Source organism: Bubalus kerabau, chromosome 14, assembly GCF_029407905.1.
Source record: "Bubalus kerabau isolate K-KA32 ecotype Philippines breed swamp buffalo chromosome 14, PCC_UOA_SB_1v2, whole genome shotgun sequence".
NCBI lineage: Eukaryota > Metazoa > Chordata > Mammalia > Artiodactyla > Bovidae > Bubalus > Bubalus kerabau.
In genome coordinates, this window is record NC_073637.1 from 71,970,998 (window position 1) to 72,099,536 (window position 128,539).

The 128,539-nt window shown below is 39.6% G+C and overlaps 1 protein-coding gene and 1 long non-coding RNA gene across 3 annotated transcripts; one reads left to right on the forward strand and one right to left on the reverse strand.

Moving 5' to 3' along the window:
• Window positions 1-32,303: 32,303 nt before the first annotated feature.
• LOC129627329 (uncharacterized) lies at window positions 32,304-43,397 on the reverse strand. The gene is made up of 3 exons (XR_008702563.1): window positions 43,207-43,397; window positions 35,600-35,785; window positions 32,304-32,430 (listed from the first exon to the last, which is right to left on the reverse strand). It is a non-coding gene; the product is annotated as an uncharacterized LOC129627329 (long non-coding RNA).
• A 7,670-nt stretch (window positions 43,398-51,067) lies between these two features.
• On the forward strand, window positions 51,068-114,768 carry VIRMA (vir like m6A methyltransferase associated). 2 transcript variants are annotated; one of them, XM_055546646.1, is made up of 24 exons: window positions 51,068-51,361; window positions 65,111-65,226; window positions 68,989-69,075; window positions 70,230-70,278; window positions 71,758-71,926; window positions 77,697-77,819; window positions 78,394-78,666; window positions 80,591-81,731; window positions 85,295-85,786; window positions 86,772-86,926; window positions 92,137-92,219; window positions 94,428-94,521; window positions 94,665-95,209; window positions 95,725-95,960; window positions 96,416-96,668; window positions 98,692-98,909; window positions 104,174-104,306; window positions 107,326-107,478; window positions 107,924-108,084; window positions 108,931-109,027; window positions 110,115-110,281; window positions 110,737-111,068; window positions 113,383-113,526; window positions 114,428-114,768. In XM_055546646.1, exons 1-24 carry the CDS (start codon window positions 51,128-51,130, stop codon window positions 114,580-114,582), a joined length of 5,610 nt encoding a protein of 1,869 aa, XP_055402621.1. In that variant the 5' UTR covers window positions 51,068-51,127; the 3' UTR covers window positions 114,583-114,768. The 2 variants fall into 2 exon arrangements, with proteins under 2 accessions (XP_055402621.1, XP_055402622.1); XM_055546647.1 differs by lacking the exon at window positions 107,326-107,478.
• The last annotated feature ends 13,771 nt before the right edge of the window (window positions 114,769-128,539 follow it).

Genomic DNA, 128,539 nt, shown 5'->3' on the forward strand with positions numbered 1-128,539 from the left:
TCCCACAGCCCGTAGGTTTCAAGTCTGTCAAGTCCCTTTTGAACTGTCTCTAGACTCATTCCTTCCCACTATAATTTTTAGACTTGGAGCCCTTGTCATCTCTCATCTAAATAACCTTTTTTTTGTTTCTGTAGGCTATTTTCCTTCCAGGCTAATGCTTCCCTCCTCTCCATCTCAGCCCTTCTGCTCACACTGCACACTTCTTCCTTCTTCTCATTTCTTACCCTAATCTCAATGTTCTTCAGAGTTCTATCTGTAAATATAAATCAGGTCATTTAATTCTACTGCTTACAATTTCTTGAATGCCTTGTCCCTGTTTCTAGGATAAAATGCAAACATTTTTTGTATCCTCTAAAATATACTTGTAGGGAAATCCCTGTAGTTCCCCCAAGGAAGCCATGATTTTTCCTTCCTGCATAAGGTTCTCTTTTCTTGGTATGTCCTTTCACACTTTTCTATCCATAAATTCCTTCCTCTCCATCAAGAGATGGAGGAAGAACTTCCTTTTCTGTGAGGTCAGCCTTGATTTTCCCAGATAGATGTAGGGTGGCTCTCCTATGCTCTCATTATATCTTTTCCATAACTCAATTACATTTGTTTATATAATCCTCACCAGAACCCCAACCCCATTTTGAACAACATGCTTATTCACAATAAGAACCACCAATATTTAGCTGTACATTGTCACTGCTAATACAGGGACTGGCTGTATCAGTTGAGTCTTCTGCTATTTAATCAGAGGGAATTTACAGAAGGGATATCACTCACAGAATCAATGGGAAGGATGGAGAGCCAGATTTGGAAGAAGGAACGGTCCAGGGCTGTTCTTGAGAAAGAGGAAGCAGAAATGGACAGAACAGTCTTGTAGCTGGAGCAAACTAGATGAACATCAGGCATTCTCTGTCTCTTTGGCTGGGCAACATTCGAGAAAGGAATATCCAATTGTTCTAGCTATGCCTATCCCTAATTACGAAAGCGGGGCCCCCGGTGAAGTACCATGGAACTGGTGAATGGGGATGAGGTAATTTGAAAGGAAATATGATGATATGGCGGAGAAGGCAATGGCACCCCACTCCAGTACACCTGCCTGGAAAATCCCATGGATGGAGGAGCCTGGTAGGCTGCAGTCCATGGGGTCGCTGAGGGTCGGACACGACTTGAGTGACTTCACTTTCACTTTTCACTTTCATGCATTGGAGAAAGAAATGGCAACCCACTCCAGTGTTCTTGCCTGGAGAATCCAGGGACAGGGAAGCCTAGTGGGCTGCCATCTATGGGGTCACACAGAGTCGGAAACGACTGAAGTGACTTAGCAGCAGCAGCAGCATGATGATATGGGGAACGGAAAATGAATACCTTGCTAAAAAAGACAACCACCATTCATTATACTAGCACATAACAAGCACTCAATAAGTATTTTAGTGTGAATCAATGAATACTTGACAGTTTTATTTCCTGCCATATTAAACAGCAGCCACTCACTGGACGCCTCAGATAAACTGTCACTTCCCTTTTTCACCTTTGCACTCACTGCCACCTCCATTGGGATGGTCCTTTCTCTTCCTCTCTCTGGAAATGTGTCTGTCCTCCAAGATTCACCTTAGATGAAACAACCTCTTGGGATCTTTCCACGTCCCTTTTCCATCGTGTGCTCTTATAGTCCACTTGTATTCCTCTGTCATATGCTTCATTGATTATGATTCTTTTTTTTTTTAGATTTTTAAAATGTAAATATTTTCCAAAATCTTTATTGAATTTGTTACAATATTGCTTCTGGTCTTCGTATATCAGCCATGAGGCACATAGGATCTTAGCTCCCCAACCGGAGATCAAACCCACAGCCCCTGCTTTCAAGGCTAAATCTCAACCTCTGGACTGCTGGGGAAGTCCCTGATTAGGATTCTTTCCACTCCAGCCTCCCTAGAGTTGATTCATGTTTATTTGTAGCAAAAGTATCCTTACTGATACACCAAGATAGACACATTTCCTGCTGTCCTACCCCTTACCTTCTAGAAGGCGGACCTATATCCTTTCAAAATTCAGCTTCTATCGTTGTGGGTTTGGCCACGGAACTCCCATTTTTAACACTTTGATCATTGAACCACCAATTTGAAAAGTTTCGAGCTTCCCTGGTGGTCCAGTGGTTAAGAATCTTGCCTTGTAATGCCGGGGACACGGGTTCGATCCATGACCTGGGACGATCCCACGTGCCACGGAGAAACCAAACCCCTGCAGCACAACTACCGAGCCTGTGGTCTGGAGCCTGCAGGCCGCAACTGCTGAGTGCACGCGCTGCCCCTCCTGAAGCCCACGTGACCTAGAGCTCGTGCTGGGCAACAAGAGGAGCCACTGCGATGAGAAGACCGTACGCTGAAACCAGACAGGGTGTGCCACTCGCTGCAGCTAGAGAAAGCCCGCACGACAAGGAAGACCCAGGACAGCCAAAAATAAAGTACAAAAAAGTTAAAAATAAATAAAAGTATCTACAGGAAATCTTGTGCTGAGTTCCTGAAACTAACTAATAAGCTATAGAAACACATGGTATTGTAAATAGTGGTCTATCTGTTTATATATTTTAGTAAATATTTATTGCACTGTGCTGGATCCATGAAAGAATAAAGCCTGGTTCCTGGATAGTTTTTATTCCTATCTTCAGAAAGTTACATGTAGAGTCCATTGGGAAAGACAGATATCTAAATAGCTAATGATGCCAGAAGGCAAAACATACATACAGAAACACAGGACACACAGCTCTTGGGAAATCTTTAAAAAAAAAAAAGTCACTTCTTCTAAGGACCAAGGATTATGCTTTACTACATTTCTGTCTCTCATGATGTCTACTACTGTGGTATACACGAAAGAGACTAATAAACTGATTGTTTCTCTGGTATACAGAAATTGAACGATAGTATAAAAAAGGAACCTCATCAGAGATTAAGACAAAGAAGATGAGTTGTAAATAAATATGTTCTTGAAATGACATATAGTAATAGATGAGAAAATAGTGACTTGGTACCTTAAAATTTCAGCTTGAGATTCCTGTCTATGCCTTACATGTTGTTTTTTAAAAATCTTAAAATTAGAAATAATACTTGTTTTTAAAATTAAATTTAAAATTAAAAACAAAACAAAAACAATTCCCGTCTATGCCTTACCTGTCATTCTGTGTATAAACAATTTTGTCCCAGTGCAGACTCAGGAGGAAATTTTGTTTGCTGAATCACCTGTATTGTGTTCCTAAACACATTAGGTTTACCCCGAAGGTCTCCAGGGGTGTCCAGTTAGTCCTTCCTAGAAATGAAATTAGTTTGGAAGAGTAGCATAATAGATAAGGTTCCATTTAGAATTTTTGTTTTTCATTTATTGCTTTTTTTTTCTATGGCAAACATTTCAAGAAAATTAAAATATTTTTCACGAAGAGTATTTCTCGCAAGTATTGCTTTTTAATTTTAAGATTTTTTTTAAAAAAATCTCTTTTCAGACCACCAAATTCAGGTGAGAGATGGAGGAAATGAGTCATTAGGAATACGAGTCATTTACTGCAACCAAAAATACTTACACATGAAAATGTTTTATTTGAGGGTTACAGGCTAATTCTTTAGAGTTAAAATAGAAGGTTTCTATTAAAATCTAACAATTCTAGCAAAAAAAAGAGATATAAACAATTTTAGAAATCTTTTAAAATATAAAGTATATTGTTGATCTTCAAAATGCTTTTGTGCGATAGAATGGTGTATGAAATATGCAAGCTTGGTAATTTACCTGACTGCACACACCCAGACATCTATTTTTGAAAGCTGGTGAAAGGCGTTTCACTGCAGATGCTTGAATAATTTTATGATTATGTCATGCCCAGGTTAATTTCAGAAAACACTTAAATCAGGGTGGCGATTAACAAAGTAACCCAAAAAGATAAAAATGTAGAAGGGTCATGTCCAGATACGTTTCTTAGCACGCAAATCAGAAGCTTTGATTCTCACCCTCTCTTTTCTCCAAGCTGCCAAACTGGCTTTTCTGGAAACAGGTTTGATCCAGATGAGTGGCAGTTAGTGATATTTCTGTTCCGGTAAAATCTCCTTTGAATTTTTGGTCTCTCACTGCCTCCCTTTAACTCTTTAATCTTTCTTTTTCCTTTTGTCTCTGTCGTGCGCCTCTGGCTTTACTTGGCTCCCTGGGCTCTGGCTGCCTCTCCAGTATTCCCCTCAGACCCCCTCCTGTCCCTGCTAGTCCTGGTTTCTGGGGGCAGTCTAGTCCTGTGCCTGTTTTCCGATACTGGGGATGGAACAGTAAACAACAAATTTTGCTTTTCAGCTGTCCTGGGTCAATTATTAAGTAGTATGAAAAATCTTGTTGTTGTTCAGTGGCTCAGTCACGTCTGACTCTTTGCAACCCCACAGACTGCAGCACACCAAGCTTCCCTGTTCTTTTCTACATCCCAGAGTTTTCTCAAACTCATGTCCATTGAGTCGCTGATGCCATCCAACCATCTCACCCTCTGTCATCCCCTTCTTTTCCCGCCTTCAATCTTTCCCAGCATCAGGGTCTTTTTCAATGTGTTGGCTCTTCTCATCAGGTAGCCAAAGTATTGGAGCTTCAGCCTTAGTCCTTACAGTGAATATTTAGGGTTGATTTCCTTTAGGATGGACTGGTTGGATCTCCTTGCTGTCCAAGGGACTCTCAAGAGTCCTCCAACACCACAATTCGAAAACATCAATTATTCGATGCTCAGCCTTCTTTATGGTCCAACTCTCACATCTGTACATGACTACTAGAAAAACCATAGCTTTGACTATATGGACCTTTGTTGGCAAAGTGATGTCTCTGCTTTTTAATATGCTCTGCAGGTTTGTCATAGCTTTTCTTCCAAGTAGCAAGTGTCTTTTAATTTCATGGCTGCAGTCACCATCTGCAGTGATTTTGGAGCCCAAGAAAAGAAAATCCACCACTGTTTCCACTTTTTCTCCATCCATTTGTCATGAAGTGATGGAATCAGATGCTATGATCTTAGGTTTTTGAATGTTGAGTTTTAAGCCATGTTTTTCATTCTCCTCTTTCATCCTCATTGAGAGGCTCTTTAGTTCCTCTTCACTTTCTGCCATAGGGTAGTGTCATCTGCATGTCCGAGGTTGTTGATATTCCTCCCGGCAGTCTTGATTCCAGCTTGAGAGTCATCCAGCCCAGCATTTCACATAATTTACTCTGCATAAAAGTTAAATAAGCAGGGAGACAATATATACAGCCTTGTCATACTCCTTTCCCAACAACGGAGCCAGTCTGTTGTTCCATGTCTGGTTCTTACTGTTGCTTTTTGACCTGCTTACAGATTTCTCAGGAGACAGGTAATGTGGTCTGGTATTCTCATCTCTTTAAGAATTTTCCAAAGTTTGTTTTGATTCACACAGTCAAAGGCTTTCATGTATTCAATGAAGCAGATGTTTTCCTGGAATTCTCTTGCTTTTTCTATGATCCAGTGGATGCTGTCAATTTGATCTCTGGTTCCTCTGCCTTTTCTAAATCTAGCTTGTGCATCTGAAAGTTCTCTGTTCATGTTGCTGAAGCCTGGCTTGAAGGATTTTGAGCATTACTGTGCTAGCATGTGAAATGAGGGCAACTGACAAATCTTAACAAATTGTAATTGTTTGTTAGTAGTGTGCTTACTAAGAATACAGAGGACGTATAAAATGGGGTGGCTTTTATATTAAGTAGGATGACTATGATAAAACAAAACAGGGACTTCCCTGGTGGTCCAGAGGCTAAGATTCAATCCTGGGGGCCTGGGTTGGATCCCTGATCAGGGAACTAGGCCCTGCATACCACAACTTATTATATGTCACAATTAAAGATCCTGTATGCTGCAACTAAGACCTGGAGCAGCCAAATAAATAAATAATAATTTCTTACCAAAGAAGAAAGAAAGTAAAAACTGTGTTGCCACGGACTAGGGGTAAGAAGATGTGAAGGTTTTGTGTTTAATGGGTGTATGATTTCTGTTTGGGATGATGAAAAAGTTCTGGAAATGGATAGTGGTTTTGATTACACAATGTTGTCAATGGGCTTACCTGATGCCACTGAATTGTATAGTTAAAAAGGATTATAATGGTAAATTTTATGTTATGTAAAAAACTAGTACTTTTTCTTTTTTTTTTCCCAATGAGAGCCATATTTGGGCTTTCTGACCCAGCTCTATAGCTGCTCTGACTCGACAGACCTAGAGGAAATTTAATCTGTCTTCCCTAACTTTTGCTTGTAGTGAAATTACTTTCATTAAGTGGACCACTTCCTAGAAAGCACTATTTAATAAGAATTAGAACTTTGGAAAAAGCCCAGAGCTGTGCATTACAACTGGCCATAATAAGGGACCTCTCTAGAGTTATACTGGAGAATATTAATTTGGAAAAAAAACAACAATAAAAAACTCTTTCATTACTAACATAACACCTATTTATTATAGGAAATTTTAAAAATAAAGGTGACCAGGGAATAAAAACCACTTATAATCCCATCTTCTGAAGAGAGATAACTGTAACATTTAGTATACATGTATCTTTTCGCTTACTTGTATGTCATTTATATTATACATATAAAACTGTCTTAAGTCTCCTTTTTAAAAAAATTTAACAATTAAAAAAATATTTTTTGGTGGAAATGTTTCAAGTGTTTTATGGCTATTTAATTTTAACTTGTTCTATTAAGCCTTTTTACTTTAAAATAAGCTTTTATTCTGGAATTACTTGATTTCATTTTAGTTTTAAATTTTATTTATCTATTTTTGGCCATCCTGGGTCTTCATTTCTTTGAGTGGGCTTTCTTCAGTTGCGGCGAGCAGGGGCCTCGTCTTCGTTAGGGTGCTCAAGCTTCTGATTAGTGGCGAGAAGAACCACCTCTCATTTGTGGTGGCTTCTCTTGTTGTGGAGCAAGGCTCTGGGATGCTCAGGCTCAGGTGTTGTGGCCTCGACAGGGCTTAGCTGCTCCTGGGCATGCGGAATCTTCCCAGACGAGGGATCGAACCTGTGTCCTCTGCAATGGCAGCTGGATTCTTATCCACTGTGTCACCAGGGAAGTCCTGGAGTAATTTTAGATTTACAGAAAAGTTGCAAAGTACAGAGAGCTCCTGTATACCCTTCACCCAGCTTCCATCTTCCCTAACCTTGACACATTTGTCAGAAATAATGAATTCACCTTGATACGTTACTAAGCTTCAGACTTAATTTGAATTTCACTGGCTTGTCAGTTAATCTTTCTATTACAGAATCTGATCTGGGATACCACCTTGCCTTTAGAACAAGTGCCATCTATCACATTCAAAACATTGTAGAGGATGCAAGTAAGTTGCAGGCTTGCCTCCAAAGAGTTTTTTGTCCGACTCTGCGACTCCATGGACTGTAGCCCACCAGGATCCTCTGCCCATGGAATTTTTCAGGCAAGAATACTGGAGTGGGTTGCCATTTCCTCCTCTAGTGGATCTTTCTGACCCAGGGATCGAACCCACGTCTCTTTCGTCCCCTGTGTCTCCTGCATTAGCAGGCACATCCTTTAGCGCTAGCACCACCTGGGAAGCCCACTAGGAGGTAATACAGGCACAACAGTTCAGGGCCTTACAGTAGTTGTATAAGAGGATAGCAAAGGGCTATAATGAGTCCATTTGGGAGGTCAGAAATGTTTAATGAAAGAAGTGGGCTAGGCTTGGACAGGCCATGGGCGTGGGGAGTTGGAAGGCTTGTAGAGATTGTGTCTTTGTGTAGAGCAGGTCATTGTGTCAGCCCCATATCACCTTTGCTCAGGTCTGATCATGAATCAAACTCATCTCTACTACTTTTAAAAAATGCAGATATCTGAGCCCAGTTCCCCCATCTATTGAACCTAAAATTAAGAAGGCAGTGCCAAACCATGTTTTTTTAAGAGTTCACGAGTGGGACTTTGGAGGTGGTCCAGCGGCTAAGACTCCGAGCTCTCAACGAAGGGAGCCTGGGTTCAATTCCTGGTCAGGGAAAAAGATCCCACATGCTGGAACTAAAGTTTCCACAGAGTGCAAGGAACATCACAGATCCCGTGTACTGCAGCTAAGACTCCTCCCAGCCAAATAAATAGATTAAAAAAAAATAAATATTTTTTGAAAAGAGTCCACGAGTGATTGGGGCATTAAGAGAGAATCCAGAAGACATGGCTAAAACAATTCATTGATTCACTAAAATTGAATTGACTCTATCAGTTTTTTTATAAATTTGAGCATACCCCTTTTAATAAATTAATCGACAGAGATATAAATAGAGGCACTTCGCCATGAAATAGGTTGCCGATCATTATACAATGACCTGTCAGCCCTTCTTCTGCCTGCTGGAATGAGTCCCGCTGCCTGTCAGGGGTCAGATGAGGGCAGTACTATCTGCAACTTCTGTACTTGAAACTGTATGCCCAACACTTCCCCTGTGAAGTGGCGGGGAGCCCTCAGAAGACGTTGAACTTGTCATTTTATGATTTAGTGTTGATGTCAGCATGGCTGAGGCACTATTATCTTCTCAGTATCCAGGGTCCCTACATTTTTTTTTCCCCAGCCTCTTTTGAGAGCGCTATCTGAAGTATAAAAGATGCACACATAGGTGTGGAAAGCTGAGTTCACGTTGATTCTCTGCCACAGGATCTACTGGGGTACGTGTGCACACCGCAGTGGTTAGAAGTTGGATCCTCAGGACCTCGCTTGCGTTTAGAAAACTCACTTTGTCACATGGGCTCCTTAACCGTTTTGGTGGAGCAGTATGTACACTGATAAGGCTCTCCGGCAGTATATAAATAGATAAGGCTCTCCTTAAATTATATGAGGAAAACAGGACTGGGCTGCCTTATGCAATCTGGATACGTGTTTGCTTTGAAACAAGTCAGAGGCAGATTACAGCTTAAGAAAAACACCGCGTAAACGCCGGAGATAAAATAGGGCTTCCAAAGTTTTGTCTCCCCCTGGTGGCCATATGGAGTCAGAACAGCAATTTGCAGAATTCAACTGCCTTCCCTCCCTGTCCTTTGTTAAAGTTGCTTAAAACAGACATTCCTACCAAAGAGTTCTCCATAACCAGAGACGATAGCGCTCCTTAAAGCGTTTGTTTTTGAGTTCAAAAACACCAATACAGTATACTAACGCATATATATGGAATTTAGAAAGATGGTAACAATAACCCTGTGTACGAGACAGCAAAAGAGACACTGATGTATAGATCAGTCTTATGGACTCTGTGGGAGAGGGAGAGGATGGGGAGATTTGGAAGAATGGCATTGAAACATGTATAATATCATGTATGAAACGAGTTGCCAGTCCAGGTTCGATGCACAATACTGGATGCTTGGGGCTAGTGCACTGGGACGACCCAGAGGGAGGGTATGGGGAGGGACGAGGGAGGAGGGTTCAGGATGGGGAACACAGGCATACCTGTGGCGGATTCATTTCGATATTTGGCAAAACTAATACAATATTGTAAAGTTTAAAAATAAAATAAAATAAAAAAAAAAAACAAAAAAAATAAATAAAAAGCAAAAAAAAAAAAGAAGTCTGTTCTGTAGGTGGGAATAATGTTAGCTACAAGGATATATTGTACAACACAGGGACTATTTTGTAATAACTGTAAACAGAGTACACAACAATTAAAAATTGTGAATGGCTATATTGTACATCTGTAATGTATGTGATATTGTACATCAACTGTATTTTAATTAAAATAAAAAAAAGGGAATGTCAATACCTTAATTTGAAAACAGAAAGGACAATAACAATAGACAAATTATAGGTTCTAGTGAATAAAATGTAGTTAACAGTTACGGCATTTAGGGACAATGACAGTATTAATCAAATATGAAATATAGAGAAAAACAGAAACAGATTCTGAAAGAAAAAAAAACTACTACTACATTTTCAAATATTCAGCAGATAGGTAAAACTACCTTCTTTTATTTAGGTAAAGTGCATCTGTTTAGGTGTCAATGTGTGTAACAGATTCACGGGGAGAGAACATATTAGTTGCTCTTTTTTTCTAATATTTATTTATTTGTCTGTGTTGGCTCATGGGCTCTCCATTCATTGTGTCACGTGGGATCTTTCGTTGCAGCACGTGGACGCTAGTTGTGGCATGGTGGCTTAGTTGTTCCACGGCATGTGGGAATCTTAGTTCCCTGACCAGGGATCGAACCAGTGACCCCTTCACTGCAAGCCGGATTCTTAACCACTGGACCACCAGGGAGGTCCCTAGTTGCTCTTTTAAAATAATAATAATAATCTACTTGTCTAGAATGTTATATCCCCCTGAATTAACATGCAAGTCCAATTTTTCCCTCCTACGTAGAAAAAGACTGTTGAAAGACTCTGACCAAACTTGAGTGTTGCAGTCTAGCAACCTGGACAGGTGACGATTGAGAGCAAAGGTTTCCTTCTAACAGCCTTCTGCCCTAGATGGATCTCTTCGAAGGGCGTGGCTTGGGTCGTGGCCAAGTTGGGACAGGGGTTGGCCATAGGTAAATACAGTCACCATGGCAAGTCCTTTGTGGGAAAGGGAGCTTCATTCAGAGAAGAAAGGGCTTCAAGGAAGCAGCCTGGGGTTGCCACAGCCTTTTCTCTCAGCGCTAGTCCATGCTGGCTCCACGTGTGCTCTTAGTCCAGCCTTGGAGCCTGCTCACACAGAGGCCCCTGGCTGGTAACATCTTCCCGCCTCGTCACAGCACTGGTTCCCCATTCCTCAAGTCTCAGCTTCAGTGCTGCCTTCTTTTTTAAAAACTAATTAATTTATTTATTTTTGGCTGTGCTAGGCCTTCTTGTCTGCGTGCAGGCTTTCTCTAGGCGAGTCGGGCTCCTCTTGAATGGTGGTACTCGGGCTTACTTGGTCCGACGCACGTGGGATCTAAGTTCCTGGATCAGGAATCGAACCCATGTCCACTACACTGGCGGGCGAATTCTTAACCACTGTATCACAAGGGAAGTTCTCAGTGTTATTTTCTTACCCACGGCTTCCCTGACCATCACACCTCTTCTCTATCAGGACGCTGTTTGTTTCCTTCCTAGCATCCTTCTCATTTTTTTTTTTAATTGCATTTATTGGTTTCTTTACTTAGCCAGTATCTCTCTTCCTCCATAGACTCTGACCTCCACTAGCGCAGGGTCTGCATCCATTTTCATCAACATTTGTCTAGCACAACACATAGCTCACAGGAAAAATTTTATAAATATACCTTGAATAATTGCATAAACGTAGCACTGGCTGAGTGGGAATGGGCTTCCTTGGTGGCTCAGCGGTAATGAATCTGCCTGCGGTGTAGGAGATGCAGGAGACCTGGGTTAGATCCCTGGGTCAGGAATAGCCCCTGGAGGAGGGCATGGCAACCCATTCCAGTGTTCTTGCATGGAAAATCTCCTAGACAGAGGAACACGGTGGGCTACAGGCCATGGGGTTGCAGAGAATCGGACATGACTGAAATGACTGAGTACACACTTAAGCCAAGATAGAAATATAGGTTTTATCTTCTGCTGACTCAGCCTTCTTGCTGTGACGTGCTTGTGTAGGGATCTGACACCAAGTCTGTATTCTGTAAGAACTGAAAGACTGGTCATTAATGACAAGCTGAATAACAGCCTGAAAACAAATTATTTCTGGTATCTTCTGAATCTTGACATGGAGAAAAGTAGTATTTTTCAGGTCAGCAAATGTATACCTAGACAGCATATTAAAAAGCAGAGGCATTACTTTGCTAACAAAGGTCCGTCTAGTCAAAGCTGTGGTTTTTCCAGTGGTCATGAATGGATGTGAGAGTTGGACTATAAAGAAAGCTGAGCACCAAAGAATTGATGCTTTTGAACTGTGATGTTGGAGAAGACTCTTCAGAATCCCTTGAACTGTAAGGAGATTCAACCAGTCCTTCCTAAAGGAAATCAGTCCTGAATATTCATTGGAAGGACTGATGCTGAAGCTGAAACTCCAATACTTTGGCCACCTGATGCAAAGAACTGACTCATTGGAAAAGACCCTGATGCTGGGAAAGATTGAAGTTGGGAGGAGAAGGGGATGATAGAGGATGAGATGGTTGGATGGCATCAGTGACTCAATGGACATGAGTTTGAGTAAACTCCAGGAGTTGGTGATGGACAGGGAGGCCTGGCATGCTGCAGTCCCTGGGGGTCACAAAGAGTCAGACACGACTGAGTGACTGAGCTGAAATATATACCAGGTGCTGAGATCTGTATAGATTTGCTCCAGTAAGTACACCACTTCTCAATGCCAGCTGCTAATGGGGTCAAAACCTATTGACCGGGAGTTCCCTGGCAGTCCCGGGGTTAGGACTCAGTGATTTTCCTGCTGTGGCCCCGGGCTCAATCCCTGGCTGGGGAGCTAAGATCCACAAGCTGCTCGGCAAACCTTATCGCCCTTATGACAATTCACAGGTATTCTTCAAAATCAGCCCCTTTTCTGCACCTGCCACCCTGAAGTTTTAGTGGGAATGAGCTAAGTCTCCCCACCTCTTACCAGTTATTGACAATGTCACTGATTCTTCGGGAGATATGTTTGTTTGTTGTTAATTTGGAAACATTTTAAAATAGATAACACACTCATAAATACAAAGATTTAAAAGGTTCAAGAGGCAATACATCACACCCCTTCCCTCATCACCCAGTTTCCCTCCTCGGAGGATACCAGTCTATCGGATATTCTCCCCACAAATGTCTAATGTTTCAACCTCTATATATTCTTTTTTCCTAACTTTTTAGGAGATCAGCTTTGTTGAGGCATAATTTACACACAATAAAATGGACCCATGTTTGGTTTGATGAGTTTGACAAAGGTAAACATTCATGTAAGTATCACCCTAATCAAGATGGATAACATCTGCGTGGCCTCCAAAAGTTTCCTCATGTCTCTTTGTAGTCAGTCTCCCCCATCTCCATCTTCTGTCTGATTTCTCTCTCTGTAGGTGAGCTCTGCCTAGTTTAGTTCTTTGCATAGTGGAATAATACAGTATGCATTCTTTTGTTCTGATTTCTTTCATCTAGCTTATGTTTTTGAGAGTCATCTGTATTGTATGGAAGAGCAGTGTGTACCTTTTTATTGTCAAGGAGCTGTTCCATTGAGGTGGCTCACAGAATACACTAGAATGCTGCTTCAGAGCCGGGCTCAGGGTAACACCAAGGCCAAGGAAGCATAGCTCAGGCCCTACTCTAGGAGCGGGCTTCTGCGGTCACTACTGCTATCACGTAGCTGTTGGACACTCGCCACTACACTGGTGGAGTCCACCTCCATGGACAACCTCCCTGAGCCACTGGATTCCTGACTCTGCAGGAGCTACGTTGAATATCTATCTCTAGGTGACCCAGAGGCTTTGGGTCGTCCCCTCAAGAGTCAGAGCCCAAGCACTTAATCATATGCCTGTGCTTTCAAGGCCAGGAGACAATGGCAGGGCCCTCTTTAGGCTCCATATTTGGCAGTGACGCCCTGCCTCTCACTGGTCTTAAGATTGCTTCCAAGTAGGAAGGGTGTTTAGAAGCTGGGCAACCAAAACAAATAAATGTCCGTTACAGAATTTGTCCATCTTTCCTTTGAAATAGCGGTTGTATTATGTTAGATTTATGTGTGTCTATTTCCCCGCTAAACCATCAGTTCCTTGTGGACAGTGAACTTGTGTTTTCACGTCTGTACTCATACCACCTAGCACTTTGGTTGGCACAAGTCTCTATAAAAGAATATTTATTCAATTTCATAATTGTGGAAAATGTCCATATTTTGTTCTTTGTATGCCCTTCATAATTTCTTCCCTAGTGGTTAGTTTAATTAAATAGAGTCAAACCTAAACCTCTGCCATTTTCCTTTTAAGATTCTGTAGGTGTCTATCCCTTGAATAAAACTTTAATATTACTAAAGAAAGAATATTTGTTCAACAGGTCACTTAATGGATATGGACTATACTCTTATCTGACAATATGTTACATTATCTGCTTAGTGGAGTGTTGGATGTAGCTTTTCCTCTAAGCTGAAATATACATATATTTTTGAATATGCATATACTTTTAACCACTTTGACTCATAAGAATTTTCAACAAACAGTTGGGTGAATGCATATGAGTTCCTGCTGCTGCTGCTGCTGCTAAGTCGCTTCAGTCGTGTCCGACTCTGTGCGACCCCAGAGACGGCAGCCCACCAGGCTCCCCTGTCCCTAGGATTCTCCAGGCAAGAACACTGGAGTGGGTTGCCATTTCCTTCTCCAATGCATGAAAGTGAAAAGTGAAAGTGAAGTCGCTCAGTCGTGTCCGACTCTTCGAGACACCATGGACTGCAGCCTACCAGGCTCCTCCATCCATGGGATTTTCCAGGCAAGAGTACTGGAGTGGGTTGCCATTGCCTTCTCCAATATGAGTTCCTATATGCATTCAAACAACTGCTCCCAACGATGATAAATGTAATAACTTTTTGAAAACCGGTTTTATTTATTTAATTCTTTTCGGCTGTATTGGGTCTTTGTTGCGGTGCGGGCTTTTCTCTAGTTGCGAGGTGAGGGCTCCTCACTGCGGTGGCTCCTCTCATCACGCAGCATGGTCTCTAGGACACGCAGGCTTTAGTCGTTGTGACTCCCGGGCTCTCGAGCACAGGCTCAGTGGTTGTGGCCCACGGGCTTAGTTGCTCTGCGGCACGTGGGATCTTGCTGGATCAGGGATCAAACCCATGTCTCACACATTGGCAGCTGGATTCTTTACCACTGAGCCACCAGGGAAGCCCTGGAGGATATTTTAAAATTTAATTCTTGACCCTGCTGACTCTTTAGTCACTTCTCATGTTGCCAGCTGATGTGAATGCAGGGAACTCCCGCCGTGAATCAGTTTCCTCCACCATTTAGTCCTGTCTTCTGATTTCCTCCTTTTTCTTTCTCGATGCCTCTTTCTCTGTTTGCTATTTATGGTTATTGTCTTTAATCCCTCCCCTTTGGTTCTTCTCTTATTTTAATCTATAAAGGTCTTAATTCTGAAGATACTTGGAATCATAATAAAAATATGCATGAGCATGCACATGCTCACACACAGCTGAATTGGTCATTGCTTGGGGGTGAAGGAAAAGTGGTGTCAAAGCACAGGAGTTGGTCTCATGTGTCTCTCTTTTCCCTAGAGTCCCTTTACCAAGTCCACAGCCTCTCCAGTCTGGGTGCTCTAAGGCCCCAAAAGTTCTTCGTCTGCTTGCCACGGATTAAGTATCCTCCTTGATTACCGACACATCTTCAGCAACTCCTGTTGGAGCAAGGTGCAGTTCACTACAAAGAGCAGTGTATTAGACTGCCTGAGTGTCATAGCCAAATACCGTAGTTGGGTGTCTTAAGCAACAGAAATTCATTTCTCACAGAGAACTTACTCTTGAAGTGAGTGCATATAGCTGAGTCCATGTGTGACTGGAGACAACTATTTAACTGGGAATTCTCCCACTTCACTGCTAGCTGGAAAGCCCCATTGAGGTATCCCCAATTTGGTCTTGGTGAGAGCGCTGTTGCTGGCTTGCACATGGCTGTCTTGACATGTCGTCACATGGTCCTTCTTCAGCTTGGAAATGCAGAGAGAGAGAATCTTCCTCTTATTTCCTTTTTTGGCCATGCCACTTGGGATCTCAGCTTCCCAACCAGGGATTGAACCTGGGCTCTGGCAGTGAAAGCACAGAGTCCTGACCTCTAAACCACCAGGAAATTTCCCGTGTCTTCAGTTCAGTTCAGTCACTCAGTCGTGTCCGACTCTTTGCGACCTCATGGACTGCAGCATGCCAGTCCTCTCTGTCCATCACCAGCTCCTGGAGTTTACTCAGACTCATGTCCATTGAGTCACTGATGCCATCCAACCATCTCATCCTCTGTCATCCCCTTCTCCTCCCACCTTCAATCTTTCCCAGCATCAGGGTCTTTTCCAACGAGCCAGCTCTTCGCATCAGGTGGCCAAAGTATTGGAGTTTCAGGTTCAGCATCAGTCCTTCCAATGAATATTCAGGACTGATTTCCTTTAGCATGGATTGGTTGGATCTGTTTGCTGTCCAAGGGATTCTGAAGAGTCTTCTCCAACACCACAGTTCAAAAGCATCAATTCTTTGGCGCTCAGCTTTCTTCACAGTCCAACTCTCACATCCATACATGACTACTAGAAAAACCATAGCCTTGACTAGATGGACCTTTGTTAGCAAAGTAATGTCTCTGCTTTTTAATATGCTGTCTAGGTTGGTCATGCAGAAGGCAATGGCAACCCACTCCAGTACTCTTGCCTGGCAAATCCCATGGACGGAGGAGCCTGGTAGGCTGCAGTCCGTGGGGTTGCTAGGAGTCGGACACGACTGAGCGACTTCACTTTCACTTTTCACTTTCATACATTGGAGAAGGAAATGGCAACCCACTCCAGTGTTCTGGGGTTGCACAGAGCTGGACACGACTGAAGCAACTTAGCAGTAGCAGCAGCAGCAGGTTGGTCATAACTCTTCTTCCAAGGAGCAAGCGTCTTTTAATTTCTTGGCTTCAGTCACCATCTGCAGTGATTTTGGAGTCCAAAAAAATAAAGTCTGTCACTGTTTCCACTATTTCCCCATCTATTTGCCATGAAGTGATGGGACCGGATGCCATGATCTTAGTCTTCTGAATGTTGAGCTTCAAGCCAACTTTTTCACTCTCCTCTTTCACTTTCATCAAGAGGCTCTTTAGTTCTTTGCGTTCTGCCATAAGGGACTCTAATAAGGCCACCAATCCTATTAAATTGGGATGCCTACCCATATGACCTCATTTAATCTTAATTACCTCCTAAAAGCCCTAGCTCCAGATACAATTACATTTGGAGTTAGGGCTTTAACATATGAATTTGGTGGGGTTGGGGGATGCACAGTTGAGCCCATAGCAGGCAGAGTGTGAGCTGGATAGTTGTATGCTGTGCACTTCAGAGATTTTTTTACATCACATTCTGTAGCTGTATTTTTGTTTATTTTCCCAATTGTTTTCTTGACTCTTTGGTAAAGACTTTGTCATGAAAAGCAAGCTCAACAACAGAGCAAAGAAGTTGAAATCGTATTATTAATAATTCTTTGCAATAAGCGGGTGGGGTCCATTGTCTGTGTTTTTAAAACCAAAAATAAAATTTGATTGGAGTTTTGTTATCCCTATGTGCTAGTAATTCTAAACAATGTAAGCCATAACATACTCTTCTAAAAAATCTTTTGCTGCTCTAAATTCTAGTCTTGCTGCAGTTAATGTCAAAAGTTTTAATAGCTTCAAACTGACACGTTATTATTAGTTACATTTTAATAAACATGGTATTCTACAAGGAAGTGAATCAGGAGAACTCCCAGTGAAATAGTTGGCTCCTGTAAAGCATACACTCAGCTCTACCAGTTAATTTCAAGAGTAAGTTCATAGGAATTTCCTGGAGGTTCAGTGGTTAGGACTCGGCGTTTTCACTGCTGGAACTCTGGTCAGGGAACTAAGACCCCACGGGCCATGTGATGCGGCCAACAAGACAAAACAGAGTAAGTTCATAAAGGATCAGAATGATCTGAGCTCACTCTGAGCTTAGTTCATGTTTCCAAGCCTTGTGTTAGTACACAAGCCTTGTGTTAGTTTTGGTGTTTAAACAATATATTTAAAATAAATAATGATAGTACAGTAATTATACAAAGAATTTTAATTACTTCATTTCTGCCATTCCCTGTGACCCCTTGAACTTATTGTTTGTGTTTAATATTTAAAACAGTAAAATAGAGTGTAACCAAAGAATCAAAATGGAAACCGATAGGTAGATATAATCTTTGAATAAGCAGTTCTGCTTTTCCCCCTTTTTTGCTATAACATTTACTTTTTATTTGGCTTCCTTGGTGGCTCAGACAGTAAGGAATATGCCCGCAATTTGGGAGACCCAGGTTCGATCCCTGGGTGGGGAAGATCCCCTGGAGAAGGGAATGGCAACCCACTCCAGAATTCCTGCCTGCCTGGTGGGCTATAGTCCGTCAGGTCACAAAGAGTTGGACATGACTGAACAACTAACGCACTGGGCTGGAACAAGGAGTTTAGAGTTCTCTCCTCTCTTGACTTCCCAAAGACATCCCAAAGTACCTGATGAGGAATGTGAAGAGAGGCTAGGGATTTAGAAAGTCCTCTGCTGGTGTGGGCTTCCCTGGTGGCTCAGCTGGTAAAGAATCCGCCTGCAATGTGGAAGACCTGGGTTCGATCCCTGGGTTGGAAAGATCTCCTGGAGAAGGGAAAGGCTGCCCACTCCAGTATTCTGGCCTGGAGAATTCCATGGACTGTACAGTCCATGGGGTCGCAAAGAGTCAGACACGATTGAGCAACTTTCACTCACTCACTCACTGCTGGTGTGAGGCAGTCATGGGGACCTTCAGTGCCTGTCATTCCCTGTCCTCAGGAACAAGTGTTATGATTTGAGGTAGACTTCTCTGGTAGCTCAGATGGTAAAGCGTCTGCCTACAATGTGGTAGACTCGTGTTCGATCCCTGGGTCAGGAAGACCCTCTGGAGAAGGAAATGGCAACCTACTCCGGTACTCTTGCCTGGAAAATCCCATGGACAGAGGAGCCTGGTGGGCTATAGTCCATGGGGTTGCAAAGAGTTGGACACGACTGAGTAACTTCACTTTCTTTCTGTGGTGCTAGGTCTTCCCTGGTGGCTCAGTTGGTAAAGAGCCTGCCTGTAATGTGGGAGATGAGGGTTCAGTCCCTGGGTTGGGAAGATTCCCCTGGAGAAGAAGATCCCAAAAGCCATATGGTGTGACCAAAAAGAAATAATATGTATGTGCGTGTGTATATATATACACACATATACATATATAGAGATCTTCCCTTGTAGCTCAGTCAGTAAAGAGTCTGCCTGCAATGCAGGAGACCTGGGTTCAATCCCTGAGTCGGGAAGATCTCCTGCAGAAGGAAATGGCAACCCACTCCAGTATTCTTACCTGGAGAATCCTCATGGACAGAGGAGCCTGGCAGGCTACAGTCCATGGGGTCGCAAGAGTCAGACACAACTTAGCGACTAAACCACCATCATATATATATATATATATATATATATGTATATACCTTTCTCAATTTTAAGACCATTTGTATACAGACTAAATATTTTGTGAACTTTCTGGTCAAAATAGCCTCCTTATCCTAGTGAAGACACAGCCATATCAGAAAAAAAAAAGTAAAAGTAATAATTTAATTTTTAAAAAGTCATGTTCTCATTTTATTAGTAAATCAAAAGGAAAAAAAAGATTAGGACATGTTAATACATGTTTTGAAAGATGTAGTTAATTTCATTCAGTTTTGTAATTTGATCAGTCACTAAAAATTCCTTAAAATTTATAGTTTCAATCTTTCTTTGGATTTTCTGGGTATTTTAAAATAATCAGTGAATTATTTAAATTCCAGAATTAATTACAGTTATTGTGTAGCATTATGCTTATGACATAAATGATAGTGATTGAGATGTATATTGAGCTATTGTGTGCTAAGAAAACCTACATTAATCAAATAATTAAAATTTTAGCATCTGAAACTGTTCACTAACTGATAAACAAGCCAGGATTTTTCTAGCCTTTATATGCGCTCAAAATGTCAAATAAGTGGCAGGTCTTTCCTGTTAAACTTGTGATTGGAGTTATGAAATATTATTAAGAGGTGTTTTGCATACAGTTATAAAATGTTGCAAGAGTTTGTTTACAGTTATAAAGTCCAGAAACCTGGATGTGTTTATAGTTAAAATGTTATATAAAGTTGTTTTGCTTACAATTATGAAGTATTTTAATGTTGTTATGGTTATTAAGTGTGGAAGGTCGGTTGTGTGCACAGTCATAAAATGTAGAAGGCTGTTTTGCTGACTATATCGTCTTTGGAAATAGTCTGCTAAATACTCTAGGTTGTTGTTGTATTAGACAAAAGGTTTTCATTGCAAGTGATAGCAATTCAGTTTGTTAGCCACTGACCCCCTCCGTGTCACGTGCTTCCAGCTTCTCTGCCTCCTAAGAATGGGTAGTCATGGGCAGGGCTGTGGCTCTCCCTGGTTGAGCTGTGAACTCAGCTCTGAAGCAATCACTGTTGCCATGTGAATGAGTTCATCCAAAGGCATCCCTTAGCGGGTGGGGTTCAATGATTGCACTCCCACCTGGACCATAAGGAGGGGAGAAGGGGTGGTCCCCAAAGGCAGGCATATTGGGCAGATAAATCACATTTGTCCACCAAGTTTCCTTTCAAAATGATTTGTCATCTGTGAACAGCCTTGTGGGGCCTACGTCTGAATTATCCCCATTTGGAAAATGACAATATTGCTGAACTTATTCATTATTTTTGTGGAATCATAGAAAGAATAAAGTAGTAATTTGTATTATTATAGATCTTAGAGTTTGCAATGAAACTGAAGAGATTTTCTTACAGAATAATATTTATGTTTGGTAGGAAAGGTATCTCCAACATTAATTATGCTTGTTATCTTATGTAGAAACAGTATATCTGACTTTTTCACAGAAGAAAATCATAGTACTTATATCATAGAATTTATATCATGCTCTGCTATGTAAAAATTCTTGTCTGGAGTCTGGTAAGTTTTATTAGTTCCTATAAAAAGTTACTTGCAAAGTTTAATTTCATTTAGCAAATGTAAAATTTTAAATTTAATTGTTTTAAGACGATCAATCTGATAACCCACCAACGTTCTTGACCTTCCCGAACCAATAAAAATTGACTAGAGGCCAGACAAGAAATTCAGGCAAGGCTTTACTGGGACCCCTGCTCCAGCCAAGGGGAACGAAAACAAAAAACATTCCCTTACTTGCTCACTGGCTGAGGAGGGGGTGAGCTTGTACCTTGTATAAAGAGAGGGTAGGGGTGTGTTCCAGCTTCCCTGGTGGCTCAGCTGGTAAAGTATTTGCCTGCAATGCAAGAGACCTCAGTTCGATTCCTGGGTCAGGCAGACCCCCTGGAGAAGGGATAGGCTACCCACTCCAGTATTCCTGGGCTTGTCTGGTGGCTCAGAAGCCACCTGCAATGTGGGAGACCTGGGTTTGAGTCCTGGGTTGGGAAGATCCCCTGGAGGAGGGCCTGGCCACACTCTAGTATTCTTGCCTGGAGAATCCCCATGGACAAAGGAGCCTTGCAGGCTGCAGTCCATGGAGTCGCAGAGTCAGACATGACTGAGCGACTAACCACAGCACAGCACAGGGGTATGTCCAAGAGTCAGGCCAGAGGGGTGGCTTAGGTGGTTTGCCCACCTGTGGCAGTGTGAGCACAGTGGGCACACTCAGTTTCCTGCTTTCGGTCCTGCTTAAGGTCCATTTTCCTTAAAATTTCCTGCTTTTGCTCCATGCTCTTCAAAAATGGCAGTTGAGTTTATTTATTTATTTATTTTTGGTCTTTTTGTATCTTTTGTCCATAATTTGCCCCAACTGTGAATGCACACAATTATTTTAGTCCCATATAGTTTCTCTGTATTTTGTGGCTCATGGAGAGGTGTGTCTAGGCACAGCCCTGCAGCAGAGTCCCAGGTCCCAGCCTGTCTCAAATCCAGCTCTATTTTGTTCAATAAGCAATAGTTGAGGGTCAACTACAGGCCAGGGATGGTGCTGAATGCTGGCAGCACAAAGATGAACAGGGCACAGTCTCTCCCATCAAGGAGCCAATGGTGAGAGGGAAGAAACATACCCATAATTTTACTATAATACGCTAGGTACAGTGCTAGAAGAATGCCCAGACATAGCGGAGAACTTAGACCACCCAACACGTTCAGCAAAGTCTTCGTGGAAGTAGTGACCTGAACCTAGAGGAAAGAACAAAGTTGACTAGAAGAAGATGCTGAGAAAGGCAAGCCTGGCGGAGGTTCGGGCCCTGAGCAGCGACTCAGAGGTTTAAATTAATGTGACACGTGCAGAAAGCTCAAGGGATGGGATCCAGTTAGAACACATAAACGTCAAGGTAAAGAGTGATAGGGGACAAAGAGAGAGGAGTGTCGACGTTATGGACTATGATACCAAAGAATTTGGACTTAATGCAGGTTCAAGTGACCCTTGAGCATTGGGCAGTACTCTGTGTTGCAGTGTGGCTGAGGACTTAAAGAGGGGCAAGACTGGAGGGAGGGGTCTAGTACAAACGTGACAGTCCAGTGAAAAGACGACCAGGGACTGAACTGGGTGAGACAAAATACATTTCTTATTCATCTTTGAATCTCTAGTGCCTGGTATAATTCCTGCTACATGGAACGTGTGTGAAAGTTGCCCAGTTGTGTCCGACTCTTTGCGACCCCAAGGACTATGCAGTCCCTGGAATTCTCCAGGCCAGGATACTGGAGTGGGTAGGTGTTCCCTTCTTCCAGGGATCTTCCCAACCCAGGGATCGAACCCAGGTCTCCCGCATTGCAGGTGGTTTCTTTACCAGCTGAACTACCAGGGAAGCCCCATATGGAATATTTACTAATAGAGCTAAATTTATTTTTCTTCTGCATTCCCATGAAATCTCTATCTTTTGGCTTTAGAACCACATTTCTAGTGACTATCATAATACAAACTGGACTTCTAAAAGCTAACTCCACAAATTGTTGTTCAGTTGCTAAGTTGTGTCCGACTCTTTGCAACTTCATGGCCTGTAGCCTCCATGAACAGCTGAACAGCCTCCTCTGTTCATGAGATTTCCCAGGCAAGAATACTAGAGTGGGTTGCCATTTCCTTCTCCAGGGGATCTAACCCTCATTTCCTGGGTTGGCAGGCTGATTCTTTGCCACTGAGCCACCACGGAAGCCCAATTCTACAAATACATCATGCAAAATACAGCAAGAATATATATATGCTACTAAAGAAAATCTAAAAGGTCTTGTAGGTCTTCATAGAACCGTTCAACTTCAGCTTCTTCAGCGTTACTGGATGGGGCATAGGCTTGGGTTACTGTGATACTGAATGGTTTGCCTTGGAAACGAACAGAGATCATTCTGTCGTTTTTGAGATTGCATCCAAGTACTGCATTTCGGACTCTTTTGTTGACCATGATGGCTACTCCATTTCTTCTAAGGGATTCCTGCCCACAGTAGTAGATATAATGGTCGTCTGAGTTAAATTCACCCATTCCAGTCCATTTTAGTTCGCTGATTCCTAGAATGTCGACGTTCACTCTTGCCATCTCCTGTTTGACCACTTCCAATTTGCTTTGATTCATGGACCTGACATTCCAGGTTCCTATGCAATATTGCTCTTTACAGCACCGGACCTTGCTTCTATCACCAGTCACATCCACAACTGGGTATTGTTTTTGCTTTGGCTTCATCCCTTCATTTTTTCTGGAGTTATTTCTCCACTGATCTCCAGTAGCATATTGGGCACCTACAGACCTGGGGAGTTCCTCTTTCAGTATCCTATCATTTTGCCTTTTCATACTGTTCATGGGGTCCTCAAGGCAAGAATACTGAAGTGGTTTGCCATTCCCTTCTCCAGTGGCCCACATTCTGTCAGACCTCTCCACCATGACCCGCCCCTCTTGGGTGGCCCCACGGGCATGGCTTAGTTCCATTGAGTTAGACAAGGCTGTGGTCCGTGTGATCAGATTGGCTAGTTTTCTGTGATTATGGTTTCAATGTGTCTGCCCTCTGATGCCCTCTCGCAACACTTACCGTCTTACTTCGGTTTCTCTTACCTTGGATGTGGGGTATCTCTTCACGGCTGCTTCAGCAAAGTGCAGCCGCTGCTCCTTACCTTGGAGGAGGGGTATCTCCACACAGCCGCCCCCTCCTGACCTTGAACGTGGAGTAGCTCCTCTTGGCCCTCCTGGGCCCGCGCAGCCACCGCTCCTTGGACTTGGGGTTGCTCCTCTCCGCCGCCTCCCTGACCTCGGGTGTGTGGTAGCTCCTCTCGGGGTCTCCTCTGACCTCCGGCGTGAGGTAGCTCCTCTCGGCCGCCGCCCTTGACCTCGGGCATGCGGTAGCTCGTCTGGGCCACCGCCCCTGACCTCGGACGTGGGGTAGCTCCTCCAGGCCACTCCTGTGCCGTCGCAGCCTGATACTCTCGGTCGCCGCCCCTGACCTTGGGCGAGGGGTAGCTCCTCTCGGCTGTGCTTCTGCAGGTGCGCTTCTGCGCGGTCCGTTGCAGCCGGCACTTGGCCACCTCATGTGAACAGTTGACTCATTGGAAAAGACCCTGATGCTGGGAGGGATTGGGGGCAGGAGGAGAAGGGGATGACAGAGGATGAGATGGCTGGATGGCATCACTGACTCGATGGATGTGAGTCTGGGTGAATTCCGGGAGTTGGTGATGGACAGGGAGGCCTGGCGTGTTGCGATTCATGGGGTCGCAAAGAATCGGACACGACTGAGCGACTGAACTGAATTGAACTGAAAGAAAATCTGCTTAACATGACCCTAATTCATTCCTCAACATCACACTTAACTTTGTTTTTCCTGAACCACAGGGTTGTGGATAAGAATATAGATTTAGAAGGACTGTTTAAATTATCATTGGAATTAAAAAAAAAAAAGCCAAATGGTTTATCAACTAAGAAATACTTTGTGCAGAAACAAGTAAATCTGCAGCTATGTTGCCTATCAGTTCAGTTCAGTTCAGTTGCTCAGTCGTGTCCGACTCTTTGCAACCCCATGCACTACAGCACGCCAGGCCTCCCTGTTCATCACCAACTCCCAGAGTTTACTCAAACTAATGTCCATTGAGTCGGTGATGCCATCCAACCATCTCATCCTCTGTCATCCCCTTCTCCTCCTGCCCTCAATCTTTCCAGCATCAGGGTCTTTTCAAACGAGTTAGTTCTACAAATCAGGTGGCCAAAGTATTAGAGTCTCAGCTTCAGCATCAGTTCTTCCAATGAATATTCAGGACTGACTTCCTTTAGGATGGACTGGTTGGATCTCCTTGCTGTCCATGTTGCCTATAAAAGGCCCTATTCCTTGCTGGACACTTGACTGATTTGTTGCAATGCTTTGAAAAGTCTCTGAAACCAGAGTTTAGTCTGGTATTGGGCATTTTATAGAAATATATTACTTAAGACTAAGGTATCAAAATGAGGAGAACTAAGCATAGCTAGTGAGTGAGGGCAGGAAAGGAATAAAGAATCGTATGAGGTCCTAAGCAGGTTAGATTATTAACCACTGAGAATCCAGCACCAGAATGGGTAGCCTTTCCCTTCTCCAGTGGATCTTCCTGACCCAGGAATTGAAATGAGGTCTCCTGCATTGCAGGTGGATTCTTTACCAGCTGAGCTATCAGGGAAGCCCTCAGCCCCTACACTGCATATCAAAGGGAATTTCATCTGTGCCCACACTTCTACTTTTTGATAAAGAATCATAGTTTTTGCATTTTTTTTACATTACTCACTTTCAGACTTTTTTTTTCCTCCAGTGCCCTCCAAATCCACGAGATATTTTAGGAGAAAGTTTACAAATGGCAATGGCATATTTGGCACCTTTTTTTTTTAAGGAGACATTCCCACAAAATGTTTTACCAAGTCATGGGTAAAATCTCTTCACTTTGTGAAATAGGGATGGGGTGGAGCAAGGGGAGTTATAAACAGGAAACTTTATGGGAATACTGGAAGGTCTGGGTATCATTTTCCTGTGAAGCTCTTGTGATTGCAGTCTAAAATTGACTCTGTGACAGTGCCCTTAACAGATTGCCATTCCCAGAGATAACAATTTAATGTTGTTTCATTTCTTTCTAACCACAGTGTCATAAACAAGGTACAAAAGATTAAACATGGCAAATATTGGTAGACAATTCATGAAATTATAACACTATAATCACATATTGCTAAAAAAAAATTGTAACACGACATTACATCTTCTGGTTGCAAAATCACTTCTGGCTCTGTGATTGTTGAGTTTGTGACTAAGTAGAAAGCAGTTGCAGCCACCAAACACAGAGCCAAGTCTGAAGACATCGGACTTTTGCAATGGCATGGTCTTTTCCAAAATATGTTATATTGTTCCATGGCTGTAGATAGGTGTTACTCAAAAAGAGTTTGCTTCAGTCATAGAAGCTTGTGAAACAGTTGACTAGACAAAGCTCATCAGAAATGCTGACGCATTTCTCAAGCCTTTGCCACACTAATGCACAATGGGAACCTCTGAAGAGGGGGTTACAGTGTATATTATTTGCCAACTTTGATCTGAGGACTTCTTTTTCGGGGGGGTTGCTGAGGACTTTTTCTTTGAAGAACATTCCATAGGACTAATATAGCATAACTGAGTGTGGGCTTTAGACCACAAAAATGAAATGGATTTCATAATGAGACTTTAAGATTAGTTTATGTAGTAGACGTTTGTCAATTGCCTTCCCAGCAACATCCTCATGCTCTGTGTTCAATCACTCAGTCATGTCTGATCCTTTGCGACCCCATGGACTGCAGCACACCAGGCCTCCCTGTCCATCACTAACTCCTGGAGTTTACTCAAACTCATGTCCACTGAGTCGGGGATGCCATCCAACCTTCTCATCCTTTCTTGTCCCTCCCTCCTCCTGCTCTCAATCTTTCCTAGCATCAGGATCTTCTCCAATGAGTCAGTTCTTTGCATCAGGTGGCCAAAATTTGGAGTTTCAGCTTCAGCCTCAGTCCTTCCATTGAGTATTCAGGGTTGATTTCCTTACAGATTGACTGGTTTGATCTCCTTGCAGTCCAAGGGACTCTCAAGAGTCTTCTCCAACACCACAGTTCAAAAGCATCAATTCTTCTGCGCTCAGCTTTCTTTATAGTCCAACTCTCACATCCATACATGACTACTGGAAAAACCATAGTTTTGATTAGACAGACCTTTGTCAGCAAAGGGATGTCTCTGCTTTTTAATACACTGTCTAGGTTTGTCATATCTTTTCTTCCAAGGAACAAAGGTATTTTAATTTCATGGCTGCAGTCACCTTCTAAAGTGATTTTGGAGCCCCCCAAAATGAAGTCTGTCTTTGTTTCCATTGTTTCCCCATCTATTTTCCATGAAGTGATGGGACTAGATGCCATGATCTTCGTTTTTTGAATGTTGAGTTTTAAGCCATGTTTTTCACTCTCCTCTTTCACCTTCATCAATAAGTTCTTTAGTTCCTCTTTGGTGTCTGCCATTAGGGTGGTGTCATCTACATATCTGAGATTACTGATATTTCTCCTGATGATCTTGATTCCAGCTTATGCTTCATCCAGCCTGGCATTTTGCATGACATACTCTGCATATTAGTTAAATAAGCAAGGTGACAGTATACAGCCTTGACCTACTCATTTAGCAACTTAGAACCAGTCCATTGTTCCACATCTGATTTTAACTGTTGCTTCGTAAACTGCATAAGGTTCCTCAGGAAGCAGGTAAGGTGGTCTGGTACTCCCATCTCTTTCCACAGTTTGCAGTGATCCACACAGTCAAAGGCTTTAGCATAGTCAATGAAGAAGAAGTAAATGCTTTTCTGGAATTCTCTTGCTTTTTTGATGATCCAATGGATGTTGGCAATTTGATCTCTGCTTTTTGCGTCTTTTCTAAATCCAGCTTGTACATCTGGATGTTCACAGTTCACACACTGTTGATGCCTAGCTTGAAGGACTTTAAGCATGAGCTTGCTAGCATGTGAGATAAGCATAACTGATGGTAGTTTGAGCATTCTTTGGCATTGCCCTTCTTTGAGATTGGAATGAAAACTGACCTTCTCCAGTCCTGTGGCCACTGCTGAGTTTTCCAAATCTTCTGGCAGATTGAGTACAGCAGTTTAACAGCGTCATCTTTTAGGATTTGAAATAGCTCAGCTGGAATTCCATCACGTCCACTAGTTTTGTTTGTAGTGATGCTTCCTAAGGCCCACTTGACTTCACATTCCAGGATGTCTGGCTCTAGGTGAGTGATCACACCATCATGATGATCTGGGTCGTGAAGATCTTTTTTGTACAGTTCTTCTGTGTATTCTTGCCACCTCTTCTTAATATCTTCTGCTCCTTAGGTCCATAGAGTTTCTGTCCTTTGTTGTGACCATCTTTGTACAAAATGTTCCCTCGGTATCTCTAATTTTCTTGAAGAGATCCCTAGTCTTTCCAATTCTTTTGTTTTCCTCTATTTCTTTGCGTTGTTCGCTTAAGAAGGCTTTCTTATCTCTCCTTGCTATTCTTTGGAACTCTGCATTCAAATGGGTATATCTTTCCTTTTCTCCTTTGCTTTTTGATTCTCTTCTTTTTTAAGCCTTCAGTAAGACTTAGTCAAGACAACCATTTTGCCCTTTTGCATTTCTTTCTCTTGGGGATGGTTTTGATCACTGCCTCTTGTACAATGTTATGAACCTCTGTCCATAGTTCTTCAGGCACTCTGTCTATCAGATCTAATCCCTTGAATCTATTTGTTACTTCCACTGTGTAACCATAAGGGATTTGATTTAGGTCATACCTGAATGGCCTAGCGGTTTTCCCTACTTCTTTCAATTTAAGTCTGAATTTTGCAATAAGGAGCTCGCAATCTGAGCCACAGTCAACTCCTGGTCTTGTTTTTGCAGACTGTATAGAGCTTCTCCATCTTCGTCTGCAAAGAATATAATCAATTTGATTTTGGTATTTTGGACATCACCATCTGGTGATGTCCACCTGTAGAGTTGTCTCTTGTGTCGTTGGAAAAGGGTGCTTGCCCTGACCAGTGTGTTCTCTTGTCAAAACACTGTTAACTGTTGCCTGCTTTATTTTGTACTCCAATGCCAAACTTGCCTGTTACTCCAGGTATCTCTTGATTTCCTACTTTTGCATTCCAGTCCCCTATGATGAAAAGGACATCTTTTCTTTTAGCCTTAGTTCTAGAGGTCTTGTAGGTCTTCATAGGACTGTTCAACTACATCTTCTTCAGCATTAGTGGTTGGGGCATAGACTTGGATTACTGTGATATTAAATGGTTTGCCTTGGAAACAAAATGAGATCATTCTGTCATTTTTGAGTTTGCACCCAAGCACTGCATTTCAGACTCTTTTGTTGACTGTGAGGGCTATTCCATTTCTTCTAAGAGATTCTTGCCCACAGTAGTAGATATAAAGGTCATCTGAATTAAATTTGCTCTTGCCATCTCCTGTTTGACCATCTCCAATTTACCTGGATTCATGAACCTAACATTCCAGGTTCCTATGCAATATTGTTCTTTACAGCATCAGATTTTACTTTCACCACCAGACACATCCACAACTGGGAGCTGTTTCTGCTTGGCTCAGCCTCTTCATCCCGTCTGAGCTATTTCTCCACTTTTCTCCAGTAGCGTATTGGACACCTACCAACTGTGTGTGTGTGTGTTGGGGGGGGGGGAGGGTTGTAGTCTTTCAGTATCATATCTTTTTTGCCTTTTCATACTGTTCATGGAGTTCTCAAGGCAATAATTACATTTTGGGGTCCCAAGGTTCTGGGGAGACTGATCCTGCCCTGAATCCAGGGATGAAACATACAACCTAGGCAAAACCTGGAAATGTTTCCTCCCATAGGCTACAGTGATTGGTTTGGGGGGTGGGCAGGTATCAGAACTAGTCTAAACAACATTTTTCCTGAAAATGCTGATGGGAGAACTGTGTTGGCTTTTTCCTGCTGGATGTAAGAAGGTAAGCTATCCCAGGAACTTTAGGCTACCATTCTGGAAATGCAAGGAGAGCCAGCTCTTCAAAGAAGGCAGTGTACAAATGAAACTGGTGCTTAGGGTTAGGCTTTGAGTTATCCCTCCCTACCTCTGGGCATTGTGTATGTAAATCCCCCTTATTATTAAACCAGCTGAGTTTGGTTTTCTATTATTTGTGAAGAGATTCCTACTTCCTGATAGAGTTTGCCTACCATGGTAAGATATGTACTGTCTTATATACTATCAATATAAGGGATTACCCCCTCTTTTAAGAAAGCAAATATTGAGTTAATTATAGAAATTTTTACTCCTCTTTTCCCTCCAGTTGAATTTCAGGATCTCACTTTCCCTTGTGATCTGCAACTGTTTACTGCTGCCGCGACAAAGATATTCCAAAAAAGTGTGCTGTTCCCATTTTTATGCTCCTACACAAGTGTAACCAAAACCTCCTGCTCTAATTTAATCAAAATCAGCATTTCTAGAACCCACTGCATACCAGGCCAAAAGGGTTCAAAGATATGACAGTTTTTGCTCTTCAAGAAACTCACAGTCTAAGTTTTCCAAGTTGTACAAATAACTTTACTTGAAATTGTGGAAAATAAATGCAGAAATTTGTAGCACTATAAACAGTCTGTTTTACAAAGAAATTTCCACATTTAGCACAGCTAATTTCTTCCCATTCTGTCTGCTCTTTCAAGACATTCTCACTTTAGCTCCAAGAGTTGGCCCAAAGTGGCCTTGTGTCCTCCCCTCCTGGCTTCTCACTTTTATCCCCATGGAAGAAGCCATCCTCGTTTAATACCCAGAAGTAGCTTCCTAGGCATCCTGGTTTGATTTATTCATTATTTTATTTTTTGAGGTAAAATTCAAATCACATAAAACTAATCATTTTAAAGTGAACAATTCAGTGACTTCTAGTTTATTTACAATGTTGTACAACCATAACTTTTTCATCACCCCCAAACTTTTTCATCATCCCCTATCTAGTTCCAAAACATTTTCATCCCCTCTCAAAACACTTTGGACCTGGGAATTCCCTGGCTCTCCAGTAGTTAGGAGTCCACTGCAAGAGGGGATGGGTTTGATCCCTGGTTGGGGAACTAAGATTCCCCAAGCCATGCAATGTGGCCAAAAAACCCCCCAAAATACTGTACCCATTAAGCAAGCATCCCTCTTTCCCTCTCCCCTCAGTCCTTGACAACCACGTCTGCTTTCTAACTCTGTGGGTTTACCTACTCTCGATAGTTAATATAAGTGGCTTCATGTGTGGTCTTTTGCGTGAGGCTTCTTTCACTTAGCATGTTTTCAAGATTCATTCATATTGTGGCATATAGTAGTACTCCATTCCTTTTTAAGGCTGAGTTATGTTCCCTTGCATGTATATACTATATATATATATATATATTTTTTTTTTTTTTTTGGTCACACTGCACAGCTTGTGGGTTATAGTTCCCCAACCAGGGAATGAACCCGGGCCATGGCAGTGAAAGCTCTGAATCCTAAGTGCTAGACCACCAAGGAACTCCCTATAATTCGTTTATCAATACATCAATTGATAGACACTTGGATTGTTTCCACTTTTGAGCTATTTAATAGTGCTGCTGTGATCATGTGTACACAAGTATTTGAGTATCTTTTTTTATTTCTTCGGGTCTATACCTAGGCGTGGAATTTCTGGATCAGATGGTAATTCAGTGCTTAACTTTTTGAGGAACCTCCGAACTGCCTTCCACAGTACATGCACCGTTTTACATTACTACCAGCAACCTATAAAGGTTCTAGTTTCTCCACATCCTCACTTCATTGTACACTTGTTTTTTTTTTTTATTATAGACATATTATTAAGTGTGAAGTGGCATTTCATTGTCTTTTTACTTGCATTTCTTAAGAGTCAGTGATGTTGAGTATCTTTTCGTGTGCCTGTTGACCATTTGCATATCTTCAAAGAAGTGTCTTTGCTCACGTTTTATTTGAACTGTTTTTGTTGTTGTTGAGCTTTAAAAGTTCTTTATTTATTCTGGATAGTAGACCCATATTGGATATATGATGTGCAAATTATTTTCTCCTGTTCTGTAGATTGCCTTTTCACTTTCTTGATGATGTACTTTGGTTCCTAGGCATTTGACCCTTCATTCATCAAAACCACATTAAGGATTTATCTTGGATTGCCCTCTTTGCTTCAAGCTTCTGACTGAAAACAGCCTTCTTTCTTCACTATCTAGCATCAAAAATGACCTCACCCTTCCCGGGAGACCTGCAAAAGAATGTAGCTTCATCCCTATTGTGTAATACTGCCTTAATATAAGAAAGCACAATTACAAGATTCACATTAGAGGGATTGCACATATATGATAACAGAAGTAAAAACGGAGGTTATCTATTTTTTCTTGCAGACCTCCTCAGGGAATAGCCATGGGTGGGTGGGGGTTGCGGGAAACTATTGATCTGGAATCCTAGCATCTTACAGCTAGAATTCTTGAAAACTCTAGTGGGTCAGGAGGTGATATTGTGGTAATGCAAGTTTCTAATATTTCATGAGGGTTTAGATAAAGACAATTGGTCATTGTAGCCCTATCCCTGCCTGGGGAATATGGTGTGCCGGCTGACAGACCACAATGTTACTGTATCTGTTAAGATGTTTCAGTTGCAAATAACAGAAAACCCAACTCAGAAGGACTTAAACAAAAAGGATAACGTAGTATCTTATAAAACAAGAAGTCTGGAAGAATAGCAGTATCAAGGCTCCTTAATTCAGGGACTTAACCATGTTATCAAAGAGCCCAGGCTCTGTCTTTCTCCTGTGCTCCTTTCAGAGTGTTGGTAGTCCCCTCACGGTTGCAAGATGGTTATTTGAACTCCAGCAGCTCTGGGCATCACTCTACAGAAACAACTGGAGTTAGAAAAGAAACTGTTTCATCCCTGGGTCTTCTCTCTCTTTTTAAAAATTGTGGCAAAATACATATAACATAAAATTCACCTTCTTAGCCACTTTTAAGTATAAGTTCAGTTGCATTACATACACTCACATTTTGTGCAAACATCATTACCATTCATCTCCAGAACTCTTTTCATCTTGCCAAACCGAAACTCTGTACGCTTTAAATAGTAACTCCTCTTTCCCTTTTCAAATGCTTGTTGGCCATATTGTCTTTGGAGAAATGTCTGTTCAAGTCCTATGGCCATTTATAAAAATATTTTAAAAATTGAGGTATAGTTGCTGTACAGTATTACATAAGTCTCAGGGAGGACTTCCCTGGTGGTCCAGTGGTTAAGAATCTGCCTTCCTATTCAGGAGACATCGGTTTGATCCCTGGTCGGGGAACTAAGATCCCACATGCTGCAGGCCAACTAAGCCCTTAGTTGCTACTGAGCCCACGTGTCACAACTAGAGAAACCTGCTCACTGCAATGAAGAGCCCACTCACTGTAACAAAGACTCGGCATGCTGCTGCTAAGTCGCTTCAGTTGTGTCCAACTCTGTGCAACCCCATAGACGGCAGCCCACCAGGCTCCCCAGTCCCTGGGATTCTCCAGGCAAGAACACTGGAGTGGGTTGCCATTTCCTTCTCCAATGCATCAAAGTGAAAAGTGAAAGTGAAAGTGAAGTCGCTCAGTCGTGTCCGACTCTTAGCGACCCCATGGACTGCGGCCTACCAGGGTCCTCCATCCATGGGATTTTCCAGGCAAGAGTACTGGAGTGGGGTGCCATTGCCTTCTCCAAAGATTCAGCATATCCCCCCAAAATTAAAAAAAAGTTCAGGTATGCAACATAGTGATTCACAATTCTTACAGGTTATACTCCATATTATAGTTATTATATAAAATATTGCCTATATTCTCTGGACTGTACAATATGTCCTTGTAGCTTATTTATTTTATATTTAGTACTTTGTACTTCTTTATCCCCTATCCCAATATTGCCCTTCCCCTCTTCCCACTGGTAACCAGGAGTTTATTCTCTTATATATGTGAATCTCTTTTGTTGTTTTTATATTCATTAGTTTGTTTTATTTTTTAGATTCCACGTATATGTAATGTCATACAGTATCTGTCTATCTTTATTTCACTAAGCATAATATCCACCAAGGCCATTGGTGCTTTTGCAAATGACAAATTTCATTATTTTTTATGGCTGAGTAGTATTCCATTGTATGTATATGTGTGCATGTGTGCCTGTGTGTGTGTGTGTGTGTGTGTATGTGTGTGTATATATATATATATATATATAATATCCTCATTATCTATTAATCTGTTGATGGACATGTAAGTTGCTTCCATATCTTGGCTATTGTAAGTAATGCTGCTATGAACATTGGGGTGCATGCATCTTTTTGAATTAGTATTTTCATTTTTTCAGATTTATATCCAGGAGAGGGGTTGCTGGATCATATGGTAGTTCTAGTTTTAGTTTCTTAAGGCACCTCCATGCTGTTTTCCATAGTGACTGTACCAATTCACATTCCCACCAACAGTGTAGAAGGTTTCTTTTTCCCCACATTCTCACTGACGTTTGTTACTTGTGGTCTTTTTGTTTTTTAAAGTTATTTTATTTTAAAGGATAGTTTTATTAAGTAATACTGTTTCTTGTTTGCCCTTGTCATGCAGCATATGGGATCTTAGTTCCTCAACCAGGGCTGGAACCTGTGCCCCCTGCAGTGGAAGTGCAGAGTCTTAACCACTGGACCACCCTTGTAGCCTTTTTGATAATAGTTATTCTGACAAGGGTGAGGTGGTACCTCACTGTGGTTTTGATTTGCATTTCTCTGATAATTAATGATGGTGAGCACATTTTCAAGTGCCTTTTGCCCATTTTAAAATTCTGGTTTTGGTGGCTGTTAAATTGTATGTGGCTCCGTTTATATTCTGGATACTAACCCTATTGGATGTAATGATACACAGAAATTTTAAATTTTGATGTAGTCCAGTTATCTATTTTTGTTCTTTTGTTACTTCTGCACTGGTGTTTTATCCAAGGAATCATTGCCAAATCCAAAATCATAAAGCTTTTCCTCTATATTTTCTTCTAAAATTTTATAAATATAGCTAAGAAATCTTTTGGAATCCCACTTAGTCAACTTCTGAGCATGTCTCAATGTTGATACTTTTGAAATGTGGTGTTGGCGAAGACTCTTGAGAGTCCCTTGAACTGCAAGGAGATCAAACCAGTCAATCCTAAAGAAAATCAACCCTGAATATTCATTGGAAGGACTGATGCTGAAGCTGAAGCTCCAACACTTTGGCCACTTGATGCGAAGTACTGACTTATTAGAAAAGACCCTGATGCTGGGAAAGATTGAAGGCAGGAGGAGAAGGGGACGACAGAGGATAAGATGGTCGGATGGCATCACTGACTTAATGGACATGAGTTTAGGCAAATTCCGGGAGCTGGTGATGGACAGGGAAGCCCGGCGTGCTGCAGTCCATGGGGTTGCAAACAGTCGGAAATGACTGAGCGACTGAACTAAACTCAGCATGTCTCGTTGGCCTAAGTGGAACCGTATGCTTCTCCCTCAGTCAGTCACTAGCATGAAGAATGTGGCAGCCACAAAAGGAAATTAGGCCAAACAAGATTCATTCTCTTAGGCTAGAACTAATGCCAGCTTTCCTAAAATTCATGGTTTAAGGGGAATGAGGAGTGTGTATCCTAAACAAATCGGATTTCTCAGCACAAGAAGAAGCAATCATGGGAATTCCTTGGTAGTGCAGTGGCCAGGAAATTCTGTGCTTCCACTGCATGGAGCACAAGTTCGATTCCTGGTGGGGGAACTAAGATACCACAAGTCACACAGCTCAGTAAAAAAAGAGAAGGAACAATCATCTATTTCCACCACAGTTGTCATCTCCCTTACTAGATATATCCCGACAGAGGAAAAGGGCATCTGGAGGTAGCTCATTCACATGGGGCACTGGAGTTCTCTGAGTTCATTCATCACCTCCCACAACTGTGATTCCAGTGAGTTAACATATATGTTCCAGTTTTGCAATAAAATTAAAAACTCAAGATTTACTTATCAGTTTATTTGTGGGTGTGATGTTTTGCATTTTTATTTACTTACTTACTTTTGGCTGTGCTGGGTCTTGGTTGCAGCTCACGGGCTTCTCACCGCCGTGGGGGCTTCTCTTCCCATGGAGCCTAGACTGTAGGTGCTTTGGCTTCATCACTGCAGCTCACAGGGTCTAGAGTGTGGGCACAGTACTTGTGGCACTCGGACTCAGTTGTGTCTCAGGATGCGGGATCTGGGGTCCCTGACCAGGGATTGAACCCACGTGTGAGTATGACTTAGACGGCTCTATCTGATCACTCCTGAGGAAAACAGTTAACAAGAGTTGCTAATCCTATGAGGTCAAAGCTCAGTTCCTGACTGCAGATCAAGGATCCAGACCATGATCATGCTAAGATACTGCACCTCACTGTGGCTCTGGCCTCAAACAGCCACACCTGTTTACATTCTTACGTGTTCATGGCTAATATTCTGGCACAGACTCAGAGTACATGGTCTCATCTGGGAATATCAAATAATGGGAAGATTATTCCATAAGTTGGTAAGAATAAAAATATAAAGCAATACACAAAATCTCTCGCCACCCCCAGGAGTGGGTAGGTAGAAGGAAGAAAGAAATACTTACTGAATACATAATATTTGTTAAGCATCCATCTGGGATTTTAGTAATTCATGGAGAATAGTTGACTAGAATATAATAATAATTTTACAAAATTTTATGTGTAATTTAACACAATAAAAAAAGAAAACAAAATGATATTCATAATCAAGTATGACCCTTGGTATGTTGCTTTCTACTCTTTATATGCATGAATTATTTAAATTTTATTTCATTTTATATAGTTTGCAATCATAACACTTCTGCATTTTTCCAAACAAGTAATACAATTTTCTCATGTAATTCTAAGTAATTCATGAATATCATTTTGATGACTGTAATATATTTTGTTCTACAATTATAGCATTGTTTACAATTACTATTTTATTAAATATTTACATTATTTCCAATTTCTTGTGATTATAAATGATGCAATACATGTTTTGTAGATAAAGGTTGTTTCACTATTTTGTGATTACTTCCTTAAGTTTACAAAATGAAAAGATTTGGATCAAAGGGCATGAGTATTTTAAGAATATGTGTGTGGATCCAGTATTATCAATACTAACATATCAATATTCATTTAAATGTAGAATCCTTCCATTAGGTTTTAAAGCATATTGGTACCATATGGCAAAAATAAAAATGTTATGGTATTGAATAAAAATCTTTTAAAATTTAAATAAAAATCTAAATATCGTTTTGTAGAACAAATCTGATGCCTGGTACACTGGTACAAATAAGAGTATCTTTACCTTTCAACACATTTTTCTCAATTCTTTCTTACAATAACCTTATAAAAGCAACCAGAAAAGCTTTGTTGTTTCAAATCTTAGAAGTGAGGAAACTATGGTTTAGCTGCTCAGTCCTGTCCTACTCTTTGCGACCCAATGGACTGTAGCCTGCCAGGCTCCTCTGTCCATGGAGTTTTCCAGGCAAGAATACTGGAGTGGATTGCCATTTCCTTCTCCAGGGGATCTTCCCCACTCAGAGATCAAAACCAGGTCTCTCCTGCATTGCAGGCAGATTCTTTACCTACTGAGCCAACAGGATAAACCTAAGGAAATCCTAAACACCGCACTGTGTATCAACCATACTCCAATAAAAATTGATTAAAAAGAAACAAACCTAAGGAAATCCTAAAACCACTCAGCAATAGTGGAATTAAAATGGGATAAGACACCAAGCTTGACCAGTCAGTGGCAAGTTCCTGGGGCCCTTGATCTGATAGCGACACAACAATTAGAGTGTACAATAAAGAACAGAAACAACTGTTATCACCCAGCTGCTTGACATTTAGATGACTGCATAATGCTAACTCGGAGAAGGCAATGGCACCCCACTCCAGTACTCTTGCTTGGAAAATCCAATGGACGGAGGAGCCTGGTAGGCTGCAGTCCATGGGGTCGCTGGGAGTCGGACACGACTGAGCGACTTCACTTTCACTTTTCACTTTGATGCATTGGAGAAGGAAATGGCAACACACTCCAGTGTTCTTGCCTGGAGAATCCCAGGGACGGGGGAGCCTGGTGGGCTGCCGTCTATGGGGTTGCACAGAGTCGGACACGACTGAAGCGACTTATCAGCAGCAGCAGCAGCATACTGCTAACTGTGACTTGCGTTTGCAGGTTTGCATCTAAGAGATTATCATCACTTCTCCTCTGCCGGAAGGTGGCAGTAGATATTGTAACACGGCCTTGGAGTCCAGAGTATAAAACCTTTGCCCGATACATACATTTTCAACATGACTTTTTAAATGTAAGTAATAACAATAATCCTTATTAAAATAGTTCATTTTGCATCCTCTTTATTTATGTCATTAGTACTGACCAGAATTTTAGAGTGTCAAATAATCAGTAAATGCTGCTGCTGTTGCTGCTACTGCTAAGTCACTTCAGTCGTGTCTGACTCTGTGCGACCCCATAGACGGCAGCCCACCAGGCTCCCCCATCCCTGGGATTCTCCAAGCAAGAACACTGGAGTGGGTTGCCATTTCCTGCTCCAATGCATGAAAGTGAAAAGTGAAAGTGAAGTCATGTCCGACTCTTAGTGACCCCATGGATTTCAGCCCACCAGGCTCCTCCGTCCATGGGATTTTCCAGGCAAGAGTACTGGAGTGGGGTGCCATTGCCTTCTCCAGTAAACGCTGAATTCCATGCATTTATGCTAGTCCTTAAACACCATTATTTTAACAAATTTTTATAACTTCTTTCTTTATAATGTCTCTTCTCATTTGTTTCCTTTCCATATCACTGCCAGCAATCCACATCCAGACATTTAACCCCCTCATGTGAATTCTTTTAAGAAATTTTCTTAATGACTTTTTGCTTATAATCTTTTTTCAAATCATTGTAAACACCCCAGGAAGAGTAATCTTCCTGACACATCTTTTATATAATTTCATCATCTTTTCAAAAAAGGTCAGTACTCAACCTCAACTCCTCAGTTCACTCCCAGTTTAAAAAACAAATTCCAATATGGAATTCATGGCAATCTTCCTTTTGACCTCAACCGACCTCCCATCTTTAGCTCCTACATTCAAACTCAACTACTCACTAATTATACTGGTCTTTCTGCCTTGACTCAAATTGTTACCAAGAACTCTCTCCCCTCCCCTGTGACCATCTTAATCTTATCTATTCTTTAGAAACTACTTAGTTCAAATTCTATTTTCATAAAGACTTAACTGACCATCCCAATTTTCATTTACTCAACAACCCATTCAATAAATACATAGAGAAGGTACTAATTGTGTTCAGGTACTATTAGGCAAGGAAATACAACCATGAAGACTGTGTAGTTCCTTCCTTCAAGGGGTTGCTGCTGCTGCTGCTGCTAAGTTGCTTCAGTCGTGTCCGACTCTGTGCGACCCCATAGATGGCAGCCCACCAGGCTCCCCCGTCCCTGGGATTCTCCAGGCAAGAACACTGGAGTGGGTTGCCATTTCCTTCTCCACTGCATGAAAGTGGAAAGTGAAAAATCAAAGTGAAGTCGCTCAGTCGTGTTCAACTCTTAGAGACCCCACGGACTGCAGCCCACCAGGCTCCTCCGTCCATGGGATTTTCCAAGCAAGAGTACTGGAGTGGGGTGCCATTGCCTTCTCCGATGCTAGTCCTTAAACACAATTATTTTAACAAATTTTTATAACTTCTTTCTTTATAATGTCTCTTTAGTGGGTTGCCATTGCCTTCTCCCTTCAAGGGGTTAGCAGTTTCTAAAAGAAGTTGAATTACAATGCAGGAATAAGTGAAGTAATAAAGTGTAGGATAAGATCATTTAAGAGCCCTTGCCTGTGATGAGTGTGGGAGTCAGAGAGATTTCCCCAAGTTCTGAAAAATGAATAGGAGTTAACTGACAAAGAAGGGACAAGGGCATTTCAAAGAGAGGAAAGGAGCCAGATTAGAAGCTCAAGAAAACTTTTATAATCTGAAGACCAAAATCAAAACAGAACAAAACCACTTAAGCATTCTAAACATTAAAGTAGTTTTAAATGCTCACTCGCCGATTCTCTACTGAAGCTAGGAAATTAGCTGGCTAAATCTGGTTTTTTTTTTTTTTTTTTGGCTGCACTGTGTCTTATTTGCGGCATGTGAAATCTAGTTCCCTGACCAAGGATCGAACCCGGGCCCCCCTGTATTAGGAACTTGGAGACTTAGCCACTGGACCAGGGGGGAGGTCCCCCAAATCTGTATTTTGAAAGATCCCTCGGGTGTCATTCTGGCAGGTGGATTGGATGAGAGCTCAGGCAGGAAGGCTAAGCCGAGCAGTATAATGGACAAAGGCGGAGGAGCTCAGCTCAGGCCTGGCAGTAAAGAGAGAAGGGGCCACATGTGAATGTCATCATGGGGGTGAGAGGCTCAGTACTGACTGGGGGGAGGATCTGAAGGGCTACCGGGCCTCTGGATTAAGCAAGTGAATGAAGAGTGGTGGAACAAGTGGTTGGTGGTCTAAGAATATCCATTTTATGACACGGTGGGGCGGGGGCACTGAAGATCACTGAGACAGAGTAACTCTCCCAGGATCACACGCCGAATGAGTGTTGTGGCCCACAGCACAGCTCACAGACCCATTTTCTGCCCTTCTCTGCCTTGCTTTGTGACCTGGCAGGCTGCCCGCTTTATTACCTGGACCTTTCTGCCCTCTGGCTTTTAATTGGCTTTGGTCCAAGGGAGAAACAGATCAGAGTGTGGGAGAAAAGAGAGACTGCGGAATGCATTTTCCCTAGTTGTCTCCAGAAGCGAGGGAAAGCTGAAGTTTTTTTTTCAGAGGTTGGTTGGTTTCCTTCAGATCAGTATTTCTCAAACTATCAGTGGTGAATGATCTTTTAAAAAAATCACCACCCACAACTGGTCAACAAGTGAAAAAAAAAATTACTAGAAAAGTAAAAATAAAAAGCCCCAAAGACATACAAAATATAATCCCTGGGTTTTATATTATTTGATTTGACAAATGTAACATTGGTCTGTTACATTGTTTTGTGTGTGTGCTAAGTCGCTGTAATCAGATCTGACTCTTTAAGATTCTATGGGCTGTAACCCGCCAACCAGGCTCCTTTGTCTGTGCGGATCTCCAGGCAAGAATACTGGAGTGGTTGTTATACCCTCCTCCAGGGATCCAACATCTCCTGCACGGTGGGCAGGCTTTTTTTAACCACTAATGTCACCTGGGAAGCTTCTAAATGCTCACTCTCATTTTCTATTAATATACTTACCTCCTTGGATGGTAACAATACTAATAGTTTGTAGACTGCTGGCCTCAAGTTTGTGACTACAGCCCTGAAAAGTCTCTTTCCTTTGCTTCCTTAGCCCTGGGGCTGTAATTACATCTCAGGGCTGCTTGCCCATGAGTCTTTTACCCTTGACTCTGCTTATACCTGTGTAAATAGTCCTTTCATTAAAATTCTTTTTTCTTTTTTTGCTTTATGGAGCCATAATATGCAGATGACACCACCCTTATGGCAGAAAGTGAAGAAGAACTAAAAAGCCTCTTGATGAAAGTCAAAGAGGAGAGTGAAAAAGTTGGCTTAAAGCTCAACATTCAGAAAACGAAGATCATGGCATCCGGTCCCATCACTTCATGGGAAATAGATGGGAAAACAGTGCAAACAGTGTCAGATTGTATTTTTTTGGGCTCCAAAATCACTGCAGATGGTGACTGCAGCCATGAAATTAAAAGACGCTTACTCCTTGGAAGGAAAGTTATGACCAACCTAGACAGCATATTATATTGCTTACAAAGGTTCGTCTAGTCAAGGCTATGGTTTTTCCAGTGGTCATGTATGCATGTGAGAGTTGGACTGGGAAGAAAGCTGAGTGCCGAAGAATTGATGCTTTTGAACTGTGGTGTTGGAGAAGACTCTTGAGAGTCCCTTGGACTGCAAGGAGATCCAACCAGTCCATTCTGAAGGAGATTAGCCCTGGGATTTCTTTGGAAGGACTGATGCTAAAGCTGAAACTCCAGTACTTTGGCCACCTCATGCAAAGAGTTGACTCATTGGAAAAGACTCTGATGCTGGGAGGGATTGAGGGCAGAAGGAAAAGGGGACGACAGAGGATGAGATGGCCAGATTGCATTACCGACTCAAACGTGAGTCTGAGTGAACTCCGGGAGTTGGTGATGGACAGGGAGGCCTGGCGTGCTGCGATTCATGGGGTCGCAAAGAGTCGGACACGACTGAGTGACTGAACTGAACTGAACTGAACTGGAGCCATAATACATTCAATAAACTGGATATATTTAAAGTGTGCAATTTATTGAATTTTTTGGCCATTGTATTTACTTATTTTAACTTTTAATTCTGTATTGGAGTGTAGTTGATTAACAATGTTGTGATAGTTTCAGGTGTACAGCAAAGTGATTCACTGATACATATACATGTATTATTCTTTCTAAAATTCTTCTCCCATTTAGGTTGTTATATAATATTGAACAGAGTTCCCTGTGCTATAGATTAGGTCCTTGTTTAAAAGTAAAATGGATAACCACTGGATTGTAGCCCACCAGGCTCCTTTGTCCATGGGACTTTCCAGGAAAGAATATTGGAGTGAGTTGCCACGCCCTTCTCCAGGGGATCTTCCTGACCCAGGGATTGAACCCAGGTCTCCAGTATTGCAGGCAGATTCTCTACCATTTGAGCTACCTGGGAAGCCCATTATTTTATTGTTATTATTTAAACTTTTTATTTTGTATTGGGGTACAGCCAATTAACAAACACTGTTGTGATAGATTCAGGTGAACAGGGAAGGGACTTAGCCATACATATATATGTATCCATTCTCCTGCAAACTTCCCTCCCATCCAGACTGCCACATAACACTGAGCAGAGTTCCCTGTGCTATACAGTAGGTCCCTGTTGGTAATCCATTTTAAATATAGCACTGTATATATATATGTCCATCCCAACCCCTAACTATCCCTACTCCCTATCCTTCCCCTCCCCCTACCCCCAGTAACCACAAGTTCCTTCTCTAAGTCTGTGAGTCTGTCTTGTAAGTAAATTCATTTGTATCATTTCTTTTTAGATTCTGCTTATAAGCAGTATCACACTGTCTGACTTACTTTACTCAGTATGACCATCTCTAGGTCCGTCCATGTTTCTGTACAATTTACTAATTTTTGACAATGTACACTGTGCAACTATCACCACAATCCATATAATGATGATATTCATTACCCAAAGGTTTCAAACATTCTTTATATTTTCAGTTTATTACTAAACATCCATGAATTAATCTTTTGAATGTTCCATCCCTTTCCTGTCAAAACCCTGAGCCTCAGATCTCAAGAATTCATGTAATCTCTTTATACCATATTCTACAGCTTTATAAAGTCATCTTTCTAATATTTGTTTCTTATTTCTACAACTCTATTAGGAATTCATTGAAGATCATGACCATGTTTTATTTTGCTGCATATGTCCTACCAAATTCAGAAGAACACTTTTAGAGAAGTTATTTAAATTTAGAATTCTTTGATCGCAAGAAACAGAGACCCACTTAAGCTATTTAAATTTGAGGGGATTACAGTAAGAAAAATCAATTTCAAATAAGAGACATGGCTGGTCCTACCTCAGTGAACCCGCTTCTGGACTCCAAGTAGCTCTAGGACCTCAGCAGAGCTGATCAACTCTCACTCTAGTTTAGTCCTTTGTCATGACCTTGACTCAGTGCCACCCCATGAGTCTGAGCCCTTCTGTCAACTACTAGCTGGGAGTTACACTCAAGTCTCTCACCTTTGGAGTCAGGCCACGTAAGTCAGGGGTTGCTGCCAACTGGTGACTCCCCACAACCCACCTTATGCCTGTGACTATCCTTGGCCAAGTCAGCTGGAGCTCGGAGAACAAGTTATAGCCACTGCACAATCCGAGGAAGATTTAGATAGGGGTGGAATCTCTGATGTGGAAACACAAGTGGCTCCAGGGAGAGAAAAAGAGAGAAGGAGGAAGGGAAGAGGGGAGGGAGAGAGGAATCTAACTAACACTTGGTCATTGATTAACATAATATAAAAGCAAGTTTCTAGCCAAGTCAATTCATTCAACCAGTCATCTTCAAATTCACCTCACACTGTACTTACGCCCTTACTTAATTGCTAAAAGAAAGAGCAACCCATAAGGCTGATGTCCTTTTAATAAATGGACATTTAATAATAATGTCCATTATTTCTGTACTTTTTATAGAAATAATGAAAGATGTTAAGGCTCTAGTTCAAGATGACAACTTACATACAGTAATAGGGTCCTGAACTCACCTCCTCCCACAAACACATCAAATCTAGAGCTACATATAGAACAAATTCCTCTGAAATAAACCTAAAGTTGTTAAGAGCAAGTTTGGATTAAACTGCAATGGCTGGTGAGTGAAGTGAAAGTCACTCAGTTGTGTCCGACTCTTTGCAACCCCATGGACTATACAGACCATGGAATTCTCCAGGCCAGAATGCTGGAGTGGGCAGTCTTTCCCTTCTTCAGGGGACCCAACCCAGGAATCCAACCAGGGTCTGCTGCGTTGCAGGCAGTTTCTTTACCAAGTGAGCTATCAGGGAAGCCCTGATAAGTACTTAAGTTCTAGAATGTTAGAGAAGTTTCTTTCCTACATAGCTCTCACAGCTTCTAACACGCATGGTAAAGCTATAAGAGGGTACTAAGGCATACAGGATTTCCCAAATTCTTTTTGATCACAGGAACCTTGTTCCATGGGGCTTCTTGAGGAAACATGCTTTGAGAGATTTTGGATTTGCTGAATACAGTAGAGCAATTACAAAAAAGGAAAAAAAAGTGCCGTATGTAAGGCTTATGGTCTACACAATGCTAGCTCTGTGCAACTGAACCACAGAGTTTTGGCTATTTGCCTGTTTTCAGAATAGACAGGATCCCAGAATGTTATGCCTTCGTGGGATTGGAAAAGCATCGGAGAATAGCTGGGGTCATTGAATCTTTCTGAACAACAGGCACAAGTGGGTGTGCTTATTTGGAGATAGTTTGTGTAGGTAGTAGTTTGCAATCTGTGCCTCTCAAATCTTTAGGTAATCGCCAGAGCACATTTTGAGAAATGAGGTGGAAGTTTCATAGGAAGCCCTTGGCAGTAGGGAATTATCATGATAAAGTCTCGTGGAGAAAGGGCAGCAGCTGTTACTTTTAATCAGGGTGCCCAGAGAGGGAGGAAAATGAGAGCCTTTTGTGTTTCCACTGGTGGACGGATGTTGTGCAGTTGGCAGTTTGCCAGACTGCCAAACTGGTTGTTCTCCCTGTCCTTGATCTCTGGAGAGGCTGAAAAGCTTTGACAGTTCACTCCAACTCTCCCCCTGCTCTGTGTACTGATATGCATGTCCGAAACCTTGGAAAAGAGCTCCTCTGTTACCAAACATGCGCTTGTGGGCTGCCTGGCTCTCTCCCACCATCTCTGCCTTTTTGTCACGTCGTCCCTGGCAGGCGTTCAGATTCGCATAAATTGCTTTTCACGTTAGAGGCAATTCCTGTTTTCCTTCAGATGGCTCTTTTCACAGCAGGGTGGTGAAAATCAAAAAGGAAAGACACTGTGGCGGGTCAAACAACAATAGCTGTTGTGGACTATTTACAGGTAGAAACCAGACAAGTTTCTAAATCTGATAACCAAAAGAGACAAAAATGAAAGAAAAAAAATAGTACAATCCGAGCATTTGATACATAAAACAGGCATAATACATAATTTTATGTGTGATTTGAAATAGAGAAAAAAAATCAATTCATTCAATAAACATGTTTGAGTACTTAGGGTATTATCACTACCTTGGATGAAGCTCATAGGCTAAAAGGAGGACACTAACCTATGAAGAAATAAAGGCTAAAGCTGGTTGGGCTCTAGAACTTAGTCTGCTGAATATACTCCAAAGTACAGATTAAAAAAAAATCAAGTCTGAGGAGGGGGGGAGCTGTGTGGTGTGTAGTTTGCCTCTGCTAAACCCCAAATTCCAATCCTTTCCTCCTCTACCTCCCCCTTGGCAACCACAACTCTTTTCTCTATATCAGGGAGTCTGGTTTGTTTTTTTTTTTTTTTTTGTAGATATATTGATTTGTGTCATATTTTAGATTCCACATATAAGTGATATGGTATTTTTCTCTTTCTGACTTACTTAGTGTGACAATTCTTAGGTCCGGCCATGTTTTTGCAAATGGCATTATTTCACTCTTTTTTATGGATGAGTAACATTCCATACGGAGAAGGCAATTGCACCCCACTCCAGTACTCTTGCCTGGAAAATCCCATGGACGGAGGAGCCTGGTGGGCTGCAGTCCATGGGGTCGTTGAGAGCTGGACATGACTGAGCGGCTTCACTTTCACTTTCCACTTTCATGCATTGGAGAAGGAAATGGCAACCCACTCTAGTGTTCTTGCCTGAAGAATCCCAGGGACGGGGGAGCCTGGTGGGCTGCCGTCTATGGGGTTGCACAGGGTCGGACACTACTGAAGTGACTTAGCAGCAGCAGCAACATTCCATACTGGGCTTCCATGGTGGCTCAGTGGCAAAGAACCTGCCTGCCAATGTAGGAGACACAGGTTCAACCCATGGATCGGTAAGATCCTCTCAGTACTCTTGCCTGGGAAATCCCATGGACAGAGGAGCCTGGCAGGGTACAGTCCATGGGGTTGCAAAAACAGTCAGACATGACTTAGAAACTAAACAATATTCCATCTGTTTGTTGGACATAGCACTGCTATGAACATAGGGGTGCGTGTATCTTTTTGCATCATATTAGTTTTGTCTGGGTATATGCCCAGGAGTGGGATTCCCAGATCATATGGCAACTTTATTTTTAGTTTTTTGAGGACCCTCCATCCTGTTTTCCACAGTGGCTACACTAATTTACATTCCCACCAACAGTGTAATAGGATTCTCTTTTCTCCACACCCTCTCCAGCATTTGTTACTTGTAGACTTCTTAATCACAGCCATTGTGACTGTTGTAAAGTGGTACCTCACTGTAGTTTTGATATCTATTCCTTTAAAAGTTAGTGCTGTTGAGCATCTTTTCATTTCTGACTCAGTTCTATTCCATTGGTCTATATGTTTATCCTTATGCCATTACAACATTTATAATTACTCTAGTCTTGCAGTAAGTTTTAAAATAAGGAAGTGCGTATCTTCAAAATTGGCTCTTTTTTCTGAAGATTGTTTTGTCTATTTGGTACCCCTTGCAATTCCATATGAATTTGAGGAGCGGATTTTCCATTTCAGGAGAAAAAAGCCTATTAGACTTTGATAGGGATTGCATTGAATTTCCAGATTGCTTTGGGTAATGTCATCTTAACAATATTAAGTCTTCCAATCCATGAACATGGAATGTTTTTCCAGTTATTTAAGTCCTCTTTAATTTTTTCAGCAATATTCTGTATCTTCCATTGTACAAGCTAGTCACCTCATTGGTAAAATTCATTCGTTAGGTATTTCATTCTTTTAGATGCTGTTGTAACTGTACATAGGTTTTTGAAAGCCATATTGAAGGGGTCATATTGAAAGTAGAGGAAAACATGTAAGCAAGGGCACAGAGATGTAAAACACCTCTGGATTAAGGGAGCCATATCTAGATGGGAATTGTTGAATCATCAAAGCGGGACAAGGTGAAAGAGTGAGCAAGGAGAACTGAATTTGGGATCCTTCACACTGTGAGAAGTGATGGATAGCCAGTCAGGGATTCTGGGCTCTCCCAGAAGTCTGGCTAATACACCTCACTGTTTTGACCTCCTACATATCTTTCTGCCCTCTCAGTTGTAGCTGATGATCACACTGAGAGAGTAAAATTCATAAAAAAGGAACTCTCTTGCTTCCACATACTAAACTATTACTCCCATCTGTTGTGAACCCATGGACTCCTTTTTGCCCCTGGTTCCCAGGGAGCAGGTATTCTATTAACAGCAAAGATCACTTTCTACTTGGCTACCAGATACCATCCCTCCCATCCATGCAATACATTGTCCCCTCTGTCTTCATCATCAGTGTTTCTCCACTGCTTCATTCCCAGCAGTCTACATGCTCTATTATACTCCATCCTAAAAACACTCTTTGATTCCATGTTTCCCTCCAACAATTACCTCATTTCTTTGTCCTATGAAACAAAAGTTCTCAAAAGAGTTGTTTATACCAGTTTTTTACACTCCTCAATTCATATTCATCTTGAAAAATTTTATTTTTTATTAGGAAATAAGTTCTATTTATTTAGGAAATAAGTTCTATTTAACTCATAGATATAAGAACTATATCTATGAGTTCCCCTCTATTGATGAGGGGAACTCATCAAGTTCCCCTCCCTGGAGGCAAAAATAATTATCAGTTTCTTGCATAATTATTTCAGAGATAATCTATACATTCAAATACACACAGTGGTATATTCGTGCAACACAAAGACTGAAACATAAGGTAATAATTGACTTTAATTAATAACAATGTATCAATACTGGCTCATCAATTGTAATCAATGTACAGTCCTGGGAATTCCCTGGTGGTCCAGTGTATCCAATGTTTAGGACTCAGCACTTTCACTGCTGTGGTGTCCTGGTTAGTGATAGGGGAATCTTTGATTAGTGAGAAGGGGATATATAGAGATAGGAACTCTCCAGGTAAGAATACTGAAGTGGGTAGCCATTCCCTTCTCCAGGGGATCTTTACAACCCAGGGATTGAACCCAGGTCTCCCGCATTGCAGGTGGATTCTTTACCGTCTGAGCCACCAGGGAAGCCCATAGATAGGAACTCTGTACTGCCTACTCAATTTCCCATAAAAGTAAGGCTGTTCTAAAAAATAATTTATTATTATTAGGCCACATTGCTTTTGGGATTTTAGTTTTTCAACCAGGGATTGAATCCACACCCCCGTTGTGAAAGTGTGGAGTCCTAACCACTGGACAGCCAGACAATTCTCCAGATATTATTATAGTTTTAAATCTACCTCACATCACTCTTAGGTCAAAAAGAGAATTAAAGATAAGAAAACCAGACTATGTAAAAAATACCAATAATAAAAGCATTAAATGGTATTAATATATTCAGTTCAGTTTAGTCACTCAATCGTGTCTGACTCTTTGTGACCCCATGGACTGCAGCACACCAGGCTTCCCTGTCCATCACCAACCCCTGGAGCTTACTCAAACTCATTTCCATTGAGTTGGTGATGCTGTCCATCCATTTCAACATCTGTCATCCCTTCTCCTGCCTTCAATCTTTCCCAGCATCAGGGTCTTTTTCAATGAGTCGGCTCTTCTCATCAGGTGGCCAAAGTATTGGAGTTTCAGCTTCAGCATAATTCCTTCCAATGAATATTTTGGACTGATTTCCTTTAGGATTGACTGGTTTGCAGTCCAAGGGACTCTCAAGAGTCTTCTCCAACACCACAGTTCAAAAGCATCAATTATTCAGTGCTCAACTCTCACATCCATACATGACTACTGGAAAAACCATAGCTTTGAGTAGACGGATTTTTGTCGGCAAAGTACTTAATATGTTAGTGAAAGTGAAGTTGCTCAGTCTTGTCCGACTCTTTGCGACTCCATGGACTGTAGCTTACCAGTCTCCTCAGTCCTTGGAATTTTCCAGGCAAGAATACTGGAGTGGGTAGCCATTTCCTTCTCCAGGGGATCTTCCCAATCCAGGGATCAAACCCGGGTCTCCCACATTGCAGGCAGACGATTTCTGTCTGAGCCACAGGGAAGCCCAATTAATATATTAGTTAGAGTTAAAGCAGAGCTTAGGGAGGAGTTGATGGACATATAAAAGTAATAAATATAAATGCAACAACTGACTCTCTGAAAAAAAAAAAAACAAATAGTAAAAGAGATAAACTGTTAGCTAATGGCAGAAACTGGATGGCTGAGAAGGGGAGTGGATAGGAGATTCACTTTAAAAAATTAAAAAAATAATTTCTTGTTAAATATTTCAGACACACCAAAAAACACCAGCCTAAAAAATAAAATATTATCAAAGCTTATGAAGCTCATCAATTACATCTCTCTGTGGTTCACCGCTATCTTGCAATTTTAGTGTTTATCATTCTAGTACTTTTCTTTTTAATTTTGTAACATATATATGCTCCTAAAATTGTGTTATTTTATATGTTTAGAGCTATTTAAATGCTGTATACTTTTCTACATGTGAATGGGTATTTTCTTAACCATTTTTTAGATTATCCATGTTAGTACATATAGCACTGGATATAGCATTAAATACAGCATTCTTTCTGGAAAAGGAAATGGCAACTCACTTCAGTATTCTTGTCTAGAGAATCCTGTGGACAGAGGAGCCTGGTGGGCTGCTTGCTGTCCATAGGGTCGCCCAGAGTCAGACACGGCTGAAGCGACTTAGCGTGCATGCATGCATTGGAGTAGGAAATGGCAACCCACTCCAGTATTCTTGCCTGGAGAATCCCAGGGACAGAGGACCCTGGTGGGCTGCCGTCTATGGAGTCGCATAGAGTCGGATACAACTGAAGCGACTTAGCAGGGCAGCCGCATAGCGTTCTTTCTGCTTTATATATTAGATGGCATAAATATAACATAGTTTACTGATTTTTTTCTTTTTGATTATTTCATATTAATGACAATTAAGTTTACAGTTTTTTAAAACTAGAAAGTGTTGCCATGAATACTCTTGCATCTGTAGGTATTTCTCTGGGCACATGTGCAAGAAGTTTCCTAAAAGTGGGGTGTGTGGGTATGCATGCTCAGTCGCCTCGGACTCTTTGCCACGGTTGGACTGCAGCCTACCAGGCTCCTCTGTCCATAGAATTTTTCCAGGCAAGAATACTGGAGTGGGTTGCCATTTCCTGTTCCAGAGGATCTTCCTGCCCTAGGGGTCTAACCGGAGTCTCCGGCGTTTCCTCCGTTGACAGGTGGATTCTTTACCACTGAGCCACCTGGGAAACTAGAAGCGGGGTGGGCACGAGTGATTTTCCTAAGTAATTCCTAATTGCTCTATCCAGCACTGGCGCCACTGCAGATTACTAAACAGTTCCAGTCGCTGCAGTGTTCATCAACAGGGAGCCAGGGAGGCTTCCTTTTCACTCTACATGGTAACCGCTCATGGCATTTCACGTTTTACAATTTTTTGAAATTTATTTTTTAAAAAATTCCACAATAAGCCAGTGGATTAGGTATTATGATTGACAACGGACATTTTTCCAGATGAGAAAACAAAAACAAAAAACCTCTTCGTTTTGAGATAGTTTCATCTTAAAAAAGAAAAATGTCTTAGTTTTCACCCGCGCTGACTGCACCTTGTTCCTGCCAGCCCTGGAAGTTACTTGCTGGCGGGTTCACCGGGGCCGGGTATCCTGACTTGGCAGGACTCCCTAACTTTCCTCCGCCTCTGCTAAGCCCGCTCGGCACTCGGCCACCCCGAGGCCGTCGTGGCTCTGAAACGCGGTAGGACGACGCGGTTTGGACCACTGGAGACTCCGTAGTACTCTCCCCGCCCACCCCTCCTCACTACATCTCTAGGCGCTCGGAGAGCGCGCTGCCGCCCTGGAGATGGCTGGGCAGGCGATTTCCGGCAGCGCGACGCGTAGCGATAGGTCCAGGCTTCCGGCGCCAGCGCTCTGGTCACAGGAAGTACCGTCGTCTCTCCCTCTCCTCAGCTGCTGTCGCAGAGCTTGGAGGGCTGCCCCGGAAGTCCTCCCCCTTCCCCCGCCCGCGGCAAACATGGCGGTGGACTCGGCGATGGAGCTGCTATTTTTAGACACTTTCAAGCACCCGAGCGCCGAGGTACGTCTTCGCGACGTGTTTCCGACCCTGTTTTTCGACTTGGGGACCCTTACACACACAAAAAAAATCGTTAGGCGTGCCTCGACTTTTCCTTGTGCCGATTGCCGCTTTAATTCATCACACACTGTCCTCTCAGCCTGGGTGTGGGCGCCGCGTCTGCGGAGGGTGGCGGGAACTCCCCCACCCCCTCCTCATTTCCCTGAGTTACTTAAAGCCCCGCGTCGTCTTTGGTTGAGTTGGCTGCTCTACTTGGCTTTGCTTTCCCCCACCCTCCCACCCGTTCCCCCGAGTCCGCTTGAAAAGGATCCTGAGTTGTCCGGTTTACTGCAAGTGGTGTTTCGAAAGGGGTCTCGGACAGCTTGTGTTTGACAGTAGTGTCGGTAACTCAGCGGGTCACGTTGGTTTTCTGGGTTCCAAATTCCTGCTCCTAGGTCCCTTTTCTAACGGGAGTCATGCCACCCAGGTGTGACACTCATTCGGTTGGAGACGGCAGCGTTCTCCAGTTTGCTCTGAAACTTTAATAAGTACTTATCTCTTGGAAAGATTTCGCACGTAAGGACAGGAAGTACTCACACAGAACGTCTCTTGCATGGAGTATACTTGTGAAGAGGAGAGATTTGTAGTCAGACAGTAGAGGACAATTGTGTTGTCGTCTTGAGGGGTGAGAGTGGGCTGTTGTAATCGTTCTGTATTAACTTGAGTGCCCTTGAATGTATGACTGGCTCTGACATATGTAAATTGAATAACCAGTTAACCAAAGGTTCCCGAAAACCGGCCGACAACGAACAGTAATGAAGTCCGTAGAGAAACTTAAAAGAGACCCCAGAGCTCACATTTCTCTTTCAGTGTAGACGTAATTTAGAGAACTTTTTTTTAAATTGAGGTATAGTTGATTTACATTATTAGTTTCAAAAGTACAACATCTACTACTACATCGCTTCAGTCGTGTCCGACTCTGTGCGACCCCATAGATGGCAGCCCACCAGGCTCCCCCGTCCCTGGGATTCTCCAGGCAAGAACACTAGAGTGGGTTGCCATTTCCTTCTCCAATGCATGAAAGTGAAAAGTCAAAGTGAAGTCGGTCAGTCGTGTCCGACTCTTAGCGACCCCATGAACTGCAGCCCACCAGGCTCCTCCACCCATGGGATTTTCCGGGCAACAGTACTGGAGTGGGGTGCCATTGCCTTCTCCCAAGTACAACAACATAGTGCTTTACAATTTTTATAGATTATATTGCATTTAGAGAGATTATAAAGTATTGGCTGTATTCCCAGTGCTGTACAATATATCGTTGTGTGCGCTTCGCTGTCTTACTCTGCGACCCCATGGACTATAGACAGCCAGGCTCCTCTGTCCATGGGATTTTACCGGCAAGAATATCCTCCAGGGGATCTTTCCGACTCAGGGATCAAACCGGCAACGGCTGCGTCTTATGTATTGGCAGTCGGATTCTTTACCACTGCGGCCACCTGGGAAGCCCGAATCCTTATAGCTTATTTATTCTATACATACAGTCGTTTGTGGACTAACCAAGTGGCCTAGTGATAAAGAACCCGCCTGCCAGTGCAGAAGACATAAGAGTCGCGTGTTCGATTCCTGGGTTGGGAAGACCCCCCAGGAAGAGGGCATGGCAACCCATTCCAGCAGTATTCTTGCCTGCAGAATCCCATGGACAGAGGAGCCTGGCTGGCTACAGTCCACAGGGTCACAAAGAGTCGGACTCTACTGAAGCGACTTAGCATGCCCACATGCACAGTCGTTTGTACTTTGAGGGAAAACTTTTCTTTCTTCAGATAGAGATGGTAGTGGGTAGCAGATGTACTTTGGAACTTGATAAAATAAAAACTTTAACAACCTTGGCCTTATTTTAATGAATGGTTTATAGATCTAAAAAAGAAAATATTTGGAAACTGTAGCATATCATGTGCTGTGTGTGTGCTAAGTTGCTTCAGTCCTATTGGAGTCTTTGTGACCCTATAGACTGTAGCCTGTCAGGCTTCTTGTCCATGAGACTCTCCAGGCGAGAATACCAGAGTGGGTTGCCATGTCCTCCTCCAGGGGATCTTCCTGACCCAGGAGTGGAAACTGTCTTTTATGTCTCCTGCGTTGGCAGATGGGCTCTTTACTACTAGTGCCACCTGGAAAGCCTCTTAGCATATCATACTAACAATGAGTTGATTAGTGGTCTTTCATTTCATGTGTGTCAAATAGCTCTCTTTGTTCAGAGACCATACGTCTCTGAATATAGTTCCAGCTATGCTTTAGAAAACTCAGAGTAGAGGCAGTAGTTGGATAAGAACAAACCTATCATGAATATAGAAATAAAGGACAGTTAAAAACAAAAGAAAAGAGTATGAAGAATTAGTTTAGTAGTATTCTAGTTTAGTAAAGTTAGCATCCATTCACTTAAGATATATTTAGAAATCTAGTTTTCATTCATTCTTAAGCAAGCATTGTGGACCATGGAGAGGATAGGACTACCAGAAGGTAATAAATACCTTTTGGCAATGATTGAGGAAGACTTAATAGAGATCACATTTGAATTGAGTCTTGAAGGAGGAGTAGGGGTTTTGGGGGGGGGTGTGTGGAATATTGGGATGTTTGTCCTCAAGGAGTTTATAACTAGCATTGGAGATGAGATCCACAAAATTATGACTCAAGTTAAATACTGATGAGCATCTGAAGAGACAGAGTGAAAATGCCTTGAGATTTCTTTCCTTTATTTCCAAAATACCCATCAGTGTCTGATATATTAGGACTCCAGCCAATATTTATTTAGATCCCTTTGATGGTACAAATAAAGGCTGTGTGATTTCAGAGGAGGGACAGATCACTTGCCATTTGAGAGTATCAGGGAAGACTTCATCAAGGCACGTGGCATTTGAACTTGATCTTTGGTGGATATGTTGGAGAGGATATGTTGCACAGTTGTAGATAGGAAAGAAGGGTATTCTGGAGTAGTCATTCCTTTGGAAGGGTATGCTGAAGTACCAGTTTGTAGTGGCCCCTGATGGACAGTTTGAAGCCAGATCATGGAGTTCCTTAAGTGGTCAGCAAAGGGGCATGGGATTTATTTTGTAAGAAATAATTAGTTTTTGAGCAGGAAAATGATGTGATTAGTAAAATTAAGGTAGATTTGTACATTAGTGGGCTTCCCAGGTGGCTCAGTGGTAAAGAATCCGCCTGCAGTTCAGAAGATTTGGGTTTCGATCAGAGAGATCCCCTGGAGAAGGAAATGGCAAACCACTCCAGTATTCTTGCTGGTAAAATCCCATGGACAGAGGAGCCTGGTGGGCTACAGTCCATGAGATCACAAAAGAGTTGGACACAGCTTCATGACTAAGCAACAGCAAGTACATCAGTACATTGGTACATCAATCATGCCTAAAATGGTTCAGAATAATCAGAGGTGGCAAATCAAGAAGAAAAGGTGAGACATAATGAAAACTTGAGTTAAAAGACGGGCAGTAATCATTGTTAGCATTTATTGAATGTTTATTTTGTGCAAGACGCAGTCCTTTGATAATACAAATTTAAATACATTTAAAATTTAAATACAGTCCTTTAAAATACATTATCTCTAGTCCACCCATCCTTTTGAAAGATAATGTCCCCATTTGATAGATAAGGAAACTGAGCATGAGACTTAGGAAAGTTAGGTGACTTTCCTAATGTGGCATAGCTGAATTAAGACATGCCAACGCACATTTCCTGACTCTAAAGCTGTGCAATGCTATGTCCCACTGGGACTAAGAAGGAAGGAATAGGTACATGATCAATTTTGGTTATAGAATGGACAGGATGGGAACTTCCCTGATGGTCCAGTGGTTAAGAATCCACCTTGCAGTGCAGGGGATGAGCATTTGATCACTAGTCCAGTAACTAAGACCCCACATGCCTCGGTGCAACTAAGCCTGTGTGCTCAGACTACTGAGCCCGCATGCTCTGGAGCCCTCATGCCACAACTGCAGAGGCTATGCACTGCTGTGAGAGATCCCGAGAGCTGCAGCCAAGACTCAACACAGCCAAAATAAATAAAAAGTAAATAAATATTAAAAAAAAAAAAAAGAATTGCCAGGATTGCAACTCATCAAAGAGTAGCCAAAAATGAGAATTCTAGTTATAGAGAACTGGTGGGACTAGAGAATTGATGGGCCTTGTTAGTCACAGAAAGACTTCAGCACAGAAGTACTTCTTCCTTAGATAAATGTGGCTGAGTTGTGGAATCTAACTAGTCTGTTCTTCAGTTTCCTGTTACCTCTCTAATCATAAACCTTCTGTGATTTCCCACTCTCAACCTGTCTTCCTAGGTATATGTACTCTTCTGGATATTTTAAGTGCCTCCTACTTCACTGTAATATTTTTAGCTTTAAAAACACAATTCAGTCAACTCTTATTAAGCACCTGTTAAAAGTCTTTCTTTCATTAAATGATTATGCTAAGCACTGTGAAGATGGTGATTGCAGCCATGAAATTAAAAGACGCTTATTCCTTGGAAGGAAAGTTATGACCAACCTAGATAGCATATTCAAAAGCAAAGACATTACTTTGCCAACAAAGGTCCATCTAGTCAAGGCTATGGTTTTTCCTGTGGTCGTGTATGGATGTGAGAGTTGGACTGTGAAGAAGGCTGAGTGCCAAAGAATTGATGCTTTTGAACTGTGGTGTTGGAGAAGACTCTTGAGAGTCCCTTGGACTGCAAGGAGATCCAACCAGTCCATTCTGAAGGAGATCAGCCCTGGGATTTCTTTGGAAGGAATGATGCTAAAGCTGAAACTCCAGTACTTTGGCCACCTCATGCGAAGAGTTGACTCATTGGAAAAGACTCTGATGCTGGGAGGGATTGGGGGCAGGAGGAGAAGGAGACAACAGAGGATGAGATGGCTGGATGGCATCACTGACTTGATGGACTTGAGTCTGAGTGAACTCCGGGAGTTGGTGATGGACAGGGAGGCCTGGAGTGCTGTGATTCATGGGGTTGGGAAGAGTCGGACACGACTGAGCGACTGATCTGAACTGAAGACTTGATTCTTGTCTTTTTGAAATACCACTGTAACAGGAAAGTTAAAAGAAGCAATTAGTTGAGTTAGAATTAAAAGAAGCAACTAGTTCATTGCAGCACTATTTACAATAGCCAGGATGTGGAAGCAACCTAGGTGTCTGTTGAAGATGAATGGACAAAGAAGTTGTGGTACATATATACAATGGAATATTATTCAGCCATTAAAAGGAACGAATTTGAGTCAGTTGAACTGAGGTGGATGAACCTAGAGCCTGTTAAACAGAGGCTCTGGCCAACATTGTAGGCCAGAAAAAGAAAAACAAGTATCATATTTTAACACATATATATGGCATCTAGAAAAATGCTACTGATGAACTTATTTGTAGGATAGGAATAGAGATGCAGACATAGAGAACAGATGCGGACACAGTGGGGGAAGATGAATTGAGAGAGTAGCTTTGAAACATATACATTATCATATGTGAAATAGCTTCTCACTAGCTATTGGAGAAGGCAATGGCACCCCACTCCAGTACTGTTGCCTGGAAAATCCCATGGACGGAGGAGCCTTGTAGGCTGCAGTCCATGGGGTTGCTAAGAGTCGGACACGACTGAGCGACTTCACTTTCACTTTCCACTTTCATGCCTTGGAGAAGGAAATGGCAACCCACTCCAGTGTTCTTGCCTGGAGAATCCCATGGACGGAGAAGCCTGGTAGGCTGCAGTCCATGGGGTTGCACAGAGTCGGACACGACTGAAGTGACTTAGCAGCAGCAGCTATTGGGAAGTTGCTTTGTAACACAGGGACCTCAGCCTGGTGCTCTGTGACAACCTAGAGGGGTGGGATGGGGTCATGTGGTTCAAGAGGGAGGGGATATATGTATACTTATAGTTGATTCACATCGTTGTATGGCAGAAACCAACACAACATTGTAAAACAGTTATTCTCCAATAAAAAATAAATTTTAAAAAGTGTGATCTGCTATACAGTGCTTATTGGATGAATAAACATATAATATTTCTTCAAAAAAAAGCAATTTGAACTTATTTTGATAAGCACTCATCTAGACTTGATCTGACTTGGCTTTTAAGAGAAAGTTGACATCTGAATGGAGTTGGGAGAGGAGTGTGGGAGAGTTCTAAGCAGAGACAGTGGCATGGATGAGGACATTAAGATGAGGAATACCAGGGCATTTTGAGGCTGTACGTTTGGAGTGATAATACTTGTCTGTAAGACCAAGGAATTTGGCCTAGTGTCTAGAACTAGAGAAGTGACCACTGAAAAGAAGGGAAATATTAGGTTGGTGCAAATATAAGTGTGGTTTTGGACTGTGAATTTTAAATTATTATTAATAACTAGGCCCAAACAAATCTTTATTAATCAAAATAGGAGCCATTAAAATCAACACTTTCTTGCCAATGAGAATTAAGTTTCGTTTATTCCTGTAGCATAAAAAAATCCATGCTTTGTGATTCTGTGAACTCTTGGAAAGCATTTTCTGGGTCCTACTGGTCGTGGAAGCTTTTTCCTTGCAGAAAATTGTTGAGATGCTTGGTAGTTGGTTGGTGAGAGGTCAGGTGAATATGGCAGATGAGGCAAAAGTTTATTCAACTTTTGGTGTTGGTTGTGCAAAGTATGGTCAGGTGTTGTTGTGGAGAAGAATTGGGCCCTTTCTGTTGACCAATGCTGATTGCACGCATTGGCAGTTTTTCAGTGCATCTCATTGATTTGCTGAGCATACTTCTCAGATGTAATGGTTTCATCTGGATTCAGAAAGCTGTAGTGGATCAGACAGGCAGCAGACCACCAGACAGTGACCTTGACCTTTTTTTGGTGCAGAGTTGGCTTTGGGAAGTGCTTTGGAGCATCTCAGTCCAACCACCGAGCTGGCCGTCGCTGGTTATCGTATACAGTCCACTTTTCATTGCACATCACAATTTGATCAAGAAATGATTCCTTGTTGTTGCATACAGTGAGAGAAGATGGCACTTCAAAATGACGATTTTTTTTGATTTTTGGTCAGCTCATGAGGCATCCACTTAAAGAGCTTTTTCACCTTTCCAATTTGCTTCAAATGCTGAACAGCTGTAGAACAATTGATGTTGAGTTCTTTAGCAGCTTCTCGTGTAGTTGTAAGAGGATCAGCTTTGATGATGACTCTCAGTTGTCGTTGTCAACTTCCAATGGCCAGCCACTGTTCTCCTCATCTTCAAGGCTCTTGTCTCCTTCGCACAACTTGTTGAAACATCACTGCACTGTACGTTCATTAGCAGTTCCTGGGCCAAATGCGTTGTTGATGTTACAATTTGTCCCCACTGCCTTACGACCCATTTTGAACTTGTAAGAAAATTGCTTGAATTTGTGTTTTGTCTAACATCTTTTCCATAGTCTAAAATAAATACAAAATAAACAGCAAGTAATAAGTCAGCAAAAAGAAAAAGCCAGAAATACACATTAAAATGATAACATACCCACATTATTAAGAATGTATTCCAAAATCAAGCAGCAAATTTCAACAGTGCAACAACTGCAGTTACTTTTGCACCAACCTAATACATAGATTTGAGAACTGTTTAGAGGTTTAATCAATAGAACTTGATGTTTAAATGAAGAAATTATTTAGGTGCGAGAGAATGAGAAAGAATCAGTCACTGATATAGGACAGTTTAGTTTTGGACTTGTTGAGCTTTTGGTGCCAGAGGTTCATTCAAATGGAAATGTCCAGCTGGCAGTTGGATGTGGTGGTCTGGGGCTCAGGAGAGAAGTCTTAATGGAGGTACAGATTTTTGGAGTTGACTTCCCAGCAGTGGATGAAAATTTTAGAGAAATGTAAAGGAGAAAGGGAAAGATATAGCCAACTGAATGCAGAGTTCCAGAGAACAGCAAGGAGAGATAGGAAAGCCTTAAGTGAACAATGCAAAGAAATAGAGGAAAACAATAGAATGGGAAAAACGAGAGATCTTTTCAAGAAAATTGGAGCTACCAAGGGAACATTTTATGCAAAGATGGGCACAATAAAGGATTGAAATGGAAAGGACCTAACAGAGGCAGAAGAGATTAAGAAGAGGTGGCAAGAATACACAGAACAACTATACAGAAAAGATCTTAATGACCCAGATAACCACAATGATGTCACTCACCTAGAGCCAGACATCCTGGAATGTGAAGTCAAGTGGGCCTTAGGAAGAATCACTACAAGCAAAGCTAGTGAAGGTGATGGAATTCCATCTGAGCTATTTCAAATCCTAAAAGATGATGCTATTAAAGTGCTGTACTCTGTATGCCAGCAGATTTGGAAAACTCAGCAGTGGACATAGGACTGGAAAAGGTCAGTTTTCATTCCAGTCCCAAAGAAAGACAATGCCAAAGAATGTTCAGACTGTTGTCAGTTATGCTTATTTTACATGCTAGCAAGGTAATGCTCAAAATCCTTCAAGCTCATCTTCAGTAGTACATGAACTGAGAACTTCCAGATGTACACGCTGGATTTAGAAAAGGCGGAGGAACCAGAGATCATGTCACCAACATCCATTGGATCATAGAAAAAGCAAGGGGATTAAAAAAAAAAATCTGCTTCATTGACTGTGCTGAAGCCTTTGACTGTGTGGATTACAACAAACTATGGAAAATTCTGAAAGAGATGGGAATACCAGACCACCTTACCTGTCTCCTGAGATACCTGTCTGCAGGTCAAGAAGCAACAGTTAGAACTGGACATGGAACAACAGACTGGTTCAGAATTGGGAAAAGAGTACATCAAAGCTGTGTATTGTCACCTTGCTTATTTAATTTATGAAAGTGAAATTGCTGGTTACTGAGTTGTGTCTGACTCTCTGTGACCTCATGGACACAACTTCCATGTGACCTCATGGACTGTAGTCCACCAGGCTTCTCTGTCCATTTGATTTCCCAGGCAAGAATACTGGAGTGAGTTGCCATTTCCTTCTCCAGGGGATCTTCCCAACTCAGAGATCAGACTGAGTCTCCTGCATTGCAGGTAGATTATTTACCATCTAAGCCACCAGGGAAGATTATTTAACTTATACATCATTCTAAATGGTGGGCTGGATGAATCCCAAGCTGGTATCAAGATTGCCAGGAGAAAGATCAACAACTTCAGATATGTAGATGATACCACTCTAATGGCAGAAAGTGAAGAGGAGCTAAAGGGCCACTTGATGGAGATGAAAGAGGAGAGTGAAAAAAACTGGCTTAAAACCCAAGATTCGAAAAACTAAGATCATGGCATCCGGTCTCATCACTTTATGGCAAATAGAGGGGGAAAAACTGGAAACTGACAGATACTCTTTTTTGGGGCTCCAGAATCACTGAAGATGGTGACTGCAGCCGGAAAATTAGAAGACACTTGCTCCTTGAAAGAGAAGCCATGACAAACTTAGCATATTAAATAGCAGAGATATCACTTTGCTGACAGAAGTCCATCTAGTCAAAGCTATGGTTTTTCCAGTAGTCATGTACTAATGTGAGAGTTGGACCATAATATGTAAAGTAGGGTAAGGGTTGAAAATTTGGTGATTTCTAATTGTGGTGCTAGAGAAGACTCTTGAGAGTCTCCTTGTACAGCAAGATCAAACCAGTTGATCCTAAAGGAAATCAACCCTGAATATTCGCTGGAAGGACTAATGCTGAAGTTGAAGCTGCAGTACTTTGGCCACATGATGTGAAGAGCTGACTCACTGGAAAAGACCCCAATGCTGAGAAAGATGGAAGGCAGGAGAAGAAGGGGATGACAGAGGATGAGATGGTTGGATGGTATCACAGACTCAATGGACATGAAGTTGAGCAAACTTCAGGAGACAGGGAAGGACTCGGAAGCCTGGTCGGACAGGCAGAGTTGGACACAACTTAGTGATTGAACAACAACAAGCTACTCTGCCTTACTTTTCGCCCACATTTTGCCCTCCAGCCTTTGTGAACTATGCCTGTAACTTCTTGAAGCTTCCCAGTTCTTATTTGCATTCCTTTTTTGCATACTTCTCATTTTGCCTATAAAGCTTTCTCCCTCTGTTCCACTGATTCTTGTTTTCCTTAAAGATTTACTTAGATTAGGTGGTACTTCTTTTGGGAAGCCTTCCCTGACATTCTTCTTTTCCCCTCACATATGTTTGCCTACAATCTCATTTAGGTAAGAACTCCTTCCAATTTGAAGTTTCCTGTATGAGTCTATATCATAGTAATTTATCTGTTTGTCTACCACAATAGATTGTACCTTTATGGTAGGTCTTGTCTTTATATTGTCAGGACCTAGCATATGGCACCCCACTCCAGTACTCTTGCCTGGAGAATCCCATGGACAGAGGAGCCTGGTAGGCTACAGTCCATGGGGTCACTAAGAGTCGGACACGACTGAGCAACACTTTTCACTTTCATGCAATGGAGAAGGAAATGGCAACCCACTCCAGTATTCTTGCCTGGAGAATCCCAGGGACAGAGGAGCCTGTTGGGCTGCCGTCTGTGGGGTCGCACAGAGTCAGAAATGACTGACGTGACTTAGCAGCAGCAGCAGCAGCATACCTTGACGGAGAAGGCAATGGCACCCCACTCCAGTACTCTTGCCTGGAAATCCCATGGACAGAGGAGCCTAGTGGGCTGTGGTCCATGGGGTCACTAGGAGTCGGACATGACTGAGCGACTTCACTTTCACTTTTCACTTTCATGCATTGGAGAAGGCAACGGCAACCCACTCCAGTGTTCTTGCCTGGAGAATCCCAGGGACGGGATTCTCCTGTGGTGGGCTCTTCCTGGTGGGCTCCCGTCTATGGGGTCACACAGAGTTGGACACGACTGAAGTGACTTAGCAGCAGCAGCAGCAGCATACCTTGAAACATTATAAACATTTAATAAATGTTTAGAAATAAATATTGAATAAAAGTGATAGCAACTAATATAGAAACTCTTCTACTTACAAACAAAATAGATTTTGAAAGGCTGTAAAACCTTAAGTTCAATTTTTAGGTCCACAGTGACTATACTCTAACTACTACTAATACCCTTCATTAAATAACAGAGGGGCAGGGTGAAGGAAGATATAATAAATAAAAGTTTTGTTCTAAGTTCCCATTGTAAATATTAATGATAATTTTTAACTGTATAAGCAAAGAAGCTTCTATACAGTAAATTTTTTAAATAAAGGAGTTACTTACAGGAAGGAAACATAGGACCAAAGTTTGAGGCAGAATGCTTAATTCTTTTATAAAAGTCTACTGTAGTATTTATTGAATACCTACAGTATATTTGTAATAGTTAGGATACAATTTCAGCTGCTGCCATCAAGTCAGGATAATGGTGGGTTAGACAAAATAAGACAGACTGTCTCAATCTGACTGTGAGTATTCTAGGGCTAATGTGACAGGTCTGCATTGTCAGGGACAGGCTTTTCTGTTCTCTTTCTCTCTCATTCTTAGGGTATCTCCTGCATTTCCCAAGACAGCTCACTGTACCATGTGTTCTAGAAAAGCAGCAGAATATAGAGGAAGAGGTGGCAGGAGGTTCTGAAGTCAGGACTTTCTCTTCAAGGACACGACCCAGAGTTGCCAGCATCGTTTCCACTTACATCCCATTGATGGGATCTAGCAATCCCATGGTCACACTGGCTTCCCAGCTTCTAGGAGACTCAGTTCACTTGTGCCTAACTCTAAGAGAGTTGTATTGGAAAACAGCTAGCAGTCAGCCTCAGTTCATGTTCATCTTGTTTCTTGTATATCTTTGTGAGTATAAAGTACATTTGAATAGTTATATTAAGATTTCTAGATCTACATGTTTGGTTATACTTAATCTCTGAGTTTAAAGTGCAAAATTAGAAAGTCATCCTCTGTCCCATTTTAGGAAAGACTCATTTGACCAGTCTGCTGGTCTGTTGAGAGACACAGTATTTTTTGCATCTTCAAGAGCACTCAGGACTCAGTCCTTCTAGATACAAATTATATGAACCATTTTTGTTAAAAACTTCAGTCACCAGGCAGAGATGGTTGGCTGCTTGTTGCAGAGCACGGGCTCAAGGGCGTGTGGGCTTCCGTAGTTGGCGGCTGGCTAGAGCATGGGGTTGTAGCTGAACTGCTAGGAAAACCTGATATAAAATAATAGTCCAAAAACAATGTGAAAAATTTCTTAAAATTATTAATCACAAGAGCTAATTTGTCTGATCTTGTGTCAAGTGATACATAGAAATAAATGTACACTAAATTTATGGTATCCATTTATGTTATTATGATAAATTCTATTTATTGCTTTATTTGGCTGTACCAGGTCTTAGTTGTGGCCCGAGGGAGCTTTGATCTTCGTTGCGCCCTGCAGGTTCTTTAGTTCTTTGGTTGCAGCATGTAGGGTCTAGTTCCCTAGCCAGGGAGTGAACCCAGGCCCCACGCATTGGGAGCTCAGAATCTTAGCCACTGGACCACCAGGGAAGTCCCGATAAATTCTTACGTTCGTGGATTTTTTTCTCTTTTTTAAATTTGGGAGGGTTTACCTTATCTAATCAGTACCTGAATGACTTCCCTTGATCTCTTGATATTAGTTAGTATATAAGTTTGGTAAACTAAGCTAATTTAAGAGATTCACAATCTATCATCTATAATTCAGAAATTCAAAAAATGGCAGGAAAAATCTGCCCTGAACTCATCAGGCCATATGCTGTGCTTTGAACTGACTTTATGCTTGTTATAATCTTTACTTAGTGTGAATGTTTATACATTTGCTGCAGAAGTATTAATGTTTTGGTTACAAGTTACTGTGGCAGAAACTACTGGGGTGTTAAGTAATATGCAGTATTTGTATCATTAGTTTCTAAAAATCCTAAAAGTCAGGATTCTGAAAAGCCTCTGGCTCCAGAGGTCCACTAAAGCAGCAGTCCCCAACCTTTTGGCACCAGGGGCTGGTTTTGTGGGAGACAGCATGACTGCAGGTGGGAGGTGCTGGTCTGGGGACGATTCTCATAAGGAGCGTGCTGCCGTGGTCCCTCACATGTGTCGGATCCACGCTTCTATGAACATCGAACGCCACCAGTGAGCTGGCAGGAGGCGAGCTCGGGGCAGCGTGAGTGAGGGGGAGCTGCTGGCACAGCAGGTGACTCTTCGTTGGCTTGCCTGCCGCTCACACCCTGCCGTGTGGCCCCTTCCAGCCTGTGGCCTAGGCTTGGGGACCCTTGCAGTAGGGATTATTGGTCTGTATTGGCCCAGGCAAGACAGCAGGGAAACAGATGCAGAAAATGTTATACAAGGGGAGGGATTTAACTAGGTACATTTTATCATCAGCTGTTTTTTTTTTCTTTTTTTAATTTTTGGCTGTGCTGGGTCTTCGTGGCCAGTGAGGGCTGTTCCCTAGTTGCAGTGCCTGGGCTCCTCATTGTGATGGCTTCTCTCTTCGCAGAGCACGGGCTCTAGGGCGTGTGGCTTCAGTAGTTGTGGCTGGTGGGCTCTAGAGCGTGGGCTTGGTAGATGTGGCATATGGGCTTAGTTGCTCTGTAGTGTGTGGAATCATTATCCGGGACCAGGGATCAAACTATGTCCCCTGCATTGGCAGGCAGATTCTTAACCACTGGACCACTAGGAAGGTCCCTCATCGGCTATTTTTAAAAATGGTTTTTACACCATTTATAATATAATAGCACTGTTTTAATGATAGTGTTTATTTAAAAATTGTGACATTCTAAATGAAACAAATTGAAGGTGAATAAATTTTGACTAGACAAAGTGTTTTGCTTACAGTATATTCTTCTCTTTTTTTAAAGCAAAGTTCTCATATAGATGTGGTTCGTTTTCCATGTGTGGTTTATATAAATGAAGTTCGAGTCATACCCCCGGGAGTAAGAGCCCATAGCAACTTGCCTGACAATAGAGCATATGGGTGAGTCAGTTTTCTTTTTTAAAAGTGTTTTTGACTAAAGATGACCTAGAAACATACTTCCAAATGCAAAAATTTAAGGTAATATTTTGTAAGTAAAAAACACAACAAAAATAAAACTTTTTTCAGTTTTAGTTATGTTGCATTATAATTGACTTTTAAGTTTTCTGTATAATCCATATATTACTATAAACTTGAAAAGAGTAATTATTTGACCTAAGTACTAGATTAAGTTTTTCTTTCTTCATTTCTTTTTTTAATTGGTAGAAATAGGTTTATATTTTCCAAACTATTGTAGGGTAGCACAGTATAGTAGACAGAGTATTTTTAATGTGCTGTTTTCCTTGAAAATAAATGCATCTGTAATATTGAGAAATATGTCTTTTATTATGTTACATTTTTTATATTATAGTGTTAGTTTTCATGCCTTATTGGTGATCATCTTAGCCTGATACATGTGTGTTTTTGTATTTACATTACAAATACTTCACATTAGCCGTTAGTTGTACTGAGCAAGTAGTTACTTGAGCATCATTTCTCTTTTTTAAGGTCTGTGGGAAATAAACCAAATGTAAGACATTGTTCCTAATGTGGAGTTGTTTTTTTTTAATTATTTTTTTTTTGGTTGTGCTGTGAGGCTTGCAGGATCTTAGTTCCTTGACCAGAGATTGAACCCAAGTCATGGCAGTAAAAGTTCCTTACCACTGGACTGCCAGGGAACTCCCTAATGTGGAGTTGTTGATAACTTTAACAACTGACATAAAACAGAGGAATTTGATCTTTGTTATGACGTGAATAATCATCATCATCTTCTGATTTTAATTACATGAATTGGAGATAAAAGCTAAATTTTGGTTATGGAAGCATGAATATGTATAATAAATATATCGGTGGGTTCTTGGCTTATAGCCTAGGTATCAGTGCCACATTGTGACATGTCCATGCTCTGATAGCTCAGTTTCTATTACATGCAAGAGTTAAGCCAGCTATGTGGTAGTGACCGGTACAGTACAGACTCAAAGTTAAGGGCTCATTTCTTTATAGTTGTGAAAAGTAGTTTGTTATTTGTAGAGTGGATATAAAATTCTTCAGATGTTTTCAGGTCATTCAAAGGTAAAACATAAAAACAAAGCAATAAGAATGATCAATGTTTATATGACAGATCATTATAGTTAACTTTTTTGCCACGTATAAGGGAATAAAAACTCCTGTTTTCCTGTGTTTCTTTCTACTTTTCGTAGAATGTAGAATGAGAAAGATGGAGTAATGATAGATTATCCAGCAGACTTCTCTAATTGCACTGCTTTGGGGCAAGAAGGCTCTATTGTTACCTGCTTCTGTGTAACAAACCTCAGCAAATTTAGCAACTTAATCCCCCACTATTTCTGAGCGTCAGGAACTTGGGTGCTGCTTGATTGGCTCAGGTTCCCTCATGAGGTTATAACCAAGTTATAGGCCTCGGGTTGCAATCTCAGAAGATTTGACTGAGGCTGGGGAATTTTAGAAGCCCGCTCACATGACTGTTGGCGGGAGAGCTTCAGTTCTTTGCCAGGAGATCCTTTCTGTGGGTCGCTGTGGCACAGCATGGGTTCTTCCAGGGTGAGGGATCCAAGAAGGAGAGTCAGAGAGCATGCCCAAGAAGGAAGCCACAGGCACTGTGTTTTGTAACTTAATATCAGAAATAGCATATGTCACATACTTCAATATAACTGCTTTTACTATATTCTTTTGACTACATATTCTGCTGGTACAGTGTGAGAGGGAACTATACAGGGACGGGTGAATATCAGGAAGGGGGAGTCTTTGGGGTCTATTTTGGAGGCTGGCTGTAACAGCAGGCAAAATGGATCTCTTGTCATTAGCTGCAGTGGGTAAGAGTGTTACATTTCCCCTCTTCTCTCTCTCTCCTTTTTCTTAGCTGGGGATAAATGACTATTCATGTTTTAATAATTCCAAACATGAAATTGTTACCAGAAACAGTGTTATACACAATATGTTATAAACCATAAGATGAAGTACTAATTCAGTAATACAAATGTATGGGTTTGGCCAAAACGTTCATTCAGGTTTTTCCACTACATTTTATGGAAAAACCCTGAAGAACTTTTTGGCCAACTCAATAAGATACTGGGAAGCCTGGAATCTCAAGGTTGAAAGTTAATGTTAGAGGTCATATATTTGTGCAGCACACTTTATGATCATACTCTCATTACAAAATTCAGAACTGTGTAAGGTAAAATTAAAATCCTTACAATCCCTCTATTCTGAGAGAAGCTTAGCATTTTGATGTCCTGTGTTTTTAAATTTATATGTGAGCATTTGAGGGGGCTTCCCAGGTGATGTGAAACATTTGTGTGTATATGTATATTTTTTTCGGGGAGGATAGGTATATCTTATGTGAGATTAGGTTTTAGAGTCAACAGTTTTTAAGGTGAAAATCTTGTGAAGTCAGACTACGTGGATTCATTAAAGCACTTTTCAGTGACCAGGACGTGAGTCTTTGTTGCCTCCAGAGGAAATAATTTGCATTTCAACCCATTTTCCTCTCCTTTTGGAGGCCAGGGTCTGGTTATAAGCCGAAAGGTAGGAGGGGAGAGACTGGAGTTGTTGAGCACATACAGTTGAATTAGGGTGAGATAAAGTGTATGATGCTGCTCTGACCCAGGCGCGCACTGTTCTGTGTATTCCTTTATTTCATTTAACGTTATGTCAGGAGTACTTCACAGCATTTAAATTTATTTGAAAATATGATTTCTAATGATTGCATAATCTTAACAAATCAGTGTACTGCCATTTATTTGGCTAGTTCCTAAAGTGGGGACTGTTAGATGGTTTTTAGTTTTCAGATTTTTAGTATAATGAATCTCCTTTTGAAAAAAAAAGATCTTTGTAAATCAGTGTTTCCATAGAAACACTTTGTAATGAAAAGTATTTCATTACAAAATGTTTTCTCAGTGAACATTTTCTCAGTCTCCTGAGTTGTATTGCCATATTGTCTTTCAGAATGGTTGTACCTGTTTGTATTTCTACCAGAAATACATAAGGGAATCTCTTCCATAGTACTTTGGGCATTATACTTTTTACCATTTAGATTTTTTGTGAATAAACAAAGCATGCGTTGTCTAAAAACTGATTTTAGTTGAGGCGAAGGAATTTCAGCCAAGGGTATATAGTAAGATTTCATTCTAATGCAAATTAAATAGGCTTTAAACTTTACTAGATAAATCTATAAAAAAAGATTTTTGTAAATTAATGCTATACAAATTGCAGTTTAGGCTTTAAGTCACAGTTTAGGGCTCTGATGCTCAAAATTATTATAGTCCTGTATGAATATGGGTTAAGCTAAAATTAAATGGTAATTATTATTTACAACTTAAAGTTAACTCCTGATTCTTTTTTGCTAATAAAATAATGATATAAAGAATAAAAAAAACTATATATCTTGATTAATTAGCATTTTCCATTAAAATGCATAAAATAATGTAAATGTCTGTGTGTTTTAAAATGGTCCAAGCAGCAGGCAAAAGATACTTGATGGCTAAAAACTTTTCAGTAATATTCAAAGTGAATAGTTGACTACTTGAGAATTGGATTGTGAATAAAATTACAGGAAATATTGTAGTTAACTCTGTGTTTTATTTAAATATTGGGAATATTTTATCTTAATTCTAGACTTGCTCTTACATTTGACTTACTTTGTTTTTTGTTTTAATTTAGGAACTGGATATTGTAAAGGCTGATGTTTCACCTTTGTTTCATTCACAGGGAGACCTCACCGCATACATTTCAGTTAGACTTGTTCTTTAACAATGTCAGCAAGCCAAGTGCCCCGGTTTTCGATAGGCTGGGAAGGTATGTACTTACTGGGTAATCTCACCAGACGTTCATAAGTTAGTAAGCAAAACCTTTTTATTCTTTCGATAGGTTGGGAAGGTATGTACTTACTAGGTAATCTCTCCAGACACTCCTAAATTAGTAAGCGAAACCTTTTTATTCTTTTGATAGAAGAAAAGGCTATATATGATAGTAGACCCAAGAATTTGGTTTAATTTTAACAGTTGACAATATTAAGGAAATGTCATGCTCCTAAGAACAAGTTGTGTTTATTTATAAAATAAAACTTTAAATGCCTGAAACATTAGCCATCTTTTGTTTGATTTTTATTAGTGTATGCATTTCTTCTACATATCATATGATTTGGTAATAACCTTCTAATTTGGAAAATATTACTTTTTGATTCTTAAACCCTCTATAAATGCATTGAGATTTTATCTGTGGTTTTTACGTCACACTGCTTCATAACTTAAAATTCCATAGCCACATTTTTGTAAAATGAGAATTTTGTTAATAGCTACCCCTACTTTGAATAATTTAATGCATACTGACTCGGTATGATTAACACTGGTTGTTTTGGTATCTGCAAATTAATTAACCATTAAATGGTTTTACTCATTTCTAAAATAAAAAATTTTAAAGGCAGCTTAAAAATGGAGATTTTCCTATCCCTGTCAGAAAGTAAATTTTTTAGACTTTGCTTATTCTTTTATTGATTCTCCATTCATTTATTATTAAATTACATTGATAATTTAACCTTTTTTTTTAAATGAAGGGAGCCTAGGTAATCTGATGCAGCTAATTTTTAATATATATAATTTTTTTTAAAGTTGGTACCTACCTGATAAAATAGGTGCTTTTTAAAAAAGTTTTAATCCCAGTATGCATTTTTTTTGAAGACTATAGGGCTGTGGATCTCTGATCTGGCTATGTGGTAGAATTGCATGGGGTGCTTTTAAACAAACCTTGACATCTACACTCACCTGAAAGCAATTGAACTAGAATCTGGGGGATTTGTTTTATACTTGATATCATTTTGTGGGGAGTAAATTAAACCCAAACTTTGTAGTTTATTAAAATAAAAATCTAGTGTTTGATTGAAATATTTGAATCTTCATCAACTGTGATGTTCAGTGTTTGAACCTGTGTATTTGTTCCTTCTCCTTTAACAGCCTGGAATATGATGAGAATACTTCCATCATCTTTAGACCCAACTCAAAGGTAATCGTGGAAGTCAGTTTTCAGCTTGTTACTGCTGTTGTTCTTACCTCCAGTCAGAGGTTTTGATCTGGATAAACCCAGTGATGCAGAATGTTAGCTTATTTAGTTCCAGTTCTTCAGAATTTCATCATTTCTTGTCTGATTCCTTTGTATTCCAGAAGCTGTTTTCAAATGGAGCAAAGACATTGTAATGCTATTATCTACCTATGTAGCTCTTCATTCTAATTTCATACCTGGGTCAGGAAAAAGCCAGCATCTGCTTTTCCTTCTTTTCATTTAGGTGGGCGAATTTTGAAGATGATGGTAAATTATTAAACACATTATATCTTAATTAAGGTGTCTTTTTAAAAATTCATATTTCATACTTCTTCCTTGCATATCAGAAGTGTGTCTTTTTTCTTAATACCAAATGCCATTCTAAAAGCATCTAAAAGATCTGACTCATGAAGGAGCCAAATTCTAGCTATAATGATGACCTAGTATGGGACTGTTCAGCCTGCTCTTTGTTTTTGGTGAAGGAGTACTTAATATTCTGCATGTTGTTTAGACTAAAAATCGTGTTCTCTATCTCTTTATCTTCTTTCTAGTGATTTTTCTGTTCAGAATCTGTCAGTCCATGGGTATAATCTTTGAGCCTTACTTCTGGTCACTTTGCTGGAGTTTGCTAAGATGAGCAAGGAAAGTAATAATTTCTTTCTCTAGAAGAGATCCCATTACCACTTATTATTTCATCTTTACCCAACATTATAGAGTGGGAGAAGAACTCAGAAGTCAGGGACTTTGGTTTTGGGGTTTTCCTGCTGACAATCTCAGTTTCTTATTTGTTGTTAATATTTCTGTTGTTGGTAGATAAGCTCTGAAAAATGTAAAATTATTTTATAAGGAAATATTGAGAGTTAATGGCCTTGATAAAGTTTTTGATCTTTTTAGGATAAAGTGTCTTTGCAGAAATAATTTGTTTAATGCCTCTGGTTACCCTTACTTTTTAAGTACGGGGTGGGTACATAGAATATACCTGATTTGCATGTATGAGTTGGGCATTTATTAATAAAAAGAATGCCATATAATTTTATGGGCTTTATAATTCTTGAGACTGGACACAATTTGTACTTTTGTGTATCTTCATGACCCCTGTAACTATTTGGGTTTAATTTATTAATCAGCAGTAACTCTCTTCTAATTTCCTTTTTATTTCTCTTCTCTTGGTTAGGAATCTGGTTATGCTTTTTAATAGAATTGACCTAAAGTATAAGACTGAGGAGATATAGTCTTGAGATGGTTTTAGATATAATAACTCTAGAGGGCCATGTAAAAGTTGTGCCTCTGGGTGAATTTCCACCAATATTGATCTTTGCCTTTTCAGCATGCTTTTAGATATTAGTTGAACCCACAGAGTAATTTGATACCAGTTTACTTCTGACATATTAAAACATTAATTTGAAAGATATCTCTTCCCCTATCCCCATCCCACCAAATCAGGTGAATACTGATGGTTTGGTGCTGAGAGGCTGGTACAACTGTCTGACGCTGGCAATATATGGATCAGTGGACAGAGTCATAAGTCACGACAGAGATTCCCCTCCACCTCCACCTCCTCCTCCACCGCCTCCCCAGCCACAGCCAAGTGTGAAAAGGAATCCAAAGCATGGTGAGAATTTTAAATTTGGTTTTATCAGTGAAACTTACTTTCATCACAGTGGGAAAGGTAACTCAAAGAACTCTTGTATCTTTTGAACCTTGTTTAAGGCTTGACAAGTTATCTGTCAGTCTTCCATTGTTTCTTAGAAGAGTTTCTTTTTCTGTTGAAGTGGTTGCATTTTATTTTCTTCCTGTACTTTCCAAAAATGCTTTTTTAATTGATCCGAGGTTTTTTGTTGGTTTTTTAAAAATATATAAATGATAATAGAATACATGGTTATTTGTGATTTACTATGAAAATTGTCTCTCAGAGAATTAGAGAATGGGACTTCCTTGGTGGTCCAGTGGCTGAGACTCTGTGTGCCCAGTGCAGGGAACCTGGGTTGGATGCCTGGTCAGGGAATTAGATCCCACAAGCCGCAACTAAGAGTTCTCATGCTGCAACTAAAGATCCCACATGCCACAATTAAGGCCTGGTGAAGCCAAATAAATAGTATGTAAAAAAAAGAGAGGAAGAGGGGCCAGAGCTTCCTCTTTGTGGCATGCTAGGACACAGTGAGAAGGCAGCTGTCTGCGTGCCGGGAAGAGCGCTCTCATGGAACCCAAGCATGCTGGTGTCAGGTGTCAGACTCCTTGGCCTTCAGAAGGACACGAAATGAACATTTAGTGTTTATTAAAAAAAAAGAATAGGCAGTAAGTTTGGTATGTGTTAATGGCATTTCTTTTATCAGATTTCTTTATATGTCTAAATCTTAGCTAAAGGAGATGTTCCCCTTTTGGGAAAATAATAGCTCTAGGGACTTCCCTGGCAGTTCACTGATTAAGACTCTGCACTTTCAGTGTAGGTGGCAAGGGCTCAGTTTCTGATTGAGGTAAGATCCCACATACAATGAAGCGTGGCTCCCAGAAAACACCCCCACAAACCCACCCACCCCCCTGAAACAAAACAAAGCATAAGCCTTCTGATAAACTTCAGGGACTTCCCTTATAGAAAGCAGGCAGTTAGGCTTATGTTTTCTAGGGTTTGTTTTCCTCATTTGGTATTACTCATTGTAATAAGGAGATTGAACTAGTGGAACTAAGGAAATTTGGGAATAAATTTTGAAATTACAGTTGAGGTCATAGGGAAAAATAGTTTGCTTTACAGTTAGCATTTTATGAGCACAAATAAAATGACCATTGTTTCTCTTAATCCTTATATAATACTGTTGTGTGAGGTCTTTGTCTCTGATGGTCAACACACTGTAGTTTAATCTTTTTTCTTGTATCTTATCTGCTAAGCACAGTTAATATTTCACTTTTCTTTGTTTCCTTCATTCTGTGCTCATTTGTCTTTTTTTCTAGACTGTGAGCTTTTTGTGGGCAGAAAAGTATATTTTACTTGTATTTGTATCTTTGGTCTTTTTTGTAAATTTTATTTATATAAAACAAAAACAGTTTATCCATTTCACTCACCCCTACCCCCCACCCTCTGGAAACCACCAACCAGTCTCTTTGTATCTATGAGCTTGTTATTGGTGTTCTTTTTAAACTTACTTTTTTTAGATTGCACATTTAAGAGAGATCATAGAGTATTTGGCTTTCTCTGTCTGATTTATTTCACAGAGCATAATGCCCTTGAGGTCCATGTTGTTGCGGATGGGAAGATTTCTTTCTTTTTTTTGTGGCTGAATAACATTCCGTTGTATTAATATATGTATGGAATAACACATACACACCCTCCACATTGTCTTTAGTCTGTCATCTGTTGATAGACGTTTACCTTGTTTCTTGGCTACTGTACATAATGCTGCAGTGGACATGGGAGTGCATATAACTTTTCAAATTAACGTTTTTATTTTCTAGGGTAAATACTCAGAAATGGAATTGCTGGATCATTATGTTGGTTCTACTTTTAATTTTTTGAGGAACCTTCATACTGTTTTCCTTTTATTAGCGGCACCAGTTTACCTTCTCACCAACAGTACACGACGATTTCCTTTTCTCCACATTGTCACCAACAGTTGTTATTTCTAGTCTTTTGGTAATAGCCACTCCCTGGTGGCTTAGTGGTAAAAGAATCCACCTGCCAAGCAGATGTGGGTTTGATCCCTGGATTGGGAAGATCCCCTGGCAAAGAAAATGGCAACTCACTCCAACATCTGTGCCTAGGAAATCCCATGGACAGAAGAGTCTTGGGCTACAGTACATGGCGTAGCAAAGGGTCGGAGACAACTTAGAGACTAAAAAAGCAACAAATTCGGACAGGCGTGAAGTGATATCTCATTGTGGTTTTGATTTGTGTTTCCATGTTAACTAATGATGTTGAGCATCGTTCCATGTACCTTTTGTTTGTTCTAATAGGTTTTTGATGGAGTCTTCCTTCAGTCATATCCGACTCTTGTGACTCCATGGACTGTAGCCTGCCAGACTCCTCTGTCCATGGGATTCTCCAGGCAAGAATACTAGAGTAGGTTGCCATTTCCTTCTCTAGGGAGTCTTCCCGACCCAGGGATCGAACCTGTGTCTCCTACATTGGCAGGTGAATTCTTTACCATGGAGCCACCTGGGAAGTCCAATGGAATCTGTAGGGTTTTCTATATATTATACACATTTTTCCTGCTCTCTGAAAGTGTGTTCCTGTGAAACCCTTTGTAAGTCAGAATGATATAAAGTGAAGAAACAATTACCTTAGGATACATCTTGCTACTGGATGTACAAAGTCAGTTGGGATAAAGCACAGATGCTCACAGACATAATTCAAAGCTGTGGTGGCTTAATGCTGAGATGCTAAGTGTAGTTGCTAGGGAAGGAGCTTGGTGGTGCCACTCTGACTTTTTTGGGGTTATGCTCCCTCTATAACAGCTCACTGCAAAGTTTATTTGGTTGGTGAAAACAGGTGCTAACATAAAGTTTTTGTAAATGTAAAGTGGAGTAAAGTGAACTTCTAAAAAGCAGGTCACAGGGTTGGATGCAACTGAACTACCAAGAGCACACACATGGTGTGGTACAATCCTTCGGTACTTGCTTTGTTGGGAGTGTTTATCTTAAATTGATTTCAATTTTGTCAAATTATTTTACTGCGTCTGTTGAGATGATCATATGACTTTTATCCTTCATTTTGTTAACATAACACATTGACTAATGTGCAGATGCTAAACCTCCCTTGCATCCCTGGAATAAATCCCACAGGATCATGGTGTATGATCCTTTTAGTGTATTATAGAATTCTGCTTGCTGATAGTTTATTGAGGATATTTGCATGTATGTTCATCAGGGATATTGACCTGTAACTTTCTCTCTTATTTTTAACTTACTTATTTTTAACTGGAGAATGTAACTTTCTTTTTTGGGCTTCTCAGTGATAAAGAATCTGCTTGGGAAGCAGGAGACACGGGTTTGATCCTTGGGTCGGGAAGATCCCTGGAGAAGGAAATGGTAACCTGCTCCAGTATTTCTTGCCTGGAAAATCACATGGACAGAGAAGCGTGGTGGGCCACAGTCCATGAGGTCGCAAAGAGTCAGACACAACTGAGCACACCGACGCAACTTTGTTTTCTTGAGACATCCTTGTATAGTTTTGGTATTAGAGTCATCCTGGCCTTGCAAATGAGTTTTAGAAAGCTTTGAGAAGAATTGGTATTAATTCTTCCTTAAACATTTGGTAGAATTCATCAGTAAAGCCATATGGTTTGGACTTTTGTTTTGGGGAGGTTTTTGATTAGTGATTCAATCTCCTTATAGTAGTTGGTCTGTTCAGATATTTTGTTTAATCATGATTCAGTCTTGGTAGGTTGTATGTTTCTAGGGCTGTATCCATTTCTTCTAGGTTGTCTAACTTGTTGGTGTATAATTGTTCATAGTAGGTTCTTATGATCCTTTGTATTTCGGTGGTATCAGTTGTAATATCTCCTCTTTCATTTTTGATTTTGCTTGAGTTCTCTTTTTTCCTCAGTGAGTCTAGCTAAATGTTTACTAATGTTATCTTTCCTAAGCTTGTAGTTTCATTGATATCTTCTATTGTCTTTAGTCTTACCACAGTGTAGTCAACTGACTTGTCAGAGATAAATACCACATGATATCACTTATATGTGGAATGAAACCATGACACAAAGGAACCTGTTTACCAAGCAGAAACATACTCCCAGATTCAGAGAGCAGCTTTATGGTGGCCAAGTGGGGAAGCAGGGGTGGGGAGGAATGGAGTGAGAGTTTAGGGTTGGATACAAACTATTACATATAGAATGGATAAACAGTAAGGTTCTGCTGTATAGCACAAAGAATTACATTCAGTATGAGATAAACCATAATGGGAAAGAATATAAAAAAGAATGTGTATAACTGAGTCACTTTGCTGTACAGCAAAATTAACATGGCATTGTTAATCAGCTGTACATCAAATAAAGAGAAGTGGAAAAAAATTTACTGACTTTTAAAGAAAATTTTACTGGAGTATAATTTCTATTTACAGTGTTGTGTTAGTTCAAGATGTACAGCAAAGTGAATCAGTTATACGTAACTCCACTCTTTTTTATATTCTTCTCCCATATAGGGTGATACAGAGAACTGAGTAGAGTTCCCTGTGCTATGATAGGTCCTTGTTACCTATTTTATATTTACTAGTGTGTATGTGTCAATCTCAGTCTACCAGTTTATCCCCGCTCCATTCCCTCCAGTAGCTATAAGCCATTTCCTCCAGTAGCCATAAGTTTGTTTTCTACATATGTAACTTTCTGTTTTATAAATAAGTTCATTTGTATAATTTTTTTTAGGTCCCACACACAAGCAATATCATATGACATTTGTCTTTCTCTCTCTGACTTACTTCACTCTTACTTGCTTTAAAATGGACACCTGAGCTCATATATTGCATTTATATATGTGTGCATGTTCTTAACTTTTTGTTTTGAAATAGTTACAGATTTATAGAAGGCTGCAAAGAAATGTGTAGGGAAGTCCTGTGCACTCCTCCCAGATTCCCCTAGTTAACATCTTTGACAACTCTAGTACAATATCAAGACAATATTGGCATTGTTACAGTCTGCAGAGCTTGTTCACATTCACCAGTTTGTACATGTACTTGTGCATGTGTGTGTGTGTATATACGTGTAGTTGTGTGTAATTTTATCTCATGTATAGTTTTGCATACCCATCATTGCAGTTAAGATCCTTGATTGTACTATCACAGTATTCCCTGATGTTACCCCTTCCTAGCCACACTCATCCCGCCTATACCTATTTTTGGCAATCATTATTCTCTGTCTCTGTAATTGTATTATTTCATAAATGTTACAAAATGTAATCATGAAGTTGGGATCTTTTTAAGATTGGCTTTTTTCATTCACTGTAATTTCTTTGAAATTTATCTACTTTCTCTGTATATCAGTAGATCATTCTTTATTGTTGCTGAGTAGTAATAAATAGTATGGATGTATTATTTAACTGTTTAGTGATTGAAGGACATTTAGGTAAGTTTCTAGTTTTTGACTTTAGCAAATAAAGTTATTTATGAGCATTTGTGTACATCTTCCTGTGAGAAAATAAGTCTCCATTTCTCTGGGATAATTCCTAAGAGTTCCATACATTATATTTTGGTATATGGGTGTCAGAAATTTTAACTTTCCCAATATAAATTGATTAGCAAAATTTCTGTTAGACAACAGACATTTGTTCTGTTAGGAACAAAAAAGTTAATAAATTCTGAGGATGAAAACCCAAACGATCAATGGCAATTTTGTCATGTATTTATATTACTAACTTTAATAATTTTAAAGTTCTTTTTCTTTTTCTAATAAAATCAGCTGATGGGGAGAAAGAAGATCAATTTAATGGAAGCCCTCCAAGACCACAGCCAAGGGGACCAAGAACTCCACCAGGACCCCCGCCCCCTGATGATGATGAAGATGATCCCATGCCGTTGCCAGGTAGAAATAATATTTTTTCCCCTCTCTTGATTAATGTTAATGTAATAGTACTTTTTTATTACAGGAAAAAAAATAGATGCTGGTAATCAAATCTTGATGAATGTCCCCCACCCCCATTCTGAGCAGTGTTTTCTTGTGTTTTTTTTATTGTTATTGTTGCTGGCAAGTTTATTTGTTTAAAAAGGAAATCAGTTAATTCATTTGAAACTGAAGCAACATTGCTTTGAAAATAAAATGTTAATGTACTATAATGATAGTATAGAGAAGCAACCAGTAAAAATAACCTGTATGCATTGGAAGAGATAAAAATCTGTAGTTACTTAATAGCTAAAAAAGAGGATTATTGTGTAAGAACATAAAATAGCATACTTTGTTAATTCCCACTCTAGAAAATTGTGCAGTGTTTATTACTCTTAATATTTTTTAAGAGCAAGTAATTCTACCACTTTTTTTTTAAGTGTGTTGATGAGCTAAATCATCCAAAATACCATTAAATAGTTGCAATATCCAGTCCTTCTGCCTCTTATTATTTAAACAGTTAAAATAATCTGTGCCTTAAATATCAATTTTTCAGTGTCTGGTGACAAGGAAGAGGATGCTCCTCATAGAGAAGATTACTTTGAACCCATTTCTCCTGATCGGAATTCTGTTCCCCAGGAAAGTCAATATTCTGATGAAGGAGAGGTAGAAGAGGAACAGCAAGAAGAAGGAGAAGATGATGAAGATGACGTGGATGTAGAGGAAGAAGAGGATGAGGATGAAGATGATCGCCATACAGTAGATAGTATCCCTGAGGAGGAAGAGGAGGATGAAGAGGAAGAAGGTGAAGAAGATGAAGAAGGTGAAGGTGGGTGAATTAACTAGGACTTCTTGTTTTTAAGTGCTGGAAACTAGCTTGATGTAGCTTTTGGCAATGCAGAAGAATTTATAGTTGAGATAAGTGGCTTTCAAGAAACCCAAGAGTCATCTGGGCCTTGAGACTTGACTAGACTTGAGGATTTCTATCTTTTCTTTGCTTTGTTTATCTGTTATTTAGTTAGAAAAATGAATTTAGGTGTTTTTTTTTTTTTTTTTAAACTGTTATGTCTCTATTCACCCCACATCTTTAATATCTTCTCTTTAACCAACCAATTTTAACTGCCTGACTGTGTCTCAGATCTGTTTCCAGTTTTCTGGGAGAGAGATTCTGTTTGGCTTGCTGTGGTATCAGCTTCCCCTTTATACCATCAGCGTTGCCCAGGGAAGCAAGAATATGCAGCAAATACATGGTGATTAGGGCTTTGGTGATCTGTCTTCAGAGGAGTGGTGTTTTTTTGTTTTTTTTTTTAATTGTTTTCAGTCACCTTTTTTATATTCAAGGAGTGGTGTTTTAAGCTGCCTAGAATCCCTAAAGATGTCTGTCACCTCAATATTTTGGCCGAATAATAATATCTACATTATTATTAGACATTTTTACAAGGAAAAAAAAATCTCAATTACAGAGGGACATAAGGCAGCCTGATGCAGTCTTTTAGTTAGGTCTTATTTTTCCTTTGAAAGCAAAAAGAGCTATTCAAGCTAATTGACTCTTAATTTGTCCAGTAAATGGAGTGTAATGTTAAAGTATTTAGGTACAATGACAGATCATCTGCTTTGTTCTATAAGATAGTAAAGAGGAGAGTCATTCTACATGAGAATGAGAACCATTTCAGTATTACAGGGGCCCTTTTACAAATTATAAGTAATTGAGTTACTGAGTGATAACTCTTTTAACTGACCCCATTTCTAGGATACCACAAAATCCTTTTTAGATTTATTGCATTTAGCAAGTAGCAGTTAGATTTCAGGCAGGCTTTGTTAATCAGAGGACATTTTTTGTAGAGAGGATAAGAGAATGAGGCTGGTTAATTTGATTTTTACCAGAAGACATCTGGGGGTTAGTCTCGAATCAAGTCTCTTTAGGCCCTTTCTTTTCAAATATGAGTGTATTGCTATGGCTAAGTTGTTTTGAGCTTAAGAATGTCCATAGAGGCCTGTTACTGGAGGAGTACCGTGGAAACATTTCCTTTTCTTTCTTAGGCTATTGTTACTCATCTCTGTTTTACCATAGCCAGGTTAACAGTTGTGTTTAAAACTAACAAATTTTCTGTTTCTAGTCCTGTATTACTAAATAGAGGGAAAAGCTGCATGTGTCATGATATGAAAACTCTGTTTTGGCAAAGATGGGTACTTTTATAAACAAATTTTCCATAAAAACATGATACAGAACCGGGAACTATGTAACAGGTAAATACGGAGGAGTAGAAGTGAAGGAATATGAGAGTCTAGAGTGTTTTTCCTGACAATATTTGGTGTAACTTGGTAATTACGGTATTAATTCTTAGTTAATTTAATAATTTTGGCCCATCGATTCATTTTTTCCATCTTAAAAATACTCTTCACAAGGCAAGCTTAATTTCTTCCTTCCTGAGAGGTATTTTTGGTTCTTTTTTTTTTTTTTGAGACATTTCTTATTTTATTTCTGTGAGGAAAAGATTTATAGCAGAGTTATTATAAAGCTGAACAGATATAATAGAAGACTTTGCTTATGAAGTTTCTCTATAATTGTTCTATTAGGAGTTATAAAATGTTAATAAGTGTTGATAAGATATTGAGGCAGAAGTTAATATTGTTGATGGAATCATTACTTTTCATTTTTTTGCCACATTATTAAATAATTTATTTTGACTAACCAGATTGTTCTGCACTAAACAATGATGTAACAACTAAGTATTATTTAAACTGATTTTCAGGGGATGATGGTTATGAGCAGATTTCCAGTGATGAAGATGGAATTGCTGACTTGGAACGTGAAACATTCAAGTATCCAAACTTCGATGTCGAATACACTGCCGAAGACTTAGCTTCAGTCCCTCCTATGACATATGACCCATATGATAGGGAGCTGGTACCACTCTTACACTTCAGCTGTCCGTACAAGACTACCTTTGAAATTGAAATCAGTAGGATGAAGGACCAAGGTCCAGATAAAGAAAACTCAGGGGCAGTAGAAGCCTCAGTGAAGTTGACTGAACTGTTGGATTTGTATCAAGAAGATAGAGGTGCAAAATGGGTAACAGCTTTAGAAGAAATTCCAAGTTTAATAATAAAAGGACTAAGTTATTTGCAGTTGAAAAACACAAAACAAGACGCCCTTGGTCAGTTGATAGACTGGACCATGCAAGCTTTAAATTTACAAGTAGCCCTTCGCCAACCCATTGCCTTAAATGTCCGACAGCTCAAAGCTGGGACCAAATTAGTGTCCTCACTAGCAGAATGTGGGACCCAAGGAGTCATGGGACTGCTACAAGCAGGAGTGATCAATGGCTTATTTGAGCTCTTGTTTGCTGATCATGTCTCATCTTCCCTTAAATTAAATGCATTTAAAGCTTTGGACAGTGTCATTAGTATGACAGAAGGAATGGAAGCTTTTTTGAGAAGTAGGCAGAGTGAAAAAAGTGGCTATCAAAAACTTCTGGAGCTCATACTTTTAGATCAGACTGTGAGGGTTGTCACTGCTGGTTCAGCTGTTCTTCAGAAATGCCATTTCTATGAAATTTTGTCAGAGATTAAAAGACTTGGTGACCATTTAGCAGAGAAGACTTCTTCTGTTCCTAACCACAGTGAACCTGATCATGATACTGATGCTGGAGTTGAGAGAACAAACCCAGAATATGAAAACGAGGTAGAGGCTTCTATGGATATGGATCTTCTGGAATCCTCAAATATAAGTGAAGGAGAAATAGAAAAGCTTATCAACCTCTTAGAGGAAGTTTTTCATTTAATGGAAACTGCACCTCATACAATGATCCAACCTCCTGTTAAGTCTTTCCCAACAATGGCACGTATTACTGGTCCACCAGAGAGGGATGATCCATACCCTGTTCTCTTTAGGTGAGACATTTTTTACTTTGGAAAGTATATTTCACCAATTATTAGAGGCAGTTGCATGTGGTTGCTTTTTTTTTTTAAGCTACAAAGCTTTGTTTTATTTTTTTACTTTATAATTTTATTTATTATTTACTTAAATTTTGGCCATGCTGCGTCTTAGTTGCTCTGCGGGCTTTTCTCTAGCTGGGGACGAATGGAGGCTGCTCTTCACTGCGGTGTGAGGGCTTTTCATTGCAGTGGATTCTCTTGTTGCAGAGCACAGGCTCTAGGGCACATGGACTTCAGTAGTTGCAGTTCCTGGGCACAAGAGCACAGGCTTAGTAGTTGTGGTGCACAGGCTTAGTTGCTGTGTGGCATGTGGGGTCTTCCTGGACCAGGGATTGAAGTGTCTCCTGCGTTGGCAGGTGGATTCTTTACCACTGAGCCACCAAGGAAGCCCCTTGTTTGTTTTTTTTTTAAATCTGTCTATAGGTAATGTGTGTCTTTGTAAGGATGCCTTGATATTTCAAAATAGGTCATAGTGAGAAGTGTGTTAACTGTATTTGAGCTATATTTTGTTAATACTTAAAAGTAGTAATAGCAACTTAAGTTAAAGATATAAGTAATAATCAACCATAGTGCTTATATTATCATATCTGTGAGCAAGAATAAAGGAGAAATTGCCGGGTGGCTTCCGGGAAGGTGAAGCAAAGAGGATGGCATAGGAAGGAGAGAGCTTTTCTGTGTAAGCCTCTTTCTACCTTATGATTCTAAAACATTGTAAGTGAAGCTGATACTTTACTAAGTTAATTTTACAGTCCTTGTTAAAGATACATTACAGGTTCAGTTGTCACTTGTTTCTGCCTTCTAACCCTCTAGTTATTTACTGGTACAGTTTTGCCATTTTTAGGTACCCACAGATTTTTAAAATTTGCTCAAAATTTGCTCATATTTGCTCAATTTGCTCAAAAATTTTAAAATTTTTGAGAGTTTCTTTTTTTTTTTGGCATTTTGCCTGTAAATAATTTTTTAACAAATGTAAAAATTGCATTTTTATTATTTTATTATTTCAGTGATTATTTTTTGCCTGGCTTTGGAGCATAATGTATTAACAAAAAAATCAATACTTGTCCATTCTAAAATCTGTACCTGTCCATTCCTGTTTTTAGCTGAAACTCATATTTGCCTTAGCTTGAATTCGTACAGGAGTTTAAGATGATAATTGCTAGAGCAAGGTCTAGTAGGAGATGAGGCCAAGAGTACAAGTGTAGCGGTTTCGCTTTGAACAAGAGAATAGAAACCTTTTGAGTATACAAATACAGTTATCTTTGTAGTATGGAGACAGTAGAGGAGACAGGTGCTTCTCACTGGTCATGTTTTTGGTAAATTAAGACTTAAAGTAATGCCCTGAGGGTGACTAAGTATAAGAAAAGAGATGATGCTCCCAAATAGTTATTGAGGGGAAACTAGTAATTAATGGCCTATTAAGTATTGTTGTTTTTTGTTCTCCCATAATTGGAGATCGTACATTTGGGTGTCAGATTTTAGGAAATAAAGGGTTTTGAATGCTGGGCTAAGGAATTTGGATTTTTTTTTTTTTTTTGCTGTGCTGCTTGGTACGTGGGATTTTAGTTTCCTGATCAGGGGTTGAATCCAGGCCCGTGACAGTGAAAGCGCTGAATCCTACCTGCTGGATGGCCAGGGAATTCTTGGGGATTTTGTTTTTAGAATGTGGAAGATCTTGAATATTTTAGAGTAGCAGATCTGATATGATCGAAGTAGTGTTCTAAGATTATATTATAGTTAAGAGATGTATTGCCATGAAAAAGAAATTGATGTTATTAGGTAGATAAGCCTGTCTGAAGATTCCAGGGTATGGGTATTGTGTTGAATACTGGGCCTAGTATAGTGGCATTTATAGAAAATGGGAAGACAAATACTGTGCCAATATTGAGAGTTTGTGGTGGAGCATTACTTGGACTTGGCAACTGGACCTGATAAGAGAAAGTAAGAAGGAGCTAAAATGCTTTGATGTTTCTAACTAGGGTATCTACTGGAACTGTGATTTTTATGGACAGAAATTGATAAATTAGGAGAGAGAGTGAACTTTGAAAAGGGAAATAATTACATTTTGGAAGGGTTAGTTTGAAGTGATGGCAAGGCTCTAATGTCCCATGTTGGGATCTTCAAGGTAATCCCCATATTGACTAGCTGGACTCAGAGGACTCAGTGTTGTAATCTCAACCAGGATTTATTACATCAAAAAGATACAAAACACAATCCCCAAAGGGAAGAGGTACATGGGACAAAGCCTGGGAAAATGAGTCATAAGCTTCCAGAGTCCTTTCCTAGTTTAGGCACAAAGGATCCCCTTAAGTCCCCCGGCAACAAATTGTGACATGTGTAAAATGTTGCATACTGAGGAAGTTCATTAGAATCTCAGCATCCAAGCTTCCTGTTGAGGGATAGCCATGTAGGCACCCAGTACCTTGCATGTACCAGAATTTCAGACTGCTAGAGAGAAAGCAGGTGTTCAGAATGAACCATATTATTTGCATAAACAGTTTATGTGCAGCGAGTATTCTTATCAGTTGGTGGGTCAAAGCTGTCCCAAAATCCAAGTCCCTAGAGGCCAGCCAAGGACCAGCCTTTCTAAGAATAAGCATTCTGAGGCCTGCCATGTTAACTATTTTCGAAACATTCTGTAACGTGATTAAGGGTGCTCTTAAGAGCGTAGAAGTGTTTACCTTTGTGGTAAGCATTTACTGCAGGTGTTTTCCTCATGATATAGAAGCCTGCGTTTAAGCAGAAATATGATTGAAAAGGCAATTTTATGCTTTTTGATTACAACTATGTGACATTCTGGAAAAGGCAAAACTATGGAGACAGTAGAAAGATCAGTGATTGCCAGGAATTAGGAGCTAGTTGGGGGATGCATAGATGGACAGAGTATTATTACGACAATGAAAATACTCTGTATCAGTAGCAGTTATGTCTGTTAGGGGTGTTAGGTAAATTCATACCTTTTCTGCTAAAACTGTGTGTACTAAAAATGGTTCTTGGATGTAATAAAAGTACTGTTGTATTAAGTACTGAAGATGGATAATTTGACCTTTTTTTCTTTCTAGAAGTACCAGTTCAGATATACTACCTGTAGTAAATCTGAATATACCAAATGCTTTTTATAGTATATGCACTGTATTCTTCCTAGATGCATGAATTCAGATATACTGATATGCCATGAGTTGAGTAGGACCATGGTTAAAAAGGAAGGAGCATTTGATAAGTGGCCTGGAAAGAAGGCCCAGAATTTAAAGTCAAGGTTGATTCTGGAAAGAGAAAATTTGTCAACAGTTACTAATTAAACATCTTTTGAATGCTAGGAAAAAGCTGTATAGAACTTTCACTTTCATTTGGTCCTGTGGAGAGAAGACTTGCTGTTCACATTATGTTTTTAATTAAAGCAGTATATTGCTGAGGATAAGGATTATTGCTGCTAAAATTTTTAACATTACCTGTCTAATGAAAACTGAGTAAATGGAATGTTTTGCACTAACTTAACATTTATCTTGTTACTTCTTCTGCAGGTATCTTCACAGTCATCACTTCTTGGAGTTGGTTACTTTGCTCCTATCAATTCCAGTGACAAGTGCACATCCTGGTGTGCTGCAAGCCACAAAAGATGTTTTAAAGTTTCTTGCACAGTCACAAAAGGGTCTTCTTTTTTTTATGTCAGAATATGAAGCAACAAATTTGTTGATCCGAGCTCTTTGTCATCTTTATGATCAAGATGAAGAAGACGGTCTCCAGTCTGATGGTGTTATTGATGATGCATTTGCCTTATGGCTGCAGGACTCCACACAGACATTGCAGTGTATTACAGAACTGTTTAGCCATTTTCAGCATTGTACAGCCAGTGAAGAAACTGACCACTCAGATCTGTTGGGAACTCTGCACAACCTTTACTTGATTACTTTTAATCCTGTGGGAAGATCAGCTGTTGGCCATGTTTTCAGTCTTGAGAAAAATCTCCAAAGTCTTATTACACTAATGGAGTACTATTCCAAAGAAGCCTTAGGGTAATTTTATGCTTACTCCTTAAATTTCCTGTTTTATTGGAAAACTACATCACTAGTGGGGTAGATTCTTGAAAGAATGTGTTGTTTTGAAAATAAAAACTATAATTTTTTGACATAGCCTATAACTTGTTAATCAAGGATTAGAATGATGAACTCTCTAAGATGTGGATATAAAGAAATGAAGTAGCAGCTTCTTCAGTTTCCCCAGAGAGTTAACAAAGATTGCAGCCGTAGTACTCCTGCTGATTTTTGTGGAGGGGAGTCATAAGCACAGAAATAATACACCTTAAGAGTCATGAGGACTGTCTTGGTGGCTCTGCCCTCACCTGCTAAGCTATTCATGATGCTCTGACTTTAGAAGTGTTTTGACTGGATGAGGGAGTTTGAGAATGATAGTGGTTTTTGAAGACCTTGCCCTGTTGGGCAGAGGGTTTTAGTCTATGAGAAGAGAAACTCGTTCCTCCTGGTTCATGCCAAAGCTGTGGTGTCCTTTGCATCTGAGTCTTGATATGACCCCTTGAGTGACTGATTTCTTGGGAGGACTGCAAAAGGCGAACAAGAGTGCTTCTATGCCTAGCTATACCTTTACAGTTCTGTAGTGGAAGTCTGAATAATCACGGTGGTAGGTTGATTCATCACACTTTCTCCTATATATCCAGAGTGAAAAAACATTTTAAAGGAGATTAACGAAGTGTACTTCCTAATCTTTCATTGCTGATGAAGTGTACTTACTCATATTTTATTGTTCTGATCATATTTCTTAATAGAATTCCACTTTCCATTTTGATGCATGTGCTTTGTTATTAATATACTTTTAAGTAGTGGTTTCAGGTGAAGTGGAGGTTAAAATGTGATTTCCTGTTTTCATAACGTTAGTAATGTTTAATGGTAAATTTCCTTTATCTTCTTAAAACCAAGTTAAAAAAAAAAAACAGTTAAAAAATTATTTGTATACCAAAACCTTTAAAACCTTATTTTGTTTCAGTGATTCCAAGTCTAAGAAGTCAGTCGCTTATAATTACGCGTGCATACTTATCTTGGTGGTGGTTCAGTCTTCCAGTGACGTCCAAATGTTGGAGCAGCATGCAGCATCTCTCTTGAAGCTTTGTAAAGCAGATGAAAATAATGCTAAATTGCAAGGTATGGCACTTGATCTTATTTTAAGCATTTATGATACATGAAGAAAAAAAGCCTTTGACTATCTGTAGTTCGTATTTGCCATTTGGGACCAGGGGCTTTATCATGTTTGATAATATACCTAGTAACACCTTGGGTTAACTTTCTGTATAAGTTAAAGCACCTTTTCTGGAGGTATTTTATATGGTATTCTTAAAAAGATTTTTTTAGGAAGTTGTTGAAAATACTTTTTTCTGGAAAGTCATGGAAATTTATGGGTGGTTGAAGTTCCTAATCAAAACAGAATTAAAGATGAAGTCAGAAGTTCAGTTTGTACAGAAGTTCAGAAGTAGTTTGTTAGGTGTGTATGTTTTCTTTGAATATGTACTTATTTCTGAGTACAACTTAGAAATCCATTTGTGGTTAACACATGTGTGCTATTCTCAAGTGAAAAATGATAAAAGTATTATTTTCTAAATGTATATTGAATGAAGTTTATTAAGTTTCTAATCAGTTCAGTTCAGGCGCTCAGTCGTGTCCGACTCTTTGCAACCCCATGAATCGCAGCACGCCAGGCCTCCCTGTCTATCACCATCTCCCGGAGTTCACTCAAACTCACGTCCATTGAGTCGGTGATGCGATCCAGCCATCTCATTCTCTGTAGTCCCCTTTTCCTGCCCCCAATCCCTCCCAGCATCAGAGTCTTTTCCAATGAGTCAACTCTTCGCATGAGGTGGCCAAAGTACTGGAGTTTCAGCTTTAGCATCATTCCTTCCAAAGAAATCCCAGGGCTAATCTCCTTCAGAATGGACTGGTTGGATCTCCTTGCAGTCCAAGGGACTCTCAAGAGTCTTCTCCAACACCACAGTTCAAAAGCATCGATTCTTTGGCACTCAGCTTTCTTCACAGTCCAACTTTCACTTGCATACATGACCACTGGAAAAACCATAGCCTTGACTAGACGGACCTTTGTTGGCAAAGTAATGTCTCTGCTTTTGAATATGCTATCTAGGTTGGTCATGACTTTCCTTCCAAGGAGTGTCTTTTAATTTCATGGCTGCAGTCACCATCTGCAGTGATTTTGGAGCCCCCAAAAATAAAGTCTGACACTGTTTCCACTGTTTCCCCATCTATTACCCATAATGTGATGGGACCGGATGCCATGATTTCATTTTCTGAATGTTGAGCTTTAAGCCAACTGTTTCACTCTCGTCTTTCACTTTCATCAAGAGGCTTTTGAGTTCCTCTTCACTTTCTGCCATAAGGGTGGTGTCATCTGCATATCTGAGGTGATTGATATTTCTCCCGGCAGTCTTGATTCCATCTTGTGCTTCTTCCAGCCCAGCATTTCTCGTGATGTACTCTGCATAGAAGTTAAATAAGCAGGGTGACAATATACAGCCTTGACGTACTCCTTTTCCTATTTGGAACCAGTCTGTTGTTCCATGTCCAATTCTAACTGTTGCTTCTTGACTTCATATAGGTTTCTCAAGAGGCAGGTCAGGTGGTCTGGTATTCCCATCTCTTTCAGAATTTTCCACAGTTTATTGTGATCCACCCAGTCAAAGGCTTTGGCATAGTCAATAAAGCAGAAATAGATGTTTTTCTGAAACTCTCTTGCTTTTTCCATGATCCAGCGGATGTTTGCAATTTGATCTCTGGTTCCTCTGCCTTTTCTAAAACCAGCTTGAACATCTGGAAGTTCACGGTTCACGTATTGCTGAAGCCTGGCTTGGAGAATTTTGAGCATTACTTTACTAGCGTGTGAGATGAGTGCAATTGTGTGGTAGTTTGAGCATTCTTTGGCATTACCTTTCTTTGGGATTGGAATGAAAACTGACCTTTTCCAGTCCTGTGGCCACTGCTGACTTTTCCAAATTTTCTGGCAAATTGAGTGCAGCACTTTCACAGCATCATCTTTCAGGATTTGGAATAGCTCAACTGGAGTTCCGTCACCTCCACTAGTTTTGTTCGTAGTGATGCTTTCTAAGGCCCACTTGACTTCACATTCCAGGATGTCTGGCTCTAGGTGAGTGATCTCATCATCGTGATTATCTTGGTCTTGAAGATCTTTTTTGTACAGTTCTATGTATTCTTGGCCACTTCTTCTTAATATCTTCTGCTTCTGTTAGGTCCATACCATTTCTGTCCTTTATTGAGCCCATCTTTGCATGAAATGTTCCTTTGGTATCTCTAATTTTCCTGAAGAGATCTCTAGTCTTTGCCATTCTGTTGTTTTCCTGTATTTCTTTGCATTGATTGCTAAGGAAGGCTTTCTTATCTCTTCTTGCTATTCTTTGGAACTCTGCATTCAGATGTTTATATCTTTCCTTTTCTCCTTTGCTTTTCGCTTCTCTTCTTTTCACAGCTATTTGTAAGGCCTCCCCAGACAGCCATTTTGCTTTTTTGCATTTCTTCTCCATGGGGATGGTCTTGATCCCTGTCTCCTGGACAGTGTCACGAACTTCAGTCCATAGTTCATCAGGCACTCTATCAGATCTAGTCCCTTAAATCTATTTCTCACTTTACTATATAATCATAAGGGATTTGATTTAGGTCATATCTGAATGGTCTAGTGGTTTTCCCTACTTTCTTCAATTTAAGTCTGAATCTGGCAATAAAGAGTTCATGATCTGAGCAACAGTCAGCTCCCGGTCTTGTTTTTTGCTGACTGTATAGAGCTTCTCCATCTTTGGCTACAAAGAATATAGTCAGTCTGATTTCGGTGTTGACCATCTGGTGATGTCCATGTGTAGAGTCTTTTCTTGTGTTGTTGGAAGAGGGTGTTTGTTATGACCAGCCTTTCTGTATTCCAAGGCCAAATTTGCCTGTTACTCCAGGTGTTTCTTGACTTCCTACTTTTGCATTCCAGTCCCCTATAATGAAAAAGACATCTTTTTTGGGTGTTAGTTCTAAAAGGTCTTATAGGTCTTCATAGAACCGTTCAACTTCAGCTTCTTCAGCATTACTGGTTGGGGCATAGACTTAGATTACTGTGTTATTGAATGGTTTGCCTTGGAAATGAACAGAGATCATTCTGTCGTTTTTGAGATTGCATCCAAGTACTGCATTTCAGACTCTTTTGTTGACCATGATGGTTACTTCTTCTGAGGAGTATGGTATATTTCTGAGGAGAAATAGTATGGCTATTTCTTCTGAGGGATTCCTGTCCTCAGTAGTAGATATAATGGTCATCTGAGTTAAATTCACCCATTCCAGTCCATTTTAGTTCACTGATTCCTAGAATGTCGACGTTCACTCTTGCCATCTCCTGTTTGACCACTTCCAATTTGCCTTGATTCATGGACCTGACATTCCAGGTTCCTATGCAATACTGCTCTTTACCGCATCGGACCTTGCTTCTATCACCAGTCCCATCCACAACTGGGTATTGTTTTTGCTTTGGCTCCATCCCTTCATTCTTTCTGGAGTTATTTCTCCACTGATCTCCAGTAGCATATTGAGCACCTACAGACCTGGGGAGTTCCTCTTTCAGTATCCTATCATTTTGCCTTTTCATGCTGTTCATGGCGTTCTCTAGGTAAGAATACTGAAGTGGTGTGCTGTTCCCTTCTCCAGTGGCCCACATTCTGTCAGCCCTCTCCACCATGACCAGCCTGTCTTGGGTGGCCCCACAGGGCATGGCTTAGTTTCATACGGTTTATAATAAGGTGAACCTTATTATGTGGGTAGTCTTGAAAAGTTCAAGGTATTTAATTATAGGTTTTTATTATTTTATTTTTGTTCTTGGCTTTTGAACTAGCCAAATAGAAAATTTAACACAGTAAATGTCAGGATAGCATGTGGCCACTTCTCTTTTTTGTCTTTTGTCCATGCTGCGCAGTATGTGGGATCTTAGATCTTAGTTCCCTGACCAGGGATGGAACCTGTCTCCTTTGCAGTGGAAGTGAGGAGTGTTAACCACTGGACTGCTTGGGAAATCCCAGGCCTCTTTTTCTTTTAATCCTAAAAAGATTAAAGTTTAGGATTAATCCTAAAAAGATTAAAGTGTTACCAGTAAAAGTTGGATACTAAACTCAATTTTCCATATTGAAAATAGGTTGTTTTTTCCCCCTCAAAGTATGCCCTTAGAAAAAGAGGGTGTGTAGCATCTTCAAAGGTATTATTAATGCTTTAGTACATATTCTGGGTGATGAGTACACTTAAATTTATTTTTCGTTTTATCTTTCATTTGAGCAATATATATTCTATATACATGAAAGAGGTAATTTAAAATTGTATAGGAAAAATATTCAGATATAAACTGTTGTAATCCTAAAAAGGAGTGTAGTAGCAAGGAGAGACGACTCCTATTTGCAGTTTCTGTCAGTTCTTCTAATAAGTGTCTAGAAATTATTACATTAGAACGCTTTTAGAAAAACATTTTTGGTGATAGTCAGGTTCTATCCCTGGGCCGGAAAGGTCCCGTGGAGAAGGAAATGGCAACCAACTCCAGTATTCTTGCCTGGAACACTCCATGTACAGAGGAACCTTGACGGGCAACAGTCCACAGGGTCACAAAGAGTCAGACGTGATTGAGTGACTAACACTTTGACTTCACTTTTACAGCATAGCTTCTAGGTGGTTCAGTTGCAATAAATGGTGTATTTCATGTATTTCTTCCACAAACAAAGTTTCCTCTGTTACTGTTTTAGGGTTGAGAGTGATCACTTTTACTTTTGTAAAGGCAGATTAGGAAATTGACAAAATTTTAAATTTGTGTCACAGGAAAAGGCCCTCAGCAAATGTTCCTCCATGGGTTTGATCCTGTTAGAAATGAATACATTTGTGTATGCTGTTTTGGAGGTGTGGAAATCAGTGGTAGTATTAGGTGAATAAGCACTATGTTATTTTGTTTGTTTATGGGCAGTTAATTTTATAATTGTTTTAATGTTGTAAGTTGATTGCTATAGAAAAATTCAGTTTAGTTAGATAGTTCTGTTTAATCGTATAAACATTTAAGTTTTCAGAAGCCAAATAACTAAGAGTGATAGCTTCTTATTTCTAAACCAGTGTAGTATGACATTTACATTTCATTTTAAGGCTTGTTTAAATAATTTAGACACATAATTCCTATATAAAAATCACTCCATTGAAATGAACATGGATTTTGCAATCTAAAAATGTGGCTTTTCTTTGGAAAAGAATACCTTCACTTCCTTTGTTATTAAGGCTTGTTTGTAAGGCTTTTATTTTAAAATATTATGTTGTAAATTACTGTTTTCATTTTTAAGAACTTGGCAAGTGGCTTGAACCTCTGAAAAACCTTAGATTTGAGATTAACTGCATCCCAAACCTAATTGAATATGTTAAACAGGTAAGTAAAATTTAAAAGTATCTTGATTTTATGGAACTGTGTGGTAGTATATAGTAATGTTGTATTAAATCACTTGTATAGATAATGTAGTTAAGTATACTTGATTGATTTACTAGTCCTGTGGCTATAGATTGGTAGTGGGTATAGATGGATACGTGATTTGTGTGTATACTTGAACACAGATGCCCACAACGATATTGCTTTCTATTGCCAGATTCTGTCCTATTTTTTTTCTTCTCAAATAAGAATAATATCACCTACCATTTTGGTGACATTTACAAAAATGTTTTAAAGTTAAATGCTATGATAATGTGATATATAATTGTTTTAGTTAAACTTTCTGAAAAAGAATTTCCCTCAAAAATTTTAGGTGAAAATTGGTAAGAGTTAATTCTAGATAATTGGAATGAGGACTAGTTCTGTTTGTTCATTTGGGATGGTTAAATTACTTCAATCTACAATTGAAGTAATTCATGAGAGTTGAAAAATCATATAGTTCATAATATTACAGTTGAAAAATTCGTATACAAGTCAAGTAATTCATAATGCAAAACTTTGTTATAATCAAAACATTGTTAGTTGGGGAAGTTTAAAAAGTTTTTTTTGCTCCTTAGTTGATCCAGTGTGTATCATAGGATGAAGGACTAAAGGTGCTCTTCTTTTTTTTAAAAGTGCTCTTCTTTTTAAGTGCTTTAAAAAAGAAAAAGTGCTCTTTTTTTTAAGGTGCTCTTCCTTCTTTTTTTCTTTTAAAATGATGCATAAGAAGTTTTAAACTAGAGGGTCAGAATGGACCTTGAATGATCCTTTTCCTCCATCTCCCCCAAAGAGTACTTTTACCTCCTACAATGCCATCATATTCTTCTGTTATTTTATGCCTCAAAGACAATCTAGAGTTTTTCATTATATTCAGTCTTTTATTTAGCAGAGGTACATTTGTGTCCTGTAAATTTAGATGGTCAGGTATTTAGGGTACTTGTGCATAGTTAGGAGAATATATTAAGTATCCAGTAAAATACCAGAGGACTTGGATTAAAGTATTTAACCAGTAAAAAGTTCAGTGCTAGAAATTTGAATTGCATGTTATAATTAAAATTTTTAATTTTTATGTAAATCCTTGTCCCATTAAGTATGGTTATTATAAATAACTCTCTAAGGTGTGCTAAAAAACAGCTGATCTAAGACAGAAACGTCATTCTGTGACTCCCTGCTGCCTTAAGTAACTTGTGGGATAACTGAAAGGCAGCAAGGAAGAAGTTAGAGGGAAAGACAACCCAAGGTGGGGAAAGTGAAAGTGAAAGTTGCTCCGTCGTGTCCGACTCTTTGCAACCTCATGGACTACGCAGTCCATGGAATTCTCCAGGCCAGGATACTGGAGTGGATAGCCTTTCCCTTCTCCAGGGGATCTTCCCAACCGCAGGGATCAAATCCAGGTGTCCCGCATTGCAGGCGGATTCTTTACCGGCTGAGCTACAATGGTGGGAAACATGAGGAAAAGGGTTTTCTTATTTTTAGGTTTCTCCTCTGAGGTTTAAAGGCTGAAGTAGTAACATTTTAAAGTTGTATTTCTTCCACGTTTTTTAAACCATCTATATGCTGCTCTTTGAAAATTACAAAAATAAAGCAACTTAAGTGTAACTCTTTGTTGCCAGGAAAACATAGCCTGGGCAGGTGCTAAGGACATAGGTAACTATTTCTTCTTCCTCTCTTCATGCCCCAAATGGCCATCATAACTAGATTCCTGTGGTATTTTTGAAATGTATGTTATATAGTATTAAACCACTCCCTGATGCTTCATTAATTTTGAAAGAGGTTTTTGTACCCACAGGGCTCTGTAAAATCAGAATCCCTTGCTTCCTTTTTGGAAAAACGGATATATAGAAAGAGTATCCAAAAAGGAGCTATTTTAAATTCTTAACACAGAGAGTTCATACCTATCTGTATGTAGCCTTTGTTTTTTAGTCAGTACTTTTTAATATACTTGTGTCAGCAGTTATTAATTTTATAAACATAATGTCACATATGATACAACATATGCCAAAGATTGCATAACCTTTAAAACTTCATTAGCTTTATTCATGTTTTAAGTGCACTAAGGAAGTTTAAAATGATATAAGTACTTAACTTGAAACTCCTGTTTTTAACCAATGCCTTCTCTGGGTCTGATAGGTACTAAGAAATTAAAGTTTCTGTTCATTTTTATTTTTGAAGAATACTGATAACTTGATGACCCCAGAAGGAGTTGGCCTTACTACTGCCTTGCGTGTTCTCTGTAATGTGGCCTGTCCCCCGCCCCCTGTTGAAGGTAATGTGTCTACTATATTTAAAAACTATTCTTTAAGCCTGGTGTAAATATCATTTATTAAATAAAATACTCAAAAATCTTAACCAGTGATTAATACTTAAGTAATTAGTTTTTTGTTTTTTTTCTCCCTTATTTATGTAAAGGTCAACAGAAAGACCTGAAATGGAATCTTGCTGTCATTCAGCTTTTTTCTGCTGAAGGAATGGACACCTTTATTCGGGTGCTGCAAAAATTGAACAGTATTCTGACTCAGCCATGGAGGCTCCATGTCAACATGGGGACTACCCTTCACAGAGTTACTACCATTTCAATGGCTCGCTGCACACTCACTCTTCTTAAAACTATGTTAACGGAACTGCTGAGAGGTGGATCCTTTGAGTTTAAGGACATGCGTGTTCCTTCAGCACTTGTGACTTTACACATGCTCCTGTGCTCTATCCCTCTCTCAGGTCGTTTGGATAGTGATGAACAGAAAATTCAGAATGATATCATTGATATCTTACTGACTTTTACCCAAGGAGTTAATGAAAAGCTCACTATCTCAGAAGAGACTCTAGCTAACAATACTTGGTCTTTAATGTTAAAAGAAGTTCTTTCTTCGATATTGAAGGTTCCTGAAGGATTTTTTTCTGGACTCATACTCCTTTCAGAGCTGCTGCCTCTACCATTGCCCATGCAAACAACTCAGGTATCACTTCCATATAACATGCATCTTATAAATGATGGCAATAACACTTTTAAAAACCAGTGGTTTTTCTTAAAAAAACAAAAACAAAAGACCCCCCTCATCTCCTTCCCCTAAGAAAGACATAAAATACCTGGATGAGGGTGAGATAAAAACTGAAGCAAGTTGGTCATTAAGGAAACATGGGAGTAACATTTTAAATAAATTTTTGTTAATGTGAATTTTATTATGCTGTTACGTATACTTGTACTTTTGTTTTTAAATCTTTTTCCCCCACCATTAACTAGGTTGCTTCATCAATGGACTCTGCTCTACTGACTGCTAACCTGAGAACAATAAGATTTTTTATTAGATGCAATGAATTCAAGCAAATGTTTATTTGTACAACAGAAAATTAAATGTTTTAAGCATGCAGTAAAGATGTTCTTTTCATAATAGTTCTTCCTGAACAGTTTTTGTGATTGTAAATAAATATTAAAAAAAAATCTACGTACACACACATTATACTTTTTTAACAGGTTATTGAGCCACATGATATATCAGTGGCACTCAACACCCGAAAGTTGTGGAGCATGCACCTTCATGTTCAAGCAAAGTTGCTCCAAGAAATAGTTCGCTCTTTCTCTGGCACAACCTGCCAGCCCATTCAACATATGTTACGGCGTATTTGTGTTCAATTGTGTGACCTTGCCTCACCAACTGCACTTCTGATTATGAGAACTGTGTTGGATTTGATTGTAGAAGACTTGCAAAGGTATTTTCATTTTGCACTAAAATTTTTTTCCTCAAGGTATTTTTGACACAAATACTTTTTAAAAAAATTAACTTAGACTTTGGAAACCAGGCTTTAGAATGCTCAGATAATACGTGTACATATAAAATATACACAACACAGACACATGTATATGTGAATATATAAAGGTAAATTTTGATTAGAAAGCTATTATTTTATCTGCAAGATACCTTGAAGTATTTCAAGTTTTGGGATGCTGGAAAAGTGAACTGTGAAGTACTCTGATTTAAGAAAATATGTTATTGAAAACCCAAATTTACAAAATTTTATAGTAATTGTAAAATTCCAGAGTTGTCATACCCAAGGAATGAAATTTTTTACATAAAATGTGTATAATACGTGTTGAAAAAGCAAATTACTAAGTAATGCCTTAAAATCAAGAATTTTGTTTACTAAATGTGTTGATTTTATTTCAGCACTTCAGAAGATAAAGAAAAACAATATACTAGCCAAACCACCAGGTTGCTTGCTCTTCTTGATGCTCTGGCTTCACACAAAGCTTGTAAATTAGCTATTTTGCATCTAATTAGTGGAACTATTAAAGGTGATGAAAGATATGCAGAGATATTCCAGGATCTGTTGGTTTTGGTGCGGTCTCCTGGAGACAGTGTTATTCGTCAGCAGTGTGTTGAATATATCACATCCATTTTGCAGTCTCTCTGTGATCAGGTATTTATAGTTATTTTTATAAATTCTTTGTGGGTGTATATATTTTTTAAAAACTTCTCCTGATGTAATTCTTGGCTGCTAACAAAAAGATCTCATCTGTTTCATTATTCATATTATTGTTTAGGGGGGATATTTGACCACTGAACCAACAATAAAATGATTTGGTGCTACATAACTTTCTTTGACCTTGTACATCACATGTTTCTCTAAAGAGGTTTTTTCATTGTCTTTATGAGATACTGTCTTTGGGTATTTATTCTGTGTGCTGTTGTATTCTTTGGGGTTGGTTATGTCTGGTAGTTTCATTTTCTTTCCTATTATATTCTGTACCGATTCATTCTTGAATATTGTAGTTTTGTGATTGGTTGAATTAATACTATATTTTTTTGTTTGGGTATTTTTTTTTTTTAATTAAAAAAAAATTTTTTTAGCCATGCCTAAAGGTATGTGGGGATCTTAGTTCCCCAACCAGGAAAGTGCAGAGTCTTAACCACTGGGAAGCCAGGGAAGTCTTTGCAACTTTGGAAGGCATCACAGCCTACTACAGTTTTAGCGTGTTTCAGGTTACTGTGCTTATAGATGTTGACTAAAAGTAGTAGTACTTCTTCCTGCTGTTTCTATTATTGACTTCCAGTTGGTAGTTCCATGAGTTAATGAGAATTGCTTTAACTTTTAAAGCCCATTGTTACAGGGATCATCATAGATTTCTCTGCCTGATAGGATTTTAGCTTGTCAAAATGCTCCTACTATCTAATTAATCAAATGTGATTTTTCCAGGCAGAGTATTTTTAATAGGATCCCATATTAGAAGATTTGGGAGGAGGGCATGGCAACCCACTCCAGTATTCTTGCCTGGAGAATTCTCGTGGACAGAGAAGCCTGGCGGGCTACAGTCCTTGGGGTTGCAAAGAGTCAGACATGACTGAGTGACTAAGCACACACATATTAGGAGATTACCTTTTTCTAGCTAAAAAAAAAAAATTAAAAAAATCCAATTTGATTACATTTAACACTCAAGTCAAGAAGGAACATTTTTTGTGTGATTTGTTTTCACAAAAAGGAGATCTGGTAGAAAATAGTTTTGGACCTGGTAAAAAGGCTGTTTTAAGTTTTATACCTCAAAATGTCCAATCAGCTGGTATTTGTTTTATAATTAATATTGAGTTGTATGACCATGCTGAGTAACAGTTTAGCATCCTAGCTACCCTGATCACATAAACTTCATTCTTGGCTGGCCTCACCTAGTTGTATTTCCTTTCTATTCAAGCTTTGTTTTATAGTTCTAACCCAAGTTGAATAGTGGTTTCCAGTGTGTTGAAGTGGTTAAAGGCAATAACGCATACCTAAAAATGTTTCTGTAAAGTCTGCTTTACTTCTGTAAAGAGTAGTGTGGGTTTTTAGTTACTGTTAGGTAAACTTGCTGACATTGAAAAATTTGAATTTTAGATGTATATAAAAACGAGGGGAAAATATTGGAAGATTGTGCCTAAATGTTTTTTCGTTCCATCCATTTCTTTTTGTGATATTTTAAATTCAAGTATGGATATATTTATTAAAATTTATTTCTCTGAATGCTTTATTTATAAATTTAAAAATATTCAGATGAATAAATATAATAATTTAAAATATTTTCATACCCAAAGTACTAACCTAACCATTTGAAGATAGAAACTACACTTAGTATAAGCCAGAAGGAAAAATTTTTCAAAGAGATGTTCTTTTAAAATAAGAATACTGTGAATCAGGTTCCGCTGCCAAGTGGTTAGGTGTCAGTCTTACAAAATAGAAACACTGTGAAGCAAATTCTTTAGGTGTGTATCCTTGTATTAACCTTTGTAGAAGGGCAGAACAACTCCTTTGTATTTAATGTGTTTGAATCTGTGTTTGGGATGGGATAATAATTATAATATTTCAATAACTACTAAGTACTAATTGCTGTGTATTTCAGAAATAAAAGCTCGAAGTGATAGTGACAATCATTTAAAAAAATTGTTTTTTCCCCAACTCCCCTCCTCCCTCACAGGACATTGCACTAATTTTGCCAAACTCTTCTGAAGGTTCTGTTTCTGAACTGGAGCAACTCTCCAATTCTCTACCAAACAAAGAACTGATGGCCTCAATCTGTGACTGTCTCCTGGCTGTGGTAGCTAACTCTGAGAGCAGTTACAGCTGTTTACTGACATGTGTCAGAACAATGATGTTTCTTGCAGAGCATGATTATGGATTATTTCATTTAAAAAGGTAATGCTTTATCTAATTTAATTCTGTTGTTACTTAATTGACTCTTTTGCGGTCCCATGGACTGTCGCCCGCCAGGCTCCTCTGTCCACGGGATTTCCCAGGCAAGATTACTGGAATGGGTTGCCATTTCCTTCTCCAGGAGATCTTCCCAACCCAGGGATTGACCCTGCGTCTCCTGCGGTGGCAGGTGGATTCTTTACCACTGAGCCACCAGGAAATGGTAAAAATTTACTATTTTCTTGTATTTTAATCCCCCCATATTAATTAATTCATAGATGTTGTAGAAGGTGGAAGGTATGATTTCTTTCATGTGGAGAAATTTTGAATTTGTGGAAAAGATTGATTAGCAATGAAATGTACTAGTAATAAAATCTTTAGGTAATGTAAATTGAGAAGGAAAACTTATCATTCCAGGGTCATTAATTCAGTGCTCGAAGATACTTGTTTGGTTGGCATAGACTCCACTAGTTCTTCAAAGATGATGGTAGTGTGGTATTCTGGACTCTGAAGCTGAAAGTGCTGATTCTGCGTGTTTTATTCTCTAGAGGAGTGGCTGATCTGAAATGGATTTGAAATGATGTAAATCTCATGCTGCTCAGTCTCTCAGGTGTAATTTCTGCTCCCCATTGCTATCCATGCCCTCGTCTTTTTCTTCACTAGGGAAATAGATAGCTACTACTTAGTTTCCCTGAGAATTCGTAGAAGTGTGTAGGATTATGAGATCTAAAGGATTAGGCAACATGTATTTGTGTCTCTCATCAATTCTTATAACGTTGGTTGAAAACATATGTTCCAGGTAGAGTGCTTGGTGCTGCTTCCCATCTTTCCCCCTGCTTAGCCTGTCCTCCTGTACTCTCTCTCAGTTAATGGTACCTGCTGAACATGTAGGTTCTCCCCCTGCCACCTCCCAGTCTTTCACCAAAGTCTTTAAATTTTATTTCTTCAATGTCTTTTTTCCTATTGCCCAGATATTTACCTTTAAAACTCGTCTTATACACTACATATCCAATTAAACTTAATTTTTTAAAAAAGCTGGCTCCGCTAGGTTCATGTAAGTCATTGTAACCTATTTCCTTTGTTTCTTCAGCTTGGATCTTTCTGCTGAGCTCCATGTAACTCATGTATCTATTTGATGTCTCTACTTAGCCATCTAATGGGCACCCAAGCTGAACGAAAGCAGAGCTCTTGATATTCTTGCCTCAGACATGTTTCTGTCTTGCTTAACTTGGTAAATGTTAAACGTGAAGATTCTTGCTGCTTCTCTTTTCCTTTCTTCCTGCTTCCAGTCTGTCAAGAAGTCCAGTACCTTATGTTTTCAAAACATCCTGAATCTGATCGCCTTTCTCCACCTCCATCGTTACCACCCGTGTCCCCTCCACTGTATTTGCCTATATGACCCATTGCAATAGCCTCCAGTCTTCTCTTCTTACTTCTAGTATTGTCCCCATAAAAAATATTTTCTTAGTGCTCAGATTGATCTTTTTAAACTTAAAACAAGGTATTTGTCATTATTATTTTGCTTAAATCCTTCTGTTGGCTTTCCATTGAACTGCAAAAAAAATTCAAACTTGATATTGATCTCTAGGGCTCTTATACAGTCCAGCTCTTGCTTATCTTTCTGACTTTTCTCATAGCTCTTTTATCCTCAATTTGGCTCCCTGTCAGGCTCATTCCTATTTCTAGACCTTTTTTTTTCTTTCCTAAAATGCTTGTTCCCTAGTTTCTTCTAGGACTTATTTTTTTACTTCACTCAGGTATCTGTATCAATATATTTCCTGCCTAAATGCCTGCCTAAAATGCATATCCTTTGTGTCCCCATTCCTTATACCCCTTTATATTTTGACATTATGTCTTCTCGATGCTTTCATTCTATTAGAAGTAGACAGATGATCAACATGTAAATAAAATACACAGCGTGTTATAAAACAACATAAAATAGAACAAAGGAATAGCGAGTGCTGAAGTGAGGGGGAGAGTTGTCATTTGAAGTTTGAGGAGTTAATCAGGGAAGTCCTTGCTGAGAAGGTGGCCCTTGAACAAAAAACTGAGGGAGGTGAGTGAAACATGTTAATATGCTGGGGGAGAGCAACTGCATGTGGTATGCCTCACTTGTCTGAGAAATGGCCTGGAGACCGTGGTGGTTGCTCTTGAAGTGAGTAAGCACGTTGGAAAATGACAGGGCCCCAGGTCAGAGAGGTAGTGGGTAGGTGAGGGAAGGGCAGGTCATCGGGGGCCTTTAGAGTTACTTACAAGGGCCACTGGGCTTCCCTGGTGACTCAGATGGTAAAGAATCCACCTGCGATGCTGGAGACCCAGGTTTGATCCCTGGGACAGGAAGATTCCCTAGAGAAGGAAATGGCTACCCACCCTAGTATTCTTGCTGAGGGAATCCCATGGACAGAGGAACCTGGCAGACTACGGGATCACAAAGAGTTGGACACATCCGAGCGACTAACGTACACACATACACACGAGAGCCATTATGAGGTTTTGAGCAGAGGTATAGTATGATGTGGCTTTTTCAATAAATAGGTGACTATATCCTCTAGTCCTGAGACAGGCCTCACTCAAAAATACTTTTTTTGAGATGATTTTAGACTTTCAGAAAAACTACAAAATAATAGTACAGAGAGCTCAGATATGCCCTTCATCCAACTTACCCTTATCCCTGTCCTTATGCTGATGTCTTGAATAACCATTGAATATTTGTCAAAATTAAGAAACTAGACATAATACTGTTAACCAAAATACAGAACTTGCTTAGATTTTACCAGTTTTTCTAGTAATGTTCTAAGTACATCATATCAGGAAATATGCATTACTGGTGATAACTAACCTTGGTCACCAAACTGAGATGCTGTCTGCTAGGATTCTGCACAGCAAACTTACTAATTTTCTGTTTTTAAACTAAACATTTTGATAATATACTTCAAGACTATGTAAATGTCCTGTTTCTACTTAAAATTTTCATCCAGTCATTTTATTGTCCATCAGTGAATCTTGGCACATGTCAGTTATTACTGTGGTGTTTTAATGTGTGTGTGTGTGTGTGTGTGTGTGTGTGTGTGCGTGCGCGTGTGCGCATGCACATTCAGTCATATCTGACTCTTTGCAACCCCATGGACTGAAGCCTGCCAGGCTCCTCTGTCCATGGATTTTTCCAGGAAAGAATACTGGAGTGGATTGCTATTTCCTTCTCCAGGGGATCTTCCCAACCCAGGGATCAAGCTGGTGTCTCCTATGTCTCCTCCTTTGGCAGGCGGGTTCTTTACCAGCTGAGCCATCAGGGGAAGCCCATGGTGTTTTAAGAGTGATTTCCTATTTTTCTTATTCCTTTTTCACTTAATTATCCTCTGTAAGGATGAATTCATCACTTTTCCCCATTTATTTACTTATTTGGGTATTTATATCCATATGGACTTGTGGACATTGTTTTTTTGTTGTGTACTAATTGAACGGTATGTTGTTATTTATTTTGTTGTTCAACTTACATCACTAATTTTGGTTTTTCTCGTTGACTAGGGCTGGGAAATATATATGTCCTAACTCATGCATTTACCAAAAAAATACATTTTTTCCCCATCTATTTATTATATGTATGTATTTTAAAAGATGAGTCCATACAAGTATTTTGTTTCTAATACAGTATCAGAGGGTGGATTCTAACTTTACCCCTTTCTTTGTAACCTCATCCATGTTTTGTGATACACAGTTCTGTGGATTTTGACCGTCATGTATCTACTATCACATTTCCATGCAAAGCCATCACCCCAGCAGTCTAGTGTGCCACCCTTTTATAGACAACTTCGCTACAAGTTGAGTGACAAAATACCAGATTTTAGTATTGCTAGTTTACTTTTTGATTTTTTATTTATTTATTTATTTTTTTTTTAAGTTTTTTTTTTTTTTTTAGTTTACTTTTTTAATTGTAGACATTCTAAAGGGTATGCAGTGGACCCCAGTTTTTGATAGGCCATCTAAATAACTCTCATTCTCTTGAAGTTATAAGTAGAGGCTAGTAATTGGTATAATCCAATTTTTAACCTAAGCTTTTTCTGTTGATTGTACTATCTCTATGTTTAATCTCATTCCTGTTTATTGTGCTTTGTCTGTTTCATTATTTTATAAAGTTCTCATGAGCACGAGTCTTATCTTTCTCCATTTTGTATTGCTTTATCCAAGTCTTGAAATTTTATTTTGATCAACTAAGAACTATATAAATGCATAATTTTAGCAGGATTATGTATTGTCATGATTTTGGACACATAGCATGATTATTTCTTACACTGAAACCTCTCTGTATAAGAGGATGGTAAATTGTGGGCCACAGGACAAATCCGGCGTTTATTGGAACATAGTCAATATTTATGTGTTGTCTACAGATGGTTTCCCACTACATTAGCCATTGAGTAGCTGTGACTGAGACTACTATTTTGTATAGAGGGCACATTGAGTTCTGTATAACCCTGTAAAGCCTAAAATATTTATCATTAGGCCCTTTACATAAAAAGTTTACTGATGCTTACTTTATACCTTTGGTTTCTTTCTGTCAGATTACACTGTCATAAAGATAATCATTCTTTGTAGTTATTATATAAATTAGGCTTTCAAGCGGAGAAGGTGATGGCAACCCACTCCAGTACTTTTGCCTGGAGAATCCCAGGGACAGCGGAACCTGGTGGGCTGCCATCTATGGGGTCGCACAGAGTCGGACATGACTGAAGTGACTTAGCAGCAGCAGCAGCAGCAGGCTTTTGAGACAGCTATAACTTCCTTATGTTAGAGAGATCCCCAGGTTATAAAAAAGTGTTCAAAAAGGAACCTGCGAATTTATTTGCTAAGTTTTGTAGCTTTGTTATTTGGGGGAGTTTTTTTTCTTTCTGTGTTTTTGACGTTTGTGTACATGCATGCCCGTTGTGTCCAGCTCTGTGTGACCACATGGACTGTAGCCTGTCAGGCCTCTCCTCTTAACTCAGGGAGCAGACCTGGACCTCCTGCATTGCAGGCGGATTCCTTACCGCCAGAGCTATGAGAGACACCCTTTTGAAGTCTATCTTCTTTAAAAGGAGGTATCAACTATAAAAAGAAATGCTTTGTTACATGGTTTGTATGACAGATAAACCAAAGTACTTTTTTACATTTCTTGAAATGTAACATTTTAATTTACTAAATTTTGTTTGTCTGAACTGAGATAGTTCATTTCTCATGCCAGACTTATATGCTCAAATTTTAAAACATTGCCTCTCTATTTTCTTTATTTACAGTTCTTTAAGGAAAAATAGTAATGCTCTGCATAGTTTACTGAAACGAGTGGTCAGCACATTTAGTAAAGACACAGGTGAACTTGCATCTTCATTTTTGGAATTTATGAGACAAATTCTTAATTCTGATACAATGGTAAGTGTGTATATATATGTATTTGGTATTTCTCATATTTACAAACTTAATGTATATGTTAAAAAAAATCACTTGGGTTCAAAAATATCTTGGAATGATGTTATTTGGAACTTGGAACTTACATACTATTTTTTTCATATGTCCTCACCTCACTAAAAGTATGGGTTTTTGATTTATAAAAAAATAGATTGTTAAGAGTAGAATTTATTAGGTATCATTCTTAATTCTTTCAACTGTTTGAAAATGTTTTCCTACTGCGTTGTGGCTTCCATGGTTTTTGACAATAAATCACTTGTTAATCTTTTATTAGTTGAGTCACCTCTCTTACTGTTTTCAAGATTCTTTGTTTTTGGCTCTTGATCATGTGTTAAGAGTGGATTAAGTTTGTTCTACTTGGAGTTTGTTGAGCCTCTTGAAAGTGTAAATTAATGTTTTTCATCAAATTTGTAAAGTTTTCAGTCACCGTTTCTTGAGGTATTTTTTCTGACTCTTTCTTCCTCTTCTGAGACCCTTTATTGTGCCTGTGTTGGTACTCCTGATAGTATTTCCACAAGCATCTTTTGAGGCTGTGCACATGGTTCTTCATGTTTTTCTTTCTGTTCCTTAAAATGGATAATCTCAGTTGACTGTGTTCAAGTTCACAGATTCTTTTTTTTTTTTTTTTGCCAGCTCAAATCTGCTCTTGAGCCCCTCTAGTGAATTTTTTGTTTGACTTATTGCCCTTTCCCACTCCAGAATTATGTTCTGTTTTTGTATAACTCTTAGCTGTCTATTGATATTTTCTTGCAGAGTGCTGTGTCAACTTTCTTTCCAGTTTTTTCCTTCCAAGCATTTACTTCTTTGGTACATTCTGAATAGTTCTGTATGAGTTCATAACTTCCTAAAGCAGATAGCAGATCATATCACTCTACTCTCCAATAACTTCTCGTGTCTATAGAATAAATTCCAGACTTTTTAGCATGGCATTCAAGATTATTCACTGTAGGGCAAAAAGCTACTTTTGCAACCACTTCTCCCTTACTGGGAGGCACCATCGGTAAATCTCCTCTACTTACATGTATCTCCTTGGCCATGCCTCTGTTAGTTTGTGGTTTTCTCTCTGTCTCTCTTTCTCCCTGGTCAAACTGTAATCTATTTATAGTGCCTATTTTAACACACCCTAATTTGTGAAGCCTTTTAATATTACTTTTCTTTCTGTATACTTCACATCATGTTACTGGATTTCTTTTTATAGATCATTTATATGCCTACTTAGCATTTCCTCTTCCACTACCTGAGTGTTACGTCACTTAGGTCAGAGACCATGTCTTACTGGATTTTTCCTAGTGTAATGCATAGTGTCTTCTATAGTTTAATAGCTAAAGCGTTTGACAAATGATTATGGAGATTTGAAGTGGTATCACATATTTCATAGAATTTTCATTTTCCTGAAATCACTTTGTAGATTAAAAAAAATCTCCTTAGAAATTCTTTTACTACTTTTCATAGTAATGTATGTGTATATATATAGAGAGAGCAATCTTCAAATTAAGCTAAATTTAACTCTAGATTTTCTAAGGCTGTTTTTAATAACAAGTAGATAAGAATTTAAAACGTATTTTATTTTGTTCAATTTCTGTTCATAATAATGAAGAAGCAAGGTAGGAGGGAGAGGTGAAATTTTATATCCTTCCAAATATTTTATTTTTAAATTTTATTCCAAATATTTTTAATTCATTCATAGTTTTTCTCTTTAAAAAATTGATTATCTGCTTTTCCTGACCTTGAAAAATAATAATCATTATAATGTTTCTCTGGTGGCTCAGATGGTAAAGAATCTGCCTGCAATATGGGAGACCTGGGTTTGATCCCTGGGTTAGGAAGATGTCCTGGAGAAGGGAATGGCTACCCACTCCACCATTCTTGCCTGCAGAACTCCATGGACAGAGGAGCCTGGCAGGCTGTAGTCCATGGGGTCACAAAAGAGTTGGACATGACTGAGCAACCAACATTTAACATATAATACTTTTTGATTCAGCTGTACTGAACTTCCCACCTGTTTAAAGTGGTATGAATAACTGAGAAAAGTCAGATAGATACCTTGATAATTTGTGATCTCATTAATATACTTCTTTCTATGAAATATATTTAGTCTGTTAATTCATACATCAAAAAAAAAAATAAAGCATAAGGTAGACCATCATCAACATATCCTTTATCACCACTTCCAAACAGAGCAGGTAAAACCCTTGTAGACATATGGTTTATTGAATTTCTCATTAAAATTGCATGTCCTGTTCCTTAATGTCATGTAAATGACTCCTTAGTCTAGTGTTTACTGAAAGGAGCAAGTGTGCTTCAGGCACAGTATCAGTTTGAGTGGAAATCTGTGCAGAATAATTTTCATTTAGTTTTCACTGAAATGTGTCCAGTTAAAGGAAAAATGGTAGGAGCTGCAAACAAATTTTAATGTTACTGTTAACTTAAAAATACTAAGTCCTGCATCAGAATTGGTGGGACTGATACAGATGGATTTATTATCATGAACTGAGGAGATTTGCTTTGTGTGGTGAATTTTTTTCACCATTCCCACATTCACTTTATTATGTGGCATATTTTTTAAAGCAGAAAATAATAACTTTATGACATCTGTAGACAACACATGGTCTTAAATATATGGTTCCTGTTTTCTTTAGTTGTTTGCCTTGTCTCCAGAAAAGGAAGTTCAGCGTTTTTAGCTGTTATAGCAGCATTTTTATTAATTTGAGTATCAATTAGTATATTCTGTTTCCTGCAAGTGCCAGTGTGTTTGTCATTGGATATTTTTGTTGAGAAATGTGTTTACCTGTTTATTTTGTGAGTTGTAAAGAAAAACTTGTTTCAGCATTGAGCTGACTAATTCTTAAAACCAGCCGTTTGTACTGATGTAAAAACCAAAACACTGAGGGGAAGATTGCCGCAATCTTAAATAACAGAGATTTTGGAAGCATTTTTGCAAATTTCTCTGCTCTCAAATTTAACTTGTGTGTGACATTTACAGGGATGTTGTGGAGATGATAGTGGTCTCATGGAAGTAGAGGGAGCTCATTCAGCACGGACGATGAGTATTAATGCTGCAGAGTTAAAACAGCTTCTACAAAGCAAAGAAGAAAGTCCAGAAAATTTGTTCCTTGAACTAGAGAAGCTTGTTTTGGTAAAAAAAAGAAAAACAAAAAAAACAGAAACAAAAACAGCTCCTTCCTAAGACATACTTTCTTCTCAATTTGACTAGTACAAGTTTTCCTAGTGACTTTTAAAAATAGTGAACTCTCAGTTGGGTATTTATGCTCTGAGTTAATGATTTGGAGTGAAGTTCTCCATACTATTATGAATTTTAAGGAGTACATGAAGGCAGTACTTTTTGAATGATCTATTGTTTGAATGCAGAGTGCCCCCCGATACCATTACTTAGAAATAAAATGGCAAGTGTTTTTGGTGTTTGTTTTACTTTAATATGTATAATAGTGCTAATTTCTTGATGGTGTTCCAAATTTCTTAGTAATGGAATACCACCTTTTCTACTAAAGAGTCAGTAGATTATGGGCATACATGTTCAAGTTTTACCTGCATTTTCTTATTCTGCTTTTGTTTGTATCTAGGAGCATTCAAAAGATGATGACAGTCTGGATTCTCTGTTGGACAGTGTGGTTGGACTTAAGCAGATGCTAGAGTCATCAGGTGATCCTCTACCTCTTGGTGACCAGGATGTGGAACCAGTACTTTCAGCTCCAGAATCTCTCCAGAATCTGTTTAACAACAGGTGAAACAAGCAGTGTTTTGTGGTTGAGTAGATAGTGGGAAACATGCAAATGACTGGGATCTAGAAGAGGCCAGCAAATTATTTTCTGTAAGGGCTTCCCAAGTGGCACAGTGGTAAAGAATCAGCCTGCCAGTGCAGGAGATGCTAGAGACAGAGTTTGACCCCTGGGTCAGGAAGATTTCTCTAGAGTAGGAAATGGCAACCCACTCCAGTATTCTTGCCTGGAAAATACCATGGACAGAGGAGCCTGCACAGCGCAGCACACACGCGAGGGCTAGGCAAAAAAAATCTAGACTTTGCAGGCCACACTCAGTCTCTTCTGCACACACTTCTATAGCTCTTTGCTTGTTTCTTTTGGTTTTCTTTAAAAAGCTTTAAAAATGTGGAACTCATTCCTAGGTTGCAGGCTATTCAAAAGCAAGTTGGCCAAATAGAGTCATAGTTTACTGATCCCTGGTCTAGAGGCTGTGCCTCTTGATCTTTGGAGCACTGTCCTTCTAGAGATAATGAGTGTTTAATGTGGTGAAATTATTCTCTAAATTTAGAAAAATTGCACATTGGTATACTGTTATAAATTTGGCTTTTTGGAAAGAAAGCTAGGTCTCTGTTTTATTTTATTGAAAAATCAAAATTTGTTACAAAAGGATTAATTTCCAAGTTGCTAGTTTTTAAGGATACTTAATTCTTAAGTAGTTTTTTGAAGGAGTCTTTTTAGAAGTGCTAATTTTGCTAATATTTTAGAGGGTAATATTTTTAATTCTGTTGTTCACAGGTTTTACTTAGAAGTTAAGCCAAAATACTTGATTTTGAAATTCTGCTTTTTAAGAAATACTTTTTCTATTCTAGAACTGCATATGTGCTAGCTGATGTCATGGATGATCAGTTGAAATCTATGTGGTTCACTCCATTTCAGGCTGAGGAGATTGATACAGATCTGGATTTGGTATAATTTTATTACTAAATTATTTAGGGAAAAATTGTTGATTTTTTTTTTGTTTCTTTGCATGTTGTTAGCACTAAAATAGATGACATTATATGGCTGTCAAAAGTCTGTCTCAGGATTATACTGCACTATTTTTATGTCAGATGCCCACTTAATGGTGTCCAGGACTATTTTTTTTTATGCTACTGATTTTGCCTCTTTCTAATTAATGGTCTGTATATTTGAGAATGAGGGGAAAATCATGTTTTTGCATAAGTACTCTGAAGCACTTTGGTTTCTTATATTTGTAGGATAGAGAATAGTATCCGACAAAATTATAATTGATTTCTGTATTGGGGTTTAAGGAGAATAGGTTGTGGTATCTGCTCTTAATTTGGGGAAATGTAAAAAGACATTTGCTAAAGGAATATAGTGTGAACAGGAATTGACATTCGTTAACTTAATACTGTATAGGTAAAAGTATAAATAAAGATTTTAATGGAGTCTGTTTTATGCTTCTCATAGATGTATTAGGGAGGATGATGGCAGCCACAACTTTGGTCTTTTAGGTTTAATTAATTTGGATAAAACCTAAGTTAAACATAATTTTCATTTCTCTGAAAGTTGACTTCGGTTGGAACCTCATTAAATTCATAAAACTTGGGGATCTGTGGTACAGAATTCTTTTATAACATAGTGACTGTACAAGGCTTGTGGAGTATGTTATTTCAGATTCTTTTGGAAAGTTCTGGAGATACTCCATTGTTAATTTATATAGAGAAACCCTGAGTTCTTTGTCAGGCAGCAAAGATCTCAGACTAATAGTCCTCCTTTGAGTAAGAATGCTAACTTCCCACCCCCAATCCCTGAAATAAAAGCAGCTGAATTCCTAAGACTTTTTTTTTAAAACTACCAATGATGTTGCTTTTTGAAAAGATGAAGGAAAGAGGCTGACCTGTAATTTCTTATGAGAATCAAATATAGTTTATAGGAAATTGGAATTGCTATATTCAAATGTTACGTTAATAGTTACATTTAAAGTATAATGCTGCATGAATAGCTGCATTTAAGGTCTGTTTTTCATTTTGTTTCGTTTTTATGACTGCAGGTAAAGGTTGACTTAATTGAGCTCTCTGAAAAATGTTGTAGTGACTTTGACTTACACTCAGAATTAGAGCGCTCGTTTCTGTCAGAGCCGTCATCTCCTGGAAGAACCAAGACGACTAAAGGATTCAAACTTGGGAAGCACAAGCACGAGACCTTTATAACTTCAAGGTAAAATACACTTTGCTGAAGATCTTGATTGGAATCAAGTAAGGTTATTTATTTTAGTGTAATTTAAAACACGTGACTATTAAAGGGAAACGGACACTGATGTAATATTTGAGTCATAAATATCATCTTGAATTTTTTTAAAAGATAATAATTTGGCCAGGACATACCTGATCCATTTGTTATATTATTAGACTTTATGAGAGTTTAGAAGATTTGAAAAAGAGTGAACTGGGTTATTTCTTAAAAGTTGTTAGTCATATCAGTAAAATGTTGAGTACCATTCTTAGCTCGTTCTGTTGTGTTTCCCTGGAAGGTAGCAGGGATGTTTGCAAATTTAACACAATTAGGATAAGAAATAATTGATAGTGCAGTTTTCAGTATTGCAAAGATTGACTTATGTTTTCGCTGGAAATGTGTAAAAGAGAGGTGTTCATGGAATGCTTTTGTTTTAATAGTGGAAAATCTGAATACATTGAACCTGCCAAGCGAGCTCATGTTGTGCCACCACCAAGAGGAAGGGGCAGGGGAGGCTTTGGACAGGGTATACGACCCCATGATATTTTTCGTCAGAGAAAACAGAACACAAGCAGACCACCATCTATGCATGTGGATGACTTTGTTGCAGCTGAAAGTAAAGAAGTGGTCCCTCAAGATGGGATACCACCACCAAAACGGCCACTCAAAGTGTCGCAGAAGATCTCTTCGCGTGGTGGATTTTCAGGCAATCGGGGAGGACGGGGTGCTTTTCACAGTCAGAATAGATTTTTCACACCACCTGCTTCAAAAGGTAACTACTTTTTTTTTTAACTTTGAATTTTTATTTTGTACTGGAGTGTAGCCATTTAACCATGTTTTGGTAGTTTCAGGTGAATAGCAAAGGGACTCAGCCATACATATACATGTGTCCATCCTCCCCCAAACCCCTCTCCCATCCAGGCCAGCACAGAACATGGAGCAGAGTTCCCTGTGCTGTATAGTAAGTCTTTGTTGGTTATCCATTTTCAATACAGCAGCGTGTCCATGACCTTCCCAGAGTCCCTAACTGTCCCTTCCCCGCAACCTTAAGTTGGTTTTCTGAGTCTGAGTCTCCTGTTTTGTAAGTGAGTTCATTTGTATCATTTCTTGTTAGATTCCCCGTATAAGGGGATATGATATTTCTTCTCCTCTGTCTGACTCACTTCACTCAGTATGACTCTAATTCCATCCATGTTGCTGCAGGTGGCATTATCTTACTCCTTTTAATGGCAGTAATATTCCATTGTGTGTGTATATGTGTATATGTATGTGTGTATGTGTGTGTATATATATGTATACACACACACACCATGTATATATGTATGTATGTATGTATGTATGTATGTATGTATGTGTATGTGTATGGGTTTCCCAGGTGGCGCTAGTGGTAAAGACCTGCCTGCCAATGCAGAAGATATAGGAGACACAGATTCAATCCCTGGGTCAGAAAGGTCTCTTGGAGTAAGAAACGGCAACCCACTCCAGTATTCTTGCCTGGAAAATTCCATGGACAGAGAAGCCTGGAGGGCTGTAGTCCATAGGGTTGCAGAGAATTGGACGCGACTTAGCACGCACACACACACGTATACATATACGTACCGCATCTTTATGCAGCCCTCTGTTGATGGACGTTTAGGTGGCTTCCATGTCTTAACTATTGTAAACAGTGCTGCAGTGAGCATTGGGGTGCACGTGTCCTTTTAGGTCATGTTTTTCGCCAGATATATGCCCAGGAATGGCATTGCAGGGTCATATGGTAGCTCTATTTTCAATTTTTTAAGGAACCTCCATGCTGTTTTCCATAGTGGCTGTACCAGTTTACATTCCCGCCAGCTGTGTAGGGGGTTCCCTTCTCTCCACACCCTCTCCAGCATTTGTTGTTTGCGGATTTTTTGATGACAGCCATTCTGACTGGTATGAGGTGATACCTCACTGTGGTTTTGATTTCCATTCTCTAATAACTAGTGATGCTGAACATCTTTCTCCATGCCTGTCAGACATCTGTATGTCCACTTTGGAGAAATGTCTCTCCAGGTCTTCTGCCCATTTTTTTTTGAGTGGATTGTTTGTTTTGATGCTCTTAAGTGTCATAAGCTTTTTGTAAATTTTGGAGACTAAGCTAAAGGTAACTATTTAATATATGTTTTCTAATGAGTTCTACCAGTATTAGACTGTTGAATAGAAGTGATTCAAATAAAGTATTTTTTTGTTGCTATAATTAAGCTAGATCTAGACCAATGGTACCATTTGCAAAGTACTTTATTGGATAGGAAAAAATCTTTTTTTAAAAATTAATTTATTTTTTAATTGAAGGATAATTGCTTTACAGAATTTTGTTGTTTTCTGTGAAAAAAATCTTTTTTTAAGTTAACTTTTGATTAACTACATAATTACTGTTGAGCTTAAAAAAAGTCTTGCCTAACTTTTTTCCTATTTGCATTGAGAATTGTGTGTATCCTTTCTGAATAATATCCATACATTATTTTCACAGTTGTCCTTACCAACAGTTCCCTTAAGATTGTTCTGTGTAGTTCATCATCAATTCTTTTATCTGCGTGCTTCCTAATGTTATATTTAATCTATTTTCAATGTTTCAAGATTTTAGAACCTGAATTTCTACAGTATAAACTTATAGAAATTATATTCTACTAGCGGATTAATGACAAGTTTTCATGCTTTTGAGTTGAGAGGATGAGAGCCAAAGATAATAGATATTTACAGTAATAGTAAACACATAGCTGTGTTAGGAACTATTTTAAACCCTTGACATATAATACTCTCATCAGCCTCATGAGGTAGATTCTTTTAGTACCCTCAGTTAACAGAAGGGAAAACTTGTCAGTTAGCTGACCAGGACACATAAAATATAACAGGCAGAACTAGTATTTGAACCCTGGCAGGCTGGTTCCAGAGCCTCTGCTTCTGACTGTATATAATGCTGCCACTCTTACCTGTATTTCATGTATAAAATTCCATATTTTCTCTTCCATTGCTTTTGAAAATTTAAGAAAAACATGTCATATCTTCCTTAATCCAGTTGAAGAGTTGTGGTACAAGTACATTTTGATCGTGTTGTCTATGTTTAGGAAACTACAGTCGTCGGGAGGGAACAAGAGGCTCCAGTTGGAGTGCTCAGAATACTCCTCGAGGAACTTACAATGAAAGTCGTGGAGGCCAGAGCAATTTTAACAGGGGTCCTCTTCCACCATTACGACCACTTAGTTCCACAGGTACACGTTCTTCCTTCTTGCTATTGCTGAGGACGAGGGAGGCGAATCATCCTTTCCAGATTGTTGAATGTCATATGTTCTCATTCTGGGAGAGAATATTTTAGAATGTAGGCATATAATTCTGAAGTCTGTGTAATTTTATGTCTGTGAGTGAGTGCCCAGTGTACATATTCTGTATAAATTCTCAAAATTTTCGATTCTGAACTGTGTGTATAATCTGAGTGGTTTCATGTTGACTAAACTGAAACATCTTCATGGAGTATACAGTTTGATTCTTCAACAACGCAGGTTTGAACTGCAAGGGTTGTCCATTTTTATAGGCAGATTTTTTTTTAACAGTAAATACAATTCATGGTTTGAAATAAGGATGCAGAGGAACCTCTGGATATGAGGGCTAATGTAAATTACATTGGATTAACCCTCGAGTTATTCAAGGGTCAATTATTTTCTTTTCTGTTACAGGATTATCTTATGTATGTAAGTATATAACCTTTTGTTCCCCTCTAAAACATTCCTATATCAAGTCTGAAATTCTCTGGTCAGATATAGCTTTTGGTTTCAAATGCACTTTTTTTTTTTTTTTTGGACCACGCCATAAGGCATGGGAGATCTTAATTCCGCTATCTGTGCCCTTGCAGTGGAAGTGCAGATTGTTAACCACTGGACTGCCAGGGAAGTCCCAAATACACATTTTTAAAATAATAGCTTTATTTGAGATGTAATTCTTGATTTAGACAATTTAACGATTTAAAGTGGTCTTCAACACAGTCACAGAACTTGCACTTGAATATTAAAAGGAGCAAGCAGTAGTCTTGGTTTGAGTTTGGTGTTCCAGGTTTGTATTTATATAATGGGAAAGGGAAAGATGTTGCAACTGAAAATCATATTCTTTCTTTTACAGGCTACCGCCCAAGTCCTCGTGACCGTGCTTCCAGAGGTCGTGGGGGGCTTGGGCCTTCCTGGGCAAGTGCAAATAGCGGCAGTGGAGGCTCGAGAGGAAAGTTTGTTAGTGGAGGCAGCGGTAGAGGTCGCCACGTACGGTCCTTTACACGATAAATATTCCTGGGAACATCCTAAGTGCATATGAACATTTCATGAGGACAGTAAAAACAAGACATTGGAGGACCAATTTAGGCTTAGCAGTTACCTGGATACATCTGAGAGAATATTTTTATCTGAAGAAAGCAAATTTTGTTTGATACCTAACACAAGATTTCAATAAAAATCGAAACTTTGTATGTATGTTTGTATATATTTTGTTCTCTTCTTAAATGGCTGTTTAGGAAATTTCCTAGGTTAAAAATGACCAGTGAAATGACGATTTTGTTGTAGTGTGTGTCTCGCCTATACCACAGACGTCCTCGATACTTTCTCAGCTTACGGCGCCCTTTACCGTTTCAGTTGTATTACAGTATACCTCGGCCAAAAGAAGCGTCTAATAATTCCATTTATTAGGCTGTTAGGTCCAAACAGTAAGAATTTATGTCCTGACCACAAGTAATTGTGGTTGCTGCACAATTTCTCAAACCTTAGAATCAGCTTAAAAACTGCCAATATTCTGTTCCACTGTGCTTTTTGTATAGTACTTACCTCAACTGCTGAAAGTCCAGTTTTGCAAAGACATACTGTCATGGAAAGGATGCGGTCTAATGTTGAAGATGTAAACTACCTCGAGCTAGCATTTGTGTCGTGTGCAACAGCTGTGTTCTGTGCAGAAATTTAAAATGTCCTATGGCACGCCTATGAATTTCCTAGGGTAATCGAGTGCACAGTTTTGGAAACCTTTTGGCTGTACAAAAAGAAACATGACATTCTCCTTTATGCTAGGTAGAAACGCATACGTGCTTTGTGTTTTAGCTTTATACCTACTTATACTATTTTATTATGCTGTTTTTTAGAACCTAAAATAAGGCACATCCTAATACCGTTATTTCGGGAATCAGACATCTAATAAAATCTGTACTTTATATATACAGAAATAAAATTTACACTTTGAGAAAATAGTCATATTTTTCCCAAGAGATAGCATACTGAGTTTATATAATCTGGCATAAAATATAGAGTTCTCGTAAACAATGAAGGAGTGTATGAGTCTCATTCCATCCCTTTATCACACTGTTTTGTCAAAACTGTTTGTGAGTGAATAGATAATTTGCTTGCTAGGAAAACCCTGGAGTAAAGCTCAATTCTAAAGATATTTAAATGAAAGATAATGGAAATCTTTTCATAACTGATGGCCTCAAAAACCCAAGATAACCTAAACCCCTTTTAATCCTGAAACTAATAAACTCATCTTCTCTAAATACACATTTTTCACATTAGATGGAAATTGAAGTTTGTCCCTAATGTCTGACACAAATATATGTAAAAATAATTGTTTAAATAGTTGTATTTCTTGGACTCCCTGGTGGTCCAGTGGTTAAGAATCCGCTGGCCAATGAAAGGGACATGAGTTAAGTCCTTGCCCCAGGGCAACTAAGCTCATATTCCACAACCACTGAAACCCTTACGCTCTCAAACCCATGCTCTGCAACAGAGAGGCCAACACAGTGAGAAGCCTGCGCTCTGCAGCTAGAGAGGAGCCCTCCCTGGCCACAACTAGAAAAAGCCTGTATGCATCAGTGAACTCCCAGTGTAGCCAAAAAAAAAAAAAAAAGTGAGCCAGATAGGTGCTGGGTGATGGTTCTTGTCGTATACATTTAGATTTGTGTGTAGGACCTCATAGCTTCAAAAATGAATGTCAGATTTATGTGTACTTGGGTAGAATAGTTTTATATGTTATTTGTATAACTTTTTTACATAAGAGATTTTAGAAGACGTTTTAGTGTTTAGAAATTAATGAAAAACTTGAAATACCTTTGAGGATAAGATACTCTATTAGTAAGACAAGGAGTTGACAGAATGATTTATACTTGTTTTGTAAGAAGAAGAAAAAAATGCTCCGAAACATTGCTATGCTTTATTTAGAAGCGGTGTTGCTGGTAGTAATCAGGGTGTGTGAAGCAGCACCAGATCCAGTTTAGTTTTATTGCTTAGTGTAAAAAAATGGCAAAAACATCGAGATTGAGAACGTAGGAACAAGAGTATGTTTTCTAAGTGTCTACTGTGTTCCATGTTCCCTAGTACAGTCTAGGGAATATAAGGACGAATAAAATGCAGTTTCTACCCCCCAAAAGTTCATAATCTAGTAGAGAATCACATAAGCAAGTTTGTGTATGTGTAGTTTTTTGTTGTCTTTTAAAAAGTAAGTAGGTGAGTGTATGAACATGGAACAACTTGGAGTTCTTGAATAATCCAGCTAATACATTTCAAACTGATTTTATTATTGAGTTTTTGAAGTAAGTATATGTTTAAAATAGCCAAAGGAACAAAAGAAAAGACTTGATATTAACAGTTATACCTTGTTAGACCATACATAACATCTTTGGAATTGTTTGTATAAAGACTAGTTAGGATGGAAAAGTTAGATGCATGTGATTTTTATTTTTAAATTAAAAGGACAGATTGGGAAGTAATGAACAAGACCTTACAAACATCCTGTAAATTCATGAGCTAGAGAAAAGGATGCAAACTCTAAGTATTAGCAGTGGCCTTGAAAGTAACAGAAATGAGAGAAGAGGACCAGGTGAAGAATAGAGAACTGGGGAAGCGTTGGCAGTTGACACTTTGGCCTCTGCACGAGGGAGAAAGCCAGGAGACTTAGTTGGAGGTGGTGGCCCTGGAGAGGGCCTCCTGCATTAAACTACTCTTCAGCTTCAGCTGGTTGCTACCTTGGAAAACTGACAGATCCAAAGATGATGCATCTTCTAAAGAAATTTCTTTAATGTTTTGTTTTAAAATTTAAAAAATACTAATTGTGTTTTAAAAAAAACACAAAATTTACCATCTTAACCATATTTTAGTGTAGAGTTAAGTGTGTGCTCAGTCATGTCTGACTCTTTGGGACCCTATAGACTGTAGCCTGCCAGGCTCCTCTGTCCATGGAATTTTCCAGGCAAGAATACTGGAGTGGGTTGCCATTTCCTTCTCCAGAGGATCTTCCCGACCCAGGGATGGAACCTGCATCTCTTGTGTCTGCTGCATTGGCAGGCGGATTCTTTAGCGCCACCGGGGACGCCCAGGACCTTTTTTACATTTTGCTCATGTGAAATCCATTAAACAACAGCTTCCAAACCCCTTCTTCCTCCAGCCCCTGGCACCCACCATTTTTCTCTTTTGTCTCTGAATTTAACTATGTAACTCATAAGTGGCATTTGTCTTTTTTATTTAGCATGATGTCCACAATGTTCATCCATTGTGTAATACATGTCAAAATTTCCTTCTGTATAAGGCTGAACAATATTCCATTGTATGTATATGCCACATTTTGTTTATGCATCTGTCAATAAGACATTAGAGTTGCTTCCACTTGGCTATTATGAATAATGCTGCTGCTATGAATATGGGTATACAAATACCTGCTCAAGATCCTACTTTGAATTCTTGAGTGTATACACAGAAGCAGGACTGCTGGGTCATATAGTAGTTCTTTTTATAAGTTTTTTAGGGCTCTCCATACTGTTTTCCATAGTGCCTGTACCATTTTGCATTTCTACCAACACGAAGATTGTAATTTGTCCACATTCCTCACCAAGACTTTAAATTCAAAAGACCCATTCATTATCTAGTTTTGCCAACATGGGGACACCCTCCTTGACAAATGCATGAAATCCTTCCATGCATTGTAACACTTTGTGTTGAAAACATGTGTTCCCAAGTTTCAGCTGTGAGACCCCTGTTCTCAGCCCTAATTCCTGAACCTCATCTACATTCCCCGTTGGCTGGGGGCGGATAATCCAATTACAGCTCAGGACTAGGGTGGGCATGTCCACAAAATGGTGCAGCTCCCGGGACCTCTGGGCTGGAAGACTTCAGGACAAGGACCCCAGATGGACACTGCTGCCTTGGGGTGACTTCTTGCCTTCTCACTGCACCCCCCTCCCCCACGCCGGTCCTCTTCGCTGGACTTTCTGTCACCCTCGGGTTCCCTGGAGCCTCCAGCCTCCACGCAGTCTCTGCTCACACTTCTGTAACACACTCACCCATCGTCTTGGCGCTGCTGATTCACGCACACAACTACTGCTTTTCAACACACCAACGTGTCACACAACATCATAAGCCTAAAGATCTTCTTGATCGGAGGACAGTCCCAAGGCCACGATTTGCCAGGCTCTGCGCTGCCCTTGTGGAGAAGGCAATGGCACCCCACTGCAGTACTCTTGCCTGGAAAATCCCATGGATGGAGGAGCCTGGAAGGCTGCAGTCCATGAGGTTGCTGAGGGTCGAACATGACTGAGCGACTTCACTTTCATGCATTGGAGAAGGAAATGGCAACCCACTCCAGTGTTCTTGCCTGGAGAATCCCAGGGACGGGGGAGCCTGGTGGGCTGCCGTCTATGGGGTCGCACAGAGTTGCACACGACTGATCGACCGAACTGAACTGAACTGAATGTGCAGGACAGGATGCTGTGAAGAAGTACTTTGGAGTTAAATCTCTCTGCTCTGCCTACCTCACTGGATTTTGGAAGTTAAGGTACACATCTGACTTTTTAAAAACTATGTAGAGCAATATTGTTTCAAATGTTGTTCCAACCTCTACTGCCTGGAAAAAAAAAGTGTACCATATATGACACACTTGATAATTTGGAAGTCTTTGGAATTAGTGCTTGCTTGCTTGTGCGTGCAGCCTAAGTCGCTTCAGTTGTGGCCGATTCCTTGGGACCCCGTGGACTGTAGCCCACCAGGCTCCTCTGTCCATGGGGATTCTCCAGGCAAGATCCTGGAGCGGGTTGCCATGCCCTCCTCCAGGGGATCTTCCCAGTGCTTGCTTGAGATAATGTATAAGTTAAGGAAATAGACTTATATTAAGTTATAGCTCCACCAGACAATTTACATGTGTTTTTTTAAAGGGAAATTTTTAGTTTGGGGACACTATTTTATAATGATCTTGTTGACATAGATTGTAAGTGAAGATAGTCTACTTTCTGTCTAAGAATTTCCATGATACTTTGGCACATGTGGTAAGTAAGTAAGTCTTAGTCACTCAGTCGTGCTGGACTCTTTGTGACCCCATGGACTGCAGCCCACCAGGCTCCTGTATCCATGAGGTTTTCCAGGCAAGGATACTGGAGTGGGTTGCCATTTCCTTCTCCAGGCGATCTTCCCAACCAAGGTATCAAACCTGGGTCTCCTGTACTGCAGGCAGATTCTTTACCGACTGAGTTACAAGGGAAGCTATAATAGACAGGCTTGGTGTATATGGTAGTATTTTTAAATACAATGTTTATATTTTAAAATGTAAAAGGTTATAGGTGGTATGAAAATGTAGGGAACAGTGAGTATGTAGTCTACTTTGGCCAGTGTAGAATGCAGGGGTGGGAGTAGAGAAAATAGGAAGGTGGACTTGGAAATTGGGCCTAAATTATGAAAATTATGGAAGGTCTTACTATTTGCTATGATAAGCCACAGGGAGTAACTAAAGTTTTATTGTTAATATAAATGGCATTTTAAAATTTGGAACATTTTTATGAGCATCTGCTGTCTACTGTTAACATCGTTTCATGGGAAATAGATGGGGAAACAGTGTCAGACTTTATTTTTTTGGACTTCAAAATCACTGTAGATGGTGACTGCAGCCATGAAATTAAAAGATGCTTACTCCTTGGAAGGAAAGTTCTGACCAACCTAGATAGCATATTCAAAAGCAGAGACATTACTTTGCCAACAAAGGTCCATCTAGTCAAGGGTATGGTTTTTCCAGTGGTCATATATGGATGTGAAAGTTGGACTGTGAAGAAAGCTGAGTGCTGAAGAATTGATGCTGAACCGTGGTGTTGGAGAAGACTCTTGAGAGTCCCTTGGACTGCAAGGAGATCCAACCAGTCCATCCTAAAGGAGATCAGTCCTGGGTGTTCATTGGAAGCACTGATGCTGAAGCTGAAACTCCAGTATTTTGGCCATCTCATGCGAAGAGTTGACTCATTGGAAAAGACTCTGATGCTAGGAGGGATTGGGGGCAAGAGGAGAAGGGGACTACAGAGAATGAGATGGCTGGATGGCATCATTGACTCGATGGACATGAGTTTGGGTGAACTCCGGGAGTTGGTGATGGACAGGGAGGCCTGGCGTGCTGCGGTTCATGGGGTTGCAAAGAGTTGGACATGGCTGAGTGACTGAACTGAACTGACTGTTAACACCAATCACTATGAAAAGTGTTTTCCATAAAGTAAGTTGTAATCATCTGGTTTAGAAAGATTATCCCTCTGGTGCAGCAGGGAGGGTGGGTTAGAGAGGAAAGAGTCTGAGGCAGAAAGAGCAATTAAGCAATTACAGCAAAGATCTAAATCAGTAATCTTCAAAGAGTGGCTCTAGACCAGCAGCTTAGCATCACCTGAGAATTTATTAGAAATGCATATTCCTAAGCATCACCCCAAACCTAAGAAACTGGAGGTGGGGCCTAGCCATGTGTGCTTTCACAAGCCCTGCAGGTGAAGTTGGATGCACCCCAAAGTTTGTACGTCAGTGGTTTTCAGATTCAGGAATTATCTGGGGAGGTCATTAAAAATGCAGGTTCCAGACAGAATGGATAAAGAAGATGTGGATAATGTGTGTGTGTGTGTGTGTGTGTGTGTGTGTGTGTGTATAACTCAGCCATTAAAAAGAATGAAACAGTGCCATTTGCTGAAACATGGATACACTGTAGAAATTGTCATACTGAGTGAAGTCAGAGAAATACCATGTGATATTGCTTATATGTGGAATAAAAAGAATGATAAATATGAACATACAAATGATACTTATTTACAACACAGAAACAGACTCTAAGACTGATTTTATGGTTGCTAGTAGGGAAGGGTGGAGGGGAAAGACATTTAGGGAGTTTGGGATTGACATGTATACACACTGCTGTTTTTTTAAACATTTAATTTTTAACATGTTCATTTATTTTTGGCTGCTTTGAGTCTTCCTTGCTGCACGTTTGCTTTCTCTACTTGTGGGAAGCAGGGGCTACTCTCTACTTGTGGTGCATGGGCTTCTCATGATGGTGGCTTCTATTTTTCAACTGTATAACCAACAAGGACCTATTGCATAACAGGGAACTCTGCTCAATATTATGTAACAGTCTAAATGGGGAAAAGAATTGGAAAAAGTAGATACATGTGTATGTGTAACTGAATCACTTTTCTGTACATCTAAATTAACACAACATTGTTAATCAACTAGACTCCAATATATAATAAAAAGCTTTAAAAAATGCATGTTCCAGGGGCCTAAAAATCTATTTTTAAAAACTTCTCAGAGGTTCATATAATCAGCTGGGTTTGAATCCAATGGCCTAGATGGAAAATAATGTCCTCAGCTAAGACAGTGGTAATGAAAATGGAGGGATCAACTAGAAAAGGTATTTCTCAGACACTGTAATACCTCCAGAATTACATTAGGCCATGATGGCATAAAATTAGCCAAAGCAATTGCTGATTTGAAAGTACTTTCTAGTGGGAAAGAGAGGGGCAGGTGCTTCAGCATGACTAGGAGTCATGTATGGCAGTAAAGCAGAACTGAATAGCAAGGAGAGATAAGAAAGACTTCTTCAGTGATCAATGTAAAGAAATAGAGGAAAACAATAGAATGGGAAAGACTAGAGATCTCTTCAAGAAAATTTGAGATACCAAGGGAACGTTGCATGCAAAAATGGGCACAATAAAGGACAGAAATGGTATGGACCTAACAGAAACGGAAGATATGAAGAAGAGGTGGCAACAATACACAGAACTGTACAAAAAAGATCTTCATGACCCAGATTACAATGGTGTGATCAGTCACCTAGAGCCAGACATCCTGGAATGCAAAGTCAAATGGGCCTTAGGAAGCATCACTATGAACAAAACTAGAGGAGGTGATGGAATTCCAGTTGTGCTATTTCAAATCCTAAAAGTTGATGCTGTGAAAGTGTTGCACTCAATATGCCAGCAAATTTGGAAAACTCAGCAGTGGCCACAGGACTGGAAAAGGTCCGTTTTCATTCCAACCCCAAAGAAAGGCAATGCCAAAGAATGCTCAAACTACCACACAATTGCACTCATCTCACACGCTAGTAAGGTAATGCTCAAAATTCTCCAAGCCAGGCTTCAGCAATATGTGAACCATGAACTTCCTGATGTTCAAGCTGGTTTTAGAAAAGGCAGAGGAACCAGAGATCAAATTGCCAACATCTGCTGGATCACTGAAAAAGCAAGAGAGTTCCAGAAAAACATCTATTTTTGCTTTATTGACTATGCCAAAGCCTTTGACTGTGTGGATCACAACAAACGGTGGAAAATTCTGAAGGAGATGGGAATACCAGATCACTTGACCTACCTCCTGAGAAACCTGTATACAGTTCAGGAAGCCACAGTTAGACCTGGACATGGAACAACAGACTGGTTTCCAAATCTCCTTTCCAAGACTCCTTTCCAAATTGGGATATTTTCACCCTGCTTATTTAACTTATATGCAGAGTACATCATGCGAAATGTTGGGCTGGATGAAGCATAAGCTGGAATCAAGATTGCCAGAAGAAATATCAATAACCTCAGATATGCAGATAACACCACCCTTATGGCAGAAAGTGAAGAGGAACTAAAGAGCCTCTTGATGAAAGTGAAAGAGGAGAGTGAAAAAGTTGGCTTGAAGCTCAATATTCAGAAAACTAAGATCATGGGATCCTGTCCCATCACTTCATGGCAAATAGATGGGGAAATAGTGGAAACAGTGTCAGACTTTGTTTTTTTTGGGCTCCAAAATCACTGCAGATGGTGACTGCAGCCATGAAATTAAAAGACGCTTACTCCTTGGAAGGAAAGTTCTGACCAACCTAGATAGCATATTCAAAAGCAGAGACATTACTTTGCCAACAAAGGTCCATCTAGTCAAGGTTATTGTTTTTCCAGTAGTTATGTATGGATGTGAGAGTTGGACTGTAAAGAAAGCTGAGCACTGAAGAATTGATGCTTTTGAACTGTGGTGTTGGGAAGACTCTTGAGAGTCCCTTGGACTGCAAGGAGATCCAACCAGTCCATCCTAAAGTAGATCAGTCCTAGGCATTCATTGGAAGGACTGATGTTGAAGCTGAAACTCCAATACTTTGGCCACTTGATGCGAAGAGCTGCTTCATTTGAAAAGACCTTGATGCTGGGAAAGATTGAGGGCAGGAGGAGAAGCGGACAACAGAGGATGAGATGGTTGGATGGCATCACCAACTCAATGGACATGAGTTTTAGTAAATTCCAAGAGTTGGTGATGGACAAGGAGGCATGGTGTGCTGCAGTCCATGGGGTCACAAACAGTCAGACACGACTGAGCAACTGAACTGAACTGAACTGAAATATTTGGCTGCCTGCTGCTGCCTAGGTATCCTGAAAAGAGTCCAAGTGTCAGACACTTCTGAGAGACTGTACTGAACTGAACTGAGTTATCCTCAAAGTGTTATTTTGTAATGACCCTATTCTGGCTAGTGTATTTATTATATATTCTTGGGTTTTTTGTTTGTTTGTTTCTATTTATTTTTCGCTATGCCGTGTGCAGGATCTTCATTCCCTGACCAAAGATTGAACCTGGGCTACAGCAGTGAAAGGGGCAAGTCCTAACCTCTGGACTGCCAGGGAATTCCCTAAGAGTTTCAAATGGAATAGCATTTAGCAGTATTAATTTTGAAAAATATAATGCTGAATTGCGAGGTTTTAATTTTAAAGCAAAGGATGAGACTAAAATAACCAAATGAAAATTCTTAAGACTTTTTCAAGTTAATAAATCTTAACAAATGATTTGTGTTGATAAACTGTATTATTCCTCATAGTGAAGATCTCTTTGTTTGCTACAGAGAGGCTTTGGGAGTATTTTGGTAAATGTTTGAAAGTAGAGCAGGCCCTAAGGGGCTCTTAAGTCTGTAGCTGCTTTAAGTTTAGGGATGAAGCTTTTTTCTGGTAGCCCTGGAATAGTACAGTTGCTATTTACTCTGACTAAACATTTCACCTGGCTCTGCTAGACTAATTTAGGGTCCTCTGGATTCATTGTTTACTTTAAATAAGAAATCAGAAGGAATTCATTTGTAAGCCAAAGTCATCTATAGCAAATATCATCCCAAAACTGCTCCATAAGTGTGTGGAATTTTAAAAAGCTGCTTCTCTCCCAAACTCATTTTAATGAAAAGACATAAAAAATTGGAAATGTAAAAGGGTAGGCACTAGTCCTGACTTTCCTGTTCATTAACTTGCTATGTGATATGAACAAATTATCAGTGGGGCCTCTATTTTCTTCCATACTCTTAAGTATAAAATGGGATTCATGTGATAAACCATAATGGAAAAGAATATGAAAAAGAATGTATATTTGTCATATAGGTGAGTCACTTTTATGTACAGCGGTAATTAACAGAACATTGTAATTCAACCATACTTCAGTAAAAAAAATAAAAAAGTAAAGTACAATTCAGAATGTGTATACTGGAGAGGATGAATCAGAAGAGATGTTATTATAGATATTTATTGTACAACTGAAGTACAAAGTAGCAGTCCAAAATTGATGAAATGTAGTGACTAAGAGACAAGTAGAGTAAACACAACTGAAAAAGGAAGGGTATGCCATGAAAAGGAGGTATTCAAATTATTTCCCCCCCACTCTCCATTCCCCCTCGTAGAAACGTTCAGCTGTGATGCTGGTGTTGGTTCATCAATTAGCCAATATTTTCAAAACTCTAAAGTTATTTAAAAATTAGAAGTTATTTTTTACTTTTACTTTCTTTTTTTTTAATTACTTTTACTTTCAATAGTTCTAAGTTAACTGAACCTGAGGACACAGTATAATGTCCTTAAAAAAGTATTTGTGATAACATTTTAATATTTAATTAATGATTAAAGAAGGAAAGGAACTAAAATTTACCACCTTTCTGCCCCAAAGATATCTGTATCCATAGAATTGCCTGGATGAAGATTTTTAATTTATTTTTCTTTTTTGGGGGCCACACCTCACAGCTTGTGGTATCTTAGTTCTTCACAGCTTGTGGTATCTTAGTTCCTTGACCAGGGATTGAACCCTGGCCATGGCAGTGAAAACACTGAGTCCTAGCCACTGGATTGCTAGGGAATTCTCCAGGATGACTTTTTTCAAAAACTGTTTTCATTATCTTGTCCACATTCAGAGTCATGGCTTCATTGTTTACTTGTTCGTTAAATTTTTTGTTCTTGGGGTCATGGCTTTAGATAGCACCATTACATGATGATTCCTCTAAATTTCCAACCTAGACCTCTCCTATGTTGCCCCAGATTTGCACCTTAACATCTCCACCAGTGTCTAGTAAGCACTTCAAATCTGGACTATCCAAACTGAACTCATATTCCCTTCATGGTAACTACTCCTCTGCTAATTTCATTTTCTCAATAAATGGCGACTCCATCTTCCTGTTTCTCAAGCCTAAAACCTTAGTCATTTTTATTTACTCCTTTTCTCATACACTCTACCTCTGATTTGGCCTCTACCTTCAAAACATATCTTGACTGTAACTGTTACCACCTCTGCTGCAGCCACCCAGGGCTAAGCCACCATTGTTTCTTGTCTCAATTATGTAAATAGTCTAACTCAGCTCAAAACCCTCCCATTTCAGAATAAATGCCAGAGTCCTTATAATGATCCACAAGTTTCTACGTGATTTCTCCCAACCTTGTTATCTCTTTGACTTCATCTACTGCTCTCTGAACTCTGAACTCTGCTTCAGCCACCAAATCCTCAGTGCTCCTACTGCCCCTAAGTACCTGATTACCAAGGGACCTTTGTTGAGGGAGGCTTTCCCTGGTTACCTTATCTAAAATTTCAATACCCTCCATCTCTGCTTTACTCTTCATACCACTTTTCATTATCTAACAGTATATATTAAATAATTTACTTACTTTTATATTATTATACATAATTTACTTATTTATCTATGTCCTTTATTGATTGTCCATTAGAAAGCAAAGTTCCATAAAGATAGGGATTTTTATCTGTTTTACCCACTGCTATATCCCCGAGTGGGCTTCCTTTGTGGCTCAGATGGTAAAGAATCTGCCTGCAATGTAGGAGACTCAGGTTCAATCTCTGGGTTGGGAAGATCCTCTGGAGAAGGGAATGACAACCCATTCCTGTATTCTTGCCTGGAGAATTCCATGGACAGAAGAGCCTGGTGAGCTACAGCCCACGGGGTCACAAAGAGTTGGACACGACTGAGTGACTAACACACATATCCCCCAGCACCTATAGTGACTGGCACAAAGTTAACCTCATTGGTAGACTTTGTGACTGAAATGCAGACAATTACAAATCATTTATGTAATAAATTATGTTAGTACTGAGAAATAGTATTCTTTCTGACTAAAATGGCAGATATCTTTTTAGGCCATTTTAATATAATATAATAAAATAATAAGTGAAATAAAATATTTCATGATGATGATTTTTATTCGAAAAAATAAAAAGTAAGGTTGATTTCTTCCCCCTTACAGACAATACCTATAAAACATAAATAAGTTGAAATTTACTCTTTCAAATAAAAGTATTTTATTTGCTATGTTCCAACTAGGACTGTATTTCTTTTGGATTATATTCATCCCTCATAGCTTTGCTTTTTGTCCTTATCTTTACTGTAGAAAATTAGCCAAAGTTTTTAAACCATGAACACAGAAATTTATGCTGTTATATAAGTAATAACATCTTTATTAAAAACACTAATTTTACCAAAATAAGGTCTAAAAACTGTAACAATGTATTATATAAAAAAGATAGCTACTCTACTACAATTTGGTAAAATTTAATACTAAATGATAAAAATTATTCTATTTACACACTTTTAAGTGTTTTGTTCAAACTGGAATATTTTTCTACATACTACAGATGGTGTCCTGGTTTGGAGATAGTTTTACATTAAAGGGGCCAAGACCTATGTATTTCTAACTAGTCACTGTATTAAAAGGTCTGTGTGCGTGCTAAGGCGCTTCAGTCGTGTCTCTTTAGGACTGCGACCCTATGGACTTGTAGCCTACCAGGCTCCTCTGTCCTTGGAATTCTTTGGGTAAGAGTATTCGAGTGTGTTGCCATTCCCTTCTCCAGGGGATCTTCCCAATCCAGGGATGGAACCTGAGTTCCTTTAGTCTCTTGCATTGGCAGGCGAGTTCTTTACCACTAGCACCACCTGGGAAGCCCTTGACCACTTTTAAAACATCAGTTCACTGATGTTTCCACTGTGTGCTTAGTCGCTCTGTTGTGTCTGACTCTTTGTGACCCCATGGACTACAGCCCGCCAGGCTCCTCTGTCCATGGGGCTTCTCCAGGCAAAATACTGGAGTGGGTTACCATTTCCTCCTCCAGGGGATCTTCCCAATCCAGGGATCGAACTCAGGCCTCCCGCATTGCAGGCAGATTCCTAACCTCCTGGGCCACAGTTGGGTACCTAAAAAGAAGGGCTTCCCAGGTGTTGCAGTAGTGAAGAATCTGCCTGCAGGAGACTCAGGAGACCCAGTGAGATCCCTTTGTAGGCAAGACCCCAAGGAGTGGGAAATGGCAATCCCCACTGACGTGCTTGCCTGGAAAATTTCATGGACAGAGGAGCCTGGCAGGCTATGGTCCAGGGGGCTGGGCAGGACTGGGCAACTGAGCACTCACGAACCTAAAAGGAACCTATTAACAAAGTCGTTGAAATTCAGTTCAGTTCAGACGCTGAGTCATGTCCGACTCTTTGCGACCCCATGAACGCCAGGCCTCCCTGTCCATCACCAACTCCCTGAGTTTACTCAAACTCATGTACACTGAGTCAGTGATGCCATCCAACCATCTCATCCTCTGTTGTCCCCTTCTCCTCCTGCCCTCAATCTTTCCCAGCATCAGAGTCTTTTCCAAAGAGTCAGCTCTTCGCATCAGGTGGCCAAAGTGTTGGAGTTTCAGCTTCAACATCAGTCCTTCCAATGAACAC

Bases quoted from the DNA above. Each gene is read 5' to 3' on its own strand.
- VIRMA (XM_055546646.1), top strand. From the start codon at position 51,128: ATGGCTGGGCAGGCGATTTCCGGCAGCGCGACGCGTAGCGATAGGTCC. The intron at 95,210-95,724 runs GTATCACTTCCA...CTTTTTTAACAG, and splicing joins TGCCCATGCAAACAACTCAG to GTTATTGAGCCACATGATAT. The intron at 110,282-110,736 runs GTAAAATACACT...TTGTTTTAATAG, and splicing joins GAGACCTTTATAACTTCAAG to TGGAAAATCTGAATACATTG.